Genomic DNA, 139,117 nt, shown 5'->3' on the forward strand with positions numbered 1-139,117 from the left:
TCCCCCTGCACAGAGGTTTGAGACACAGAGCAGACCCCCAGCCTTCGAACGGGAGGGGAAGGACAGAGCAAAAACTGGAGAGCTCCTCCTGAGATACAGCAGGCGTCACGTCACGTCGCTTGAGGCTGCTCTGGCTTAAATCTTTTAAGTTACTAACTGCAGCTGGGACACGTGAAGCAAACTTGTATTTGTACACAAGGGGAATCCAAATTCCCATTTCTTCCCATTTCTAATACAAACTTCTTCACGGTGAGGGTGCCAGAGCCCTGGAAGAGGCTGCCCAGGGAGGGTGTGGAGTCCCCTTCTCTGGAGATCTTCAAGACCCGCCTGGATGCAGCCCTGAGTAACATGCTCTGACATGCTCTGGGCAATCCTGCTTCAGCAGGGGAGTTGGACTAGATGATCTTTATGGTCCCTTCCAACTCTAAAAATTCAGTGAAAAAAATTCAGTGAAATAAGAGCTAGTCACAAAGCAGCCCTCATTCTGAGCCTCTCCTTCTGCTGGACTCGGCTGCTCTTTCATGAGTCTCTTATTTCCTTTTGATTTCCCCTCACAAAGCAGACAGGCCACGGCCCTTCCACCAGCGGGCTACCAACACACGGATTCTGTCAGGCTGTACCGTTCATTACCCGCGACCTCTTCTCAGCTGTCAGCTCTGTGTTTGCCCCACTTTATGGATTCTCTGGCGACAGGGGCCCTTGTGCACATCATCCCACGCGTGTGCCATGAAGCAGCGTTGGCTCCCTCAAAGAACACACCACTGTGCGTTGAATCTGCCCATCGTCCTGCCGTGACACCCAGTCACAACGCTGGCAGCAACCACCACCCCCGAGTGTATTTATCTTCAGCTCCTGGAAGCCCACCAGAGGATGCGTTTAATTTTTCTCATTAAACATGCTGATCAGGGATCAGCAGAAGTGATGATTTAGCACCCGGTGAATAATCCCAGGCGATGGCACAGAAGTGATCTGCTTTACGCTCTTGTCTGAGCTGCTGATGGGAGAGCTTTTCAATTCAGCTTCCTGAACAAATGCAAAGCTCTGCAAATAAAGGCAGGAGAACACAATCCCCACTCAGAGCCCAACCAGCAGCCAGGAGAGCGCAGCATTTCTAAAGTCCATCTATACGACAGCCTTTGCCTCAACAGATTTCCTGCTATTTCATAACAATGACATCCAATAATACCAGTTATCAACGCTGGTATTCCCTGTTATCCTGTAAACAGGCAGCAGGAGAGAACAGAACAACCCTTGTTAATCCTCTACATGACTTTCCAACACGGACATTCATAGAGAAATAGGCAAATTCAACTCACTTCAATTTTTCTCATGACCAACAGCCCATCGACGATTTTACCTGGAAAGAGAAAATGTATCCACTTCAATACGGCCCATTTTCACCTTCGCCCCCCCATCACAGGTACAGGCATTTTTGTTCCTCATGGAAAGTCTTGTGCAGTGTAGAGCTTCAGGCACTTCAGAGTTTGTTACCAATCTCTAAAGTGATAAAGGACACAATCCTTCTTTAAACATTTTCCACATTCTCAACAGATTAAGTGCGTTTTCCCATTGCAGGGGTGGCATGTGTTGAAATGTAGGTTTTGAGACCTACCTCCACCAGCTGTGCTGAAATACAGCACGAACCACCTACCAACACAACCTTTGCACCGATGCAGAACCACCAACTAACAGGATCAGCGTTACTTAAGAACCCGAGGAAGTACTGAGTAGGACATCAGCTTAAAGGTTGGCCTTGAAATCCTACAGCTCAAGTGGCAGTACATGAAGAGTGAGCAGATGTGGTGTCATAGAATTACCATCACAGAATCATAGAATGGTTTGGGTTGGAAGGGACCTTAAAGACCAGCCAATCCCACCCCCTGCCCTGGGCTGGGACACCTCCCACCACACCAGGTTTCTCCAAGCCCCCTTCAACCTGGCCTTGAACCCGTCCAGGGATGGGGCAGCCACAGCTTCTCTGGGCAACCTGGGCCAGGCTCTCACCACCCTCACAGCAAAGAAGTTCTTCCCCACATCTCAGCTCCATCTCCCCTCTTTCAGTGTCAAACCCTTCCCCCTCCTCCCATGGCTCCCCTCCCTGATCCAGAGTCCCTCCCCAGCTTTCCTGAAGCCCCTTTAGGGACTGGAAAGCCATTATAAGGTCTCCCTGTAGTATCTAACGTATCTAAAAACTTTGCTGAAAGCTCAGTCCTCTCTGACAGGGCAGAAGAAAGGTATCTGTCCCTCCTGCACTGGCACAAGGATTTACGTGGTAGCACGATACACCAATCGAGGAACTGATCTAAAGCCAACCTGTGAAAAAACCCATTTCACTTCACCAGTGACCCCCCTCAGTTTCTGGCTGCAGAGATCCCTCCGCTGCTGGTACTCACCAAACACAACGTGTTTTCCATCCAACCAGTCACATTTGGAGCATGTAATGAAGAACTGACAGCCGTTGGTACTGGGACCACTGTTTGCCTGGAGATTGAGAATGGCAAAACATAGAAAGGGTACAATTAAAGACTTCCCCAAACTGAAGGCAGACGAAAGAGGCAGAGGAAAGAGCTGTTGCCAAGTTTATTTTTAGCTTATTGCTACACAAACCAAAGGAAGCAAGATCTGCATCTGCAGGAGACTGTCCCTGGGCTGGGACATGGCACGTCACCAAGTTGGGTCCAGCCAGTGAGTGCAAGAGCTGCCTCCCCAACTTTTTATTATGCTCCTATGAAAGCACATTCAGCACAAGACTCTGCTCCTGAAAAAAAGGCTAAAATTTTAGTGATGAGGACTTACTGCTGCAGTATTGTCCTGGGGAAAACTGAAAGCCAGGAACCAAGGCAGAAAAAAAAAAAAAAAAAGCAGCTGATTTCTGCTATTTGGAAGGTTTCCTCAGAATATAAAAAGCAGGTGTCTCTTCTGATGATCAGGATGAGAAAGGTACCAATCGTATCGGCACAGGTGAAACGTAATTCACGCCCAAGCACAACACCAGAGCATTTGCGCTCTGCTAAGAAAACATCTCAAACACTTCCGTCCATTTCAATTTTTCAAAGCTCTTTTGACAACCAGGTGCCACTAGAGCATGTTCTGTGCTGACAAGTGAACTGGGCAAGTTTTGCAGCTGCAGGACTGCCCAGGACACCGTTGCACTGGATCTTTTACTCATTGCTCGCCAGCTTTGGAGGGACCCAGCTGGGACGGACCACGGTTCGGGCCAGCAGGACTCCAGAGCCACAGCACTTCAGCACAGGGCTGGTGACACCAGTGTGGGATCCCCGCTCCCTCACTATGGTACACGATGTCATGACACCTCTTTTTGGGCCGTGTTTTGAACTGGGTGAATAACTAATCCAAATGGTGAATGCCCAAAGCAAGTGGGTCTAAGGGCAGGGCAGCTGGAGGAGCTGGGGAGAAGCAGTTCTGGACAGGAACGCTGAAGCACTGGCTCCACCGGCTTTTTGTCACAAAAGTCAGGGAATTGTTCCCATCAGGCAACGTGCAACAGTTGCAGGTTTTCCTACAATGTTGAACAGGAAGCATATCTTATAAAGGTACCATGGTAATGCCACTAGGGCTCTGAAACTCCCAAATTTCTTTGTTTCATCCTTGTTGAGGTCAGCGTTTGATCAGGGAAGGAAAAAAAAATACCACCACTTACCACCGTATGGAAATTGTAAGAATCAAGTGACCCTGAAAGCTGCTCAAAGCCTGCCCAGCACTCCAGAGGGTGAAAATAAAGGATGCTGCAGGATCAGGACTTTTGTGTGACTCAACTCATTAACCCATGAGCAGCATTAACCCTTCTGAGTAGCAGTTACAAAGCGGGTCTTTCAGACCTTGGATCCAACGGTGGAGATTTCTGTTGCTTGGCAAAAAACGTATACACTTAGGAAAAGGGCACAGAGAAAGTACCAAAAGCTTTTTAGCCTTATAATGTCACTATTTTACACTCACCATAGAGAGCAGCCCAGGAGCTGAGTGCTTCAGCTTGAAGTTTTCATCTGCAAAAGGACCCCTGTAGATACTGGCTACTCCAGTGCCGTCTCCCTGCAGGAGAGAGGTGCCCAGTCAGCTACAGAACAATTCCATTTAAAAATTCCATTTAAAATCCCCAAGGAAAAGGACAGGGTTAAGCTCAGCCCAGAATGGAAGCTGCACTGCCATGTAATACACCAGCAGTGAACACAGTCAGTGTTTCATTTCTGAAGAGGAAAAGCGAGTGGTTTCTAACCACACAGGACACCGTTTGCCATCCATACGTTGGCAGAAACCCATGGAGATGGTAAGGATTAGGCCCAAGCCGCCCAGAGTGAGACAGAGATAGAGATTCCTTGGATGGATCCAGCTGGAGTGGAAAGGGAGGGGACACAGGAGTACGGGCTGGTGTGACAAGGAAAGCAGAAGTGGTTGTGTGGAAAAAGCCGATGGTACGCTTACTTATTTCACCTTATTTTCTGTGACTACTGGAAAGAGGAAAGTGATGTCTCTGCTCAGCAAGGACAGCTTCTAAAATACAGAGTTTCTGATTTTTGCGGTACTTTCTACCAAGCCGAGACATCCCGTCCTTATTCCAAGCCCTACCACTCAGACCTCAAGACACTAGCTTGGATGCTCACGAGTTTATAACTTGGCAGAAGCCTGAGGTGTGGTTCATGTAAGACATGTAACTTGTGGGAGAGCTGAGGGGCCACCCTGCCCTTTGGTCCAGCACAGCAGAGACAATCCTGTGTGGTGCCAAGAGGACCGAGCAGGGACCCTTCAACGGGACGGCCTTAAAGATGCTGCAGTGAGGAACCCCCCAGGGAAAGCAGCAGAAGCAATGCAAACCTTTGGCTCGGTCACTTAAATTTACTATTCTGTCAGTAATTTCCCTTTCTGTGTCGCTTCAGCCCCATTCCTTCTGCCTTGCTGCAATCTGTCTCCCTTCAGTGCCTTTCTACTTAACGTGCACTTTATTTATTAGGCCAAACTTAACAGGAAAATAAGATGCCAGGAATATACCGTCTGCAGCTCCACATCTTCTGCTTTGCTTGCCCAGCCCCTGCTCCTTTTCCTCCTATTCTCTCTGGTTTACTCAAACTGTCGGCTCTGAGACAGGAACACATGCCCTACCTCAGCGGTCAGTGTGACTGTTCTTGCTCCCCAGGTGGCTTTGTAATAAGTGTAATTTATAAATTACAAATACAGCTGCAATCCATAACGTTTGTTGAGCCTCAGTGGAAGTAATAAAGCCCAGTGGGACACTCGAGCAGCATCACAATTAGCAACTACCTAAAAGTCTGCTGTGGCTGAGCCACCCGCTGGGTGGGTGACTTTCATGCAACCAAGTTTGAGAAATTTTGTATTTAAAAAGCTTTATCGCACCCTTACACTTTGAAACACCTCCAGAAACGAAATAATTTTGCTGGGTCCTAGGAGAGTGAAGAAACCCTGTGGTCCTCCAGCCGTCCCCATGCACTCTGCGTATCCCCAGCTCAGGGCGTGAGCACCGCTGCGGGCACAGAGCCTTTTCACAGAATCACAGAATCTTAGTGGTTGGAAGGGACCTTTGAGATCATCGAGTCCAACCACATTAAAAAAAAAAAACAAAAACAAACAAACAAAAAAAAAACCCCAAAAAAAAACCAAAAACACACAATTTGAGACAATTGAGACAATTGTCTCTATTTTGAGACAATTCACTAACAAAAAATCAGCTTTGATTTAAACTCTCTCTCGCACCAGATGCTTGTTTCTGTACTTAGGGTCTCTCTCCACAAAGCTAACAGGAATTCACAGGGTTTCTTGTCTGAGGGGACAGGAGAAGGGGGAAGGACAACAGGGTAAAAAAAATAATCTTTGCAAGTTTGAAAGCCTCCAGCTGCCGTGCTTTTTAGAGAGGAAATATTTTGGGAAGGAGAAGATACGTTCACCCAAGACTCCAGATTTCTCTTCCAGTACATTATAGTCTATGGCAGCAACGCCAGGAGGAAACCTCCAGTTACTGCCAGGTACAAGAGAGCCACCAGATCCCATAAATCAGCAGGAACCCTTGGAAACAGTTTCATATTATCATAGGATCACAGAATGGTTAGAGTTGAAAGGGACCTTAAAGATCACCGAATTCCAACCCCCCTGCCCTGGGCAGGGACACCTCCACTAGAGCAGGTTGCTCCAAGCCCCATCCAGCCTGGCCTTAAACACTTCCAGGGATGGGGCAGCCACAACTTCCCTGGGCAACCTGTTCCAGTGTCTCACCACCCTCACAGGAAAGAATTTCCTCCTAAAATATTTCCTCCTAATATTGTACCACGTAGGAAAAATACAACAGGAATATAGCAGTACATACGTTTACAAAGTCACCTCCTTGGATCATGAAATCCTTTATTACCCTAAGGAAGTAAAACAATGCTTAGTTCTCAGTAGTAAAAAATGCCTCAAGAAGGTTAATATGTGATAAAAAGGAGTTCAGCCTCGGAGCACAACCAAAGTTATCAAGGGTCTGTGAAAGCTACAGTCTAAAATCTACAATAAACATTTAACGACTGATTGTATCAGGTAATTTGGGACCCATTGCTGTTCGACCAGGGACAGAGATTGGGTGACAGATGCCAGGAAATGACTCTGACCTGGCACACCAGGAAGGGGGGATCCCTCCCAGTGACCCCAGCGCACACATCTGACAGCACCCCCGAGCCCCCCAAACCCACAGAAGGACGGTATTAGCCGTGACCCACAAACGCCTCTCAGAGCATTGACGCCTTTGAGGCAGGTCTCCAAACCACACGCAGTTCAGACTGCGATTGAAGCGCCTGAACAAACGCAGAAGAATTACCTGTGGAAAGTGCTTCCTTTATAACCTATAGGGACACCATCTTTCCTGCGAGGAAATAAAAAGGAAAATCATTGCAGCTCACTGGCTATCCCAACACAAAGCCCTCCCAGGGTTTAGAGTCCCCAGGGGTTGCCCTTGATACACAACCCCCCCACCCCACCCGCTGGGGCTGGCTCCGAGCGGGTGCGATCCGAGGCCAGGGCAAACCCCGAGTGGGCTCTGCGCAGTAAACGCCACGGTTCCCTACAACATCCATCCCATCACCTTAACGGATCCCACCCCAGTTTGCAGCGTGTGCGGGTGGGATTTGCGGACAGGGCTTTTCAGAGCAACCTGAGCACAGACCAAATCACGCCCAAAGAAGAAAGTCTGCCATCTCTGTGACCGACTGAGCCTGTCACAATTTCATCAGAGCACATTTCTGTACCTCTTTCATTTTGTACTGCTATAGTTAAGAAAAACTTCCAAGCGAACCTTTTCCCGACTCACCCAGCCCCGTTTCTCTGAGTAGGCTCCTTAAAAGGACACGATAAGCCACTCACCTGAATTCACCCGTACAAAACTGCCTGGAAAAGAAAAAAGAGCAGAGTGTGAGGCACATGTGAACTCCGAGGACACAGAGGGCTGCGTTCAGCGAAGATGCACCGAGCGCAGGGCTTTTCTCAGTGCATCGGGAGAACGGGAACCGGCAGTAACTCCCCTCCACTCCCATTTCAAAACAGATTTCTGGACATCGTGCAGTGGAGGAGGTCAGGTGTTTAACACCGAGGTTGTAAGAGACTGAACATGGAGCAGGCACCGTGTTTCACAGAGAGCAGGGTATATCCATTTCTCCCGTGGAAACGGGATGTCCGAGGGGTACATCCTTCAGCCAGAGGAGCCAGAGAGCTCCTTCCCCAGAGAGCTCTGCCATGACATTAAGGTACTGCCTTTTATAAAGGCACCAAGTGGATCAGAAGCTCCACAGAGTGAGCAGGGAGAGACCGGAGTCCTTCAGCTTCCAGCCAGATGGGCTTCCCCGGGGACGAGGATGCTGCACGGTTCCATCTCTCCGGGAATGGAGGAGAAAAGCAGGTGCAGCGGTTCCGGGGGCAGGTGACATTCCTGCCCCATAAAGCCTTCACAGGACCATCGCCTGCTCCTTACCTGAAGTTCTCCGCTGTTTTGGGTACAACGTCGGCAAACAGCTCGATCTTCATGCGCCCGACCTCCTGGGGAAGGCAGTGCATGGATCAGCCCTCTGAGCCCAGAACACACACACACACACACACACACCCCAGCCTCCCCTCCCGGGGAACTTCCACCCAAATTCAACCTCCTGCAACCCCCCCCATCCCTGCAAAACCCCCCCTGGCGCACTGCTGCAAGCACCCCCCCAGCTCCATGCACCCCTGGGCGCTCCCCTACCACGCATCACACCCCCTCCCCTTCAGTTCTCTACTGCAAGACCCTCCCAGTGCTCCTTCCCCCTCACCCCCCCTTCAGTGCTCCCCTACCTCCCCCCCCATCCCAGTGCTCCCCAACCTCTCCTTCCCCCCGGTGCTCCCCTGCAAGCCCCACCATGGTGTTCCCCCCCACACCCCTTCAGTCCTCCCTTACCACCCCAGCGCTCCCCCACAGCCCCCTCCCAGTGCTCCCCTACCCACCCCTGCTCCTTTAGTACTTGCTTGGAAGCCCCCCCTTCAGTGCTCTCCTACCACCCTCACCCCCGGTGTTCCCCCACAGGCCCCCCCCCGCCCCCTCCTTCAGTGCTCCTCCACATCCCTCCCCTTTTAGTGCTTCCCTAGAAGCCCCCCCCTTTCAGTGCTCTCCTGGCACCCTCCTACCCCGGTGTTCCCCCTCCACTTCTTCCCCCCCTGGTGCTACCCTGCAAGCCCCGACCCCCCCCCGCCATGCTTCGGTGCTCCCCCACAGCCCCCTCCCGGTAGTCGTGTCCCCTCCGTCCCCCCCTGTCACCCCAGCGCTCCCCCACAGACCCCTCCCAGTGCTCCCCTACCCACCCCCGCTCCTTTAGTACTTGCTTGGAAGCCCCCCCCTTCAGTGCTCCCCTACCCACCCACCCCCTTCAAGTGCTCCCCTACCCACCCACCCCCCCCCCTTCAGTACTTGCTTGGAAGCCCCCCCCTCCAGTGCTCCCCTGCAACCTCCCCCCTTCAGTGCTCTCCTACCCCCCTCACCCCCCGGTGCTCCCCCACAGCCCCCTCCCGGTGCTCCCCTACCCTCCCCCCCCCAGCTTTAGTGCTCCCCTACAAGCCTCCCCCACCTTCAGTGGCCACCCCCCTACCCCAGTGCTCCCCCACAGCCCCCTCCCGGTAGTCGTGTCCCCCCCCGTCCCCCCCTCCCACCCCGGTGCTCCCCCACAGGCCCTTCCCGGCGCTCCCCTACACACCCCCCCCGGTACTCCCTCGCAGCCCCCGTCCCCGACACCGTCCCCGGCCCCGGTAGGGGCCGGGGGCGGGGTCGGGGTCGGGGGCTGCGATAGCGCTTTGTCCCACCTGCCCACCGATGGTGACATCGAAGAAGACCACGGGGTTGTTGGGGTTGGCCGCCAGCGCCGACATTGCGGCAGCCTCTGCCGGAAGCGGAAGTGGCGGCGGAAGCGTCGGCGGAAGCGGAAGTGGCGTCAGGAGGCGGAACTCCGGCCTGCCCTCAAGCGGCCCTGTGGGATATGGGTGTTAATTTTCCTTTATCCCTCAAGGGCAGGTCTGAGCTTCCCAGAGGCGATTTCCCTGAGTTCCCGGGGGAAAAAAATAATGGCTGCTGCCATCCCTGCCTGCCGGCTCCCTCCAAAATGGCTCCCTGGCCTGGGACGCACCTCAGCAAGGTTCAGGGCTGGGGTTTCAAGCCTTCCTCCTCCTCGATTTGGGCAGATGAGTTCAGGGTAGATATGAGATCTCCAGTGCCTCATCTGAGATTTTCAGGAGCTCGCAGAAGCGGTGCCTGAGGAGAAGGTCTTCACGGCTGTTAAGGCAGCCATGAAAGTCAACACACAGGCCTCGACCACAGGCAGGGACTTTCTTTTCAAGAACTTTTGGTGTGCCAAGGAAGGAGAGCGGTCACGAGGTTCTTCAAAGACCTGGTGCTAGACCAGGTGGCTCCAAGCCCCCTCCAACCTGGCCTTGAACCCCTCCAGGGATGGGGCAGCCACAGCTTCTCTGGGCAACCTGGGCCAGGCTCTCACCACCCTCACAGCAAAGTTCTTCCCCACATCTCATCTCCATCTCCCCTCTTTCAGTGTCAAACCCTTCCCCCTCCTCCTATGGCTCCCCTCCCTGATCCAGAGTCCCTCCCCAGCTTTCCTGGAGCCCCTTTAGGGACTGGAAGGGGCTCTAAGGTCTCCCTGGAGCCTTCTCTTCTCCAGGCTGAACCCCCCCCAACTCTCTCAGCCTGTCCTCACAGCAGAGGGGCTCCAGCCCTCCCAGCATCTCCGTGGCCTCCTCTGGCCCCGCTCCAACAGGTCCGTGTCCTGATGTTGGTGGCCCCAGAGCTGGAGGCAGCACTGGGGGGGGATCTCCCCAGAGCGGAGCAGAGGGGCAGAATCCCCCCCCTCACCCTGCTGGCCACGCTGCTGGGGATGCAGCCCAGGATGCGGGGGGCTTGCTGGGCTGCCAGTGCACGCTGCCGGCTCACGTTGAGCTTCTCATCCACCAACACCCCCCAAACCCTTCTCCTCAGGGCTGCTCTCCAGCCATTCTCCACCCAACCTGTATTTGTGCCTGGGATTGCCATGACCCAGGTGCAGGACCTTGCACTTGGCTTGGTTGAACTTCGTGAGGTTCCTAGGGGCCCACCTCAGGCCTGTCCAGGTCCCTCTGGATGGCATCCCTTCCCTCCAGCGTGTTGACCACACCACTGAGCTTGGTGTCATTGGCAAACTTGCTGAGGGTGCACTCTATCCCACTGTCCATGTCTCCGACAAAGATGTTGAACAGCACTGGTCCCAGTACCGACCCCTGAGGAACACCACTCGTCACTGGCCACCAATTGGACATTGAGCCGTTGACCGCAACCCTTTGAGTGCGGCCATTAGCCAGTTCCTGATCCACCAAGTGGTCCATCCATCGAACCCATGACTTTCCAATTTTGAGACCAGGATGTCGTGTGGGACAGTGTTAAATGCTTTGCATAAGTCCAGGTAGAAGATGTCTGGTGCTTTCCCCTTATCTACCAAGGCCATAGCAGCATCATGGAAGGCCACCAAATTTGTCAGGCACGATTTGCCCTTGGTGAAGCCATGCTGGCTGTCTCCAATCACCTCTTTATTTCCCACGTGCCTTAGCAGAGATTCCAGGAGGATCTGCTCCATGATCTTGCCGGGCACAGAGGTGAGACTGACCGGCCTGTAGTTCCCCGGGTCTTCCTTTTTTCCTTTTTTTGAATATGGGGTTCTGTTTCCCCTTTTCCAGTCAGCAGGAACTTCACCAGAATGCCATGACTTCTCCAATATAATGGAAAGCGGCTTAGCAACTTCATCCCCCAGCTCCCTCAGGACCCACGGATGGATTTCATCAGGTCCCATGGACTTATGTACCTTCAGGCTCTTTAGATGGTCTGGGAATGGCCTCTTAGATGGCCTTGCCTGGGTGGGAAGAAGAGGACCATTTGAGCCCAGGTCTCCCCTCTCTCCCGAGCCTGGACAAGGCAGCACTAGAGGAGCCAGGGCTTCTCTGCGGTCCCCCAGCCCATGTGGGAAACTCGCCGGAAGGAGGAGTGCCCCCAGCGGGGACCCTTGGGCAGGAGCTGAGGAACCAGGAGGGTCCAACTGGAAGCCAAGTGTGGTGTGAAGAGATGGGAGTCACTGGGTGGAAGGAGAGGAAGAGCCAGAAGGAGTGATGGGATGAACACCTCCAGGGTTTAGGGGGTGCTCTTCACAGCCGCCCCACTGGGACATTTCCCACCAGCCAGACATGCCCTCTGTGCCGGCCTGTGGCTACCAGTGCCTGGCCTGGACTCCTCAGCCCCTGGGGTCAGGCTTCCTGGGGCGAGCTCAGCCCTTTTCCGTGACCACTATCCGAGTCATACTCAGTCAGCTGAACATGAGCCACCAGTGTGCCCAGGTGGCCAAGGTGGCCAGCGGCATCCTGGCCTGTGTCAGGACCAGTGTGGCCAGCAGGACTGGGGCAGTGACTGGCCCCCTGTGCCCGGCACTGGGGAGGCCCCACCTCGAGGGCTGGGTCCAGTTTTGGGCCCCTCACCACAAAAAAGACATCGAGGGGCTGGAGCGGGTCCAGAGAAGGGCAACGGAGCTGGTGAGGGGTCTGGAGCACAAGTCTTGTGAGGAGCGGCTGAGGGAGCTGGGGGTGTTCAGCCTGGAGAAAAGGAGGCTGAGGGGAGACCTTCTTGCTCTCTGCAACTCCCTGAAAGGAGGGGGTAGCCAGGGGGGGTTGGTCTCTTCTCCCAAGGAACAGGCCATGGGACAAGAGGAAACGGCCTCAAGTTGCACCAGGGGAGGTTTAGGATGGATATTAGGAAAAATGTTTACACAGAAAGGGTTATCAGGCATTGGAAGAGGCTGCCCAGGGCAGTGGTGGAGTCGCCATCCCTGGAGGGATTTAAAAGCCGGGCAGATGTGACGGGTCAGTGGTGAGTTCGGGCAGTGCTGGGTTGATGGTTGGACTCGATGACCTTAGAGGTCTCTTCCAACCAAAACAGTTCTATGATTCCGTGTGCATTCACATCCTCTTCGTTCTCAGAGGTAGATCCTCTGTTCCCCCCATTGGGAGATCCCCTTATGGCACATCCCATATCTCCCCTTATGGGAGATCCCATTGGGACCACCCTTATCCCCACCGTGGCCCTTTGTGCCAGTTCAGGTGCCCTCTGTCCCCCCACAAGGCACGCTCAGATGCCCTCAGGCTGATTCATTATTTTTGAGGACCTCTCCGAGCACTCACATTCCCTTGGTTCCCCTCATGTGAACTGATTCCCACTCATCCCATCCCCGGTGACCACAGATCTCTTCCAGAACCACTCAGGTGCGTTCAGATCCCTTCTCTTCCCCACAGCTCACTGATCCTTCCTGCTTCCCTCTTGGCACACACAGATCCCCTCGACACCCTGTTCTGCATCATCCGATTCCTTCCACTCCCACCCAAGCACCCTCACAGACCATCACTCTTAGTAAGCATCCAAGATCTACTCTCTTTCCTTCTCTGGATCTTCAGGTCCCCTCCAAGATCTTCAGGTCCCCTCCACACATGCTCCTTTCTCCTCCCCACATTGCCCTCATCCGCTCCATCTCCCTCCAGCTGCACAGACTGAGGGGAATGTCAGGCACCAATACAGGTTAGGGGTGGACCTGCTGGAGACAAGTTACGAAGAGAAAGATCTGGGGGTCCTGGCAGACAGCAAAATGACAATGAGCAAGCAGTGTGCTCTTGTGGCCAAGAGGCCAATGGAATCCTGGGCTGCGTAGGGAAGAGTGTGGCCAGTAGGTGGAGGGAGGTCATTCTCCCCCTCTACTCTGCACTGGTGAGGCCACAACTGGAATACTGCGTCCAGTTCTGGACTCCCCAATTCAAGAGGGACAGGGAACTACTGGAGAGAGTCCAGCGAAGGGCAACAAGGATGATTCCAGGATTGGAGCATCTCCCTGATGAGGAAAGGCTGAGAGAGCTGGGGCTCTTTAGCCTGGAGAAGAGAAGGCTGAGGGGAGACCTTATCTATGTTTACAAGTATCTAAAGGGTGGGTTGAAGGAGGATGGAGCCGGACTCTTTTCAGTGGTTCCCAGTGACAGGACGAGGGGCAACGGGCACAAGCTGGAACATGGGAGGTTCCACTCAAATATGAGGAGAAACTTCTTCACGGTGAGGGTGCCAGAGCCCTGGAACAGGCTGCCCAGGGAGGGTGTGGAGTCCCCTTCTCTGGAGATCTTCAAGCCCCGCCTGGATGCAGCCCTGAGTGATGTGCTCTGACATGCTCTGGGCAATCCTGCTTCGGCAGGGGAGTGGGACTAGATGATCTTCATGGTCCCTTCCAACTCTAAAAATTCAGTGAAATTCAGTGAATGGAGAAAAGCGGGCACGCGGCAGGGAGGGGTTGGGATCAGAGAGGGCGGAAGGGAATTTCCTTGAGTTTTATTTACAAAACTTCCAGTTTTTGACTGGACAACGAGTTCGGGTTCAGGTGAAGATACACTTCACCCCACCCCTCTTCCACTTCGCTGGGTTTATCTCCAAATTCCAGCCTCCAGGTGGATCTGGGATGACACAAACACTCATTTACAGTTGAGTAAGTTGAAAAAAAAAAAAAGCTGTTGAATAATTTAGCTGAAATATATCACAGAAATCACCAGTCAATTTGGCAACTCTTCCCCTGCAGTCCTTGTCAGCCCATGGCAACAGGAGCCCAAAAACCTGCAGTCCAGCGAATATTTTACAAACATCTTTCCCCCGTTTAGAAGTTCTCAGAGCTGATGCTCCGACTCTCCTCCTGCAGCTGGGAGGCTGTGGTGTCTCCGGGCGAAGCTACATTTAAGTACCCGATCTCTGAGGGCTGAGAGGGTGATAAGCAGAAGGACGAGTCTTGGCTTTCAGCTTCTCCTTCAGGCTTCGTGTCTTGCGCGGCCTTCAGGGTGCTGAGAGAGTCTGGTGGTTCTCGTGATGGGAAGCTGAAAACAGATTTTGCCTCTTAAGACATTCTGCAAACTCTGACCCTCTGCCACCTGCGCAGCCCCAATGCTCCTCCCAGCACCTCCAGGAGGCAGCGCGGGGCGACGGTCAACGCCTTTCACTTGGAATAAGGCTCTGAAACTCTTCCTCCAGCCAAGAAGCTGATGGCCCTCTTGTACCCCAGACCCTCCTCAGACCCTCCGTCACCTTCCAGAGCACCCAAAGGCTGTAACCGAGCCCTCTGCTGCGTCTCCAGAGCTGGAGAGTCTCCCTGCCTTCCCCTTGCCCGTTTTGGGACACATCGTGGTGCTCCCGGCTACACCGGTGGAGAAATAGCTCCAGCTCCCTCCTGCCCCGTGGGTCACGCAGCTCTGGGCAGCAGTGGTTCCTCTGAGCCTCATAACCTCTTGCGTAGAGACACTCCTCCAAAACCCCTGGACACCAAGGTGATTCCTAAATCCCACGGTATTCCCCAAATTCTTTTTGAAATTTTACTTCTTCACCCCTTTAGTTACACCAAGTCTTTTTAATACCGTTTTGCATATAATTTGACCAAAACAAAAAACCAAAATAAAGACCCTGGGAGGTGAAAGCACATGGTGGAGCAGCCAAAACGCTCAACTTCTCCCTCACCACACGCAGAGAGGCATTCCCTGCCTCCTCCTTTTACCCCACGGTACCTGGCACGGGGAGATGGCAACACCTTACTCTGTAGTTGGCGTTCGGAGAAGTTAACGCTCTTCGAGCCCTGGAGGGAGGAACAGAGACTTTCAGAGACGGAGGAGCACGTCAGACCCCGAATTTCAACGTACAGTCTTGCTCTTCAAACTGCCCCCAGCTCCACTGGCGGTTTCCCCCCAGAACTCCAGCCCCACAGAGGTACCAATCATAGATTTGTTGTTTGGGTCTGAATTTAAACTAAAAAAAAAAACCCGAGACCCTAACTAGCCCAGGTGAAAAAAAGAGAAGGAAATAAAACACAGTGGAACCCACAAACAGCTCTTTCTGCCAGGCCCCAGACGGCACTTTCGTCCTTAACAGCTCATTTCCCAACTGCGTTCCTTCCAAATTTCAAAATGTACCAATAAACTTCCAAATCCACCTGCTTTATCTGAAGAGTTGTTGAAACACAATCTTTGACTTTCCTGGATTTTTCTCCCCCCAGAGTTCTCCATTAACTTGGTCAATCCAAACCCGAGTTTTTAGGTAAGGCATATTCAGTTCAATGGAGTCGATGTTACCGGTCAAGCTTGGTCTGAAGGTTTTTGGCTTACAGGAGTCCAACCCCACCGCTCTGGGTTATTGCTCCTAATTTTAAAGCTAACTTTAAAACTAAGATCTTTCCACAACTGTAATCTGCAAAAGAGCCCAAGTGAAATTTCTGTCCTTGTGAAAAAGGAGATGGAGCTCAGGGATGGAAAATGTATCGAGCTTCCAGCTCCCCAAAGTCCCTCCTCACCGACAGAACTGTTGCCACCTCCTGTGTGTCTGGTGCCCCTTTCCATCCCAAAGGACCAATTGGGCTCTTCTCTGGCACCCTCAGCTACAAACACCATCCTGCACTCCAGGAGATGTCAGCTCCTGTGACCCCTCTGCTGCGACCGAGCCCCCTCCGAGCCTCACCTCCGTGCTGGCAGCGTGGGTGCCCCTCGGGCCGCGCTGCGAGGCGGGCACGTGGCCGGAGGGATGGAGTTTGCTCTCGTGCAGCCGCACGTTCTCCTCCTCCAGGATCTTCCCTCTGAGCACATCACACAGACAAGGCACAAGTTATTTTCCTTCTGGCCACACTACGCTTTCAAAGAGATGTTTTCAACTTCAGATCCTTTGGCCTCCACAGCCTCCAGCTCTTTGCTGAGGGCTTTGATGGGGAAAGGGGCTAATTACATCCCAAAAGCAATTAAAAGCCACAGCGCTAGTGACTGGGGCACAATTTGGGCTTTCCTCTGCGTTTCTAAAGAGAAAAAGCCATAAAACCAGAGAAAGGCTGGGGAGAGGCAGCTCCCAGAGGCGTGGGGATCACTAAGTGCCTACCTGCTCTGCAGGGTGGCAATCGTAGAGCGGTTGCCCCAAGGGCTCTCCTCTTGGTCAGTGATCTTCTGGAGCAGCCGTCTTCTCTCCTGGAGCAGTTTCTCATTCTCGGCAGTGATCTGTGCGATCAGCACCTTCCCCTGAGCAGCAGTTGCAGAAGGAAATAACAACCAGTGGTTAAACTTCGCTCTTCTTGGAATCACAGAATCATGGAACTGTCAGAGTTGGAAGGGACATCTAGAGATCATCTAGTCCAACTCCCCTGCTAAAGCAGGATTGCCCAGAGCACATCACTCAGGGCTGCATCCAGGCGGGGCTTGAAGATCTCCAGAGAAGGGGACTCCACACCCTCCCTGGGCAGCCTCTTCCAGGGCTCTGGCACCCTCACCGGAAAGAAGTTTCTCCTCATATTTGAATGGAACTTCCCATGTTCCAGCTTGTGCCCGTTGCCCCTCGTCCTCTCACTGGGAACCACTGAAAAGAGTCCGGCTCCATCCTCCTTCAACCCACCCTTTAGGTACTTGTAAACATAGATAAGGTCTCCCCTCAGCCTTCTCTTCTCCAGGCTAAAGAGCCCCAGCTCTCTCAGCCTTTCCTCATCAGGGAGATGCTCCAATCCCTCCATCACCTTTGTTGCCCTTCGCTGGACTCTCTCCAGTAGTTCCCTGTCTCTCTTGAACCGGGGAGCCCAGAACTGGACACAATATTCCAGTTGTGGCCTCCCCAGTGCAGAGCAGAGGGGGAGAATGACCTCCCTCCACCTACTGGCCACACTCTTCCCTACGCAGCCCAGGATCCCATTGGCCTCTTGGCCACAAGGGCACATTGCTGGCTCATGGATAGTTTCCTATCCACCAGGACCCCCAGATCCTTCTCCTCAGAAGTGCTTTCCAGCAGGTCCACCCCTAACCTGTATTGGTGCCTGGGGTTCTTCCTCCCCAGGTGCAGGACCCTACACTTGCCCTTGTTGAACCTCATTAGGTTCTTCTCTGCCCAGCTCTCCAGCCTGTCCAGGTCACACTGGATGGTGGCACAGCCCTCTGGAGTGTCGGCCAGCCCTCACAGTTTGGTATCATCAGTGAACTTGCTGAGGATACACTCTGTCCCCTCGTCCAGGTCATTGATGAACATGTTGAAGAGGACTGGGCCGAGTATTGACCCCTGGGGGACACCGCTGGTTACAGGCCTCCAACTTGACCCCGGTCCATTAATTACAACCTTCTGTCCTCTGTGAACCTTAGAGCGCTTGACCAGAGGGGTGACCACCAAGCACGTGAAACGATACGCTCTTTGATGTAACACACCCCAAAAAAGAGGCTTTTTGAGTCATTGCCCAGCAGTAAGGTTTCTGAGGCAAAAGAAGATGGAGCTCAGGCAGTTTCTGAATGGGATTGGAGGACACGGGCTCCCCCGAGGGCAAACCTGAGCCAGGCATTTCCTTTTGGCTTTGTGTTCCTACAAGGACGGGCTGGTGGCCCTTGGAGCTGCCAGCAGATTCCCAGGGCATCGCCAGCCCCATGCACGGGGCAGGAGCATCAGGCAGAGCTCCCCGAGCTCCGACTCTCCACTTGCGCAACCCCGTCCCCTGCAAACCAGCTCTGCCTAAACCTCATCTCCTTTTTTCCTAAACTGCATTTGTTTCTGGAAGAAGGGATGCTCCAGGGACGCCGTGCCCTGATCTCCCGCCTTCCCTTGGTGGGTTTTCTCACCTTTTCCACTTGGAGCTTGGACTCGCTGAGCTCGTTTTCAAGCTGTTTAATTCTGCTGTCCCTTTGCTTCACCTCGTGGATGTAGGTCTCCTTGGCCCTGCGGATCTTGTCCTTGTGGCGGAGCTGCATCTCGTTGTATTTCCTGGGGAGGCAGAGACAAACATCGGGCTGGGAAACACTTTTGTCTTCTGGGTCAAGAGCAAGGCAGGAGACGTCCCGTATTTATTCAGGCTCTTCAAAGCCTGGACTGAGAGCCTCTGCCATCAACCCAGCTCTTTTTTGGCTGCGCAGAATGAGCACAGTGACTTTTCAGACCACACTCATCAGTTTGGGGGAGTTTGTTGCAAAGGTTATAGTGTTAAGTGTCGGCCAAATGGAAACTGATTGAGGGAAAAGGACTCGGAATCACGGAATCGTCAGAGTTGGAAGGGACCTCTAGGGATCATCCAGTCCAACTCCCCTGCCAAAGCAGGATTGCCCAGAGCACATCACTCAGGGCTGCATCCAGGTGGGTCTTGAAGATCTCCAGAGAAGGGGACTCCACACCCTCCTTGGGCAGCCTGTTCCAGGGCTCTGGCACCCTCACCGGAAAGAAGTTTCTCCTCATATTTGAATGGAACTTCCCATGTTCCAGCTTGTGCCCGTTGCCCCTCGTCCTGTCACTAGAAACCACTGAAAAGAGTCCGGCTCCATCATCCTTCAACCCACCCCCGACTCAAAGCATTCCTAAAACCACCTCCCAGCTTTTCAACTCCTTGTGCTTGCCCCTCTCGGCTCTTTATACCGGAGTTACAAAGTCACCAAAATTGGGAGTAACAGGGAAAGGGTAAGTTGTTTCTGTGGGTTGGGATGTGGGTGGTTAAGGGGAAGTACTTGTGTATGGGGGGGGGGGGGGGGAAGGCAGACAAAGAATCCTCAACAGGCAAACAGGCTGCAGAAATTGCTACTTCAGTGAGCACTTCCTAGAGCTGCGACACTGGGGTTAAATATTTGTCTCTACGGAGACCCGTGATCGTTGCTCTTCCCCTCAAACTTGGCCCATTTACTCAGGGTTCTTGTTTATTTTCATCCAGTTGGGATAGAAGGGAAAATAATGTCCAAAAAAATAGAGAAATCTCTACCACATAAGGGCCATTTGCCCACATTTGCTCAAAACTCCTGACAAAAAGGCCACCTATGCTTCAAAATAGATCAAAAGTGCTCTGGGGAGAAACAAGCAGCTCCATGGAGCATCTCTGCCTGTGTCAGACCCCGACCAGCAGCACTCACAGCCCTCCCAGGGCACAGCTTCGGTTCCTGTGCTGCCTCTGGCTGCCAAGGAGAATCACAGAACGATATGGGGTTGGAAGGGACCTCTGGAGATCACCCAGTCCAACCTCCTGCCAGAGCAGGGTCACCCAGAGCAGGTCCCACAGGAACGTGTCCAGGGGGGTTTGAATGACTCCAGAGAAGGAGACTCCACCACCTCTCTGGGCAGCCTCTGCCAGGGCTCTGCCACCCTCACAGCAAAGAAGTTCCTCCTCATGTTTAGATGGAACTTCCCATGTTCCAGTTTGTGCCCATTTCCTCTTGTCCTGTCCCTGGGCACCACTGGAAAAAGACTGGCCCCATCCTCCTGACACCCACCCTTGAAGTATTTAGAGGTGTTGATCAGATCCCCCCTCAGCCTTCTCTTCTCCAGACTGAACAGACCCAAGTCCCTCAGCCTTTCCTCCTAAGAGAGGTGCTCCAGGCCCCTCAGCATCTTCATAGCCCTCTGCTGTCCCCTCTCCAGCAGTTCCCTGTCCTTCTGGAACTGGGCAGCCCAGAACTGGTCCCAGTGCTCCAGATGGGGCCTCCCCAGGGCAGAGCAGAGGGGCAGGATGACCTCCCTCCACCTGCTGGTCACACTCTTCCTGACGTCCCCCAGGAGACCATTGGCCTTCTTGGCCACCAGAGCACATTGCTGGCTCATGGGCATCCTGTTGTCCACCAGGACTCCCAGGTCTTTTTCCTCAGAGCTGCTCTCCAGCAGATCCCCCCCAACCTGTACTGGTGCGGGGGTTACTCCTCCCCAGGTGCAGCACCCTGCACTTGCCTTCGTTGAACTTCATCAGGTTTCTCCCCACCCAGATCTCCAGCCTGTCCAGGTCTCGCTGGATGGTGGCACGGCCTTCTGGTGTGTCAGCCACCTCTCCCAGCTTTGTGCCATCAGCAAACATGCTCAGGGGACACTCTGTCCCCTCATCCAGGTCGTTGATGACTATATTGAACAGGACTGGACCCAGTATTGGCCCCTGGGGAACGCCACTTGTTACGGACCTCCAACTGGACTCTGTGTCACTAATCACAACCCTCTAGCTCTGTCTTTCGGAGCACGGCAGCAGGCACAGGCAACGTGTAATGTCCTCATACGCCGAGGTGCTGGGTTAAGGCAGAGCTCTCTCTGCTTAACAACTTGAACAGGAGGGACAAGAGAGGCTACAGAACAGCGTCCAGTGTCACTGCCAAGGACATAAACGGCAGCTCCTGGGTAGGTTTTTTTCTGTCTACACTTCTCCTGCTGCTGCCTTCATTACCTGACGTACAGATCCTTCTGGTTCAGGAGACGGATTCCTTCCTCATAAAGGGCTTTGTTTTCCTCCTTCAGCAGTGACAGTTGCTCTGAAAGCTTCTGGTTCTCCTTCTGGCACTGGAGGTGCTGGAAAACATCTATTTTTTATTTGTGTGCGTGTGTCCTCAGCTGTAGGGGTCCCTCTGCCCCCTTTCAGTCTGGTATCCAAAGCTTCTCTGTCATAAATCCTAGCGGTTCCCACCACAGATAATACCCATCCATTCTGCCTCCCAAAACCACTGCCTCCTCCCTTTAAAGAAGGGGGATCGTGGATGTCTGCACTGCAGGGGGAGCTGTTGGCTTCTACAGGGCAGGGAGAGGTAACGCACCCCCCCAGACAGAGGACTCCGCCAAGGTTCTCCTGCAAAAAGCTCCATGTTCCCCACAAAAAGGGGAAGGGAGAGGGGAAGGAGCCATCAAGTCTTCCCTCGGTGCCCTCAGAGCTTCATCCCCAGCAGACCTAAGCAAGACAGGATGGTGCTTTATCACCAGCTCCTCTTTAAATCAGTGGGATCTGCAAGGGCTCAGCACCCGGCTGGATTTGACTCTATTTCAGCAGTTCCCAGGCACAGTTTCCCACTGGGATGATCCTGTTTTCCCCTAGAGCTCAGTGTCAGTCATGGAGCGACTCAGCTCTGGAGGCAGTCACCAGCCCAGCATCACCCCAGGGGATGAGGACCTGCAGCTCACCTCACTGGAGTCAGTTTTCCTCTCATCTTCCAGGACATGCAGGGTCTTGGCCTGAAGCTCCACGTGCATCTTGGCCAGCGACGCCTCTGTCTCCCGTGAATGCCGGAGCTGCTGCCGCAGCTCCTCCACCTGCTGCTCCAGGAGCTTCCTAAAAACATGTTGGTGTGACAGTGAGACAGCCCGTGATGTGCCACCGTCAATTCAAGACTGGCTTGTGATCTAAAACCAACATCACTGCTTTGCACCTGCCCTGTGCAATACTGAGGGCAGGAAGAAATCAGTATATCCTGGTTGTCCCCACATCCCAGGGGAAAGGGAGCATGATGTATCTGGGATCACAGAATGGTTTGGGTTGGAAGGGACCTTAAAGCCCATCCAGTGCCACCCCCTGCCCTGGGCAGGGACACCTCCCACCACACCAGGTCCCTCAAAGCCCCATCCAACCTGGCCTTGAACCCCTCCAGGGATGGGGCAGCCACAGCTTCTCTGGGAAACCTGGGGCAGGCTCTCACCACCCTCAAAGCAAAGAAGTTCTTCCCCACATCTCAGCTCAATCTCCCCTCTTTCAGTGTCAAACTCTTCCCCCTCCTCCTATGGCTCCCCTCCCTGATCCAGAGTCCCTCCCCAGCTTTCCTGGAGCCCCTTTAGGGACTGGAAGGGGCTCTAAGGTCTCCCCAGAGCCTTCTCTTCTCCAGGCTGAACCCCCCCAACTCTCTCGGCCTGTCCTCCCAGCAGAGGGGCTCCAGCCCTCCCAGCATCTCTGTGGCTGGTTCGAGGATCTGGCCCTGCTCCAACAGGTCCATGTCCTTCCTGTGCTGAGGACTCCAGAGCTGGACACAGTGCTCCAGGTGGGGTCTCCCCAGAGCGGAGCAGAGGGGTAGAATCCCCTCGCCCTGCTGGCCACGCTACTGGGGATGCAGCCCAGGATGCAGGGGGCTTTCTGGGCTGCCAGCGCACGTTGCCGGCTCATGTTGAGCTTCTTGTCCACCAACACCCCCAAACCCTTCTCCTCAGGGCTGCTCTAAGTATCAATCAATCATCAATCCCAGCCGCACAAGAAAGGGTGCTGCTGGCATCTAAGGGGTAAAACAAATATCTGGGCTGGCAGGAGGCAGCTGAAGTCTCCAAAAATCTTTTAACTCTAAAAAGAGGGGATCCCGTGGAGCTCTGCCAGAGACACTGGCAGGTGAAAAGGAGAGGTAGGAGGTGCAGGGATGGCTGGCAGGGCAGCGTCTGCTGGCACACACCTCCCCTGCACCCGCAGCTCAGCCCTCACCCGCTCATGGTACCTTTTCAGCTGCTCCTCGTGAAGTTCCTGCTGCACACGAGTTTCATTTTCTCGGGCCTCCTTCAGTTCCTCCTCCAGGAGTTTCTTGTCTGAAACACGGGCCTCTGCCAGCAGGAGTTGGTGTTGGGAATCTTTTAGCTTTTGCTGGAGTTTTGAAATCTCGGATTAAAATTGGACACAGATTAAACTTTCTGAATTTATAGGCCAGCACTGAATCCAAGGGATTCAGATCCCTTCCATCCTTCAGTATCCGGGCTCATGGGAATCAAAGATCTGCTTCCTTCTACTCAAAAGTACTTCTGCATGTCTTTGTGTCAAAGTCCATTAAAAGTAAAACCTTTCCAAGGGCTACCAGATTTTGGATCAGACGCTACGCCATGAACTAGCAACAACCCTTTTTGCACCTGATTTGACCCTGCACACTTCAAAACTGAGTTCAACGATTAGTGCAGGAACGTGGCAGAATCGATGCCACGGAAAATACAAGCTTTTGCCGCTCCCCAGATTGCAAACAGCAGCAAATCTCCTCGGCGAGAAGATGAGCTGGGCTCCCCGTGCCTGCCAGCCCCACCACCAGTGTTCTCCGAGAAACCAGGCTTTAGAGATGGGAGTTGAGCCATCAGATTTGGCTTCTATTGTCTCGACGATGCTCCCACTAATAACAGACATTTTTCCTAAAATATTTAGCCAAGTGACCTCAAAACAGACTTGCAAAATGGACTTGGGGGAACTCATTCATGAGCTTATTTCTTTTTGAACTACTGTTGCATGAAACTGCTAAAAACCTCCCTCCCGTTAACTTGGCACGCGCTGACGAGTTACCTTCTTTTGTGCTTCGCACACTTTGGATTTCTCCTGCGCGAGTTTCTCCTGCAGACTGCTCTGCAGCTTATCAGCCTGGGAGCACTTCGAGAGCTCTTGTTCCAGTTCTTTGACCTTCTGCTGGCTTTTCTCCCACTGGGCTGAGAGGGAGGAGCACGTTTCAGTTGTGTCTGAGAGCTTTGCCCTGGCCTGCTTCAGCTCAGCTTTGACCTGAGTTCCAGAAGAAGAAGAAACCAAGTTTGCACTTCAACATCTAAGATGTCTTGATTAGGAAAGGGGCAACAGGATCACCAGAGAGCAGATAAAAGAGAAATACAGGGAGCGAGTGCAGCACACACAGTTTTACTTCCATGAAGCTGAGACAGAGCCTGCTTGAGAGCCCCAGGGACAGCACAGCCAAATGTAAACGAGGTCCAGTCTGTCAAAATGTCTACTTGGAGGCCTATAGCTATCAGTGTTCCTCAGGGGTCAGTACTGGGTCCAGTCCTCTTCAATATATTCATCAATGACCTGGATGAGGGGACAGAGTGTCCCCTCAGCATGTTTGCTGATGGCACAAAGCTGGGAGGGGTGGCTGACACACCAGAAGGCTGTGCCATCATCCAGCGAGACCTGGACAGGCTGGAGAGTTGGGCAGAGAGGAACCTGATGAAGTTCAACAAGGGCAAGTGCAGGGTGCTGCACCTGGGCAGGAATAACCCCCCCAAACCAGTACAGGTTGGGGGGGACCTGCTGTAGGGAGAGACCTGGGAGTCCTGGTGGGCAACAGGATGCCCAGGAGCCAGCAATGTGCCCTGGTGGCCAAGGAGGCCAATGGCATCCTGTGGGGTACATCAAGAAGAGCGTGGCTGCAGGTGGAGGGAGGTCATCCTCCCCTTCTGCTCTGCCCTGGGGAGGCCCCATCTGGAGCACTGGGACCAGTTCTGAGCTCCCCAGTTCCAGAAGGACAGGGAACTGCTGGAGAGGGGACAGCAGAGGGCTATGGAGATGATGAGGGGCCTGGAGTATCTCTCTGCTGAGGAAAGGCTGAGGGAACTGGGGCTGTTCAGCCTGGAGAAGAGCAGGCTGAGAGGAGGTCTCATCAATGCCCATCAATATCTAAAGGGTGAGTATCAGGAGGATGGGGCCAGATTCTTCTCAGTGGTGACAGGACAAGGGGCAATGGGCACAAACTGGAACACAGGAAGTTCCGTCTCAACATGAGGAGGAACTTCTTTACTTTGAGAGTGGCAGAGCCCTGGCAGAGGCTGCCCAGAGAGGTGGTGGAGTCTCCTTCTCTGGAGACATTCAAAACCCGCCTGGACACGTTCCTGTGGGACCTGCTCTGGGTGACCCTGCTCTGGCAGAGGGTCAGACTGGGTGATCTCCAGAGGTCCCTTCCATCCCCTCCCACCCTGTGACTCTGAAATCAGCACCTCAGACCTCCCACAGCTTGTAAAATGACGTGATGCTGTCTCCAAACACTTCTCCCTGCTCTGTTCCTACCTTGGTGCATTCCTGTTGGAGCAAGAAGTTTTGCTTTTGTAGGTCGACGTTCCTCTCCCTCTCGTATCTCAGCTCCCTCTCAGCCGAGCTGCACAAGTTCTGAACGCGACGCAAGTCCTGCCGCAGTTGCTGCATTTTTTCCTCCTGCTGCTGGAATCTCTCCTCGGACAGACTCTGCAGGAACAGCAAAACGACATGGAAATTAACTTCAAGGGAAGATAAAGACTGGTAATTAAGAAAGGTCCAGGTATTCCAGGAGGATGTAAGGGCATTTAAACAGGAAGATGGGTAAAGCCAGCCAAGCGTTCCTTCTGGCCCCACACTCTGTCCTGCTCCCTACCCTGTCCATCCCCTCAAGAGAAGCCGATACAACTCTTGAGGTCGAGAGAAAAGATGCAATAACCTGGATGAGGGAACAATTCCCCATTAAAACTAACCCGTCAAACAAAAGCCAAACCACCCGGGTTGCTCTTAATTCTTGTGCCAGAGTCTGACTAAGGCAACTGAGCAAGGAGTGGCCCATCAGGCCACGGCTCCCGGAGCAGGAGCAAGGTGAGTCCTGGCAGCGGTGCGGGAACAGGCAGGCTGGCGCCATGCGACAGCAGCCTGGACACCGGGAGGTGGTCACCGATGGCCTGTGATGGTGTTCTGAAGATAACTGAGCTCTTTGGTTCACCCGTCTTCTCACAAGTGCCTTGTACACAGACCAAAAGCTGTTCCCACGTTTGGTGTTCCGAACCCTTTCTTCCCAGCATCGCTGTCAGCCATCTGCCGACCTGCATTCCCGCTCTGCGCCTTCACCCTCTCTTCTTGCGACCAGAGGAAATCCACTGAAAGTCAAGCTTCCCTTCTCAGATAAATTCCCAGGCTGGGAAGTCTGGATCCAGCACTGTGGGATCTGGCAACATTATCTGTCCTCGAGATCAGTTTGGTTTTGTGGGATTATTCCCCCACCTGCTTCTATCGGGATCCTTTTCAGCGTCCCCTCTACACCCTGTATCTTGCTTTGGTCTGCTCCGACTCTACAGATTTGCTGCTTCTTGGTATCAGCATGACTCTGATCCTCTCCCGTCCACTACAGGCCACCCCGTCCTCTCTTCTCTTCCAAACTCTCACGTATAATCCCTGCTCCTCCTCAGACTCCCCTCCCGGGTACCTTCACCATTTCTTCCCCTTTTGGCAGGGCTGGCTGCTCTTCCCTTTCTTTTTTAGATCCCACAGTAAGAAAGGTGAACAAACTGCATTTAAAACACAGCTAAAGGTAGTGATAAACGTTGGCCTTGCCTCCCTGGAGAGCAGGGACTGAGACACTGGGACAGGGCAGCGGCGGTGGGACGAGGTCAAGCACTGGGGCGTAAGAGCGGAAAATCGCAAGGAGAAGCAGGGAAGCAGAACAGCTTCTGCCTACAGCAAAAACAAGACTGCTGTGGGAACAGCAAGCCAGCTCCATCGCTCACAGCCCAAAAAGGGGTTCAGAAAATGCTCCATAAAGGTTTAAAACATCACTGAAGGACTGTCTCACTTCTTTCATGAGCACTAAGGGGGCCATTCAGTTTATCCAAGTTCCCACCTACATCCAAAAACACAACAGAAGGAAAACACAGAATCACAGAATGATTTGGGGTTGGAAGGGACCTCTGGAGATCACCCAGTCCAACCCCCTGCCAGAGCAGGGTCACCCAGAGCAGGTCCCACAGGAACGTGTCCAGGGGGGTTTGAATGTCTCCAGAGAAGGAGACTCCACCACCTCTCTGGGCAGCCTCTGCCAGGGCTCTGCCACCCGCACAGCAAAGAAGTTCCCCCTCATGTTTAGGTGGAACTTCCCATGTTCCAGTTTGTGCCCGTTCCCTCTTGTCCTGTCCCTGGGCACCACTGGAAAAAGACTGGCCCCATCCTCCTGACACCCACCCTTGAAGCATTTATAGGCGTTGATCAGATCCCCCCTCAGCCTTCTCTTCTCCAGGCTGAACAGACCCAAGTCCCTCAGCCTTTCCTCAGCAGAGAGGTGTTCCAGGCCCCTCGTCATCTTCATAGCCCTTTGCTGTACCCTCTCCAGCAGTTCCCTGTCCTTCTGGAACTGGGGAGCCCAGAACTGGTCCCAGTGCTCCAGATGGGGCCTCCCCAGGGCAGAGCAGAGGGGCAGGATGACCTCCCTCCACCTGTGGCCACGCTCTTCTTGATGCCCCCCAGGATGCCATTGGCCTTCTTGGCCACCAGGGCACATTGCTGGCTCCTGGGCATCCTGTTGTCCACCAGGATTCCCAGGTCTTTTCCTCAGAGCTGCTCTCCAGCAGGTCACCCCCAACCTGTACTGGTACAGGAGGTGATTCCTCCCCAGGTATGAAATCGTAACATTCATAATTTCCAACCATTTTTCCCCAAAGAAATCAGCCAGCCTCATCCTCCCCCTGCGTGCTAACGCTGCAGGACTGGCTTCCAGCCCACTTTTAATTAGGTTTTGCCACTAAATTAGTGAAAGAAAAAGTACAGTGCAGATGGCAAAGCTGCCCATACCTGTTTAACACTCCCATCTAAACTGCCTGCAGAGCTCTGCGACTCGGGCAACCTGCTCTCTCTAGGCGCCATGCCTTGGTTCATCCCCAGAGTCTCTTCAGGCGTGCTCTCGCCCCGCTCCCGGGCAGTCAGGATGTCGTGTTTCAGCCGGGCAATTTCTTCCAGTAACAACCGTTTTTCTTCATCGCTCTCTTTTAGCTGCTTTTCTAGCTCCTCCCTCTTCTTGTTGCTTTCTAGTAATTCAGAACTTGAAGGAGAAATAGTAAAGGAGAGAGATAACTACACACATCCAAGGGAAACCACCCTCCGAAGGGGAAAAACTCGGGGTATGAGAGTCCAGAGAAACACTCGAGGCAACACTCGAGTATCTCAGGAGGCTCCAAAGGGGACTTCATCATGGGTCTAGAAGTTCTGGGCAAGGGCCAGTCTCCCCTGGACACTGACCCACAAAAAAAATGCGTGTCCAAAGGGCCAGCTCTGAGTGATTCATAAGTTCAGTAACTGCTGGCCGTGGAAACCCTCGCACGGGGCCACGTGAGCAGGTCTGTGCTCACAAGCAGCACTCACACAGCACCTTGATGATCAGGCTCAGGTCTCCCGATCAGGCTGACTTATCTTATCCAAACTATGTGTCCTTATAAGCCACCTATATAACCTACCTGATCCTGGTTTCTCTGTATCTCAGTACCTAGTTCTCCAGGTAACTGAGCTGACAGGAACCATACTGGATTTCACCCAAGCTTTTACTGCTAATGGGAGGCTGGGCATGGATGCTCCAACTCCAAATTTGTATTGCTCTACTGAAAAAGGGGAGTCGGGGGACCTGCAGGAGCTTTATTTACAAGCCCCATGCCTGCTGACACCTGCCCCCCAGGGACAATCGAAGCCCACAGCAGGATGTGTATCATCACTTTGCCCCAGGGAGCCCAAGCCCACGATGGGAGCTCTTTGGGACCATGGACTCCAAGAGGAGAAGCCTCCTCCCTAAGGGCAGCTCTCATTTACGCCATTTGGAATCTGCAATAGCTACAGAAACAAAAAAGGTTTACTCCTGACTGATCATGATGTCACTAAGGAAAATGCTTATTCAGCAAAATCTCTATGGAGAGCTGATTCCACAGCAAGGAAGACACAAAGCTGCTGTGCCCGTTTTTGCCACAACCAGCACTACGGAGATTTTTTTTAAAAGACTAAAAAAATTAGTCAGCAAAGATAAGGAACAAAAAATACCACTGGTCTTGTTAAGGTTTACCAGAGCAGTTCTTGTTCATCTCTCAAGTTTTTGATTTGTTCTTCCAAAAACACTACTTTAGCCATCTGTTCTTCATAGGTCTTTTCATCTGCACACAGATCTTCACGTTTCTGCTCAAGTTTGTTAATCTGTTCTCTGTCTTGGAGATGTTCAGAGACCTGTAAGGTCAGAAAACACCACGACTCTGATTTTCTTTGGTCTCATGGAAACCTTTTGAGCAGTATAAGACAATCTGGGGATTCCAACGAGACACGGCTTGGGATTCTGTAGCTAAATTATTGTTGTTCTTCACCCTCGAGGATACACGTGCAAGTCCTTTTTTCTGCATTGGGAAGTAGCTGCGTGTAAACTATGCAATCAAATAAAGAATTGTGATTTGGTGATCCTTCTGTTGCCCATCTGTAGTTCTCAGGGCTTTATATCATGTGCCATACTTCTTTAGAACACTAGAAATCCTTGGAGAAACAGGAAGAGGACAAGGTTTGTATTCAGCTGTCTCACACACAGCATCCTCCGTCCAACCCAAACCAGCTTCCTACGGGTGGCTGCTCTCCGCTTCCAACGTCACCTAATGCCTTAACACAGCAACGGCAGACCCAAAACCTGAGACGTGACGAGAAGATGCCAAGAAAATAAAAGGGGCGAGCAGGGGAGGCAGGAGGAGTTGCACAAGGACACAGGGACTCCAGACGGGATGGGAACCAGAATCAACCTCGTCTAATACCCCCTGCCAAGCAGTGGGGAAACCAAATCCTTCAAAGAATGCTATTAGAAGTCCACTAAATGCCAGCAATTACTTTGATTCCTAAAGCTTTTTAACCAATTGCTCTCCCTGAGTGTATGTTACCGCTAATACTTCAATTCCAGGTCTTCTTACCTACTCCAAAATGAATTTAATTATATTTAAGCAATATGCACCAGCGGCTTCATTCTACCTCAGACACCAGAAGAACGGAGATCTATGTTTCTCACCTCTGTATCTAACAAAGCGTTATCTTTTTGTAGCTTCTCATGGGATACATTAACGAGACCCCTGTTTCCTGATGTTCTTTAGAAAGTCGGGAAATTATTACAAGGGGTCGTAAACCCTGATTTGGAGTCGGGCAACCCCTGGTGAGGAAACAACTGGGGTTAGTGGATGTAATACACCTCTAACTACGAGCTCAGAAAAAGCTTTCTCCTCTCAAATGTCCAAAACCCTCTTAAAAACAAGAAGAGAGTTCCAAACAAATGCAAAGAGCTCTTTGCATAGTTCATATTGCATCCGTTCGTTGCACATCATTAAAATCTACAAAAACAAAAATACTACCCAATCTACTCGCCCATTCTCTGGGCGACAAACACAAACACTGAACAACTTCAAATCTGACCTCCAAGTGTGTAACCGCCCACGAGAACCCCATGATTTCAAGCCAAGCTCCTTTCCAGCTCTCTGTTGGGAAAGGACTCGTCCCAATAGGCTCTATCAAAAGGGAATGAACCCACTTGCGAAGTCAGGAATCCCCCCAAACACAGGCAGAGTCCTCTATTTTAAAGTCTAACACAGGCCACTGGATTTCATCTCGTGATCCCTTTGATGGAAAAAATAGTGCTTTTAGGGAAAGCACCAGCCAACTGGTGGCTGAATTACAACCACACTTACAGGGATGTACGATTTTGATTAAAAAGTCCCTGGACCATGAGCAGATTGAACTATTGGGATGCAGAGGTTAAAGGGCGACTCTTCCTGTGTTCCCCATCGTCCCCCAAATCCTTTTCACGTGCATATTCACAGACTGACCTAGTCCCTTCCTAAACAGCTCTTTGGCAAGTCCTGGTCTGCAGCCCGAGCTTTTGCAGTGTGAGTTTGTTGCCTAAGAACACTACAGTCCTGTCCTCTAGATGCCACTGTTCCTTCAGCAAGACTCTTGTGTATGTGCAGCTGCGCCAACAGTCCAGGACTTCCATTGTTTTTTTACTTGCGTCCAAGGCAGTGATGTGGTTTAAGGCCTCTCAGAGTGCTAAAAAATGGGGTTTGTAATAGATGTAAACCCCCCCTTTGCCACTCTCCCTCGGGTCCCCCTTGTCTGTCTGATCCAGGCCACAGATCTGCAGCTCTCCTCAATTTTTACCCTAATTTTCAGCCCGTCCTGCCTCTGCGCCAGCCCTTGTGCAACTCTTCTGGCGTCACACGCTCTCTCTCCTCCATGGCCAACTGGAAGAGAGAGCATCAGCAACTCTCAAAGCAGAGATAAACCCACCAGACGTCTATCTAGCAGCTAAATCGCTTCAAGCGAAGTGTGTGAGGTCCTTAGGGCGTGTAATGGGATCCCAGCACACTGCTCATGCAGACTTCTCTGACTCCTAGGCGTCCTGACTTCTTATCGTGCCATATTCTGTTGGGCAGAGTTGAGTTGGGCAGAGAGAAACCCGATGAACTTCAATAAAGGCAAGTGCAGGGTGCTGCACCTGGGGAGGAATAACCCCCCCAAACCAGTACAGGTTGGGGGGGACCTGCTGGAGAGCAGCTCTGAGGAAAAAGACCTGGGAGTCCTGGTGGACAACAGGATGCCCACGAGCCAGCAATGTGCCCCGGTGGCCAAGAAGGCCAACGGTCTCCTGGGGGGCGTCAGGAAGAGTGTGACCAGCAGGTGGAGGGAGGTCATCCTGCCCCTCTGCTCTGCCCTGGGGAGGCCCCATCTGGAGCACTGGGACCAGTTCTGGACTCCCCAGTTCCAGAAGGACAGGGAACTGCTGGAGAGGGGACAGCAGAGGGCTATGAAGATGCTGAGGGGCCTGGAGCATCTCTCTTAGGAGGAAAGGCTGAGGGACTTGGGTCTGTTTAGTCTGGAGAAGAGAAGACTGAGGGGGGATCTGATCAACACCTCTAAATACTTCAAGGGTGGGTGTCAGGAGGATGGGGCCAGTCTTTTTCCAGTGGTGCCCAGGGACAGGACAAGAGGGAACGGGCACAAACTGGAACATGGGAAGTTCCATCTAAACATGAGGAGGAACTTCTTTGCTGTGAGGGTGGCAGAGCCCTGGCAGAGGCTGCCCAGAGAGGTGGTGGAGTCTCCTTCTCTGGAGACATTCAAACCCCACCGGACACGTTCCTGTGGGACCTGCTCTGGGTGACCCTGCTCTGGCAGGGGGTTGGACTGGGTGATCTCCAGAGGTCCCTTCCAACTCCGTATCATTCTGTGATTCTGTGATATTCTGGTTAAGAAAGAAAACTACTGATATTAAAGGGGGCCCGTGTTAGCAGTTTCCATGATGTAACCGTGATGCCGGTCTGCAGGGAGGTCTTGGCTCAAACGTACGAGTTCCCTGCCGTGTTGTGACACCAAGAGGTGAAGGCTCCTAATCACGAGCCTTATCATCACAAATAACTCTGCAATACCCAGGTCTGAAAGTTTCCACTCTGCCTCTAGAGAAAGGGGCTTTGGCTACAAAATTTGAATTACTGTTTTTAGACACACTGAAAGGAAAAATAAATTAGAGACAGTTCGATTAAAGCAGATGGATTTAAAACCATCTGCCAAAGAAGCTTTGGAACTGGATGGACTAGAGAAATGTACCTGGGGGGCAACTGGGGATGTTTTATGGAGTCATCCAAAGGCAACCACCTTCCTGCAGGGAGTCCTGCTGCAGGAGCTTTACGTACCTGGCTGCCCAAAACCTTCCTCTCAGCCTTCAGATCTTCTCGTAACAGCTCAAGCTCAGATGCAAGCTGTTTTCTCCGTTCTCTCCGCTCTCCCAGCTGACTTCCCAACTTCTCTATTGTTTCCTGACAGGTTTCCAGCATCTGGAACAAGCAAAAATAAGGGTCACTTCTACAGCATCATTTATTCTAGTAAAAGAAAACGTGTCTCTTAGAAAACAAGGGTAGGAAAAATTGTTCTGAGGAGTTGCCAGGAGGATTCCTGCACCTGATACCCAGGGCTGGCTGGGCATCTCTGAAGGCCTGGAGCCTCCACCAGAGTCACAATACCTTGGGAAGGTCCTTGTCCCACCTGCAATAAGTTCTGTCTGGCTTATACACCCAGCAGATCCAATTGTCTGGTGGCAAGTAAATCGACAGCAAAGTCAGCCCCAAACCAGCTGGGAAACAGCCCTGTAAACCTACCTACACATACCTGGGTTTCACCCAGCCTTAAACAAGAGCCAAGCGCCTTTACGGGTGCAAACCCTTCTCCCCCTGCTGAAGGCAGGACAGTATCATAAGAGATGAGCTATCGGGGAGATAATACTGGTTGCTTTCCTCCAAAGACATCCAGGTGATGGGCCACAAATTTTCAGGAGATGGTGACAAAGAGCATCCACGGGAGATGCTCATTTAATACCTTTCTAAACAAAACAATCTCTTTCCCAAGGGAAACCTCTTACCTCTTGCATCTCCTGTGCTCCAGCCGACGCCAGCTCTTCCCCACTCATCTCCGTTTTGTTCTTCTGCACTTCAAGTAACTCTGTCTCTAAACTTGTGATCTTAACACAGACAAACCACAAGTTACAACCAAACCAGAACTCACCACTAGTACTAAACGCACAACTACTACTACGTTGCTCCTTGTGCTGCTCTTACAGAGCAAGCCCCATGTTTGGAAGCGAGGAGCAGGAGGGGACGTTGGAGAGCCGCCAGCGTGGGCTCACTCCAGCTCATGTCTTTCATCCCGCGGCTTCCAAGGGCGAAGGAGCCATCCAAGGCCACGGCGGAAAATAAAGAACCCTGCTCCACAAAAGGAGAGAAACCACCCAGACATATGGTGGGAATTCAAGGCCTCCGCAGCTTGTGGGCCTTCTACACGCTGCTCTCCCAACACGGAGGACCCCACGAGACCCCCATTTATTTTGGGGGCCATCTCCTTCCCCTGCTGCAGCGTCCACTCCCCCGCAGCTGATCTCATCCAAGCAGATGTTGGACCTGGTCCACCAGGACTTCTCCTGGTCCCTCCAGTGCCCGAAGGAGGTTGTAACCACCCCCCCACAAGGCTCTAAGGACTCTCGACTCGAGCCAGCAAAACACCAGCCTCTGAGCTTCTCCTGGCAGGGAAGAATTTGTCTGGACAAGTTCTGACTCTGCATTTGTACCAGCCCCCCCCCCCGCCCTGCAAGGAGTCTTCTCCCCTCGTGGGGGATCTCCTGGGAGTCCTGCAGTTTTAAAGGGCTTAAAGGAGCTGGGACCAGTCCAGCTTCTCCTCCCGATTACGGTTCCTGCAGACCCTTTTGCAAAATCCGAGCCTTGGCACCCGCAGCCGCCCTGCTCCGCCACCAGCCAGCAGGCAACCAGCAGCCTTTCCTCCCAGCTCCTCCGCTCCAAAGAAAGCCTGGGCTGCTGAGACTGGGCTGTCGCCGAATGAGGCGAGTGGGGACACTGGGAGGAGGTGAAGTCCAGCCGCAGATGAAATCCAGCTTCATCTGCCACAGCATCCACCAGCAACATCCCTGGCTCCACTCAGAGACGAGGGCACGGTGGAGCACGCCAGATGCCTTTCACCCGGCTTTAATTTGCACTTATTTGGAGATGATTTTTCATTCCTTTCCAAATGAGAAGCCAAAACCGAAGAAGTGCCAAGTCTCTGCCAGCCCCAGTCCATTTAAAGTGCTTACAAAGCAGCAGGGCAAAGCCCAGGAGCTCTGCCTTCACCGACAGGCTGCGGGCACAAGGTGGCTCTCTTGAAGCTCCCAGCAGGGAACGGTCTCCGACAGAGAACGCTGCCGAGATACTGGTTTTTAGGACAGATGATGTTGCCCAACTCAGATGTCAAAAGCAAATCGGTGGGGTGAAACACCCAGGCCTCCTACAGAAGAGCTAAGGGGGAATAAACCCTCCTTTTGCATGATGAGATGATAGTTTGGGGTTCAACAAGACTTTGGGGCTCTGGAAGGGGTCTCAAAGGCGAAACACGCCTCCCCACCCCCAGCCAACCTCTGATCATGAAGGTGAGACCGCTATGCATTTCCGTCGTTTTGCTTATTTTTCCTCCAAAGGCATTTAAGTTCCACACGTCAGTCCCGTGCCAAGGGCAGAACAATGCTCACATTGTATCCCAGTGCCCCCGTTCTGAGTCAGTGGCCTAATCAGCCAATATTTTTGTAGGCGTGCCAAACCAGAACAGAATTCCAGGTCCCTCTCACATGGGGCAGCCTGGCAGACACCCAGCAGCGCCGCTTTCCCCAGGGCTCCAGGGCACCTGCCCCCATCACCTCCACAGCACCCAAAAGCCCCTTGGAGATATAGGGTGCAGCTCTCCATCAGCACAGACACTGGACCCAACCAAGGGTTAACCCGCCTCCTTCCTCCTCCACCCCACAGCTTACCCCCTGTGCCTCTCTTCTGTCCCTTTTCCAGCGACAGCGGCTGCCCAGCTCATGCCAGCGATGTGCCTTCCATCTCCCTGGCTACCTGGTGCTCCCCCAGCATCCGCCCCCCGAGCGGCGTTCCCAGGGATCCGTTTAACAACGCACTGAGCAAAGAAGGGGTTTCTCCAAACCTAAAATGCCTTATGTTTGATTTGTGGAGGGTTGTGTTTATTCTCCCGCAGTGAGAAAGTGAGAAACATTTTTGTGTGTGCTGAACAAACCCCGATTTAAACAAAAGCACGGTCACGGTGGACAGACCTTTTGCCATTCCCATCACAGAGCCTGCCCTGGGCTCCTCCGCTACACGCTTAGAACCACGATGTCTGCTGGAATCCTTCATTAAGATATTTGAACATGCCTTCAGTCTGTGGCACTATATTTGGAGACTTCTCCCTAACAGCCAGAGGCTACTGACAAGTAATTCATCTTTTCTTCCTTTGAATAATTCAACTTGGAGATGTGTCACATGGGATGTGCCTTCACACTTGCACTATCTCCTACATCATGTTTTAACACAACAGCAAGCGTATGGACAGGCTGAGAGAGTTGGGGGGTTCAGCCTGGAGAAGAGAAGGCTCCGGGGAGACCTTAGAGCCCCTTCCAGTCCCTAAAGGGGCTCCAGGAAAGCTGGGGAGGGACTCTGGATCAGGGAGGGGAGCCATAGGAGGAGGGGGAAGGGTTTGACACTGAAAGAGGGGAGATGGAGATGAGATGTGGGGAAGAACTTCTTTGCTGTGAGGGTGGTGAGAGCCTGGCCCAGGTTGCCCAGAGAAGCTGTGGCTGCCCCATCCCTGGAGGGGTTCAGGGCCAGGTTGGAGGGGGCTTGGAGCAACCTGGTGTGGTGGGAGGTGTCCCTGCCCAGGGCAGGGGGTGGCACTGGATGGGCTTTAAGGTCCCTTCCAACCCAAACCATTCTATGATTCTATGTCCAAGCACCACTCTCTCCTGACTGAAGACCTGTGTGTGCCCGCCCTTAACACCTTAGAAATCCAAGGTCCTCTGCAGACCAGTCCTGCTGCCTGGTCCAGGACCACAATCACTACAGAGAGCATCTCGGAACCACAGAGAGAGGGGAGAGGACAGCTCTCCAAAGGAAGGAAGCAGCAGGGCTTCAGCCAAAGGAAAAGACCTCCTCAGCCAGGCTTTTGAGGAGAAGCCCACCTACCCATCTAGCAAGACCAGCTTCTGGCCTCCTCTCTGGCTTTAAATTCTTCAGCTGCCCCGTCTGTAAGGGATCAACCCCCGGCAGCGATGCTGCAAATGGCATTTTCCCAGGGGCAAGCAGTGACAAACCAGTCAGCAAGCGCAGGTGCTCCTCATGGAGCTACTTTCAGAGGGATGGAGAGTCCATCCAGCAAATTAAGGCTAAAGACCACTCTGACAAAGGCAGCATCAGGCTGAGAAGCTTCAGCAATAACAATCCTCACTCAAAACGTGGATGGAGATGGCTCTGCAGGAGCTGCAAGGAGGCCTCTAGTGTTGCCATGGTTCTAGTAAACCAAGATAATCAACATGGTGTTTCATGTCTGCAATCTTCCCGAGGTTCCCCATCACATGCAAATGAGCAGAAATAACAAAGACTTTCTATCAATCTCCTGAAGTCAAAGGATGATCTGAATGGGCTTGTCCTATTGATAGGAAAAGATCCACCTTGCCCTCGGTTGAGGGTGCCCAAAATCGAGTAGGACAGAGTTAAGGAAGAGACTGGTGAGATCACGTCTTGATCAAGGCTGAGCGGAGCTTCTCCAGATGGATCAGCTCTTCAAAAAGGTGTGTCCAGCCATGTCTGCCCCATCCAACAGCAGAGACAGCAGGTGATGACAGAACTCACTGTCCCCTCAATTTTGTTATTTTCAGCAGGGATGTCCCCAGGAAGTGCAGGTCCTGCCCCTCCACGCCCTGAAGTGCCTCAGTGTTTGCTACACGGGCTGATGGGTCTCCGAGATGCTCAGAGAAGAGCCAAAAGTGTGATCTTGTGTCATCAGCACACTTAACTGGTGGCCTTTCCTGGGATCAGTGAGCATCAGTGTCCCACACTGACCACTTCCAGATGTCAGACAGGTCTGGAGGAGGGTTCAGGACTCAAGTCAAAGCCTGGACTTCTGTCATGTCCATGTTAAGGGACAACTCATGGGCTTCAGGAAAACCTCTTGCCTCTCTTCCAAGCCTCAAGAGGACTGGAGGTTTCCTGGAACTTGCTTTTCAGCAGGAACCATGGCCTGAAGAAGCAACTGTCCAACGTGGAAAAGCAGTTCCTGCAGGAGACAGACCCTGAACTCCACCAGGAGCACCGATGCCATCGAGGACAACCTCTCGGGGAAAAGAAGAGCTTTTCAGCTCCAGAGGTTCAGAACAAATAGCTCCAGAGGAAAAAAGGGGCAACTTGAATTTGAAACAAAAAGGCTTTGCTTCAGCTGAGCCAAGAATCGGAAGGGCGCGCAACCCAGACGCACAGAAAGGCTGCACAGGGAGGGTGGATGCTAATTAACGTTAGCTAATTAACTCTGCTTGCCCAGGCACCGAGGAGGGGGGACAGAAGCTGGAAAAGACAATGTTGCTGTAACACTGGGGGAACCTGCACCTCCAAGCAAGTGCCATTTACTCACTGCTGGATTTTTTTCCCTCCTTTTCCCTCTTTCCTGAACCTGGCAGATTTTGCTAGTCGTATTTCTTGTCAAACTAAACAAAGCAGCATGCAGGTTTAGGTCAAACATCATTTTATTTTACCAATCAATATATGGAGAGAAAAGCAGCTAGAATTAAACAAAACCAACCCGTATTTCTTCCATTCCTTACTTACTTTCTGGTGAAGTCCCTCCTCCTCACTCTCAAACTGCTCCTTCTCCTGCCTGGTGTGGATCTGCGTCTCTCCCAGAATGGATTCCAGCTCTTCATTGCGCTCGACCAAGTCCTCGTGCTCCTGCTCCAGTTTCTGGAGCTTGTGAAGGAGCTGTGAATTCCTGCCCTCGATGTTTTCAATCACCTCTCGGCACCTACGCACCAAAGACGGACATCACCAAGGGTAGAAACGCACTGACACGCATCCCAACTGCTTACCACTGGTGAGGAAGAGCCAACGTGGTTTTCGCTATGGAATATTTCTGTCCTGCTAATTTCAAGACAAAAATGACCCGTTCCTGCTCTTATTTAGGTGGCGATGCATGGGAATCAGTGGTGGTGGGCTCTACACAAGTAATAGCGAAGGTCTGGGGAGAAAAGCGGTCAGGCACGACGATGCCAACAGCTGAGAAGCAATGGGAGATACAGCTGCTTGAGGTTGGGCATTTAAAGGGATACAAAAAGAGATAAAAGGATGGGAGATTAGATGCCTTCTCCTCCTTGAACCTTCCAGAAGAGGCGCAGCAGCAGCAGCTTCCTGAGCAGGCCACGGGAGAAAAAAGCTTCAACTTCCCTTAGAAATCCCAGTTTACATGTTTAAGTCTGAAAGCCAAGTGGTCTCGGTGCACCCCTGGGCAGCAACCAAATCCACAGGAATCTTCCCAGCAACAAAACAATTTTGAAACCAATGCTTTTGTGTGCCGAGAGCCACAAAATCTCAACCCTATTCTTTTAGAAAAGCAACAAGGTGGAGAAAGTGCCAGAAAACAGGCCGCATTCTCGATACCAAGGGCTACAGACCCACTCGGGACTGCATCACCTCCAAACTCTCTCATCTGGGAGCAGAGAAACAAAGCTGGTACCCAAGAGTATTTTAAAGAGCCCGATGCACTCTGCAAGACAGAATACCCGCAAGCAGAGCGTTGGATAACCATGAAAATACAACAGGTGAAGAAGGATTTCTAGATCACTCACCTTTTATGAAGCGTTTCACCACTCTGATACCTGTCATCTTGATCTGAGCCAGCTTTGCCTGAGGCATGGTCTCCTTCAACCCTCCCTTCATCCTTTGTGCCCTGGCACTGAAGAGAAAACAAAAAGTTGGCGCATAATTAAGACCGAAATCTTACCACAACGTGGCTCCAAAGCTACCTGGGTCTCTCATAAATAACCAAGACAACCAGAAAACATGAACTACATCTGCTGGATTGTTGGGCTAAGGCCAATTGGATGAGGTTCAACAAGGCCAAGTGCCGGGTCCTGCATTTCGGTCACAACAACCCCAGGCAATGCTACAGGCTTGGGGAAGAGCGGCTGGAAAGCTGCCCAGCAGAAAAGGACCTGGGGGTGTTGGTGGACAGCCGGCTGAACATGAGCCAGCAGTGTGCCCAGGTGGCCAAGAAGGCCAACGGCATCCTGGCTTGTATCAGGAACAGCGTGGCCAGCAGGAGTAGGGAAGTGATGGTGCCTCTGTACTGGGCACTAGTGAGGCCTCGAGGGCTGTGTTCAGTTCTGGGCCCCTCACTGCAGGAAGGACATTGAGCTGCTGGAGCGTGTCCAGAGGAGAGCCACCAAGCTGGGGAGGGGTCTAGAGAACAAGTCACACGAGGAGAGGCTGAGGGAACTGGGCATGTTTAGTTTGGAGAAGAGGAGGCTGAGGGGGGACCTCATTGCCCTCTACAACTCCCTGAAAGGAGGGTGTAGAGAGGTGGGTGTTGGCCTCTTCTCCCAAGGGAATAATGACAGGACCAGAGGGAATGGTCTGAAGTTGCAGAAGGGGAGGTTTAGATTAGATGCTGGGAAGAATTACTTTACTGAGAGAGTGGTCAGGCACTGGAACAGCCTGCCCCAGGGAGGTGGTGGAGTCGCCATCCCTGGAGGTATTTAAGAAGCGTGTAGATGTGGCACTTCAGGGCATGGTCTGGTGGCCGAGATTGTGGGGATCTTTTGTGTGTGTGTGGTTGGACTCGGTGATCTCAGAGGTCCTTTCCAACCGTGAAGATTCTGTGATTCTGTGCTGCTCTGCCTGCATGAGATAATCCAGCAGCCAAAACCTCCCCCAAGACGTGTGAAAATAGGAAGGCACCAGTGGGTGTTAGCTTACACCAACAGACATCCGTGTACTCGTCATGCCCAGCACAAGTCCTACGTCACCCCTGCACAGGGCACACTCCCACATACGTAGAAAGGAGAACACAAGCGTTTCCCCCACAAGCCGTGCATGTTCATTTCTGGCATTATGAAACGCAAATTGAGCCAATTTGCTCAATTTGGCTTCTAGAACGGCAAACAAAAATCCCTTGGGAATACCTGCAGCGAGCATGTGGCTACTTCTTCAGTGTCGGCCGGCGCAGGCAATGGAGGTCCTTGCTTCTCACTCTTCTGATACTCACAGATCTCCTCTTTGAGCTGTTCAACCTTCAAAAGGAAAACACTTCCTTTTATCTTTGGTGAACGTTCATCTTGCTAGTCTGAGAATGAAGATTCCCCTCAAACTTGTCGTAGATAAACCGCAGATTTATTAATATTAACTATTTGGCTTGAGGGATTGGTTGAGATCATGTGGCTGCTCCAGGTGGCCCCAGACTATTTAGAGAGGTACAGAGCAGTAGAAGAGGAAATGCCATCCTGCAATTAAAGGGTAAGTGATTTTTCTTCATTTATTTCAATTACTGATCACGCACATGTTGTACAATCCCTTTTACCGAACGGGATCGAGTGCAGAGGGGGAGACAGATGACAGGTCACAGCCACCGGGTCCCGCAGGGTCAATGCTCCAGCTGGTGGAGCACAGGGGCAGGGACCAGGTCAGTGGCCCACAGACCACCAAGCCAGAGCCCACTGGCCACCCCGCTCCTCACCCTGCTGGCCACAGCTCCCAGGCAGAAAAACACACTTCAGGGTGCAGAACTTCTGTGCCTTGTAATAACGTACACTTTCAGCTTCTACAAATTAAAAAAATGTGGGTTTCTAACTTCTATGCCAACAGTTAAACCTCGTTCCTAAGGAGTAAAGGTAATTTGCTTTTAGCTTAACAACGGGGTTGGTTGGAAGCGATCTCAGTCTGGCTGCCCTTTCTTTCTGTACAGAGAAAGCAATACCTTACATGTATCTCTATATTTCTTGTGTGTAGATATTCCCTTTTTTATACATATATAAACGATATACATACACACGCGTGTATGTATACACAGTGACTGAAAAAAGCAGTGTCCCAAAGAAAATAAAATGTTATTTGAAATTTAAAAAATGTAAACCGAGGAACATGAACTAAATAATTTTTTTTCAGACCCAGAATCAGACTGTTCTGTAAATACAAGGTGTGAGATTACAGATCTTAGACACTTGGACACTACGCTATGGAAGAACCAACAACTTTTTTTAAACACAAGGAACAGAATTACATGCTAAAATTTTTAAATCCTCAAATGTGAATAAATTGTATTCAAGAAATCAAGTCTTCGACATTACTGTAAAGAGATGGGCGTGGTATTCTCAGAGATACTTATATTAATTTAAAAAAAACTCATTTTAATACGAGAGACCTGCAAGACAGCTGCTGAGCTACCTGTGCTGGGATGGAATCAGTAATCACAGGCTGCTGGCACTAATTAGCGTCTCTGAAGGGCTGATATAAGGAGCTTGAGAGTTAAGAACAGAAACAGAATTCGTGCCAAGTGACACATTTTAATGGGAAATAGATTTCCGTATTAATTCACTATTGGCAAACTCGGTAAGGAACTATCTTCTTGACAAAGATTATTGCATTTAGAGAATCCTAAATTTAATCAACAGTAACATAATACAAAGCATTTAACGAATAATAACGTAATAGTAATTCTCTTCAGAAAGGCCACACAAAATGAAAAGGAAGAAGTTTATCTTCTCCTGAGCAAATCAACAGCCGCACCAAAGAGGCTGAGAGGTATCAAAACATGAGCATCAATTAAAAATTGTTTAAAAAATAGCCAGTTTAAGGTTTTAGAATAAACGTATTCACTGTTTTTAGTAAGAGTCCCCAAGTAAAGGTAGAAATGTTGCTTACTCTGTTTACCCACTTGATTTTGCACAAACATTGGCTGATCCTGTAGCTGGACACAGAAAAATCAGTGATTTCAGCGCCTTCAGGGCTGCAAGCCCCAAAGCACACGCTCGGTTTGAACACGTAGAGCCCCCTCTGTGTTTGGTGAACTATCAAACTGCTCTTGCACCGAATGGTGCTGGAAGACCTGAATTTTTTTCAGGGCTGCAGCAACAGAAGCTGCTTTACAACACTCTGAGTTGTCTGAGTAGAGAATGGCTGGAGAGCAGCCCTGAGGAGAAGGGTTTGGGGGTGTTGGTGGACAAGAAGCCGTGAGCCGGCAGCGTGCACTGGCAGCCCAGAAAGCCCCCCGCATCCTGGGCTGCATCCCCAGCAGCGTGGCCAGCAGGGCGACGGGGGGGATTCTGCCCCTCTGCTCCACTCTGGGGAGATCCCCTCCCAGGGCTGCCTCCAGCTCTGGGGCCACCAACATCAGAAGGACATGGACCTGTTGGAGCGGGGCCAGAGGAGGCCACGGAGATGCTGGGAGGGCTGGAGCCCCTCTGCTGTGAGGACAGGCTGAGAGAGTTGGGGGGGTTCAGCCTGGAGAAGAGAAGGCTCTGGGGAGACCTTAGAGCCCCTTCCAGTCCCTAAAGGGGCTCCAGGAAAGCTGGGGAGGGACTCTGGATCAGGGAGGGGAGCCATAGGAGGAGGGGGAAGGGTTTGACACTGAAAGAGGGGAGATGGAGATGAGATGTGGGGAAGAACTTCTTTGCTGTGAGGGTGGTGAGAGCCTGGCCCAGGTTGCCCAGAGAAGCTGTGGCTGCCCCATCCCTGGAGGGGTTCAAGGCCAGGTTGGAGGGGGCTTGGAGCAACCTGGTCTGGTGGGAGGTGTCCCTGCCCAGGGCAGGGGGTGGCACTGGATGGGCTTTAAGGTCCCTTCCAACCCAAACCATTCTGTGATTCTATTTATTCTGCCTGTTTCCTAAATTTTATTACTCCATGAGCCACGGAACATCAGAACTGCAGCTCTGGAAAGACTCGCTATGGACAAGAGAGGAGCAACAGAGACAGGGCAGGTTCAGAAGTAGAATTGAAGGTCAGGAGCCAGCCCAGGAGTGTCAGCCACACAGAGGGTCGTTGGTGCCACGGCAGAGCAGGAGATGGGTACTCACCAGATCCAGGAACGCTTTTCTTTCCAAGTCGAGTGTTTGGACCCGTGCTCGCAGTGCCAGAATTTCCTTGTCCAGTCTGCTGTTGTGCTCCATGGCCTCCTGTAGCTCCGTCCTGTCTGTACGGAACAGAACGAACTGGTCACCAGCACCAGTTTAGCCCTTGGCAAAGCTCACAGGGGGGCTATGACACGAATAAGGTTTCCGAAATTGCATTGCCCTCGTGCCCAGGTGGACGCGTGCGACAGCACAGAGGGAGTCTGGGAACACATTCTCCTACTCAAACAGCAGAGGTTTCTGTTTCTGGAGATCCAGATTCAGCAGCAGTGCCATGTTCATTACAGCAGCACAGCCGTCTCTCCAGAGTTACACTCCAGGGACTCAGTTTGCCTCTAGACCATGGAAAATGCCTCACTTCGGGTATTTGGGTATGGGTTTCACAGTTAGGAAAAGTTCTGAAAAAACCAACCAACCACATTTCTTATTTTCATCATAAAATTCATCATTTGCTGCAAGCAGAAACGCAACCCCAGTTAATGTATCAGTGCTGTGCTAGAATTAATATTTATGAAATGGACAGTACTGTAAAAATCACGGTTGTATACCAGCCCTCCAAGTCTAAATCCATAAACACATGGAGCCATCACACCAGTTAAACGCAGACTATCTAGCATTTCAAGTGCCAGAAATAGGAAAAGATGTTTGTCACTAGGAGCACACAGTCAGAAACGTGTCTGAGTATACACCGGTGTCCTACATCTCAGTAAAACTAGCGAGAAGGCAGTTTTCCTTACAGAAAAGGTGAACAAAGATTTTCCCCTTTTCAGCTTAACGCTGGGCACGGGAAATTTCAGCTTAAATTTGACTTTTATTCAGGCAAAAATAAAAACATACCGTCTCTCTTGGTCCCAATCTGGCAAAAAAAAAAACACCCCACAACCCCAAGCCCCTGTTTCAAACAAGGATTTTGATACTGGATTTTTAGGTTTGTAATTTCAAATAAAAGGCAAGGAAAATCTTCTACCAAAGGGTTCATTTTGCTGAAGAGCCCGTTTACCACCGCAGAAAGCCGCGATAAAATTCTGGATCTTCTCTGCTTGCAGATAGCACGACTTACCACTCTCTGTCCATTCTCTCCCTGCTTCTTCCCGGCTCTCAGGCGCTCGCGGGGCCGAGCAGGAGGCTGATCCTACAAGGATAATAGAGTTTTGTGGCAGTCCATTTGGATCCTTCAGAACACCAAACTCTGCAACATCTTTAATGCAGTTGAAGGAAAACTAAAGAAAAAAAGAATTAAAGCAGCAGGCAGCGAGGCACACCATTTAAAATCTCTAATCACCATCACCAAAGTCCCAATTACTGGGCTCCAAACTGGCCAGAAGCAATCTTGTATTTTCTTTTCAATGTCAGCAAGCAGCTGCAAGTTATCACCGAGCCAAAATACACCATTTAAGTGGAGTTTTACTAAAGATCAGAGATTTCAGTTTAGGTTTTTATTAGAAAATCAATGTATTTATAGAGCAGATGGCTCTGAGGCTCCTCGGGGGAAGCCATGCGGATACACATCATCAGGGACGGTCACTAAGATGTTATAACGCTCATTTTGCACACTGAGACTCGCAGCATAATAAACCCCACAGACAGAACAAGCATTAAACCCTTACTCACGGTTTGGAAAGCCTTATATTCGTTTGATACTTAAGGAGCCCATAAGACACGGATTTCCCCAGCAGGCTGCGATGCCCCGAGAGGAGGCGCGGGATGCAGCCCGGCCGTGGCGTGGAGCGGCAGCACTGACCGGAGGCTGCAGCACTTCGCCTGCTCCCTCCCCAGGGACGCGTGTGATCAATCGATACCCACAGCAGAGCGCTCCTTTCCCTGCCTTTGATTAAAAGGCTGCAAATGATGGGTTTGGGGGCTGGCTGAAAGGTTTAGCTCGGTCTGAGCTCTGTGCAGCGTCAGGACCTGCGATTCGCACATAATCCGTGCTCAGGTGGCGCCGGTGTCCTTAAGGGAGCTGGTCTCTGCAGAGGCACGGAATCACAGAATCTTCACGGTTGGAAAGGACCTCTGAGATCACCGAGTCCAACCACACACACGCAAAAGATCCCCACAATCTCGGCCACCAGACCATGCCCTGAAGTGCCACATCTACACGCTTCTTAAATACTGCCAGGGATGGCGACTCCACCACCTCCCTGGGCAGGCTGTTCCAGTGCCCGACCACCCTCTCAGGAAAGTAATTCTTCCCAGCATCTAATCTAAACCTCCACTGCCCCAACTTCAGACCATTTCCCCTGGTCCTGTCGTGATTCCCTTGGGAGAAGAGGCCAACACCCACCTCTCTACACCCTCCTTTCAGGTAGCTGTAGAGGGCAATGAGGTCCCCCCTCAGCCTCCTCTTCTCCAAACTAAACATGCCCAGTTCCCTCAGCCTCTCCTCGTGTGACTTGTTCTCCAGACCCCTCACCACCTTGGTGGCTCTCCTCTGGACACGCTCCAGCAGCTCAATGTCCTTCCTGGAGTGAGGGGCCCAGAACTGGACACAGCACTCGAGGTGAGGCCTCACCAGTGCCCAGTACAGAGGCACCATCACTGCCCGGCTCCTGCTGGCCACGCTGTTCCTGATACAAGCCAGGATGCCGTTGGCCTTCTTGGCCACCTGGGCACACTGCTGGCTCATGTTCAGCCGGCTGTCCACCAACACCCCCAGGTCCTTTTCTGCTGGGCAGCTTTCCAGACGCTCTTCCCCAAGCCTGTAGCGTTGCCTGGGGTTGTTGTGACCGAAATGCAGGACTTGGCACTTGGTCATATTGAACCTCATCCCATTGGCCTTGGTCCACCAATCCAACCTGTCCAGGTCCCTCTGTAGAGCCTTCCTACCCTCAAGCAGATCAAAACTCCCACTTAGTTTGGTGTCGTCTGCGAACTTATTGAAGGTGCGCATGGGGCAGGAACGTGTTATCTCATCACAGTTTGCTGTTCTCCACTGAAATTCCACGTCACAGATTTTGGGACAATGTAAGTAATCCAGAGAAAAAGTATCCAGGAACCAGAGTTTTGCTCAGGGAATCTCCTGTAGGAGGTCGCAGTGAAGCGCCTGGGTTTTAGCACCCTCCAGCAGGAGCTTTATCAAGTAGTTTGATTTCCCTCCAGAAAACTGTTTATTTTTACAGTCAGTATTTTTTAAAAAAAAATAATACTTGAGAGCTTGTCAACAACCGTTATTTCAATAAGGAGGTTAAGCAAATACTGGCAGTGATAAGAATCCAACCAGTCACTTCAGGACTGCTGATAAGCTCTAGTTATGAGCATAACAAGGATATCCCTCATAACAAGGGAGCATCCCGAACAGAGCACCTGAAGAACCTCGAGGTGAGTGCCCCAGCTGGGCTAGCACTCCGTACATGGTATTTTAGCTACTGTTTCTGGACCAAATCATCATTTCCTCTCCATCCCCTCCTAGGGCACGAATTCCTCCCCAATATGAGCCAGGGAGAAGTCAGTCAAGACACCGCTTCTGTAATCGCAGATGAGTTAACCCCATGTCTCAGCTTTCCCCACTCAGAGTTAATTGATTTGTGACTGTTAATGACTGCATTCAGATCTCCAAAGCACCAGGCTAACATCTGACACTAATTTTTCCACATTACACGCGACGAGGAGCCCAACTCCAGCTCCCCTGGGTGAGAAGTCCGAGGCAGACACCAACGAGGGGTGGGCTAAGTGCAGGTAGTCATTAGGAGTGGCCACAAGAGAAGCACTTGCCTATTTTGCTCTGCTCCAGCTCCTCCGCCAACCTCTGGATCTCTTCCTGGGCCATCAGCAGGCTCTGTGTGGCCTCAACCAGATCTCGTTCAACTCTCGCACGTGATGCTTGTTCCCTCTCCAGCTCTTCCCTGTAGAACTGAAGCACAAGGGCTAAATGTTCCAACAGAAATGAGAAAACTCTTCCGGTGACGTGACCAAAGAAAGTCCCCCCTCCGCTCTACTGACCCGCCACAACAAGGGTGGCAACGCAACCAGAAAGCAGGTGAGCTCAGGGAAGCCACCGCAGAGGCAGAAGACAGACACGCAGTGGATAACCCTCTTTGTCACATTCACACACCAAACAGCAGGTGCTGAACAGCACGTGGTGGCTCTTTCCCTACACAAGGCTCTGGTTTTCCCTCCCTGAGACAATGCCATTAATCAAGATACATTTTCAAACACATAATATGAGTGTTTTCCAAGCAGAGGGCTCCACCACACACCGTGGGAGTTTGCTCCAAGGACAAGTCGATTCTGCAAGCGTGTGGTCCCGTGGCTGTGGTCAGAGCTGGCCCCAAGCCAGCCTGGCCCCGCCAACCTCCTCTGCCTGTCTGCGCTTGATCCTGGGGTGCAGGAGAAGACTAAAAGAGCTATTTCTCATCACCTTGACTTTGATCCACTCATCGCCCCTGCCATTTCTTTGACACATCACTCCAGGCGAGCGAGTGTTTACAAGCCGGCCCCAACCCAAAGCCGGTGAGATGTCACCCCTGGCTCTCAGCAGAAGCGATTAACTCACACGTGGCACCAGGCTGATGTGCACAGCCTGAAGTCCAGAGCTCACTCGCATCTCGTCAGCTAAAAACAATGAAAAAACCCCACAGTGTGCTCAAGAACAGACCCACCGCTTGAAATCTCAGCGATGGGCCAGGTCATCAGCAAGAAAACATGGAAATGCATTACCTTACTCATTGTCTCTCCAGGAAGCTGCGTGGATTCATGCTGCTGTTGGAGTTCATCTTCTAACGTCGGGTGAATGTGATCAAACTCATCCTGGCACAGAAAGAGATTTTAATAAATGAGCACCACCAGAACAGACCACCACATATCCATAGACACCATGTGTAAGATTTTCAGTTTCAACCTATCTTGTTCAGAAGGGGGTCTGTAATCATACCTTATATTTAAAAAGAATGTTTCAACCAGAGTTATCGCAAATCCTTGTGAAAATCCCTCAGTTGTCTCAGCTGCTACTGGGAACTCTGCGGATTCACTACCTTTTTTTGGTTTCTTTAAACCTGTGATCTCTTGGCATCTTCCTCTTAGACCCTTCGGGCTCAGCTTTGCCCAGAGAAATGTATTTGGTGCTGAGTGTGCTTGACTCACTTTATCAGAGTAACGCGGGGTCACTTCCCCACATCCCTCTCTCTTGAACCGCTTATGGAGTCACCAGACTCCTGCTCCCCCGTAGCCTGTGCACAGGAACCAGCACCAAGGATTTGCTAATGCTCAGGAGGCTGTTTGTCATTCATATTTTACACCTCGGCTCTAGAGAGGTGACCGTGCTTGCACACACAGAGCTCAGAAAGTGTTTCCCCACGGATATACCAGAGACGACTACACAAAGACGCACGTTTGTACCCTGGCTTTTTGCATTAGGGAGGATGCAGCAAAAAAATCAATTCTGCTTGAGCAGTCCAGCTAAAAGCTGCATTCATTCCTGTAACGGACAGGAACGTATCTGGACCTTCGGTCTAAGAGTGAAACAAGAACGTAACAGGTCATTTGAGAATAAGAAAGGCTACACGTTCCAGTAAACAGAGTAACAAGAGCAATTAACCTATTAACCTGTAACACTGCTGTGGCTCTAATGATTCTGTAAAACAAGTGCGATGCTACCCCAAACAATGGGGCACTTAAGCAACAGTTTCTAGTTCACAGGCACAGACAGCAATGACATCATCTGGGGAGAATAAACAGTCCACTTCTGAGAAACTGTTTTCCTGGAAAATAGACCTCCAGTATGTCTTTCACCTGGTTTTAACAACACAGAAAGGTGCCCAGTATAAGAACCGCAAAGACGTTGCGTTTGATTACCAACGAGAAGCATTAAACTTTTAATGTGTTTTGATCATGTAAGAACGCATTTTCCTTTAATAAGTCTCATTCCTCTGAACAGCTGCATGTAAAGTGGGTAAAAATCAGGTATTTACAGCCCTGTCGACCTGCTAGGGGACTCCGGCACCAGGTACCAGGAGGAATTCAAGTGAACTCCACATTGTTCTTCACACACAGACAACCCAACGTTATCTCCATGTTGCCTCGGCTCCGTCCTTCACCCAGCCCAGCTGCACCAGCGCTCTCTCCATCTTCACCCAGCAGCCAGGACCAGTCTCGTTACAGAAACACGTTCATCACAGGGTCGTTACAAAGAACAGTCCCGAGAGGGGAGTGCTAGGAGTCAGCAGCACCCTCAGAAGGACAAGCTCTGTGCAAGAGGGTTTGGATCCAGCGCTAGACTTGCAGGCAACTGCGTCCTTCGTTTGCCCTGGCCCCACTTCCCTCGCTCAGCCGCGGCTCTGAGGGAAGAGCAAATCCAATCACAGCTGGAAAATGTTTGGGAGCAGATGTGGTTAGTTGGCATTTCTGGTAATTGAAAGGTTATTTCTCTCCTTTTTGACTATAGTGGACTTTCTATCACACTGCGTCGCAGGAAAAAGGGTGTATTTGCAGAAAACATTTGTACCAAATGGCAGGGATTCACGGGTAGATTATTCAGGATTTGTAGAGAGATGTTTTCTATCCAAGAGCAGGAAACAGCACGTCAGGGAAGCTTCTCTGCCTCAGTGCAAACAGATTCCTTGATCCCAAGGTGGATATTTACACCCAAAGGTGTCATTGTACCACGGGTGAATCCTGAGTGACACCCAGCCCTACAGCAGTTGGGCAGACAAGGGCTCTCCAGCCAGAAAAGGATGCTCTTGAGGTCAGTAAAATCCCAAGTGGCACAGAAACAGGCAGATAAAAAGGCAATTGTTCACTGCCTCTTAATACAAGAGCTGGAGAGCATCAAACAGAGCCAGGAGACGGTAGGCTGAGACAAAGGAACTTCACGTGACAGTAGCTTGAACTGTGGAAGTCCTCACTACATGATGATGATGATGATGATGATGATATTAAGAAAACTGCAATGGGTTTAACAAACAAACAAATTCATGGAAGATAAAAATCAATCAAGGATTCCTAGACCCAACGACAGCACCTCTGGGTCAGACACCACACACCACTGGAGGCAAGGGGAGCGTTTGTGAAGAACTGTCATGACATATTTGCCCTCCTATGAACCTGTCTTCTGAGGCCGCGCATTTGGCTTCTGGTCAGATGATGTGACAGAGCACAAACCAAGCTGAGCTTCGCAGCGGGTCCTTCAGCAAGCTCCCCCCAAAAAGGCCAAGGAGCTTCTCAACTCCAAACCAGTTCTATCAGAATGGAAAACTAGAAAGTTAAAACCGTAGAAAGTTCGTTGCTGTCTCATCTTCTGTCGCTGCCTTGAGGCGGTCTGTCTGCAAGTCTTCCACCTGCTTCTGCCCCAGCCAACTGCACCCTGGAGGTGACCAAACCCTGCCGGTCCCCTCTGTCCCCAGGAGGCCTTTTTGGTGAATCCTGACCGGCTGCCCTTTGCAGGGGCTGCAGCTCCTGGCCCTCCCCTGTCCCCCCTTGCAGCCTGGAGCCCTCTCCCCTAAGCCACCCCAGGCAGGAGCGACCCCTCTACCTCCATGAAGACAACCTGGCCTGGTCACTTCTGAAGTGGCAGAAGGAGAATGGGAAAAAGAAGAACAACTTAACGCTCTGTATCACAAACACTGCAGGATGAAACAGGGTCTAGACCTGACCCAGCACAGCAATTTTTATGCTCCTGTCCATCCAACAGCCATTGCTGTCTGAACTAAGTTATGGGCGAGGCCAGAAGGAACACCAATGCGGGAGAAACAGCTACAAAAGCCAGCAGCTCCTGGGCTCCAGCTCTGGGAAATGGCCATATTCCAGAGCAGGTGGGAATAGGTGGCCTTGGTGGGAAGGAGATCTCCCTGGCTGAGGTGATGGGTCACAAACTGCCTCTCCCAACATGCAGTACCTGCTGCTGCTCCACCACTTGTCGGTGTTCTTCATCTCCACCTCGGAAAGCAAAAAGTCAAGACATGGATGGTCCTCTCTAACCTGCCCATCATTGAGTCACGCTGTGAAATTTATTTACAGAACTCAGTTTGTTAACAGGTTTGCTCAACTTGCACCCACCAGCTGAGCAGCTAGAAGACAAGGAAAGAGTTTTAATCTCACCTAAAGTATAGGGAAAGGGTTTTTTTTCTTAAATGAATGATTTTCAGGAGAACTCAGTCATCTGGAATTAAATACATCGAGAAATTTGGATTAGTAGAAAGTCGTTATTACCCAGTGAAGATCCTCAGACCAACTCTATCACGAACTCTGCAACATTCGCTCTGTTAAAATTAATCCCATCCACCATCCCTACGCAAGATGGGGGAGCAAATCAAGTGTAAAAACCAATAAAGAAACCAACTTCAGCGCTAAGAATCCACAGTGTCCTCATAGACAGGAGAAATATTTTTACTTAAAAAGAACATCTCAATCTTTTCCCCAGCCTGAGCAGCAGGAGGTACCTGAAGCGGTGTCGCACACAGCCCATCTATGCAGCTGGGTGAACTCAGCTTCTGCTCTGCCATCTCCAGTTTCTCCAGCAGCGTCGTTCTTTCTACCAGTAAATAAGCAATCTGTTCGCTGGCATTACTGTGAGCTATTTCGGACAAGCCTTCCTGTTCCAGCATCTCCTCCACCTCCTTCAGCTGGGCTTCTGCAAGACAAGACCTTTTGTGAGCAGAGGAACAAAGCCCGATTCCTTACGGACCTGCACCCTGGCTCCTCTAGACACTCCCCACCACAACAGCCCTGGAGCTCACCAACAGCTCATAAAGCACTTTGTCTCTTCTCCTGCTTCCAACCTCCCTTCCTGCCTCCTGTCCCCTGTTCTTATCTCAGCTCGATTCCCACTGTCCCAAAGTTTCTGAGCTCTCCCAAAGCTTCTGCTCACACCCACCACCCCTCCCTGCCACGCGAGTGATAGGACCTGCTCCATCTCCACTGATTTCTCCTGCCTTGCTTTAAGTGGGAGAGTTGCTACCATCGTTTTCCTCTAGCCAGCGACTAAGTTTCACCAAACTGGTTATCCACAACCCTTCTACCCCTTAATAGAGTTTGGTGGAAATTAAACAACAGATTAAAAAGGCATTGAGAGAAACCAGACGGACAGGCCACCACATAAACATTTTCTGCGGAAAAAGAGACATGAAATACCGCATCACTCATATAAGGAGAACATCACTATTTTCCCAAGGACTGTCTGGGAAGGAGGTGGGTCTGAATATCCCACTTTTCCCCACACAGAGCAGTGCCTGGTGCATCGTGCACAGCCCGTGGTGGAGATCGGGGTGCTGGATCCCATGTGATACGGTACAAAAGCACAGCGAGGAACCAACAAGGGCCCGAAGCAGTTGGAGAAGCAGCACCCGATGGACACAAAGGGACTCAGTGTGCTTCTTAAAGTATGATCTTAGAAATCACTCCCTGAACAGCATTCCTGACCCATTCTTCCAAAACCAGCCATAACCCTTCAAACAGGGTTATGTTTGAAGGTCTCCTGTAGGAGACAGGAAGAGGGAGAATGGTTTGACACTGAAACAGGGGAGATTGAGATGAGATCTGGGGAAGAACTTCTTTGCTGTGAGGGTGGTGAGAGCCTGGCCCAGGTTGCCCAGAGAAGCTGTGGCTGCCCCATCCCTGGAGGGGTTCAAGGCCAGGTTGGAGGGGGCTTGGAGCAACCTGGTCTGGTGGGAGGTGTCCCTGCCCAGGGCAGGGGGTGGCACTGGATGGGCTTTAAGGTCCCTTCCAACCCAAACCATTCTGTGATTCTATGAATTAAAGGAGCAAAAAATCCTTTTAGAATTAAACTGTCAGTTCTTCACCGTTTATCCCAAAACTATAGCTAGGAAAACTCTGTACTGGGAAAAAACGTCAAGATTCAAGGGTCTCCAAGGCAAACAGATGACAACAACATTGGCACCGTTGTGTTTGTGCGACAGTCATTAAAAAGAGCCCTTCGTTTGCATGGTTGAAATTTATCTGCCAGGAGAACACGAGGAACCTTTGGTCTCCTGCGTAGTCAGGGCAGCAACGCCTGCGCTGGATCCAACAGCTTGTTAAGCTACGGAAGGTTTTTTCAAAACCTCCCTATTTAATTCATATTAAAAAGAAAACCAACAAACCCTGCTCCCAATTTCTAGCCCAGACTAGATTGTAAAGGTTTCCAAGTGCTGCAGGATGGGAACCGGGGGGAGTTGTGGGTTCTGTATGAAGAAATGAGGAATACTGATACTCTTCCACTGCTTAGGGAGCTGGAGTTAGACCTCGAAAGTTAAGCAGAGGAAATATTCCCCATATTCTTACACAGGATCCATGCACAGCTCTGGACAAGTCTGTTCCTGACTTCCATACTCTGGATTTAACAGAAGACCCAGTGCAATCGCATCCTAAGGCTCAAATCAATGGCATGTTTCCACTCTGCGTTTTGGGGCCAGCTGTGGCCAGCCCTATGGATGGAAAACACCCTGCGGTTTCCCATCCGCCTTCCCCTGCGGTTACAAATTACAGCTTGTTCGATGACGGGGTCAAACACGGCTGAGTCGCAGCGCTCCTGCGTAGAGCAGAGCAAAATATTGCGTTTTGCAGTTTAAAAATAGCTGGCCACTTGCTCCATAGGCATTATGAAGTGCCCTCAGCTCATACCCCACTGAACCCTCCCCTTGCTCCAACCTGCCTTGCAATTTCCTCCCACAGTTTTGCCAAACCGCGTGTAAAATAAGCTGCAAGTCGCTCTGCTTTATGGCCAGAAACAGGACAAACATCTCCCTTTAGGACCAACGCTCTGATCTCATACGGTGGCTCCTACCCTGACAGCTTCCCTTGCGAGTACTTCCCCTGCACCCAACCCGCAACACAACACTAAGCCGCACAGTTTGGGGTAACGGGATCTGGAAATTTTCCACAGGCTGAAGAGGAGAAAAAGATTTGGGAGGATGAGGGGAGACTGCCCTACACAGCACAGATCCCCTGCTTGGAAAAGCCCATTAATTTCTTAGGAGTATCTCAAACACCTTCCCTACCACGTTCGATATGTCCTGTTTGGGAAGGGCAAACACCTCGTCCCAGCAATGTCACACCACTGCAGGGACATGTTCCCGCGAGAAAGCATCTCCTGCAGCACCCCTGCACTCGCTTCCTTGCCAGGGAGTTTTATATTTGCAAAGGTGTCTTATCCCAGCAAGTTTCTCAGAACTAAGCAGTTTACCAGTACCCTCACCCCCACCATGGAGGCTGCATCCCCTCGTCCACGCTGGGTATGTTTAAGCATTTCAGCTGCTACAATAAACAAAATCAGTCTATGAGTATTTATTCTTCTTGTTTCACTTTTTAAACAAATCAAGGCAAACCCTCAACAGTGTTTTACTGCAGCTACATTTGTTTTTCCAGAAAGGCTTTTGGTAATGCAGCGCATGAGCTATCGATCTGCCCTCCAAAAACACCGACGCATATTCAACAAGAACCATCGGAAACGGGTGATGAACTGCCTCGAGGAAAGGAAAAATGTCACTCTGGGCAGAGGTACCAAATGAGGTAACGCTCAGATCAATAGCCCAACACAAAACCAGCAGTGGCTGCTCTCCACAGTAACCCTTCGAGCCCTTTCCAGGCAAGAAGTAAAAGTATAAGCACAAACTTACTTTTTATCACCAGAAACAGCTTTTAGCAGATTGAATTGCTCCCAGCGATCCTCAGAACAAGCAGAGCTTCTGATCCGTTTGGCTGCTTTAGGAAGAGGGAGCACGCTCAGCCCCGAGAGCCCACCCAAGAGATGTCCTGCCTTCACCCAAGCCTCTGCCTCTTCCCTTCCCCATCCCTCAGCCCCCCAGAGCTGGGACCCCCAACTGTCATGAAAGTCAGGAGAGATCCTGGCCACACACACCTCACCGTTCGGGTCAGGCTCCTCCTTTGTACCAGGCTTGAACCAGCCTCTGTCCTCAACTGCCCTTTCCCATCTGAACTTGCCACCACTTCCCAAAGGCTCCCGACCACCATCCTCTCTTCTAGCCTTACCCACAGTTTGCTTAAAAATCCCAGTAGAATGGGGTCTGCCTTTCCATGAGACCCTTCTCCAGCCCCATCTGCAGTATCCTCTTGTCCCTAAGACAGCCAACCAGCTCCCCACAAAAATAAGAGGGGGAGTAAGACCCAGAAGACAACCAACTTCTAGTTCATAGAATGGCTTGGGTTGGAAGGGCCAGGGACACCTCTCACCAGACCAGGTTGCTCCAAGCCCCCTCCAACCTGGCCTTGAACCCCTCCAGGGATGGGGCAGCCACAGCTTCTCTGGGCAACCTGGGCCAGGCTCTCACCACCCTCACAGCAAAGAAGTTCTTCCCCACATCTCAGCTCCATCTCCCCTCTTTCAGTGTTAAACCCTTCCCCCTCCTCCTATGGCTCCCCTCCCTCATCCAGAGTCCCTCCCCAGCTTTCCTGGAGCCCCTTTAGGGACTGGAAGGGCCTCGAAGGTGTCCCTGGAGTCTTCTCTTCTCCAGGCTGAACACCCCCAGCTCTCTCAGCTCAAGACCTCCAGCCTGCCCTACACCCCACAGGGCTCAGGAGGCATCTCTGGGTTAGTTCACACAAACTCTGCTGAAAAGCAGAGGCCCAGGGAACAGCCACAGCGATGCAGCACCAAACCCTGCAGCAGAGGTTACATAGAGCCCCAGAGCAGGCAAAGGCCTGGCAGAAGCCTTTGAAAAAGGGCAGCAGCAGCAGAGATGGGCAGTGCTTTTTCCAGTGAAGAGGCTGACGTGCGAAGCGAAAGGCCAGTCCCTCAAGAAACTGATTTACAAGCATCCCAAAACCCAGCAGGGCTGGCCTCCCTCACTGCAGAGGACAGCCTGATGGAAGGCAGGGCTTCACCCACTGCCCAGATCCCTAAATTAGCAATGCAGATCACAGGACCACGGCTAATGCCATCAGTAAGGCAACAACTAAGTCTTAAAAACCAAAGCCTGACGGTGATATCCCAAAGAAAACTCCTCCAGGAAGCCGCACAGGAACACTGTATGGCACCAAAGCACCGCAGAACCACGAAACCCTCTCGGGGACGGCTTGCTCGCAATTAGCAACCCAGCAGGGGAACGGACATGGTTCTGTTTCCATTTGAGTGTTAATCATTGCTCAACAGCCACAAAAATCCCTAAGAAATGAGAAATGTCCAAAGGAGCAGAGCCGCGACCAGGAAATAAATGCAAAGCCAGATATTGGCACGTTTTTGTCATTTGCCTGCCACCTCGTGGGGAAGATGAGAGAAGAACCAGTAATAAAGTTCTCTGCCACGACAATACTCATGAAGGGTCATTAGTCATTTAAACCCCCACACACCTGCATTTTCAACACCAAACAACGGCTTTACATGCCCAGAGGAACCAGATTTTCAGGCAGCGCTTAAGCACACCCATCTTTGAAGTCTCTCCCATCAGCTGCGCTCCCTGAAAGCCACAGGCTGGCCAAAACTGAACAGAGACTCAAACCTGCACTTAATTCCCCAAAACTCCTCTATTTGCTGCCCCAAATAAAGCAAAGAAACTCTTCAAGCTGCACTATCACCCCCAATTTTACCTTAGGCCGAGGATAACACACACCACAAAAGCAGAAGTTAATGATCACGGTGTGCTGCTATTAGCAGTACCCAGAGCACAACAGACTACGAAGACTAAAGAAAATCAAGAACTAAACCCAACAAAATATATTTGCCCTCACTGGAATTGATTCCTGGGTTTGAGAAGAAAGCGAATCATGTGAAGCAAAATAATTTGTTTTAAACAAAATGACCATACTGAAATAAGCACACGGGACGAGTTTTGAATCGCCATCACAAGCGTATCCCCATCCTGCAAAGTTGTTTTAAAAAACATGGACTTTGTCTAAACCAAAGCCAATGGCAAATTCACCGACTTCACTGGGAACACAGCTCGACGATCAGTTACCTGAGGAAAACAAAGATCAGCATCAATTCTGTTCTTCAAACAGCCTCTGGAAGATGCTTAGTGCAACAACGGAGCCACACGAAGCGAGAAGCTGCCCGATCCACTGAATAAAGGCAGTAAAAGCAGGCAAGAGCCTCTAAGTCAATTACAAATCAGTTCTAATAGTTCATTAACGCTTCTGCCAACCTCCCAAACAACGAACCACGCAGGCTGCTCTAGCAGAACTGGCAAAGAAACGCTGCTCTGCTCTCAAAGCAGCTTTAAAGCGGCTCTGCTGAAAGACCCGTACACCACCGCCTGTCATCGCCTGTCCTCAGGCCGCGTGGCGGAGGGAAAGGATTACCCTGCTGCAGCTGCAGCCGCCGCAGCTCGAGCCTGAGCTGCTCGTTTTCTGCTTCATATTCGGTGGTGAGAGCGTCCCGTTCCTCCGTCAGGTTGCGGACGTGGCCCACGTAGCTTTCCACCTGGAAATACAGAAACCATGGCCATACCTGAGCGTGTTTACCAACACACGGACAGCAAGACGTTGGTGCAAATCACTCTCCATCCCCCCATACCGAGGATAACCTCGAAGATTTGCAGGACACCACTTCTCCGTGCCTTTGTGACACCCGGGGACGTTAAAAACTTGACTGAAAGGTCTGGGAAGTGAGAGGGGAGGGAGGCGCTGGGGTGTGGGGGGCTCCTGACCCCAGCCCGCTGGGAGAAGCCGGGCTCACCGGGTGCTTTTTGCGTCCCCAACACGAGGACCTGGGCCGCACAGCCTGGAGCTCCTGAGGGCCTTTGGCTGGGAGCGCCCGGGAAGCTGCTGCTGCTGCAAAAAGCGGGGGAAACGGGTGCGTTTGGGCCCGGCCGAGGTAAACACCGGAGGGGTAACTCCGGCCCTTACGTCTCTCATCTCCTCCGCCCGCCGCCGCTCCAGGTCGCCCAACCGGGCCTCGGCGCGTCGCAGCAGCCGCCAGGCCAGGCCCAGCTGCTCCTCGGCCGGGGCGGCGGGGTCGGCGCCCTCCGCCCGCAGCCAGCGGCGGACGGTCTCTGCCGGTACCGGGGCCTCCGCCTGCGGGGGAACCGAGAGGAGCCGTGAGCGAGGGGGAGGGGAGGCCGGCGGTCACCGTCCGTGTGTGCCCCCCCCCCCTCCCCCGCTCCCGGGCACCCACCGGGGCGGCGGCGGCCGCCTCCATGCGGCGCGCGGCCGGGCCGCCCCCCCCCCCCCCCCAACCTCGGCGCCATGGCAACGGGCGGCCCCAGCGCCCCGCCCCGCCCGTTCAGAAGGCCACGCCCCTAAGCGAGGAAACCACGCCCCTCTACGCAGACGCCACACCCTCCTTCGTTGGGACACGCCCCCTCCCGGGCAGAGCAGCCCCGGTCGGTCCCTCTTCTCCTTCAGGTGATCAAGGAAGAAATGTCCCCCCTCCCGGCCATAAAACCGGTGGCATTTAGGGCTTCCCTGTCTTCACCCACTCTTTACGTCCATTGCACAAAGGATCTACCAAAAAATAAGCAAAACGCACTGAAGGTTTTTCTGGTTTTCTTCCAAACCCCAGGTGAAGCTGCTGGAGATGAAGGGCTTCACCCAAGGTGGAGAAACTGGAAGGGACAAAGCGGGCTTCATCCCACAGAGCTGCCTCACCAGCAAGAGAATGGTGGAGAAAGAAACAGATCAAGACATGGAGAAGAGGGACACTTCTTCTTGAAGGTGAGGACCTTCAGCTGAGCACAGTCTGGGACGCTCAGAAAGCGAGAGAGACAGTCCTGGACCTGCAGAAGTTGCTTCCTACTCATGGTACCGCACAGCATCCCCCAAAGAGAAGGGCTGGTCCCCAAACGCTGCCAGCACCAGAGGCGTTGGTGGGATGGGAGCTCTGGGGGTCTCGGTTCCACAGAGGCGTTGGTGGGATGGGAGCTCTGGGGGTCTCGGTTCCACCTCTCGCCCACAGCAGGACCATCACCGGCACTGGAGCGGGGTGGCTGGGGCTTAGTTTTGAGCTTTGAAAGTGTCCCCAACCTGGGTTTCGGCACCCTCCTGAAGGAGGAGGAGGGGGGGACATCCTGCAGGGAAGCCCACAGCTGTGAGTAGAATGGCACAGCCCCTGGAGAGTCCTGCAGGGTCCCAGACTTGTTGTCCCAGTGATGTGATGTCCCAGTCTTCTCCTCCAGAAGTTGCGATGGTTTCTCTCCTTCACCATCTCCTGTCGGAGAAGTCCAGAATCCTCCAGGGACAGCACCTGCTGCCCTTCTCCCACCCCTCGTCCCAACGCTCCTGCAAGGGCACATTCAACGTGCACAAGTTTCTATGTTCTCCCCTTTGGTGGCCCATCTCACGTTTCTGCAAGACTCCGAAGAGGGACAGCGGAACCTCCTCCACTTCCAGGGCCTGACGGTCCTATCTGGCACATGCTGGGAGAGGAAGCCAGGCAGCTCTCGGAGCTCACGAGCACACACAACACGTGTGCAGGACGTTCCACCTTCTTCTCCTTCCTACTTGCGCTTCTCTGACGGTCTCTTCCCATGTCTACAGATGACGGTCTCCAGCCCCATTCTCTCTCCACCTTCTCCGAGTGTCAGTCCCGGCCACGGAGAAGCTGTTAATTTTTCTCCTGACAAGTCACTACCTGGATCCCAGCGCTCCTGACTAACCTGGACGGCTTCTCCCGCCGCCAACCACATCCTCCCCGCACACCGGGACCCTCCTTCAGCGCTCGCTGCTCCCTCCTGCCCCGCTGAGCCCATTCTCATGCTCTTTTCTTGCTCTTCTGGGTTTATTTTCCTCGTTTTATGAGCACACCCGATTCTCAGGTGATCGGTGTCATTACAAAAGTTGCCTTCTTGAATGCTCGGTGGTTTTCAGTAGAGTCTCACCTCTGGAGAGGCTTCAACTGCGTTCTTGTCCGTTACTGTCTTTCCTTCCAGGCTCCCAGCGAATTTATTTCGAGGAGAGCAGGTACACAGGCACACAGGGGGCAGCAGTAGAGCTGCAGTTGGTTTTTTCACCACGAAATTGCACACTTTGCTTCTTGCAAGCAGGAGGAATATATGCTTAGAAGCTGGTAACCACACGGAAGCAGGATTTAGAGAAAAGCAGGAACGTCCTGGTTCTAACTCCATCTCCTCCTGAGGCTGGTCACTGCTGCCCCTCCTGCTTTCACCTCCCACCCTCACTGTCTCCTCCTCCGTCTTGTCCCCAGGCCCCGCTCAGGACCACTGCTCCTGCTCCGTGCCCCGTCTCCCTGCCTCCATCCCCCCCCAACCCTGGGAACCCCCAGGATGGAAGGAAAACCTTTGTGAAACAGCTGCTTTAGGGACACCGCTACAGTACCTATGTTTTGAACCGTGTTTCTGAGCAGAGCTCTTGAAGCGTAAGTCCATGGGATCTCCGTGGGATCTCCCCCGGAGTAACGGATGCTCTCTCCAAAGCCATCACCTCCTTTCCCCTCCATCCTTTGCCGCGCTTGTTTCACCGTCCACGTTCAACACCAGCCGACGGCCAGCTCTGCCACCCCGCTCCAGTCACAGCAACAGAACATCATCTTTTCTGCAAAGCACCATCTTTTCTGCAAAGCACTTCTGTCCAACAATTCAAAAAGAAACTTTGAAGAGGCAGATTCAAGAAAATCTTGTTATATACAGAAATATTTACCATTTCTCCACCTCCCGGCTCTCCCAGCCCATGGGACAGAAATAAAGCAATATATCCTTTCCTTCATGAGACACTAGAACAAACACCATCCCCTGGAACGTTTTCACTTGAGTGTATTTTTCTTTTTTCAAAGCAAGCAACAATAACCATAACCGAGCTGGAAAGTCACATGGGTTTGGACGGCAGCTCCTCCCACAGTGTCTCGCTGAGGATTGTTTTATTTACCTGGGGCAGAGACCGGCTCCGGCTCCGCTCCCTCTCTGGCACAATTTCCCCTGTTTTACTCCGAGCCGGTCCTCAGAGTTTCTTCTCTATAAAGGTGGTGTGTTGGCCCTGAAGATAGCTCACTATCTTCTCCTCTATTTCCACGCCTTGTGCTATTTCCTCATCAGAAAGAGATAACGGAGTCTGCGAGTCTTTGGTTACGATAATAACAGAGGTTCTCCGGGACTCCAGGATATTTGCCACCACCACCTGGTGACGATATTTCTCCAGCGCCTGCCGTGATTTATCGATTAAGATCAAGGGATCCGTCTCCAGTTTAAAGGAAATAACAAACGCCTCCGGGGCCCATTCTTTGACGAGCGGGGACAGCATTTTTGGCACCATCTTCATTGTGATCTGTGTTGGGAAAAGAGAGAAAAGTTTCAGCAAAACCACTACGATGCATTTTAATAACAGACAGGCTGGCGAGGGAAATTCCAGCTTCGCTTCTTATTATATTTACACCGGGAAGTTTTCCAAGGCAGTATTTGGTCAGATCTCACCAAACAAGGTTAAAATGTCACTGGCGTGCACTGTAAAATTAAATTAAATTATCAGTCTGGTGTTAACAATAAGCAGGGTGTTCTTAAGTGATGAAGTAGGCCCACAGGAACTGCATAAACATTTTGTTATCTAAGAGCTAAAACCAACTCTGGGAATATAAACATAAGCAGAGGAAGATACATTAAAAAAAAAAAAAAAAGAATTAAATTAACTGCAGAAGTCTGAGTTCTCAGCTCTCCGAAACCCAGGCACCTTGTCAAATCTTCATCCTTCTTTCTAGCAACTCTTTAAGGCACATGAGGCACAGGGAAAAAAATAGGAGTCTCTGTTTTCCAGCCTCTTAACCTCTGGGTCTGTCACTGGGAAACGGGCAGGGTCTCACTCTTCCTACACTAAGGATAAAGAGTGAAACCCAGCAGCTTGTTAAAAGCTGATTAAACTAAATAAAGTCGGTATTTGTTTTATACAGAGCTCTAGATCCACCCACTCCCATAGCTGAAAGGGATCTGGGCTGCTGTCAGGGTTAAGCAGAAAGATGGCAACACAAGTACTCCAGCAGCGACTGCTCTTCAGCTGTGCAAGATCCACCATCCACTGCTTTCCGTGCTCTAAGCATGTACCAATTTAAAGGAATATTTCCATGGAAATTCACCTTCCCATTCCCAGGGAAAACACCTGATTTTTTTGGCCAGCGAGCCGTTGCTTTGCAGCCTTTCCCAGGTCTTACTCCCAGCCAGTCCCCAGGCAGCCGGGAGCCCGGTGGGATGCGGGGACAGGAGGAGGGGACGGTGGAGGGGGGCCATGCCCGGGGGTGCCTCACCTGCAGGGGCCCCTCCGAGGACTGGATCTTGTGCTCGGGCATCTCGGAGGTGGGGATGTAGAAATCCGACACGGCAGCTGCCAGGTAAAACATGACGCTGGAGCCTGTGAGAAACACAACTGCAGTCACCCATTGCCGCTGGCACGTACCGAGCAGCCTGGTCCTCCTCACCCCAGGCGTGGACCAAAGCCAGTCCCAACTGTCCCCCACACCAACGAGGGGATCCCAGGGACCCTGTCACAGACCTCACCATCACCTATTGGCACCGTCCTGAGCTGGGCAGCGCTGACCCCACACGCTGGGGTTCCCTCAGACACACTGTCACCCACCAGGACTGCCTCATCCCCTCATACAAAGCCCCAAAGGCCCCCAGGAATGACCCAGACCCTCATGCTGGGGGACAGAAGCTCCCATGGGTCCCCTTGCCCCCTCATGCCAGAGCCCCATGGTCACTGGGGCCACTTTGTCCCCTCACGTCAGGGGCCTGGGGCCACCTTGTCCCCTCAAGCCGCAGCCCGAGAGCCACTGCGGCCACCTTGTCCCCTCATGCCTGGGTCTGGGGTCACCTTGTCACCTCACACAAAGCCCCAAGGCCATACTGTCCCCTCACACCTGGGTCCCACAGTCACTGAGGCCACCTCATCCCCTCACACCTGAGCCCTGGAGCCACCTTGTCCCCTCACGTGCAGGCCCAACAGTCACTAGGGACACCTTGTCTCCTCACACCAGAGCCCCAGAGCCACTGAGGCCACCTCATCCCCTCACACCTGAGCCCCGGGGCCACCTTGTCCCCTCACACCTGAGCCCTGGGGTCACCAGGGCCACCTTGTCCCCTCACGCCCGGGCCTCGGGGTCACCAGGGCCACCTTGTCCCCTCACGCCCGGGCCTCGGGGTCACCAGGGCCACCTCGTCCCCTCATGCCCGGGCCCCGGGGTCACCTTGTCCCTTCACAAATGAGACCCACAGTCACCAGGGCCACCTCGTCCCCTCACAGCTGGGCCCCAGAGTCACCAGGGCCACCTTGCCCCCTCACGTCTGCACCCTGGGGTCACCAGGGCCACCTCGTCCCCTCACAGCTGGGCTCCACAGTCAGCGGGGTCACTTTGTCCCCTCACACCTTGTCTCTGGGGCCACCTTGTCCCTTCACAGCTGGACTCTGGGCCCTCTTGTCCCCTCACACCTGGGCTCTGGGCCACCTTGTCCCCTCACACCACAGCCCCGGGGTCACCTCGCCCCCTCACGCCTGGGCCCCTGGCCTGGCCCCGTCCCCTCTCCCTACCGAAGGGCGCCAGGGCGCGGGCGGCGGCCTTCAGCAGCGCCAGATATTCGGCGAGCCCAGTGAACTCGATGGCCAGCAGCGCCCCGTCCTCGGTAGCCCGGCGGTAGTCGCGGAGGGCGGGCAGGAGGGCGGGGAGAGCGGCGGGGTCGGCGGCCACGCCGGGCGGCGGCCCGGGGGTGAGGCGGAGGGCGTCGAGCAGGGCGGGCCCGGGCGGCGGGAGCACCCTCGCCCAGGGGAAGGCGGAGCGGGCCCGGTGCAGGAAGCAGACGCCGTAGCCGGCGGCCACCAGCCGCTCGGCCGAGGCGGCCCCGCGCCTCCCGCTGCTGAAGTTCTCCAGGAAGCGGACGGCGCGCGCCTCCAGCGGCACCTGCGTCCCCCCCGACGTCACCAGCGCCACGCGCCGCCCGCGCGCCGCCTGCCCCTCCGCCCAGGCCCGCACGCGCCCCTCCGCCGCCGCCGCCGCCGCCTCCTCCGGGCCGCCCGCCGCCGCCGCCGCCATGCCCGCCCCGCCCTGCCCCGCCCACTTCCGCCGGAAGTGGTGCCAGCCGGAAGCGTCGCCTTGGCAACGCGGCGGCGGCGGCGCGGCGTGGCGGCGCTGGAGGGGTCCCGCCGCTGCGAGCTGTGCGGGGCGGCGGCGGCGCGGGTCCGCTGCGGGGGCTGCCGCCTCACGTACTACTGGTGAGAGCCCCGCCGGAGGCCCGGCACCGGGGGCGGGCCACGGGGGAGGCCCGGGACGCAGCCTGGGAGGGGGCGCAGGGAGAAGGCCCGGGAAGACGCCCAGGAGGCAGGAGTGGTCCCGGGGAACAGGGACAGGGCAAGAAGCAGGGACTAGCCCCGGGACGAGGCCCAGGGCGCAGGGAGAAGGCCCAGGACAAGGCTCAAGGCACAGGGAGAAGGGTCACTACAAGACCCGGGAGGCAGGAACAGGCCTAGACCCCAGGGACAGGCCCAAGGCAAGGGCTGAGTGACAGGGACAAAGCCTGGGATGCGGTCTGGGACACAGGGATAGGGCAAGAGGCAGGGACTAGTCCTGGATACAGCTCAAGCCGTAGGACCAGGCTCTGGACACAGGGGTGAAGGCTAGGATGAAGCCCAGGCAGCAGGGACAAGACCTGGGACAAAGCTCGGCAGGCAGGGTAGCAGGAACTGGAGCAGGCACGCTCAGCAATGGCTCAGCCGGAGCGTTCCTCCTCCCTTCCAGTGGTGCCCACATCAAATCGAGGGTCATGCAATGAACTTCTTGGATGTTTACACAAGTATCTTCACTTAAGTGGTGTCCTCAGTGAAGCATATATTCCATTGGTTTCACAATGACTTGGGGTTTGTTTGGCTTTGGGGTTTTTTTTGTGTACCGCGGAGTTGAAAGCCAGGCATTTGCTGAAACCGAACTGTTGGGAGTTTTGTGAGTGATTTAAATGAGGTTTTAACATGCAGAATCACGGCGACTTGGCAAGACGGCGCTGTGTTCCCGTTTGGGAATGTCTAGTGCATATACTGGGTACTCGGTGAGCAGACTGAGGGGTGGTGGCTGTTGTGGGTAATTCTTGCAGTGAAAGTCCAGAAGACACAACAGGCAATGATCTTTCCTTAGATCATTCCCAAGCAAACAAAGATGTTGTTCTTCCCTTCTTTTGTTAGTGATGTAGATCATCAAAAAGCTGACTGGGTTAGTATCCACCAGAAAATATGCCAGCTGCTGATTCCAATCCGAATGCCCCTCCCTTTTCTCCTTTCTGAAAAAGAAAGAAAACACGGCGCGGAACAGCTGCTGAAGAGGCAGGTATGTACAAGAAAAATGAATGCCACTTCAAAGCGCTGGCAGTGAAATTCAATTAGGTCTCTTCTTCCTATATTTTGATGTACGTAGTGTTGGGAGGGCACCTTGTTTGTTGATCGGTTCTTGGTTGCAGAGCTCTAATATTTTTTTTTAAACAAAAACTCTATAATATGGGGAGTGGGAGCATCCTCTCTCTGATCCTACGAGCCTCTTGCCTTTTTCGCATTCTTCACTCGAGGTCCTGAGCGTCCTCAGGCAGCGACAATCCTGGATCTCCCATCTTGCCAGCTAATTAGTCCATCTCCCTGTTTAGTCCGGGATCCAGATGAGTTTTGCTTCTTACAGGCTGCCCTCACCCTTCACTGATGAGAGGGATTCCCCTTTCTCGAAGCAGAGGGGGGCAAAGAAATAAAGTCCCCTCCCTTTGTTTACCTGGCCAACTTTAAACGCCCTTTCCCACTAAGTACGGTCTTTTATCTCTGCGTTTGGGCCTCGTGGGCGGTGCAGATGTGAGCTCCTTTCCAGCCCCAGCGGTTTTCAACTCATTTTGTTTTGTTTATGGGGTGGCGGGATCTGCTTTTCCACAATGTTGATAAAATAAAATAACCCACCCAAATACATCTGCTGCTTAAAATCATCTTGCCCATAAAAATAAATTATCCTTCTATCGTTGCATAACTCCTAATCGCAGAATAATAGGACAACAGAACAGCTGAAAGCGAGCGGGTAACAATCAAACAGTGCCACTGAGAACATCATTAATCTTCTGGATTTTACATCATGTATTATTTTTAAGGAACTTCGGTGACTGGCTCGTTGCAGCGATCTTTCTTGGGAGCATCCAGAAAGAGGAAGTCTAAAAGGGGTGGAACCTGCGCAGCCAAAAAATCCTGCTTGGTGAAAACTTTGCGACAGGCTTTAGGAGACAGATGCCTTTAGGCTTCGTAGGAATTGGGCACTGACAACCCAGTTTGGTTTTGAAAATCCCATCTGTTTGAAAATCCCAGGCGAGATTGTTGACCAAAGTCCAAAGAAGGTGTGTGAGAACAGCGTGTCCCAGAAGCGTGAGGAAAAAATGCAAAAGTTCCTTTGTTCCAGGTTATGTTTAAGTTGATCTTTTATAAATCCTGCAAAGAAGAAAGTTAAAATTGGTCTCAGCGGGGGCGATGGCAGGATTTTTTTGCATCCTTGACTGCTTGAAGCTTTTCTGAGAGGCTTCATCTATACATTGAACACTGACGTTGAAAGCATCTGTGATTTCGTCACTGGATTTATAGCAGCTCAAGTTCTGCTGTATACATTCCAAGAGATCACGTGACCGCCAGGTCAAGGAAGTGCTCCTTCATTAGCTGGAAGCTAATCATTTATTTTTTTTAATTAGGTTGCAGGGGAAGACAGCAGGAAGACAGGGAGAAGGGAGAGTCACTCCCCTTGATTGGGGTGCACGCCCGGGTTAGCACACGGCAACTGCGAACCTGCAGCTTGAGCCCAGCCTTGGAATGGCTTCATGGGAAAAGTCATAGAGAGCAGACTCCAATTTTTTTTTTTTTCTGAAGTACAGTTTTTTATAGGATCTTTAACAACCCTATTACATTTGTTCTTTGACCTTTGTCTCCAGACTATTTAAATTAAAATAGATTCTGGGAACGGTATGTGCAGGGACACTTTGTCTTCCTTCTCTCCTAAGGAAGGAGTGAAAGAGCGGAAACGCCTCGTTACCTGTTTTCTTTCTTTGTGGGCTCAGCTCGTAGCCCACAAATGAAGTCTGCCATTATGTACAGTGAGGTGTAGGACAGACAGCATTGGGCCTAGACTGACTGACAGGCGTTGGAGGAGCGGAATGGAGAGGGTCAGATTATTTACTGCCCCTCTTGGTGGCTTCATCGCATCCCCATTCACAGAGCCAACAAAAATGCTTTAAAAAAGGGCTTTGGAGCTGAAGGTAAAGCTAGGTAGCCTCATGATGGTCAGAGAAAAAACCTTCTGCTCAAAGCCTGCCCGTAGGTTTGTTATTTTTTGAACGTTTCTGCTGTACTTCACACACTCCTGCGTGGTGTTTGTTTAGAAAACACGCAGCTCGAGCCTCAGTCGGGACGCAGGGAAGCTTGTGCACATCAAAATGCCCTGTGGCTTGGGGGAAGGTGCACGAAGCCGAGAGCCAGGAGGTTATGAGTTACCTCCTCTGTACGCCAAGGCTTTGTTGATAGAAATCTGCTTTTGTCAACATAGCCGGGGGGGTGCCTGCAGACACTGCCTCCAAACTGACAAAACTCCAAGTTTCTGTTTGTAGAATGGCCTCACCTGCCTGCCTGATATCAGCTCACCGCAGCTCCTGGGCACGGGAAAAGATCTGTGCCCCAGCCAGCTCCAGCCGTCCTCCAGCTCTGATGCTGGCCCCGCCGACTGCAGGTTTCAACTCAAACCGACTGGAAGCCTGCCTTCCTCTTTAAATCATCCTTTCTTCAAACGTTCCGTCGGTTTTGGTGCCTGCGAGTGAGTAAAGGAATGTGGCGCCGAACCCCGAGCGTGTTCCCAACTCCCCCTGCGCCCACCTGGAGCAGAGCTGGGGTCCTCAGCCGCCTTAAAACCCCAACTGGGGGAAAACTGCGTGGGGGCATCTTCAGAGAAACCTCTGTAATTGCAACACACATGAAAAGAGCCCAAAGGGTGCAGGTCTGGGGGTGTGGGGCTACCGGCAAGATGAAAAACAGCGCAGGGCCAAAGCCAACGATCCCCCCAAGGCTTGTAACTTCGAAGTCTTAAATATTCGGTGCTGCAGGGCTTCTGTTGTTCTCCTGCCCTTTCTTCTCCTCCTGGGAGCTGCGCAAGAGCCTAACCCTTCGCTTGTCCTCGCTGCAGGTGTTTTAAGATAACTTACATCGTGGGAAGCAGCGATGATCCTATTGACAAGGAGTAGAAAAGGAATGATGCTGATCTCCAGCACCTCCCCAGATGAGAATCTGCTTCATACCCGCACACCAAAGCCAGTGCCGGTTGCGACAGAGAAAGAGTGGCACAGACAGAAAAATAACCTGATAAATAACAGCTTTTACTGCTCCTTGCCCCAAGCATGTGCTGACTTTCTCCTGGGCAGCACGTGCTCCCCCAGCACGGCTTTGTTTCGGTGCTTTTTCACTCTGTCTGTGCTCAGGGGCTAGAGAGGGGGTGACCGCTGTGTTTTCCGGCTCTTGGTTCTCCTCGCTGCAGCAGGGTGCTCTCACTCTGGGGTGTGTTCTTCAAAGCTCTCATTTCTCCAGAAAGGGTGTCCCTTTATCTCAGCCGGGATCTCCAGGAAACACTCACAGGCTGTCCTTGAGGTTCCATGTCCCTGAGCTGTGGCGTGACTCTCTATGCCTCTCTCTAAGTGCTTAAAACTCAGCAAAATGCCAAAGTCTGGCCTCCAAAAGCGCCGGGATTTGGTTTGTCTGCCCTCTGCTCATCCACGGCTGGAAAGCAGAAGGCAATCAAGATATAAAATGGTATTTTCTGCCGGCACTCGCTGCACGGGCCTGCCCGTGCCTCCTAGCAAGAGAACAGCGAGTGCCTCGCTGACGTACCACGGCAGCACCGCTGGGCACACCAGCAACAGCATTTCTCTCCAGGCAGCTTTCCCGCTGCACCACTCGTGTGAAAATCCAATGCAGAAGTGTTGGGAGTTGGCAACAACTACTCTGAAAGCAAAGAGTCATAAATAACGCGGCATCCTGGCTCTGTTTCGCTGGCGTCCCTCGGTGCCTGGTGAGGGCACGGTTGCCGTAGAGCTCTCGGCGACGCGCAGGCACCCGAACGGAGATGCATTTACGGAGCTGGTGAACAGATCAGATGCTGCAAAGGGTGAAAAGACCAAAAACCAAAATGTGGGCTGGGAGAAGCGGTAAAGGACAGGAAGTAACTATATGTACGGGAAACATTATGGATTCTGACAACAAACAGAAATGCTGCAGAAGCCACTTGGCCACCGGAGCCGGCTGGGGTGATGGGTGTGCGGGAGTGTAACACAGTGTGTCAGTGTGTTCTGATTTTGACCAGCTTTCCAGCCTCTGCGCCCAAAATACCAGGCCCAGAGCCGGCCGGGAGAGGGTGGGATGAAGCTGCGGCGCCACGTGAGGAGCTCTCTCCCCGTTCCCAGACCGCGTCTCCTGCGGCTGGAGGTGAGCCATGCTGGCACCAGCCTGGCAAACCCTACGCTCCGCTGCCCGCTGTGAGTCACCGTTATTACCGTCAGCAGAGCCCCGCCGTAGCCCCTTTTGTCTAATCTTTTCTATGGTCTTGTGATGATCATTTTCTGTGCTTCACAGCTTTTATTGCTGCAGCCTTATTAGCCCTTTTTTCATCGGCGTAAAGAATTCTTCGTCTCATAAGACAGCACATGACCTAAGAGGATGTCCAAAGCTGTTCCTGCGAGAAGTGGGAATGAAAGCCAGGTTCTAATATAACGGCTTTAATTTCCATCCATTAATTACAGACACAAACAACATTACAGTCACCGGTTTACAGTTTGCAAACTTGAATGTGAAACAGACCATGCGTCTCGCTTCCCTTTATCCTGTGCTCACTCTGTCCCATTACTGTTTCCCCGCAGAAGTACCTCATCGACCTCGCGTACGGCACAGCCCAGGAGTTTGTGTTGGACGGGAAGCACAAGGAAGCGCTCCCCGCGGCCCTGCACGCGCTGCGTTTCAGTACCGAGGTGTACGGCTCCGATTCCCTGCAGTTGGTGCCCGCTTATCTCCTCTTGGCCGAGGCCTCCACTGGTGAGTATTGTCTAAATAGAAATGTTGGCAGGGGCAAGACCTCCCCTGGGTCAGGTTTCTGGTTTCCTTTTACCACCAGGGAAGGACCAGCTCTGCCTTTCAGTGTTGTGCTGCATCTCTGCCCTGCCCTCAAGGGCATTTCAGAGAGGTTTGAGAAGTCACACACACACACCCCCCATTTTTTGTGTGGATCTGGGGAAAAGAATCACTCATCGGTGCTGAGAGATCAATGAGAGCAAATGAAATGTTTTCTCCATCTCTGCCGATTCCCACGAGAGGCGCAGTACGAAAATCTATTCCTTACCTCTGTGGCTTCCTAATAACTCTCAAAAGCTTTAAATTCCCGAAGGTGGTTGGTTGTGCTCTTATCTCCGGGAACCAGCAAACATCTCTGAGGCCACTGCATCAGAGGAACGCCCCCCTTCATTCACAAAAGCACGCTCTGCCTGCAGCAGGGCTTTTTCTCACTGACTGTGTGCTTTATTTAAAAAAAAAAAAAAAAGTCAAATTAGGGCTCTGCATGTGGAGAACCCGCTCTCCTCAGCTGCGGACATAAATCTGAGAAATCACCATAAATCATTGCCGTTACAGGAGTAAATACAATACTCTGCCGGCAGAATTGAGCTGTCTCAGGGATTGTCGTAAATGATGTGGCGAGAGAAGGGAAAAAAAAAAAATCCCATGAGTAATTCTAGTGTGATAATAAAGGAGTCATTAGCGGCTGCCTGTAGCTAACCCCTTTTGAACACGTGTTCCAGAGGTATTCAGTGCAATGCACAGCTCCTGGCTTCTCCCGCAGCCCCGGCCCCTCAGCCGGTCTGTAAATGGAATTTTGAACACCTGCTCGGATAAGGAACACTCGGGAGAGAGGTGGGGAATCCACAAACTAAGCCTCCGTATCAAACTGCCGCGCAGGGAGAGCAGGCAGCGTGCTGGAAATTTCTAAATTAAAAAAAAAAAATACTACTCTATACCCTGCTTATTTCTGTGTGTCATTTCAGGTGTTGGCCGTTTTCTGGAGGCATCGAGGTATCTCTCCCAGGCTGAGTGGATCGTCCTCACCACTCCGGACTGCAGCGCTGCTGTTCAGTATAAGCTACACCGCGGGCTGGGGCTCTTCTGTGCTGCTAAAGGAAACTTCGAGCAGGCTTTGTATCACCTGGCAAATGATGTAAGCCAACTCAAATACAGAAACGCTGCAATATTTCTTATCTCTAACACTTCCAGATGGACAGGAAAACCCCAGCAGGCAGATTTGCAACCCACATTTTAGGTACCGAGAGGGTACACGGTACAAACACCTGAACTCTCTGGATCTCAGACACCCGTGTGTCCCTGTGTTAGCAAAGTTGTGTTTTACCTGTTAGCCTTATTCCCTTGAAGTGACACACACACCTTCTCTTCGCTACATCTGCTGAGAAATGTATCTCTCAGCTTTGTAATGGGACTGAGATGAACAGATATTCCTACCCCAAACTGGGATAGTTGCCTTTTATTCAACAGATAAGTTACTTCCTATTTTGGCTGTCATTTTCCTCAACATTTTTCCATTAGGCAGCAATTCTCTGCCAGCCGTTATTTAATGAACGACCTTATTGAACTATTTAAATGTCTGGTTCAATAGCGTTTTCCCCGATTCAATTTTTTTTTTTTTTTTTAGCCACGAGCGTGGGTTTGACGTGGCTGTTGCCACCTGCGTTCCTGAGGATGCTTTGTCTGTCATTTGATCCCCCAAAGGCAGATGAACTTCGGCGACATCCTATTTCTGTCCCACGTAGACTAAATTTACCCGGTGCCGAGTGATGCCTCCTCGCTACTGTTGCATTTGATAGCAGCTTTGTGTGGGTGTAAATGATGACATAGGGCTGAGGAGGATTAGATCCTTTCTATTATAATATATAAACCCCTGTTTTGGTTTAGTCTGGAGACCTTTGGGGAGATTCCCCGCTGTGCCATTGGGTTTTTTTGGGTACCCTAAATCTGCCGCCTGAAAGGGCGTCAGGTAATTGGGGTGGGGTTGGGTTTTTTTGCTATTAGCAAGTCTCTGCGCTACGTCAGAGCAGCCCCAGACCTGCCTGAACTTTTGGCTGCGTGTCTGAGATCTGCTGAGAGTCACACGCCGGCTCAGAATAGCTGGAATGCGCCGCTGCCTCCCCCCTGTCCCGGCTGGGGCTGCCCGGGGCAGGGGGGGGCGACGGGCAGGGACGGGCGGCTGAAAAGCGGAGACGGGAGAGTTACGGGTAGTGGAGCGAGAGGAGGAGATGTGGGAAACCTGCCCCAGCCGGGGGGGGCCACTCTGTGATAAGGTTCCTCTGCCCCAGCGAGCGGGGGGTTTGGGGGCGTTGCACTCCCTTGCATTAAACCCAAAATACAGCTTTTTTAGTACCACATTTTACCATCGTAATCAGGTATAACTAACACTGTAGTTACACAGGAAAAAAAAAAAAAAGGACTGCTTGCAAAATTATTAATCTGTAGTGAAAAATCCATAGTGAAAAAATCCCCAGGTTTGATATAAACATTAAACTTCAGCTTCTTCTTCTTTTCTCTTTACTATCGATTTCAGATTTACGTTGCGAGTTCCGCGTTTGGACTGAAATCTCTTGAGGCCTCTGGAGGGTATTTCCACATGGCGAATGTTTTCTTCCGCCAGAACAAAAGGGACATAGCAAACTCCCTCTATGCTGAGGTTGGTAGAACCAAAGGTCATCCTCTATATATTTCTCAAGTTTTTTTCTCTGCTCTTTCCAATGTTTTTCCTGTTTCTGGCTGATGGTGACCCAACCAAGTGCCAGCGGTGGCTTTTAAGATGATTGTCAGAAACCTTTTTCCTACTTTACTATTTCTCTGAGTTAAAACCAAGAGGGATGAGTTCTGTACTCAAGTACAGATTCAAATTGTCTTCAATCTTGGCAGGCAAACCTTGTTAAAAAGTATCTGTGCTACCAAATCCCCCGCGCCAGAGGCTGGAGAGGGTAGAGAGGGCGGCCAAGGCATTTCCGTGGCCGGGGAATTGTTGCCGAGCAGCCACAGGACACAAACGAGCCTTGTCAAATTTACGCTGAGAATCCATGAAAAGTCTCACTGATCTTAGAATCATAAAATCACAGGATGTTTTGGGTGGGAAGGGACCTTAAAGCCCATCCAGTGTCACCCCCTGCCCTGGGCAGGGACACCTCCCACCACACCAGGTTGCTCCAAGCCCCCTCCAACCTGGCCTTGAACCCCTCCAGGGATGGGGCAGCCACAGCTTCTCGGGGCAACCTGGGCCAGGCTCTCACCACCCTCACAGCAAAGAAGTTCTTCCCCACATCTCATCTCAATCTCCCCTCTTTCAGTGTCAAACCCTTCCCCCTCCTCCTATGGCTCCCCTCCCTCATCCAGAGTCCCTCCCCAGCTTTCCTGGAGCCCCTTTAGGGACTGGAAGGGGCTCCAAGGTCTCCCTGGAGCCTTCTCTTCTCCACGCAAACGATTGTCAGAATCGAATAATCAAGCAAAGGGATGTAACAATTATCTACTCACTCTAATAACTGAAAAAAAAAAAAGAGCTTTCACTCATTTAGGTTGATTTTCTGTGGAAAATGGGGCTTTTGGCAGCACCTGCCTCCGTTCCCCTGGCAAACTTCAACCACATTTTCTTTTGGTGAACAACTTTTGTTAGATTTGTTCAAGTTTGGTGGAAACTAAGAGTCAGATGGAGAAACGAGCTTCCACCTGAGGCTGCCACTGGGCGAGGAGCGAAGATCTCGCCGTGAGACAGCAGCTTGGCAGCAGCCAGCGCAGTAACCAGCCGGCACCCGGTTATTGTGGCAGGGCCGGGTGCTGCAGGACCATTGTTTATAGAACAAGTCATTGCTAAATACCCTCTATTCATACAGGCGAAATAATTCACTTGCTTCCTGATAGGTAACCGGCATCTGGCGTGCCTTTCTCCTGAAGTCAGTTGAAGCGCAGGAGCGGGTTCTCAAGTCACGGCCAGAAATGTCTCCGTTCAGCGGGGAGGAGGAAGTCGGCGAGGAACCTCTGAGTAAGCATCGCTGCTGCGCAGAGCCGCTGGGAAAACGGGATGTTAAGGAATCCGTACATCCCACCGCTCCTATCTACGGCGTTGGGGTTCGCGTGGCATTTCTGTGGAGCGACTTGAATGGGAATCAGGGGGATTTCTGATGTCGGTGCTCAGTGGATTGAGCTGGAGGAGACAAAGGAGGCCGCTTTAGGAATGAGGGTGTTGGAGTGGAAACACAGCTTTGTCCTTTTTCTTTTCGTGCTCCTTTTCACAGTGCCCATGGCAGGGACCGTTAACAATACAGGATCTTGCCTTTCAGGATTCCATTCCACTTCAACATTCTCATTTAATGATGAGAAAGTGAGGTTTCGTCTCACTTAGGCAGGTTCACAGCTCTGTCTTCTGAAGCAGTGGGACACGATGGAACAGCACGTGCTGGTAATTGGGTGTGTTAATCCGGAGAATGCTCTCGGGAGAGAAGGTGGGGAGTCTCTCACCGGGACGTAAAGGTGCACAGAGCAGTAGGAAGGGCGCTGGTGTGACGGGGCTGCTGTGATGGCGCTGCCCTGCGCTCCGCTGAAGGGGACCACACTCCGCTCCTCCTCTTCTTTCTACCATTTATGCTCGTAAGAATATTGTCAGAGTTGCTTTATTTCCATAAATCCCACTGCCCGGCGTTGTCTCTATCCAGGAGGAGCCACACCAGGCCAGGGCTGCAGGATACCAGCCTCGGTTATGACAGGAGTAGGAAAGTTGCTCTTTTCAGGGGTGCTGTTCTGACTCCACATCCTCACCGAAGGCCCATCGACACAATTACTGGCGGGATGAAAAGAGATCTGTTAATGGGTGTGGAATTTGCATGGAGCTGGGATGCCGCGGTGATGCTTGCCGTAGAAATGCTTTGATGTCTAGAAGAGATAACTGGGCAGTTCTGAATGTGTCATCTCGCTCCCGTCCGTCCGACCAGATGGGTTTGTTCTTGCAGCCGAAGCCCAGCGAGCGGAGGCGACCCGAGTGCTGAGCGCGGTGTTGGACGTCAGAGAACGGGCACCAAAGCAACAGCCCGGGGAAACCGCCGGGGTCCTGCACGCCCTTGCCATGCTTTATTACCTGGCCAGGGATTTACCAAAGGTAGGTTTCGTCTGGCGAGAGGGCCCAGGAGCGTTGCCTGACTCTGTTTCGGCACCGGCCCTGTCCCGTGAAGCCTGTGCCCACCCTGCACCTCTCCTGAGCCCACAGCAGCTTCGCTCCTGGGTCCTGGGTGACCGGGGCAAAGCTGCCCCAGGAGCTCTGCACGACGCCAGCTCGGCCTCTGCACCCTGCCAAGGCTGATACAGCCCCCCCGGGTCTGTTCTGGTCTCTGCCAGGCCATCCACATCATAGAATCATAGAATCACAGAATGGTTTGGGTTGGAAGGGACCTTAAAGCCCATCCAGTGCCACCCCCTGCCCTGGGTAGGGACACCTCCCACCACACCAGGTTGCTCCAAGCCCCCTCCAACCTGGCCTTGAACCCCTCCAGGGATGGGGCAGCCACAGCTTCTCTGGGCAACCTGGGCCAGGCTCTCACCACCCTCACAGCAAAGAAGTTCTTCCCCACATCTCAGCTCCATCTCCCCTCTTTCAGTGTCAAACCCTTCCCCCTCCTCCTATGGCTCCCCTCCCTCATCCAGAGTCCCTCCCCAGCTTTCCTGGAGCCCCTTTAGGGACTGGAAGGGGCTCCAAGGTCTCCCCGGAGCCTTCTCTTCTCCAGGCTGAACCCCCCCCAACTCTCTCAGCCTGTCCTCCCAGCAGAGGGGCTCCAGCCCTCCCAGCATCTCCGTGGCCTCCTCTGGCCCCACTCCAACGGGTCCATGTCCCTCCTGTGCTGAGGACATCCTGTAGTTACCCATGTTTTCTGGGTCCGTCCCTCACCCGGGACATCCTGGCAGAGAAGCTGCCTGTCGCAGGCTGGGTTTGGGCGTCAGGCGGGATGTGGTTACGCAGCGAGACCTGGACCTCACACGCGTCCCTCCTTGAGCTGGGGCTCCCTGGAATTACCACGATGTTCATGGGGGTTCACTCTACGGGACCCTGTAAGTCAGTTTGGAATTCGCACCCCTCTATTTTTATGGCTAAAAATTTTACATGTGACCCTTGACTTCAGAGTCCCCAAAATCGTGGGGGTTTGAGGAAGCGCTGAGCAGTGACCAGCCGGAAACGAGGCCTCTCTGTTGGGGCCAAGCGCCCAAAAGCCCGAGTTTCTTCTGCCTGTGCTTTGGAGGGTGAAAAGACCGATTTACTAATGGCCTCCTCGCTGTATCAGAGAGAGCCGTAACGATGTGAGTCAGTGTTTGGAAGACACAAAGAAACAAATTCAAATTAGGAAAAAAAAAAAGGCAAAGCTTTATAATTGTGAGAGTGTCTAATCCCTGGAAGAGCTACCAAGGGAAATGCGGGATTTAGTTCAGATAGAGTCAATAAAGTTGTTTTTTTTTTCCCCCTGGAACAGCTTTGGGAATGCTCAGACGAGCAGCAGCTCCTCGGGAGGGAGGTGACGCGGCGCGGGGGGGGCTGGGGCCGGTAATCCCTTCTCTCTGTCCCACGGGATCCTCCACCCCATGTCTCCTGGCGGCTTTTCTCTCCCCAGCAAAGCAGCTTGTGCAGGTCACCCCCGGCAGCCGGGCCTGGAGCCGCTCCAGCGCCGCCTTCCAAAGAGCCTCCGCAGGTATTTCAACTCCCTCCCTCCAGAAAAGCCAAATTCCTGACGATTCCTTTGTCTTCTGGGTTTGGTTCCAGGCCCGGGAGGCGGGGATGAGAGCCCTCCACCTGGTGAAACAACTGCCCCAGCGAGAGTCTCTAGAAACCGTTGGTCGCTTGTTAACGTTGATTAACTCCTGCACGGAATAAAGAATTTCTACCAGAGCCCGGGGTTTGGCCGAGTTCTCGCTTTAATTGTGAAATGCTGAAATTTAAGGCCGAAAACAAAGAGCCTCCCAAGCCGCAGGTCCTTCCTGCTGCCGCCGCCGCCGTCCCCGACGTGTCCTTTTCTGCCTCAAGGTCTTTGAAAATTAAACACTTTGGGGTGAGTTAATTTTCACGTGCTGCCCAACCTCGCGGAGCAACAGGGCGAGGGCGGGAAACAAAAGCCCGACCGACACGCGGTTCATAAATCATTACCCGGTGATTTACGAGTGAGCAAACAGCCTCTCGCCTCCTCCCATCGTCCGGCCGGAGCTGGGGCCGGCGGAGCGACACGGCGTCTGTCACCTCTTTCCTCCATTTGCCTTTCGGTTTGACGGGGGAGATCGCAGGGAGGGACAGGGGGAAGGTCCTCACTGGTTGTCCTCTGCCCCCCTCCCAGGACTCGACCGGTCGCTGCCCCTCTGCCTCCCCCTCTCCCGTTCTGCAGGGCTTTAGAGGAATCTCGGGGCACCGCGGGATTTGCTCGTTCCGCTCATGGAAGAACCCGCAGCCAGGAGGAACCATGAGAAGACGAGGGACTGGAAACAGCCTCGGGGGGGGGGGATGTTAAGAGGCCGCCGAGCTCCACTCAGAGCTCCCAGCCCAAAGCAGAGGCGGGTGCCTCGTGTCGCACGGGCCGTTTGCTGCCACCAGCCTCCAGAGGAGGAAGTCCCTCGTGTCACCCGCAGCCCTGCGCCCAGCAGGGTCCCGGCCTCTGTGTCCCCCCCTCCCGGGCTCTGCCCCGGAGGGTCCGTGTCACCCGCGGGGGGGGGAGGCAAAGGGACGCTGGGGAGGGGCTGGGGGAGACCCCGGGGAGCGGGAAGGGACAGGGTCCCCGCGGGAGCAGCCGCCGGAGGCGTGAGGCCGCGCAGCTGGGAAGGGGGTTCAGGGAAACGGGCCCCGCTGCCGAGCTCGGCTCAGCCCTGAGCCGGCGATTAACTCTCATTTACTTCAGGAGGATTTATGAGCGCGTTTAATTGCCTCCCCGAGTTGGGCTGGAGTCAAGAGCACTTTCCGAACGCTCCGTCAAGCCGGGACCTGAGCAATTAGAAGGGATTGGTGCTGCCGGTGAAGGGAAAGGCCCCGCTTCAGCCCAGGTTCTGTTAGGTCCGGGGGGGACGAGGGGCCCCACAGCTGACTGGTGGGAGACCTGGGAGCGCTCCGGGGGGAGACGCTGGTGGACACATCCCCCCCCCCCCCCTCCCAGCAGGTCCCTCCGTGGCCGGAATGAGCACCTCAGCGGGACGGGGACTGCGCCCGCTGGCACCGCGCCCCGGGGCGCAGGGATTGGGGTCACCGCGGCCGGGGATTTGGAGGCGCGGGCTGGCGCCGGCGGTAATCCCTGGGGAGGCTCCGCAGCCGGGGATGAGCCCGTCCCGCGCCGGCTCCGTGTCACCGCTCCCGGCTCCTCAACGCCTCCAAAAAAACGACGTGAAAAAGAACTTTGCGCGGAGCGGAGCGTCTGCGGGAGCGGTGACGGGCGAGGGCCGGGGGCGGAAAAGGGAGCGAGGGCGAGGAGAAGAGCCCTGGGCAAATAAACAACATTTTGGGGGAGCTTTGAAAGATTTTTACGAGAGCGATTTCCTACGACGCTGCAACAGCCGTTTTTCAGGGCGTGCGCTGCGGGGCAAAGAGGCTGAATAGAATTTTTCAATAAATAGAAAAAGGCCTGAAGTGACCAAGATCAGCGTTTCTTTGCCCGAAAGCGTTCAGACTTGCAGCTCTTGGCACCTTCTCTGTTAAAGGGGAAAGAAAAGAATTCGCTGAGAAGCAGCAGCCTCCTCCCTGCCTCCTGTGGGTGATCACAGCAAGAGGCGAGGGCTCCGTCCCCCGCAGCCCCGGGGACAGGTCTGGGGTCCCGGCGAGGGGACGGAGCAGTTCAGGGCTCGGGCCGGTGCCCCCAGGGCTGGGGTCGCTCGGGGCGATGAAACCCCGGTCGCACACCCAGGGAGGGGTGGAAAAGCTTCCCGGGGATGCGCGTGCCCCAGCCGGGTGCGGGGAGCCAGGCCGGTGCGAGCCCAGGGGCCGCGGGTCGCTGTGGCTGGGGGCGAGGAGTCCCCAAGGGAGCCGGGCGGCTCCAGTCCCCGCAACCCCCAAGTTTAGGGAAGATGGTGGGAGCAGCGTCCCCAAAACCGGGGCTCCACAGCGGTCCCGGGGGGGAGATGGGGGGAGACAACCTCCCCTCCCGGCTCCTCGGTGGCCCCGGCGGCGGGAATTCCCAGGGAGCCGGGTCAGCACCGGCCCGAGTGATGGTGTTTGAGCAGGGACAGGGCTGGGAGGAGGATGAGGATGAAGAGGAGCTTCCCCACCCCTCAGGCCATCGAGGAGGGGGAATGCCCTCCCGGAGCCGAAATGAAGGGACGGGAGGCGGCGGGGGGGTCGCTGCATCCATTCTCGTTTATTGTTAGCACACCACACACCTTCCGCTTGGCACTTATTTTTTTTTATGTATTTCTTTAAAAAACAGAGAGGCGGGAGGGGGGGGGGGTCTGTGCCCCGGCCCCCCCCGGCTCAGCACAGGGGAGTTTTAGAGCTTTTTTTGTTTGTTTGTTTGTTTGAGATTTTTTTTTTTTTTTTCCTCCTCCCTACCTTTATTTTCTTTCAAGTGTGGTCAAGTGTAATCACTTCCAAACCAGACAAATAAATAAAAAAAAGAAATACTATTTAAAATAATAAAAAAAAAATAAAATAAAAAAAAAAATAAATCAACAACGGCCTGTGGCTTGGGGAATGTGCCGGAAGCTCCCCCAGCAGCCGCTCGCGGGGAGAAGGGGGGAGTTTCGGGAGGGTTTGGTTTGGTTTTTTTTTTTGTTTTGTTTTTGAAAAGGACAGTATCTCTCTTTTTTTTTTAATATACTACAGCCTGGAATTCAGTGCAATAGATACAACTACAGTGCAGGTAATGAACTATACAAAAAGTCGTCCTAACCATGTACAAGCCTTTTTAGTCGCTATAGAAACTATACCTTTGCATCTGTACCTTTTTTTTTTTTTTTTGTATACATTATACAAGGTGAATATACTCCAGGAATATTTACAGTACGTTGCTCCTCAAAATCAGAAACGCTATAACTTAAACGTCTACTATTAACAACCATTGAACAAAAATATATATAATATAAATATCTTCCAGTCTATACACAGAGCGGGAAACGGATGTGTCCGCGTGACTCCGGGGCCGGAGGTGGCAGCGATGGGGGGGGGGGGGGTGTCGCTGTAGTGTGTGGCAAATATTGCCGAGATTAACCCCAAAATAAGAGACGCCCCCCTCCTTCCTCCCCCCCCGCTTTCCTTCTCCACTCCCGGGTGAAATTCAGGCAGAGGAGAGGAGCCGGGGCTCCGCGACGGGATATTGGCCTTTCCCGTCAGGAAACACACCCCCCCGGGGGCTTGAAATCAATGCGACTGCTTTAAAAAAAAAAAAACAACTCGGTTTTGTTCTTTTTTTTTTTTTTTAAAAAAAAAAAAAAAAAAAGGTTGGTTTAGATTTAGTCAAATTTACGTGATTTTTCTACCATTAGAACGTTAAAAAAAAAAAAAAAAAACAAACAACCGTAAGTTTCCAGCTTTAAAAACTTCCGCTACGTGATTTCTCCTTAAATAACCTATCGCGTCGTTAAAAGTGGGGGCCGCCCCCTCCCCCGCTGGGGGGGCCGCGCGGTCGCTTTGTAAAACACCTATTATTGGCTTTGAAATCCTGGACGCCAAACCAGCTAAAAAAAAAATAAAATAAATGGTTCCTAGCAGGAAAAAAAAAAACAAAAAAAACAAAAAACCAAAAAACCAACAAAAAAAATAGTAAAATAGGTCAGTCTGTCCCCGATAAACCGGGGGAGGGGCAGGGGGGGGTGTCTGGAAAAGGGGTGTCTGCGCGAGAGCCGCCCCCCCTCCCCTCCCCGCTCCCTCCCTCCCGGTTTCTGTACAAAGGATTTGAAAAAATAAAACCCAAACTGGGGGGAGAAGGTGGGGCCGGGGGGGGCCGCGGGGGGGGCGGTTAGACCTGGGAGTCGGCGCCCAAGCTGTGGAACTCGTCCGGGGTCTTGTCGCTCTGGCCTGCACCCCCCTGCCGGAAACCAGAGGCGATCTCATCGAAGGTCCGACCCTTCGTCTCCGGCACCTTGAAGTAGGTGAAGATGAAGAAGAGGACGAGCAGCACCGTGAAGATGATGAAGACGTAGGAGCCGCAGAGTTGCTGGGAAGGAGAGAAGAGGAGGAAGGGGGTGAGCGCGTGGGTGGAGATGGTGCTCCGTCACCGGTTCCGGGAGCTGAGAGACGGACCATGGCTGAAGGACCATCTGGTGGACACCCCGCCAGGGTGGTCCAGGACCTGCTTCTCCTTCCCTTCCAGAGATACCTCAAGTTGGAAGGGAATCACAAGGATCATCAAACTCCCTGCTCCTTCCCCAGATCCTGGCCCCATCCCGCTTCCCCAGTGGGTTTATCCGAGCAAGCCATCCCTGTCCAAGTGTTAGGACTCAAGAGAAGTCACACCAACCCCACTGCTGCCAGGCTGGCGCCCCCAACCCCGTTCCCACCAAAAGCGTTAGGAGATGATTACCGCGATGTACTGGAAGCCCATGCCCACGATGAAGTTTGAGGTCCAGTTGGAGAGTCCGGCAACGGCAAAGGCAGCAGGACGAGGGCCTTGGCTGAACAGTTCTGCCACGATAAACCAAGGGATGGGGCCTGGGCCGATCTCAAAGAAGGCCACAAACCCAAAGATGGCCACAATGCTGATGTAGGACATCCAGGGCATTTGGTCCTAGAGCAAGGGAGAGAGAGAAGGTTGGTTTGGTGAAGGGGGATGGAAGCATCTGGTCATCCCAGATAACGAGACTCAAGCCAGCATGGTGCTGGTAGAGCTTCCTCTGGATCAGAGAGTGGGTTTCTGGGACCTCAGGAGATGCAGGCAGTGGGGACCGCTCCACCATCACCTCCAGGAGGACAAGTCCTTCCTCCTCTCCAACCGGACCTCCCCCTCCAAGCCACCACAGCGAGGGGCAGCATGAGGACATCCTCCCAGCCCACCCGTCCCCTCAGCGCCCACCACTCACCAGCAGCGTCAGGGCGATGGTCATGAGCACGGCACAGCCCGCCATCCCCGCCAGGCCGATGAGGTGCAGGGTCCTGCGTCCGGCTCGTTCCACCACGAAGAGCTGTCGGATAGAGACACGTGTCCATCAGCAAACCCCCAGCCTGAGGGGAAGCCCCCCTTTTCTCCACCTCCCCTAGTGAGAGCTTGATGGGCCAAAACTCACCGAAACAACCGTGAAAGCTGTATTGACCACACCGGAGCCAATGGTGGCATAGACAGGCTGCTCCACACCAGACTTCTCAAAGATGCTGGTGGAGTAGTAGAAGACCTACAAAGGGAAGGGATGTCAGGTCTGGCATCAACCCACCAGGTGACCCTGACCTGGAACCTACACAACCCAAGTTCTGGGTGAAACAAGCTGAGCCCACAGCATCTGTTCCCCCCCCCAAAACTCACCGCGTTGATCCCCGAGAGCTGCTGGGACAGCTGCAGGACGATGGCGATGAGGATGGGCTGCCGATACATGGGGGAACGGAAGAGCTCCATGATAGTGACCTTCTTCTCCCTCATCATTTGCCGGCTCTCCTCCTTCATCTCCTGGAGGTCGCTGCTGACGTCCGTCGTGCCACGCAGCTTCTTGAGGACTAAGGCGAAGAGGTGGAGTCAGGAGCAGCTGAGGACCCTCAGTGTGGTGGGACAAGCTCAGGGACAGGGGTCACTCACCGCTCTTGGCTTTGTTCTCCTCGTTGCGGTTGATGAGGAGGAAGCGGGGGCTCTCGGGGGCGAAGGGCAGGATGATGCACTGCAGCAGGGCAGGGACGAAGATGAACCCCAGAAGCAGTGGCCAGAGTGAGTCATTTCCCATGATCAAGTCCAAACCGAACACCTGAGGATGAGAGGGGTTGAGCCACCCTTCCCCAACTCTGCTGTCCATGGGTGCACTACGGGCTTGGACACCCACCAGAGGGGCATGGACAACTGTGCTGCTTCCAGGTGGCCAACAGGCATCATGTTATGACACCGCCCATCCCAAACCTTAAGATCTCCCAACATTCCTGCTCCTGCTGAGCTCCAGGTCCACCCCTCCAGCCCCTTCTGAAGGGCCACACAGACCCACAGCACGGACAATGCTCTGTGTGAAGCCCCAGCCCCTGCAGACCCTGATGAACATCAGCATCAACCAGAAGGAACCCACCAGCTGGTTCTCCAGCACTTACCTGAGCAATGAGGATGCCCAAGACGATGCCAAGCTGGTGGAAGGTCCCCAACGCGCCCCGCAGTGCAGTGGGTGACACCTCACCCACATACATGGGCACGAAACCGGTGGTGAGGCCGGAGTAGAGGCCAATAATGAAACGGCCGAGGATGAGCATCTCAAAGGACAAAGCCATCTTGGAGAAGCCCATGAGGACGGCAGACACGAAGGCAAGAATGTTGGACATCAGCATGGAGTTGCGCCTGGGGAAGGAAGGGAGGAGAGTGAGGAGGACCACAGTGGTTGGAGAGGCTGAAGGGGTGTCAGAAGGACCCAAACATCAGCTCGTGGAAGGAGGGAGCTGTCCCTGGGATGGGGTGGGGCCGTACAACCCCCGCATCGGGGTCCACCACCCTTGCTGCTCACCGTCCAAAGCGATTGACAAAGAGCCCCACGGAAAAGGATCCAATCATGCCTCCGACAGAGAAAATGGCAACGGAGAGGGACCAGAGCGTGGTGAGGGTGGCAGGGCTGATGGGCTCCTCATATCGGTACAGCCAGGTACGGTTGTAGAAGTCCTCAATCACCTAGGAAAGAGGGGGGAGAAACCAAGCCAGGGGTTAAAACCATCTCCATTTCATCTGTGCCACTGGTGTTACGAATTGCCCGGCCTCAGCTCAGCCACCTACAGCCCCTTGGCCGGTGAGCGTGGCTCACAAGACAATGCATCACGGAGCCGGGAGCCGCCCAGCCAGTGGCTCCGCTCCAACCCAAGGGAGGAAACCTGCTGGGATGCGCAGGGGAAATGCAGCCGGACGGGTTCTGGTCTCGCCCTGCCGAGACTTGGCGTTGCCAAAATACCTCTTTCGCCTCGCCAGGCGGGCACTGGGAGGTCACGCTCCTCCCCAGGGCATGGCAGGCGGGGAGGGATGTCTCCATCCCCACAGGAGAAGCAGCATGGCGGGGGGGGAAAGGACAGAGATGCTGGAGGAAGGCGAGGAAGACAGCAGGGTTACCTGGGCAGCTGGAGGTGACCAAGACCAATTCCCATCTCCCTGGACACTCCCTTAAGCTGAATTTCTAGGGTTTTTTTTTCCTGTAATACTTCCATAATGCAATACTTCTGCTCTAACTCTGCAATGCTTCTGCAATCCAAGACAGGTGCCTGGTTTTAGTTACAGTCTTGGCAGAACACCCCTTTTTTATATATTTTCTATATCTTTTGAATGTATTTCTAAAGCCAGCCCACTGCTGAAAGCTTCAAGTGAGTTACTTAAGAGTCACCCATACTCAAAACAAAGGGTGTTTTGAGTAACCCGCCCAACCAGCCCATCTCTGGCTGGAAGGAGCAGAGGTTTCATGCAGCTGCTGCTGCTGGACATCGGGTGGCTCAGAGACCTCGCTGCTTCAAAGGGTTTCGCCCGCGCTCAGCTCCCGGTGAAGTATTTGCACAATCGCGCTTCGTTTTCTAGTTTTCCCATCGCTTCAAGCACAAACGAGAGCCCCTGGCAGAGGCAGCGCAGGAAACACACCCCACGCTTCACTATAAATTTCAATAATGTAATTTTTTTTTTTAAGTTGTTCCTTTTACAGAGGCCCTAAACCATTAGGATTTCAATATTTAAGTGATTTTGTTTGCCTCCTGCTACATCTGGAGGTTTTGATGCTTTAGGGGCTTTTTCCCCTTTTCCTAACATCCCCAAAAGAAATAATCAATATTATTTGGAGCCCCCAGGAGTGGCTCAGGCTGTTGGGGGGGGGGCAGTAAGCAGGTCTCTGCACACACCCCACCAAACCTTGCAGTGCTCTAAATTCATCCCTACTGTCCCAAAAGCCTCCAGCTCTTCCCCCTTGAAGCAGAAAAAGATCAATCCAAGCGACAGTGGACACCCCAGCGCTGGCTGAGCTACCTCAGGCTTTGGCTTATGAAAAAAGAGCACCCATATACCCTTCTCCTGGGCGCCTTTCATCCTGCAAAAAAAAAAGATGAATGGAAAAGCCCACCATGAGCTGGTTGTTGGGAGAAGAGGAGATGAAAAACTGTGAGTTTAAAGTGAGAAGTATGAAAAAAAAAATTGCATTTCTTAAAAGTTGGGGTTCTTTCACACACACACCCCCCCCTGTTTAATTTCAGTTGAGTGTTTTCTACCAGCCCTCGCCCGGTTTCGGGCCGTCCCCTCCACACATCACGTCTGCAAACACCCCACAGACACCACGCCGCTGGTTCAGCAGCGGGAGGACTATATTAAGAGGACCACAAACCCAGCAGCCAGCCCTCCGCAGGAGAAAGGAGCCTTTCTGCGAGGCCGCTGCCCGCTGCTGCCAGCAAAGGCTGTGGAAATGCTGCAGCCAGGGGGAGGATGCATCCCAGTCCCAATCCTACTCCTCAATACATCCCAATCCCACGCCCCAACGCAGCCCCATCCCAGTCCTGTGCCCTGACACAACCCGATGCATCCCAATCCTGTATCCCAACCCCAATGCTGTACCCCAGTTTATCCTGATGCATCCCAATCCTGTATCCCAGCCCAAATGAATCCCCACCCCAATCCTGTGCCTCAGTTCAGCCCAAACCTGCACCCCAGTTTATCCTGCACCTTGATGCATCCCAATCCCAAAGTATCCCCATCCCAATCCTGCATCCCAGCCCCAATGCATCCCAACCCCAAACCTGCACCCCAGTTTAGCCCAATGCATCCCCATTCCAATCCCACACCCTGATGCATCCCAGTCCATCCCAACCCTGCACCCTGATGTATCTCCACCCCAGTCCTGCGCACTGATGCATCCCCACGCTGTATCCCAGCCCCAATCCTACGCCCCAATTTATCCCAGTCCTGTGCCCCAGTTTATCCTGATCCATCCCAACCCTGCGCACTGATGAATCCCGATAGCAATGCACCCCCATCCTGCACCCCAATGCGTCCCCATCCCAATCCTCCACCCCCATCCCGCACCCCAATTTGTCCCCATCCCAATCCTGCACCCCAGTGCGTCCCCACCCTTAAGGGTGGGACAAACCCCCATGCCTGGAGCATCCCACTACCCAGGACAGCACCCACCCTGCCTCCCCTCATACCCCCCCATACAATCACCCCAAATCATTTCCCCCATCGGCTCTGCACCCCAAACACAGCATCACTCGCTGGGTGACTCACTCCTAAAATACACAGCCCATCCCTGGCCCAAGCCCCAAGGGTTTAATCCTAAAACACACAAGGGAAACTGAGGCAACACCCATCGGGGGGTCTGTAGGAACTGGAGCTCAGTGCTGAGGGAAGACCCCGGCTCCGCCATGGTCCCTGCCCAGGTCACCGGGAGCAGCATCTCCTGGGTCAGGGGAGGAGGCAGAAAAATCCTTCAGCCACAGGGAAGCGACGCATGTCCTTAGGATGCAGGGCCAGGTTCCGATGCAGGGTGGCAGTTACAGAGCACCCGCTCCCCGTGGCACCGGAGCTCGGGGAAAAAACAGGGCAGCTGCCAGGGAACAGCCCCCCAGCATGTTTCCAGGGATTTCCTATCTCAAAGCCGTTTCAAACACTGCTTCTGTCTCCCATCTCTGGAGCGGGATGCTCTCAGCTGGCCAAGGACAAACATCGCCCGTGTGGGTCGGTCCAGGGAAAGGCGAGACCGGGTCAGGATTTTTCAACGGCACGATGTTTTTGGCAGAGACACATGCACCGTGGCCATGGGTGCAAGCACCGAGGGTGCTGGACGGGAGCCACAGCCTCCAGCCGCGTGAAGTCCCTCTCAGGCCACTCAGAATGATTAAATACAACTTAATGCAATACCTCAAATAAAGGCAATTTGCATATTTTTGGCTCTTTACACGCTGACAGGGGTCTGGGAAGTTTCTACGCGGGGTCTTCTCTCCTGCAGGGAGTTTTTCCAGTGCTTGACGTGAGATTTTGCAGCCCATTTGCTGATCACAGAATGATACGGGGCTGGAAGGGACCTCTGGAGATCTGATAATGGGATTAATAATCTCACGGCATGAATCCTGCCTCGGTCATTTTAATTCTTTGGGATGGTGCACCAGAGGCTGTGATGATGCTCGGGGACGGGCTCTGCTCTCGCACAGCAGCAGCTGGACCCCGGTTTGTCCTTCCACACCTCACCCCGGCAGCGGAGCGTTACCCGGGGCACACTGTAAGCACCACGTGGGATTTCCGAGCTAACACTTCCAAGCTGCTAACACCTCCAAAAGCCATGCAATTTGGGGAAAGTCAGGTTTTTTTAAGGCTCCCACGTACCTGCCAGTCGCTGAAGAGCCCTGGCGCTATGCTAGGGGAAGGAGCAAACAATTCCCGTGGTCATTGCCCCCCCCCCCCCCCCCCTTTGAGACAACCCAAACCCTAATTAGCTTTCAGACCTCCGCTAAGAGTAGGGGTTAAAAATTACCCCGGTCCCACCCAGAGAGCATCCTGCATGCGTTCCTGGGATTTCTCCCGGCAAAAAACGCTAAGCGAGGAGGAAACTAATTCTCCTGGGAAGGCGGGAGCTAAACAACTCCCTTGCAAATCTCATTACAGGCAGTAAGCTGCCTAGCGGGATGTACTATTTTAGCCGGGCTGGCGGCAAATGCAGGTTCGTTTTCGGGCACGGGGCGGGGAGGGGGGGGGTGGTGGAATTTTTCTACGGCAAAGTTGCTCGGCACACGCTCACCTTTTGCGGAGCGTTGATGACGCCGGTGTTGTAGCCAAATTGCAAAGAACCCAGCACCGCTCCTCCCACGGCAAGCATCAGGCGAGCCGTCATCTGCAGGAAAAGGGGGAAGAAAACAAAAAGGAGGGGTTAAACTTGGGGTCCCAGCTATGCCCCCACCACCACACCACCCCCCCCAAGCATCAGAGAGGTCCCCCAGCACTTCTCTCCCAGAACTACATGAGGAGGAGGGATGCCCTTAAGGTTGTGAGCACAAATATCCACAATAAAAGAGAAAACTTGCCTTTTTTTTTTTTTTTATGGCACCCACATGGGCTAGGGGGAAAAAATACTGTTTGGGGATTCCAGGAATTTTTTTGCCTCCAGAGTAGGGCAGGTTTTATCTGGGCTCGCAGGGTCCCCTCCAAGGGCTCCACGTGACAGCCAGGCAGCACGCCAGCACGAGATGCTTTTGTTGATGCTGTTGGCCGGCCGAGCATTGTCCCGGCATCGGCACAAGGATGCCCCAGACAGCCACCACTAACGAAGTTTTTGCATTGGAGCCTAATTAACAGTCGCTAAGCAAAATCCCGGCTATTTGGCAAACCCTTCGCCCGCCTCCTCTTCCTCCTGCTTAAGTCAGAGCGACAATCGGAGCCTTGTTTGGGAGCGGGGTCAGGGCAGGCCAGCACTCGGGCCACCTTCGTTAACAGCCCAATTATCCCAGGCAGGAGATTTTCCCGGTGCTCAGCTCCGAGAACCAGGATCCGACATTCCCAGTTAATCAGCTTTGGGATGATCCACGTGAAACTTATAAGCCCCTTAATTTTGGGGGGCTGGGCTCTTCCTGGTTATCCCGGGTACCGGTGCATCACCCGAACACAAGGATGCTCCCCCGGCATCCCAAGGGATTGGTGCCATTCAGACCCCACCTAAACGCAAATCCTAAATCGGGAGGGCTAATTGCAAAGCACACGCAAAGAAAATAGATATTTTCTTATTTAAGAAGTTGGGGTTTTTTTAATAAATAATATAAATAAATAAGTGCTGCTCACTGACCTCGCCTCTCCAGCCAAGCCACCTCCCCCTGAGTTAAAGTTTGCAGGGAAAAGCAACAGGGAATAAAGCCAGACCTGTTAATGAAGCTCATTAATTAGTCTTGGCCCCAACACAACTTATCAGGGAGGTTTTGGCACTTGGTTTTGGTCAGCGCTTCTGAAGAAACCCACCCCGAGAAGAAAATGCCCCGCTTGGGAGGGCAAAAACAGGCTGGAAAGTTGCCGGTATCCCAGAAAAACAAGGAAAAAGACCAAAAAAATCCAAAATTTCTGACTCTGACCTTGTCCATCCACCCGCTGCTCCGCAAAACTGCAACGGGCAGCACCGGGACTGCCAAAAGAAACCTGTGCTTGAATAAATGTTGTTAAAAAAAAAAAAAAAAAAGGTTTTTTGCGGGATTTTTTTTTTTCCCCCCCTTTTGCGGTGATTTTTCTTTGCTTTTTGGGGGCAATCCCTTGCTTTTTGGGTAGCAACTTTTTTTTTTTTTTTTTTTTTTTTAAACTTTGTTTCGCTAAAGGCTAGCTGGGCCAGCCCGGGAAGCCGATGAGCGATCCCCCACGTAGGGCGAGCGGGCAGGTGAGTCACGGCGGCACCGTGCCACAGGGATGGGGATGCATCACAGCAGCATGAACTTTGCTCCGGGAAAGCAGCAGGAAGCAACACCTCTTCGCCCCAATGCAGCCACACTACCCCACCAAGAATTAAATAATAAAATTCTAAAAAGAAAAAACAAAACCAAAACCAAAAAAACCAACCCAAACACACCAAAACAACAAACTTACATTTTTAACCTTTAGCAAAAATTAAAAGATTATGTTTCGATTAAACTCCAGCAGCTTGAAGAGGCAAAGGGACAGAGTTGGTAGGAAGCTGCCGGCATTTTTTGGAGGCTCTCCCCGGGCAGGGTCAGCGTGAGTCAGCTCCTCCCGCTCCCTTCAGGCTTCCCAGTTCCAAACACGCTGCCCGGCCCGATCCGGGAGCCTTTCGGCTTTAACCTCGCCATTAAAGGAGAGGCTTAAGATGGCGAGTTAGAGAGAAAAAAAATAAATAAATAAAAAAGTTGATTTTTAAGGGCAGCCTTGCATGGGAAACTTCTGCAAAATCACGTGTGGGGTTTGTTGGGTTTCTTTTTTAACTGCTTGCAGAAAACAGCAGCTTTATTTGGAGTTTAGGGGGGAAAAAAAAAAAAAAACCAAAACATACTTCCCCTTCTTGCTTCTGTGCAATGAAGTTATTTACAGCCTGGAGATATCCAACACTCCTGGTTTTTTCCCTACTAACTCCTATACCTTATAGGAAGATGAGCACAGCACTTGTGATTTTAATAAATTAATTTGGCTTTTTCATGCTTCCTGCTTCCTTCATTGCTCAAAGGCGGAAGCTGGGACGCTCCGAACAGACACCGATCCGTGGGGTAACAGCAGCCCCCCCAAACCCACAGCAGGCTGCGTTTGGATTTACAACTTATGTTTTTGCCCTTTTTTTTTTTTTTTCCCCTTCAGCACAGAAGGATTTCAGGATGCTTCCTGCCTCATGGAGCAAGGAAATGAATAATCCCTTTAAAAAAAAATAATAATATATATATAAAAAAAGTGTCCCAGGAGGGAATTCCGGGAAAATCCACATTTAAAAAGAGCCCATAAGAATTAGCCACGAGTCTTTAATGAGCATCCTGGGGGCTGACTGTAAGAGGTCCTGTCCTGGGACAGATGCAGGGGGTGGTGGTAGGGACGGGGGTGCACCCTTGCAGCATCTTGCACGCTTGTTTGCACACTTGTGCACGCTCACCGGAGTGAAGATAACCAGATCCGGCCATTGCCCGGGATAAGACGGCTACACCTTGGCTGCCAGCCCAGGAAAAACTTACGCACCCACCGAGGGCTGGGTAAAACCTGCTCCTAAAGCCACGGCATGTGCCACAGCGCCAGCGTTTACCCACTGGGGGGGGCAGCCAAAAAGTGGGGGGTAACAGCAGCACCGAGGGGATCAGCCGAGATTCTGGGGGGGGGAGGGGGACGGGGGGGCATTATCGGCATGGGAGAAAACTCATGGCGAGGGGAAGTGGAGTCAGAGCGGCATTATTTCATTTATTATTTTTCTTAAAGGTCAGCCGGGGACGGCGACATGAGCCTTCCGAGTGTTGCAACCACAAGAGTGTCTGCGACGAGCCCGGGAGATGTTTTCGCATGCAAAGAGCCGGGGCAGCCCAGCTCCACGGGCAGAAAAGCATCTCCAGCTTCAATAATACTAAATTTAAGGGTTGGGGGATGAGATTGTTCCCCCTCCTCCCAGCACCCCCAGCATCCCTGCTTCAATAAGAACCCTTTTTCTCCCCCCCCCCCCCCCCTTGCAAAACGCGCTCTAGATTTCAGCATCGCCCATGAGAGCGCAACAAATTGGTCCTGCGATTAATTACCTTAAAATAAATTAATCATTTCTAACCTAAGTTTATCTAATGGAGCAGTTATTAAGATGGAAAAGCAGAGGGAGCGCGTCCCTGGCTCCCTTAACTCCGGAGTTAAGCCCGGCCGGCAGCGCATCAGATTTCTTCGTTACGAGAGCAAATTTCTTTTTAATTCCTGCCCCCATCGACGCGCTGCCGGCCGGCACGTTCCCGGCTCCCAGCCCCAAACGCACACTCCCCCCCCCCCCACCCCCCCAAAAAAAGAGCGCTGGCGTAGAGTCGGTTTGAAATAAACCTATAAAAAAATATAATATATATATAAACATAAATTTAATTTTTTTAAAAACCCTAGCTTTTCCAATGCTCCAAAGCTAGGAGGGAAAAATAAGGCGTTGTTTGCGGGGGAGAAAAATAAGAGGAGTCATTCCCGTAACATCCTTCATTGGAATAAAATTATTATTTTTTGTTTTTAATTACGTGTTGCCTGGCGCTTTACAGCACCGGGGAGCGAGTTTTTTATTGCCTTCCCTGGAAAAAAGAAAAGAAAAACAAAACCCCAAACCCCTACATAGTTGAATACATCCCAAAACGCTCCCAGGAGGGAATATTTTGGGGGGCAGCGTCACCCGGGGAGGCCAGAGCAAGCGAACCCCGGGGTCTTAACGTTAACGACCCCGCCGCAATTAACTCACCTTCCTCATTTAGGGCCTGATGTCGCATCGCTTTATTATTATAAAACAATTTGAGGCGGGTCGAGGCGCTGAGGGGACTCGGCTGCTGCCAACCGGCCGAGTGAGTTTATGTTATTTAATAATTCAGTTTTGGGGGCGGTTAAATTGATGGGAATTGGGTCAAAATGGAGCAGAGAGCTCAGGCTGCGCTGCGACCCGGCCGGACCCCAACCGGGCCGGGGGGGGGGGGGGTGTCCCGGGGGTGTCGTCGTCCCCCGGTATCACCCCCCAAAAGCAAACCCGGCACTTTTAGGGCCTCGTTGCCTTTTCCCCACTCCCAAAACGGGGCCAAAAGTGCCTATTTTTAGCCCTTCCCTCTACGTTTTCTCGCCTCAAAAGGGGTTTTTCACCCCAAAACTCCTTCCCGGCTGCGCCGCGAAGCGCCGAGGCTGCGGGTCGGGCTGTTTGGAGGTGTTTTCTGAGGTAAAATTTTGTTTAAAAAATGCTTTTTTTTTTGCCTGGCGTCGCCTGCCCGACCCGCCCGCGCCTGCCGGCGGCGCCGGACGCCAAGAGGCGACCAAACGGCCCCCCGTTTCGCCCCTCCTGCCCATAAAACCGGCTCGGCGGCGGCGGACCGCCGTTCCGCGGGTTGTGTAACGCGGTGCGGTGGGGGGGGGGGGGGGGGGGGAGCGGGAAGCGAGGGGTGGCTGGGGTGCGGAGGGTCGCGTGGCGGATCGGTGGGTCGCGGCGGGCGCTCACCTTGCTGCCGGTGTCCATGGCGGCCCCGGGGCGGCGGCGGGCCGGCGGGGCGGGCGGCGGGCTGGGGGGGGCGGCGGAGCGGCGCGCGGCAGAGGAGCGGAGCGGTGGCGCGCGGCCGCGGCGGGGGCATTGAAGCGGCTTAAGAACGCGGGGCGCGCGGGGGGCGCGCGGCGGCGCGGCCGCGGCGGCGCCCATTGGGCGGCGGCGGGGGAGGGGGCGGGGCCAGGCGGCGGCCGCGGGAGGGGGGGGTTGTTTGGGGGGAGGGAGGCGGGGCGAGGGGGGGCGTGCGCGGGGGTGTGGGAGGGGGCGCGCGAGGGGCGGGGCGGGAGCGCGTGTGGGGCCGCACGTGGCCGGGGGGGGGGGCGTGCGGGGGTGTGTGTGTGTGTGAGAGTGTGTGTGTGTGTGTCTGTGTGTGTGTGTGTGAGTGTGTGACTCCGTGTGTGTGTGAGAGTGTGTGTGTGTGTCTCTGTGTGTGTGTGTGTGAGAGTGTGTGACTCCGTGTGTGTGTGTGTGTGAGAGTGTGTGACTCCGTGTGTGTGTGTGAGAGTGTGTGTGTGTGTCTCTGTGTGTGTGTGTGAGAGTGTGTGACTCCGTGTGTGTGTGTGCGTGTGTGTGTGTGTCTCTGTGTGTGTGTGTGAGAGTGTGTGACTCCGTGTGTGTGTGTGAGAGTGTGTGTGTGTGTCTCTGTGTGTGTGTGTGTGAGAGTGTGTGACTCCGTGTGTGTGTGTGCGTGTGTGTGTGTGTCTCTGTGTGTGTGTGTGAGAGTGTGTGACTCCGTGTGTGTGTGTGCGTGTGTGTGTCTGTGTGTGTGAGAGTGTGTGTGTCTGTGTGTGTGAGAGTGTGTGACTCCGTGTATGTGTGAGCGTGTGTGTGTGTCTCTGTGTGTGTGTGTGAGTGTGTGACTCCGTGTGTGTGTGAGAGTGTGTGTGTGTGTGCGTCTCTGTCTGTGTGTGAGTGTGTGTGTGTCTGTGTGTGTGAGAGTGTGTGACTCCGTGTGTGTGTGTGCGTGTGTGTGTGTGTCTGTGTGTGTGAGAGTGTGTGACTCCGTGTGTGTGTGTGAGAGTGTGTGTGTGTGTCTCTGTGTGTGTGTGTGAGAGTGTGTGTGCGTGCGTCTCTGTCTGTGTGTGAGTGTGTGTGTGTCTGTGTGTGTGTGTCTCTGGGTGTGTGTGACTGTGTGTGTGTCTGTGTGTGTGTGTCTCCGGTTGTGTGTGTGCGTGTGTGAGTGTGTGTGTCTCTGTGTGTGTGTGTGTCTGTGTGTGTCTGTGTGTGTGTGTCTCCGGTTGTGTGTGTATGTGAGTGTGTGTCTCTGTGTTTGCGTGTGTGTGTGTGTCTCTGTGTTTCTGCGTGTGTGTGTGTGAGTGTGTGAGAGTGTGTGTCTGTGTATGTGTGTGCGTGTGAGTGTATGTGTGTGTGTCTGTGTGTCCATGTGAGTGTGTGCACACGTGTGTGTGTCTGTGTGTGCAAGAGTGTGTGTGCAAGAGTGCATGTGAGTGTACATGTGTGTGCAAATGTGTGTACAAGTGTGTGTGCGACTGTGTGCATGTCTCTGTACGTGTGAGTGTGTACATGGGTGTGTGCAAGTGTGTGTCCAACTGTGTGTGAGAGTGTGTGTGTATAAAAGAGTGTGTGTGAGTGTCTGTGTGTCTGTACATGTGTGAGTGTACATGGGTGTGTGCATGTGAGTGTGGGTGTACGTGTGTGTGTGTACAAGTGTGTGTACACACGTGTGTGCAAGTGTGTGTGTACATCTGTGTACATGTGTGTACATGGGTGTGTGCATGTGAGTGTGGGTGTACATGTGTGTGCAAGTGTGTGAGGGTGTATATGTGTGTGTACACGTGTGCGCAGACATGAGTGTGTGAGTCTGTGTGTGAGTGTGCAGGTGTGTGTATGTGTGTGCATGTTTGTGCATGTGTGCGCATGTGTATGCAAATGTGTGTGTACATGCCTGTACATGTGTGTCTGTGCACACATGAATGTGTGTGCATGTCCGTATGCATGTGTGTCTGTACATGTGCGTACATTCTATTTGCACACGTGTGTGTGTGAGTGCATGAGCCTGTACATATGTGTCTGCACACAAGTGTGCAAGTGTGTGTACCTACAAGTGTGAGTTTGCACACCAGTGTGTGCTTGTGCATGTGTGTGTGCAAGTGTGTGTGCCTGTACATGTGTGCCTGTCCCTGTGTGCACGTGTGCATACATGTGTGCCTCTGTGTGTTCACATGTGAGTGAGCAAGCATGTGTGTCTGTACATGTGCCTGTGTCTGTGTACACGTGCCTGTACATGTGTGTGCACATATGAGTGTGCATGTGTGTGTGCACCTGTACATGTGAGCGCTTGTGCACGCACTTGGCTGCAAGCCTCAGCTCTGTGTGTGTGCACGCACGTGTGTACATGTGTGCATGCACCCGTGTGTCTTTCTGTGCGCGTGCACTCACGTGTGTGCAGCTGTACACGTCTGTGTGTGCCATGCATGTGTGTGTGCCATGCACCGGTGTGCCTGCATCCATACACGCGTGTGCTCTCCTGCGCGTGTGCGTGAAACCGCCTGCAGGTGCTCGCCTGGCTACGTATGTGCGTGCACACGCGTGTGTGTACATGAATGTGGGTGCATGCACGCAGGAGCTTCCCTGCGAGGCCCTGGTGAGTGCACACGCGTGTGCAACAGGCCCTGCAATGACAAGGGTGTGAAACCCGGCCAGGTGTGAAACCCTGCGGCCGCTGCAACACCTGGAGCCGGTGCTACACCCCGCAGTCGGTGTAACACCCTGCACCAGTGCGATATCCCAGGCCCCGTGCAACACCCCGCAGTCGGTGCAACACCCCGCACCTGATCCACTACCTCCAGTTCGGTGCAACACCCTGCCCCTCGTGCAACACCCGGACGCGGGGCAATATCCCACACCCGGGGCAACACCCCGCACCCGGTGCAGTATCTCAGGCCCTGTGCAACACCCTGCCCCTGGTGCGAATCTCCCTGTGCCTGGTGCAACACCCCGCACCCAGAGCAACACCCCGCACACGGTGCAACACCCCGCACACGGTGCAACAGCCCCCATCGGGTACAAAACCCCACAGTCGGTGCAATACCCCGCACGTGGTGCAGTATCCCAGTCACACCCAGTGCAATACCCTACAGTCGGTGCAACACCCCGCACCCGGTGCGGTACCCTGTGCAATACCCCACACTTGGTGCAATATCCCCGTCCCTGTGCGAAACGCCACAGCCAGAACAAAACCCTACACCCGCTGCAACACCCCACACCACTGCAACACCCCACATGTGCTGCAACACGCCACATGTGGTGCGACACCCTACATCAGGTACCACCCCACACCCCGGGCAACATCCCACATGCGGTGCAGACCCCGCACCGCTGCAACACACTACATGAAGTACCACCCCACACCCACTGCAACACCCCACATGCGGTGCAACACCTTACATGAGATACCACCCCACACCCGGGGCAACACCCCACACCCGCTGCAGACCCCGCATTGCTGCAACACCCTACACAAGGTACCACCCCACAGACGGTGCAACACCCTACACAAGGTACCACCCCACATGCGGTGCAAACCCCACACCACCGCAACACCCTACATGAGGTACCACTGCACAGACGGTGCAACACACACATGCGGTGCAGACCCCACACCACCGCAACACCCTACACGAGGTACCACCCCACACCCAACGCAACAGCCCACATGCAGTGCAGACCTCGCACCACCGCAACACCCTACACGAGGTACCACCCCACGGACGGTGCAACACCCTACATGCGGTGCAGACCCCACACCACCGCAACACCCTACACGAGGTACCACCCCACACCCAACGCAACAGCCCACACGCGGTGCAGACCCCGCACCACCGCAACACCCTACACGAGGTACCACCCCACAGACGGTGCAACACCCTACACAAGGCACCACCCCACATGCGGTGCAAACCCCACACCACCGCAACACCCTACATGAGGTACCACCCCACACCCGGCGCAACAGCCCACACGCGGTGCAGACCCCGCACCACCGCAACACCCTACACGAGGTACCACCCCACACACGGTGCAACACCCAACACGAGGTACCACCCCACACCCGCTGCAACACCCTACACGAGGTACAACCCCGCACCCGCTGCGACCCCCCAGGCGCGGGGCCGGGTGGGGACAAGCCGACACCCCCCCACCCCCCCCCCCAACTTTTCCCCTCTCCCCCCTTCCCCAGGGTGCGGGGGGTTTTTGGGGGGCAGGCGGGGGCCGGGGGGGGGCGAGGCGGGGCCGGGGGTGGATGTGCCGCCGCGCACGTCCGCCAGCCCCGCCCCGCGTCCCCCCCCCCCCCCCCCCCCTCCGCGCACGGGGGGCGCCGGGGGTCCCGCCCGGGGACGCGCCCGCAGCGCTTTGTCCACCCCCGCACCCCCGAATCTCCCCCCTTTCCCCCCCCCCGAAACCCTGAATAAAAAAAAAAAAAAAAAAACGTTAAAAAGCATTAAAATCATAAAAATAATTTTAGAAAATTTTCAATTCCCGCCGTGATTTTTCTGCCGAAAAAAATGCAAAAAAGCGCTAAGAATCGCAAAAAAAAAAAAAAATTTCAAAAAATGCAAAACCAATGAGAAAAAAATGCAAACAAAAATTTTCCACAGCAGAAATTGGGCCAAAATCCCCCCAAATCCAAGTCAACAATTAATTTTATTTTCCCGACGCTGCAACTTTTTGCCCCAAATTTGGTCATTTCGGGCGAATCCTCTAAACTCCAATAAATCTCCATTTTCCCGTTTCCAGCCCCCTCCGACATTTTTTTTCTCTCTTTTTTTTTTTTTTTTTTTTTTTTTGCTCATCTCAAATGGGAAACGGGGACTTTTTTTGCTGATTTGGCATTTGTGTGATGGGGATAAAAAAAATAAAAAAAGGGTGTCGGGCGGGAATGCTGACGGAGGGAAAAGGGCCGGAGGAGGGATAATCCCGGGATTTAGAAGAGATTTTGTCAGTCCCGTCCCTTTGAATGGGGGGAAAAAGGGTTAAAATAACATCCCGGGGGAACTGCAGGGGAGGGGGGAGCGGGGAATGGGGGAAGAAAAGGGGAAATTGGGTGGGGTGTTTTTTTTAAAGGGTCAAGGGGGAGTTTTGTGCGAAGGCCAGAGGCCACGGGGATGGGATTCGGGAGTGAAGTTGGGGTGGAGGCCAGAAGCCATGGGGATGGGCTCAGCTCCTCCAAGAGGTTCCAGTTATGGGGAAGACCAAGACCATCGTGATGGGCTCAAGGACTCAAGTGACAGTGGAGGCCAGAAGCCATGGGGATGGGATCCGGGAGTGAAGTTGGGGTGGAGGCCAGGAGTCACGGGGATGGGCTCAGCCCCTCCAAGAGGTTCCAGTTATGGGGAAGACCGAGGCCATGGTGATGAACTCCAGGATTCCAGTTGTGGTGGAGGCCAGAGGCCACAGGGATGGGCTCAGCTCCTCCAAGGGGTTTGAGTTACGGGGAAGACCAAGACCATGGTGATGAACTCCAGGATTCCAGTTGTGGTGGAGGCCAGAGGCCACGGGGATGGGCTCAGCTCCTCCAAGAGGTTCCAGTTATGGGGAAGACCAAGACCATCGTGATGGGCTCAAGGACTCAAGTGACAGTGAAGGCCAGAAGCCATGGGGATGGGATCCGGGAGTGAAGTTGGGGTGGAGGCCAGAGGCCACAGGGATGGGCTCAGCCCCTCCAAGGGGTTTCATGGTGAGGCCAGAGGCCACAGGGATGGGATCCGGCAGTGAAGTTGTGGTGGAGGCCAGAAGCCATGGGAACGGGCTCAGCCCCTCCAAGAGGTTTGAGTTATGTGGAAGACCAAGACCATGGTGATGGGCTCAAGGACTCAAGTGACAGTGGAGGCCAGAAGCCACGGGGTTGGGCTCAGCCCCTCCAAGAGGTTCCAGTTATGGGGAAGACCAAGGCCACGGTGATGGGCTCCAGGATTCCAGTTGTGGTGGAGGCCAGAGGCCACGGGGATGGGCTCAGCCCCTCCAAGGGGTTTCATGATGAGGCCAGAGGCCACGGGGATGGGCTCATCCCCTCCATCCTCACCCTCTTCCCTGCCGTGGATTTCGGCTCTGACTCACCCGCGTGGTGTGTGTGCACACACACACTCACACACACACCCCCCCGGCCACGTGGCCGGCCAGATTTCTACCGAAAAACGTAATTCCCAGCAGACGAGGAAATCCGGTCTCCTGCATATCCCTCCCCCATGTCCCATCACGTATCGTCTGACGAGGTCGTTATCTCGCGGCCTCTCCCATTCCTGCCCCTGTCCCCGGTGTCACGGAGGGACACGGACGTCCCAGTGACACACGTGGGGGGGGGTGGGGGTGGGGCAGCGGCTCCTATTTTTTTGGGCAAAGTCCAGGCTGGGACAGGCTTTCCAAGGATGATTTTCAGGCAATAAAATCGGCATCACCGGATGGCACAAAGGAGGGGATTTGGCTTTGCCAGGTCCCGATGCCATCGGTGTCTCCACAGCCCAGAATCACGGATTATCCCTAAAAAAATTTAGAGAACATTTTAGCACTCGACCCCCGAGGTTGAGCATCCTTTGGGTGGGTTAGTCCGCTGCAGGGGGGGAATTTATTTCAATATTTCCAGCCTTGTGGAGCTTTAAAATAAGTCCCTGAGCCAAAAGAGGGAGTTTTTTTCCCTTTTAAAATCCGGGCAAAAATCCCCCAAAATGGGATTGCCGGAGACGCACCATCCCAGCTTGTCCCCATCCACAAAAAATCCTGGAAAAAAAAAAAACAAACCCAAAACACTGGAGCTGGTAATTCCTATTGCTGTTTGTACGACAGTCCCGGCCCCCAACAGCTGGAAGCAGCTGGCAACATCTGGCGGGCGCCGCAGCCCGGTGACCCCATTGCCGCGCCGGCCTCTGGCAAATTGGGTCAAACCCCGGCGGTTTTGTCACCGTGAGGCTCTTTGAAGGTGCGGGTTGAGCCGGGGTCAGGCCGGGAAGCTGGGGAAACATCCTCCCAGGTGATGAAATTTGGGGCGAAGTCCGTACGGAAATGGGGCTTGGGAATGACGTTGGGTCGGGCGATGCCGCCACCACCTTTCCCGGGGATTTCAGCTCTGAAATCTCACGGGGTGGCTTCGCCGGCGGGATTCGGCGTCGCTTCCCACAGGGGGGGGTTTGGCTCCATCCTTATCCGGGGGCTGCTCCGGCTGCATCCCGGCACCCCTCGGTCCGGCTCCAAGGGATGTGCTGGAGCATCAGCCCCATCACCCCAACCCCTGGGGACACCGACGCGCTGGAACACTGGGATTTAACATCTGGATCCTCTTGGATTTAGCTTTTTCTTGAGTTAAACCCCTCTCCTCGCCGGGCTGGGCTTAAAGTGCATCAAACCCTCCAGGCCTTGGGTTAAAGGCAGACTCTGCGTCCAGGAAAGCAATAACGCAGAACCCAATAAAAGCAATTATTGTCATTTAATTTATCCCAATTCATAAGCATCAAACCTCCTTTAAAGTTTTCCAGGCAAAGCAAGGACTTTCTACTCCTAAACTACGCTGGTTTTGGTGCCTTTTCACCCTTTAAAGATGGAAAAGGTTGGAAAATAAAGGCAATTTCTCATTTATTCATTAAAGGAGGGAAATTACCCCCGCGTCCCGGGTCCTGCAAAGGTTGATTTTGCGTTTCAGCCCTTATTTTGCATTTTTAGGGCAACCCGACGTTGGATGGCGACCATGGGGAGAAAAGAGGCCGGGGCTAAAAATAACCGGGTGAGTCACGCGCGGCGCTGGGAGGTGTCGTGGCGACGGAGCCGAAAACCATGGGAAGGGGCGGGGGAAAAATCCATTTTCCCTTCGGCTTCGCACGGTCGTGCGAGAGGATTCCTCTTCCTCCTCCAAGGAGAAAGAAAATGGGGGATATAGAGATATATAGAGATTTATAGGGATATATAGGGATATATAGAGAGACACATATACACATATATACACACACACATATATATATATTTAATGCTGCTTTTCCGTGCTCGTAAAAACCCCTCAGACTTTCAAAATTGCAGAAAAAGGGGATTTTTTTTTCCCCCTTTCCCAGACCGCCGCCATGAAATAATTCCCATTTGCCGGAGTTTCCTTCTGCGGGAGCTATTTCTGGAGCAAAAGGAGAGCGGCTGTTAACGATAACAATTAATCATTCATGATAATAAGCAGATAGCGGCCACTCCCGTGTCTTAATTTGCAGGGATGCTCCTTTTTGTTTGATTTTTGATTAATTCGGTTGGTTTTTTTTTCATCCCATTCCCACGGCGTGGACGGTGCCAAGGGGGAATTTGCAGGGTTTGGAGGGTTTGGGGGGTTTAACCACCGGGATTTTCTCTGCTTGGGGAGAAAAAGGGTGGAATAAAGACTTTTTTTGCCCGTTGGCTGCCCCGAGGCCGGGCACCGGCGCGTCCCCAAGGCCACCGACCTTGGCCCAAGGTCGCCGCGATAAGGGATGTGTGAGCAAGAGTCACGGCGGGGGCTGGGGGGGGGAACCCCGAAAACTGCCTCCGACAAAGCCCTCCCATCACCCCACAACGAGCATCCTCCCCGGCATCACCATCCCAGAGGGAATCCACCCAAAATTGCTCCGGATTTAGGATTTTTCCAGGTTTGGGGGGATATTTTACAGCAGCCGGATCCCGCCCGGCGCCGAGCATCCCATGGAGCCTGGAGAAATTGTGGATTTGGTCCCGGAGCGATGGCTTGTGTTGCAGGCAGATTTTGGTCTGCCCATCCCATCTTCCCTGCCGGGCTTGGCAAAGCCAAAAAAGCTGATTTTTCACCCAAAATAGCCTAATTTTGCTAATTTTAGGTGTGCTGGGAGTCTGCAAGCTGGAGGTGCAGAGGGAGCATCCCACTACCCATCAGCACCCCCAAAATGGGCTTTCTGCAGCCGGTCACTCGCAGGGAGCCCGGAAAGGGGCTGGAGAAGGATTTTTGGGGTGATTTTCAGGGTTTTGAGGACAGGGATTTGCATAAGTGTGGTTTTTAGAGGCTGGAAGTGTTGTTGCCGTTGCAATATTAAATGCAAGGGAAAGCCCGGAGCAATGGCTTTCGTTGCAGGCAGATTCTGGTCTGCCCGTCCCATGATCCCTGCCAGGCTTGGCAAAACCAAAAAAGCTGATTTTTCACCCCAAATAGCCCAATTTTGCTAATTTAAGGTAACCTGAAAGCCTGAAAGCTGGGCGAGGTGGAGCTGCACGTGGGGAGGGAGCAGCCCCTTCAACATCCCCAAAACAGGCTTTCTGCAGCTCATGGGAAGCCTGGAAAGGGTCTGGAGGAGGATTTTGGGGGTGATTTTCAGGGTTTTGGGGAACAGGGAGTTGCATAAATGTGATTTTAGAGGCTGGGAGCCTCGTCACCGTGGCAATAGCAAGTGTGAGGGTGGGCTGGGTGCTGCTGAGCATCTCCCCGGGGGGATGCAGGGCAACATGCTCCACGCATCCCGCTTCAGATGGAAAAAGAATATCTAAAAAGCTTTAAGGATGCTCCATGGGACACCATTCCATTTTTAATTAATTAATTTAATTAATAATTTTCACCCCTCCACACAAGGCTGGAGCCGGATGGGGTTTTCTCCCCTCAACCCTGGGGAGCACATCGGATGCTGGGTGCAGACGGCACCGGCATCCCAAGCTGTGAAACACCAGAAAGGGAAAAAAAAAGATCAAAAATCCTCTTTCCTTGCATTAAAAATCCTTCCAGTTCCAGGCAAGATGGGCTTTGCCCTCCCTATCCCCCTCCTGGACTGGGAAGTGCCCAGTTTCTGGACTGGGAATATGCTGGAGCAAGCTCGCATCAGCCATTACCGCCCCGCAGGAAGGCAGATTAATCCCCATTACCTAATTAACTTGCTGAATAATAATTAGTCAGGTATTTTTTTGCTCTTCAGTCATAAAAACTTTTTTGCAGGGGCATGTTTTAAAGCCGGTCCCATACATCAAACGCGTTTCTGCTAACTCAGAAGCAAAAAAATATCATCACCCTCGCCCTGGGGCAGCGAGCATCACCCTGCAGCCCCGAGCCCTCCCGCTCCGGCAGCGCCGGGCTTAGGGACTTGGGGGGTCATCATCCCCCCAGGATGATGCAATTTGATTTCGGGGAGACCGTCACCCTCCCAGGATGGTGCAATTTGATTTTTTGGGGGGGCATCACCCTCCCAGAATGATGGAAGTTGGTTTTTTGGGGGCCATCGGCCTCACAGGATGATGCAATTTGATTTTGGGGAGACCATCACACTTCCAGGATGGTGCAATTTGATTTTTTGGGGGGGCATCACTCTCCCAGGATGATGCAATTTGATTTTAGGGAGACCATCACCCTCCCAGGATGATGCAATTTGATTTTGGGGGGACCATCACCCTCCCAGGATGGTGCAATTTGATTTTTTGGGGGGCATCACCCTCCCAAAATGATGCAATTTGATCTTTTTGGGAGGCCCTCATCCTCCCAGGATGATGCAATTTGAATTTTTTGGGGGTGCTCCCAGCACCCCTTCATCTGACAAAGGCTCACGTGCCCTCTCGATAACCCCGTTCCCAAAACTCATGACTCAGCATCTCCCAAAAATCCAGGAGACAGGTTGCAAAACTCATTACTTGACCCGTTCCTTTCCAAGTGGGAGAAGAAGAAAAGCCACGCCGCCGGCTCGCCTCCAAAAACAACCTTCCCCAAACCCGCCTCCGTCAGCTTTGGGATTAATTCAAATTTTTATTTAGGCTTTATAAATAATGAAGAATAAAACAAAGTCGGATAGAAATTATCTGTATTATTATTAGCTGCGTCAGGTTGGGAGAGGTGAGGAGTCAGCAAACGCACGCCCTGAGCATCGATGGGCGAGATAAAGCAGAGCCTGCAACCCCTTTGCTCATGGATTTGGGGATATTTTCCCCATTTTGGGGGGTGATGCAAAGCCGTTGGGTAAAATCGGTGGAAAATAGCCCCCCCAAAAAACCCCTTGGTTGATTTTCTTGCAGTGCTGGGTCACCGGCCCCTCGCTTCTCCCAATTAAAAGAATTAAAGAAAGGAAATTGGAAATGCGGCCCCCGCTGCACCTCGTCTGGAGTAATTAATGCCCAAGGTTTTAATGAGCGGCTGATTAAATACAAAAGCAGAAGGAAAGGGAAATTCTCTGCTCATTAGAAGAAAGCGAAGGCAGCGGCGCGGGGGGCTTGGACCCCCCAAAAATGTGGGGTGACGTATAGGGTCTTGCTGCGGCCGTGGGGAAGGGGCATCGAGGCCATTCGCCATTAAATCCTGGAATTTGGGGTGTGGGGGTTTTTTTTCCAGCTGGATTTGGCTGGAGGGGATGCCAAGAGGCTTTCTGCACCTTATCTGGACAGTTTGCAAAGTTTAATGCTTTTAAATCCAATTTCGAGGCTGCGATGGAGCCTGAAAGTCCCCGCCGGCCAAACCGGCTCCCGTATCTTCCAGCTTGGATTTTCCTTCCCCATTCCCGGGGGGGCTGTAAATGCAACGGGACCAGTTCAAAGCCCTGAATATTTGCCCAAGGGCTGCAAACGGTAACGACTCCCTCCCAAAGCGCACGGCTGCAAAATATCCCCCTTCGGCTCAAGGCCGCATCCCCCAAAATCCTCCAGGCACCTGCAGAAGCGGCTCTTTCCCGGTTTTCAGGCTTTGCTTCCCATGCAGTCCCATGGAATGCCATGAAATCCCATGGAATCCCATGAAATCGTCCCGTGCAATCATCCCATGCCATCCCATGCAACCCCATGTATTCATTCCATGCAATCTCATACAATTATCCCGTGCAATCCCACGCAATCCCAATATAATCCCAGACAATCCCAGGCAATCCCATGCAATCATCCAATGCAATCCCATGGAATACCAGTCCATCACCCCACACAATCCCATGCAATTATTCCACATGCAATTATTCCACATGCAATCCCATGCAATTATCCCATGCAGTCATTCCGTGTAATCCCAGTGCAATTCCCATGCAATCCCACACAATCATCCAATGCCATCCCATGCAATCCCATGCAATTGTCCCATGCAATTGTCCCAGGCAATCCCAATGCAATCCCAGGCAATCCCATGAAATACCAGGCAATCACCCCATGCAACCCCCATGAACCCATGCACTACCGGGCCATCATCCCATGCAATCCCATGCAATTCCCATGCAATTATCCCATGCAATCCCAACACAGTCTAATGCAAGCCCACAATCATCACATGCAATCCCATGAAATGCCGGGTAATGACCCCATGCAATTCCCATGCAGTCCCATGCAATTATCCCATGCAATTCCCATGCAATTATCCCACGCAATGCCAATGCAGTCTAATGCAATCCCACGCAATCATCACATGGAATCCCATGGAATCCCAGGCAATCACCCCATGCAATTCCCATGCAATCCCTGGAACCCCATGCAATTCCCATGCAATCCCTGGAACCCCATGCAATCCATGCAATACCAGGCCATCACCCCATGCAATCCCAAGGCAGTCTAATGCGACCCCGCGCAATCATCATATGCAAGTCCATGGAATCCCATGGAAGCCCAGGCAATCCCATGAAATGCCAGGCAGCCACCCCATGCGATTCCCATGCAATCCCAAAAGCCGGCCCCTGCGGGCACCATCACCGCCGCACCCCGCAGGGGGGGGTGGGATGGAGCCGGAGCAAAGCCCCCCCGGGCGCTGTTTTTTTAGCACCAAATTCTTTGCATAAGGAGCAGGGAGCGATAGGAAAATGCTGGAAAAGCGAGTGCTGCCCGGCACGTCCCGGCATGCCGGAGAACCGGCCCGGCTGCAAACACGCCAGTGGGCTTGGAGGATGCTCAGAGCATCCCGAAAAAGCCGGGTGTCCAAAAACACCTCCCCCCACCGGGGTCCTTTAGGTGCTTCAAGCCCCGGTCTGGGGGCTTGTCAGCCAGGCACGCCGGGATGGGGAGCGATGCCAGTTGGACGGACCTGGATTTTTGGGGATGTCAGAGCAAGGTCACCTCAGGATCCTGCTGGGGCCTGTGAGGTTCCCACGCAGCCGCTTTCATCCCTCCCTCAATTTTTAGCCTCCGAAATTCTTGCGGCTTTTGAATTACACCCTGCGTTACCCTGCCCCGGCGCTCAGATTTATTTTTACCTCCTTTCCACATTCCTCAGCTCGTTTTGGGGGGGGGGGGGTGGTGTCAATATTTTTTAGGGGTTCCCCCACCATCACCCCATTGCCCAGGGACACCCCCCCCCCCCAAAAAAAAAAAATTATGCTCAGCTTTTGGAAGGGGAGCAAAAAGAAAATCCCTCACTTCTCAAAACCAAGGTCAAATCCTGGCAACACCCACCCCAGAATGATCCATCCCGGAGCTGCAGGGACCTGCCCTCCCGCCGGTCCATGGGAGCCCCGAAAATTTTTTTGGGGGGGGTGTCAGGCTGAGGCTTGTTGCCTCCTGTTGCAATAATTGGGGCTCGTTGCCGGCTGGCGGCTGGGGAGGGCAGCGGCGCTTTGCTCTGGCACGTCGGGCTCCTGGCCGGCTGCAAGAAGCAGCTGAGTACTGGGAAGCTCGTGACACCGAGAGGCGCCATTTCCTGGTCAGCTTGGTGGGGTTCATGAGGGGATGAAGGACATCCATGGGGTGAAGAACAACCATGGGGTGAAGAACATCTGCGGGGATGAAGAACAATCACAAGTTGAAGAACACCCATGGGGTGAAGAACATCTGCAAGGTGAAGAACATCCGTGGGGTGAAGGACATCCATGAGGTGAAGAAAATCCATGGGATGTAGGACATCCATGGGGTAAAAGACACCCATGGGGTGAAGAAAGTCCATGGGATGTAGGACATCCATAGGGTGAAGGACACCTGTGGGGTGAAGAAAGTCCATGGGATGTGGGACATCCATAGGGTGAAGGACATCTGTGTGGTGAAGGACATCTGTGGTGTGAAGGACATCTGTGGGGTCAAGCACATCCCTGGGGCGACCACCAGCAGATGCTTTGGAGCATCTCTTGAGCAGGGACCCCCACCGAGAGGGACCGCGGTGGGGACACCTGGGTCCAGGTCTCTTATGGGGTGGGGGGTTGGATTGTGGGGTGACGACCTGGCCAGGCTCTGGCACCCCCTCCAGGGTGTGGGGAGGAGGAGGAGGAGGAGAAGGTTCTTCCTCATACCGAGCTCTTGCACAAGGGCGGAGGGCAGCGGGGTTGGGCATGTCGTGGCCTGACGCCGGGGTGATGGGCACCATCTTGCCCGGGAGAGGCAGGGAGGAGGCAGCTGCCTGCTCTTCACACACACCCCCTTTCCCATTTTTCAGGATGCTCCGGACCCGGATTTATCCTCCTGGATGGAGAAATCCCCCCGGGACGGGGACCAGCAGCGCGGTCCAGCCCTTTTCCCGGGGTCACCGTCACCTCCAGCAGCCGAACACGCGCTGGCAGCAAAGCAGGGGGTCGGGAGGGGGCTCCTGTGCCCCCCCCAGGCTCACGCACCTTCCACCTGCTTGTTCATCAGCCAAATTTAGGCAATTTACACCCAAAATACCCCCCAAAATGACTATTTCCAGCCCTGGGTGCTAACGCTGGGGGCTCGCCCGGCGCGCAAGAGGCTTTTTATTTTTTTTTAAAATATCTCTTTTTTTTTTAAAAAAAAAAAAAAAAGGTTCTTTTCTAAAAGGCGAGGGGAAAATCAAGAGGAAAATTAAATTCCTCCCCCCCCCCCCCCCCGGCGATGTCCTGCCCCGGGGGGGGGGGCGGGAGGGGGCGGGGGGGGCGGTTGTGCTGCGGCGGCAGCGCCGGGGCGAGCTCTTGGCTTTGCAAAGCCACGGCCCAGGGGCGGGGGGACGCTCGCACGCCTGTCCCCTTGCACGCCTGTCCCCTTGCACGCCCGTCCCCTTGCACGCTTCACATGCTTGATCCCCTCACACCTTTGTCCCCTTGCACGCTTGTCCCTTTCCAAGCTTGCTCCCCTCACGCGCTTTTCCCCTCACACGCTTGTCCCCTTGCACGCCTGTCCCCTTTGCACGCCTGTCCCCTTTGCACGCCTGTCCCCTTGCACGCTTCACATGCTTGATCCCCTCGCACCTTTGTTGCCTTGCACGCTTGTCCCTTTCCAAGCTTGCTCCCCTCACGCGCTTTTCCCCTCGCACGCTTGTCCCCTTGCACGCTCGCTCCCCTTGCACACTTTGCATGCTCGATCCCCCTGTGTGCTTGCCCCTTTGCACACTTGCTCCCCTCACGCGCTTTGCACTCTTGCACCTGTGCATGTATGGTCCCCTTGCACACTCGCTCCCTTTGAATGCTTTGCACACTCTCTCCCTTTGTGCACTTGTCCCTTTGCACACTTGCTCCTCTTGCGTGCTTTGCATGCTCAATCCCCTTGCACACTTGCTGCTTTTCCAGGCTTGGTCCCCTTGCACGCTTGCTCCCCTTCCATGCTTGCTTCCCATGCTTCCTTTGCACACTTGCTCCCCTCAGACACTTGCTCCCCTCACGTGCTTTGCACACTTCCACCCTTTGCACTCTTGCACCCCTGCATGCTTGCTGTCTTTGCACACTTGCTCCCCTTCCATGCCCGCTCCCCTTGCACACATGCTCCCCTTGCACACTTGCTCCCCTTCTATGCTTGTTCCTTTTGCGTGCTTCCTCCCCTTGCACACTCACTCCGTTTACATGCTTGTTCCCCTTCCACGCTTGCTCCCCTTGCACATTTGCACACTTGCTCCCTTTGTACATGTGCTCCCCTTCCATGCTCGCTCCCCTTGCACGCTTGCGCCCTTGCACACTCACTCCCCTTGCACACTTGCCGCTCGCCAAGAGATACGAGGCTGAATAAACCCAGGGAAGGCAAAATCCCCCCTTTGCCCCCCAAAATGTCCCTTCCCCCAAAATATGGGTGCTGGGGGGGAGTGGGGGTGGGCGTGAACCCCCCCCCCCTGCGCTGACACAGCAGGGCACGGTCGCTCACACTGTCGGCCTCGAGCGTGCGGGAACCACCCGGCGCCCCCATCGCCGTCGCACCCCGGCCGTGGAATCCCAATTTTGGGGGGATTTCAGGGTGCGGAAGCCACTCACCCCCTTTCCCACGGCCCCAGCCCCTCCGGGGGGGTATTTTCGCAGCCCCCCGCGGCGCGAGCTTTTCTCTGCCTTCCCTTCCCCTGCCCAAGATTTCCTCCCCGCTTCCTGGCCCGCCTGTTTATTCCCTTTCCCGCTCCCAAATCCCGGATTTCTTTGTTCGCCCGACGGGGTAATTTTCCATCGAGGCTCCAAATCCGAGGCGATGCCGTAAATTCCTGCGTCGCGGTGCCGAAAAATTGATGTCCCACCGAAAAAACCCCGTCATATTCAAGATTTTGTAAATGTAAAATGCTCGTTTAGTTTCCCACCACATCCCTAAAAATTATTTCCAAAGAAGGTTGGAAAGGTGTGAAAATAAATTTGGGAGAAAGAAGCAAAAATGAAATTGATACTAAATATAATTCTGCGTGGAAGGTTTTGCCCAAAATATCAAATTTTCCAAAATTTTGGAAGCAATTGTATTTTCACGTCCAGCAAAACTTAACAAACATCTGGATGTGGGATCCCAAGGAACATCTGGAAGAGTTTTATTCCTGGGTCATGGAATGTAAGTCCTGGGGTGGTGCTTTCCTTATGGAGGGAACCCCTGAGGATGCTGGTTTGGGATGAGCCGAGGGCTGGTACCCAGCCGGGATGCTGGGATGCAGGGCTGAACCCGGTGGAGATGCTCGCACGGAAAATCCCCTGTGAATTATATATTTTTTAAAAAAATAGATCTATATGGGCAATTTCAGGGTCTTTTTTGCACCAGAAAGCTTCAAAATGATATATAAAAATACGTATATATGGGGGTTTGGGATCTGTCTTGCACTAGAGAGCTGCAAAATTATATACATAAATATATACATGGTGAAGTTCAGGGCCCTTTTTGTGCTAGAGAGCTGCAAAATTATATATAAAAATACATATAGGGGGGTTCAGGGTCTTTTTCCACTAGGAAGCCGCAAGATTAAATATATAAATATATGTATGGGGGCGTTCGGGGTCTTTTTTTGCACTAGAAAGCTGCAAAATTATATATAAAAATACATATATGGAGGGGTTGGGATCTGTTATGCATTAGAAGGCTGCAAATTTATATCTAGAAATATAGATATATATGGGGGCTTTCGGGGGCTGTTTTGCACGAGAAAGCTGCATAATTATATATATACACATGCAATAATGCGACTTTGTAAATATAATGTTAAATAGACAATAATATACTATCATAGACTAGGCTAGGCTATACAATAATAATAATATAATGTAGTATAGTGTAATCTAATATACTATAATAGAAGACAATAATTACGTATAATTGTATATTAATAGAATACAATATTATATAACTATACCGAACATAAATATAATCAATAAATATATTAAATAGATGCCACTAATAAAGAAATAACCGGAAATTTTAATCTTTCCAACCCTTTCTGTGGCAAAACACTGGTTTTTAGTCCCTTTTTCTAAGGAGACGCGGAGCAAAGAAATATCCCGGGGAAGGGACAGTTGGGCTGGAGAGAAGGCTGAGACCATGGCAAACTCATGACACTTATGGCTCATGGAGCCTCATTTAAGTCCCACGTCGGGGTGATTTTGTTTTTTTAGGAGGATTTTCCAAAATCTAGGAGAACTCGATCCATGGATTCAGGGGTTGGTTTTTTTTGGGATGTGCCCCCTTTAGCATCCCACTCGTGGGTACCACAGGGCCGGGATGCGGGAGACGCAGCATCCTCCGTCATCCCGCCGCCCGCGCTCGTTAACAAAGGCCTTTCCTAACGAGCTTTAATCCACCATGGGGTTTTTGGTTTTTTTCAGGCATTAACATATTTTGGATATTATTCTCTGCCATCACCTGACGTCCAAGGAGGTTTTGGGGGGTTTTTTTTTTTGATGCTTACGTGGTTTGTTTTCCTCTTCCCGGAATAGCCGGAGAACAAAATAAAAAAAATAAAAAAAATAATAAAATAATAAAATAAAGCCCAAGCAGGGGCATCAGCGGGGTGAGGAAAATTCCAGAAAGGTGGGAAAAAAACCATGTTTATTTAATTCAGGAAACCCAAAAAAAAAACCCTCCCGGTGCTATTGAAGGCGGGATGTGCATTGTGCCCGGGCGGTTCCCGCTCCCGTTCCCCGCTCCGGTTCCCCACCGAGCGGCCGGGAACCCCCCGCCGGGATGGGGAGGAGGAGGAGGAGGAGGAGAAGGAGAAGGAGGAAGAAGAGAAGGAGGAGGTGCGAGCGCTCCTCATCCGCTCCAGCTCAAAGTCATTCCAGCCCCGGAGTCGGGGTTCCCGGCGGAGCGACGTCGAGGGAGCACGTGGAGGGGGGGGCACGGGAAAACCATCAATGTTCTTAGTTTTATTAGTGTATTATTTCTATTTTTGCATTATTTTAAAGATTCTTTTATTTTCGAATTCTTTTATTTCTCTATTATTTTGCATTTGCTTGTTTTAATTTCTTTCTTTCTTTATAAGCTTTATCATTGCGTTTTTATTTGGGTATTTGTTTATTTCCACGTTATTTCTGCGCTACATTGGCTTTGCATTATTATACGGGTTTATTATTTATTTTATTAGTCCTATTTTTGCATTAGTTTATTTGGCCATGAGTTTATTTTTGCATTTGGGGTGGGTCGTCTTAATGTTTTAAATTTTTATTTATTTTATTATTTGGATTTTTGCATCTGTGTATTCTCTAGCTCTTTATTTCCATTTTTCGCATTCTTTTACTCTTGCGTCATTTTTATTTTTCCGTCACTTTATCTTCATATTATTTAGTCTTTTCTTTTTATTCTGGTAAAACGATAAATTTAATAAAATAATACATAAAATGATACATAAAATAATAAAAATAACGGTGACAACGATAGTAATAATAAATTAATAGATATATACGTATATAAATAAAATGCATCTCTTGGGGGACCCCACGCTGGAAAAATAGCTTTATTGGGGGACCCCACAGTGCAAAATTTGGTCTCTTTGGGGGATCCCCTAATGCAAAAATCGGTTTATTGGGGGGCAGAGTGCTAAAAAAATGAGGTTTTGGGGCGACCCCCATGCTGCAAAAAAATTGGGTCTCTCAGGGGATCCCACACCTCAAAAATAGGTTTATTGGGGGCTCCCAATGCTGTGAAATGGGTGTTTCGGGGAATCCCACAGTGCAAAAGTGGGTTTCTTGGGAGACCCTGTGCTCCAAGAATTGATCTTTTTTGGGGGTGACCCCAACACTGCAAAAATAGGTTTATTGAGGGACATCATGCTGGAAAAATGGGTCTCTTGGGGACCCCCAACTCTGCAAAAATAGGTTTATTGGAGGATCCTGGGCCATAAAATGAGTTTTTTTGGGAGACCTCGAGCTGCAAAAAAAAATAGGTGTTGGGGGGGATCCTGTGTTGCAAAACTGGGTCTTTTGGGGGACCCAATGGGGCAAAAATGGGTCTTTTTTGGGGGGATTCTATACTGCAAAAATTAGTTTCTTGGGAGACCCCAAGGTGGCAAAACCAGGATTATTGGGGGGCCCCGCGCTGCTGGAATGGGTCTCTTGGGGGATCCCACGCCTCAAAAATAGGTTTATTGGGGGGTCCCGGTGCTGCACGATGGGTGTTCTGGGCACCCCATGGTGAAAAGGAAAACGGGGGGGGGGGCTTGTGTTGTGTTGCAAAAATAAATTTCTTGGGGGTCTCCAATACTGCAAAGTAATAATAATAATTAAAAAATTATGATGAGAATAATAATTTATTATTACTATTACTGTTACTGTTACTATTATTATTACTATTATTATGGGTCTTTTGGGGTACCCTGTGCTGGAAAAATGAATTTATTGGGGGACACCCCCCCGCTACAAACCCCCCCTCATCTCAATTCCCTGCATTTAATTTGGGGAAGGAACCGATAAACTCACTGTGGGGGGGCCAGGCTGGAGGTGCCACGTGTCCCCTTGTCCCGGTGACGTCCCCCTCGCGTGTCCCCCCCCCCCCCCGTCCCCATCCCTGCCATCAAATCCCTGCTTGCCACACACCCCCCCACACCACACACCGAGGGGCTGGGAGGAGGCTCCAGCACCCCCCGTTTTGGGGATCCCGCAGGTTTCGGGGTGCAACCAGCCCCGGCAAAGACATTTCTGCTCCGAATGGAGATTTTTTTGGTGCTTTTTTCATTATTTTTTTTTTTCTTTTTGCTGAAATTCCAGCGCGGGGCAGGAGTAACGAGGGGATTAGCCGGGAAAAAATCACACGGGGATAAAAACATCGCCCTTGAGCCCCCAACGAGGGGCCGCTGCCAACTCACTCATTTCCCAAAAGTGGGATTGTTTTTTTTTTTTTTCTTTTTAATGCCTATTTGGGGGTTTAAGGGCATTTCCCGCATTTTGCTTTTCCATCGCTTTACCTTCATATTATTTAGTATTTTCTCTCTGCAGTATTCTTCCAGTAAAACCATACATTTCATAAAATAATAAATAAAATGATAAATAAAATAATAAAACGGGATGGGGGTGGGAAATCCTCCCGGGAAACTGCCGGGCACTTTGTGCAAATCCCCCCTAAATCTGGGGGGACTTTTCCAAAAATTGGAGTCCCTTTTCGCGAATCGGGGCTCCTCTGTTTGTTTTTTTCTTAACCCTGGGGCGGTGACTCTTCTTAAACTTGGGGTGTCTTTTGTGACCCCTGGGACCCGGGTTTGGGAACTCGGGGGTCCCTTTTCTGCAAACCCGGGACCCCGTTTTGCAAACTTGGGGTGTTTTGCTGCAAATCTGGGGGGTCTCTTTTTTTGCAAAGCAGGGCTCCTCTTCTTAACCCCAGGGCGACTTCTCAAACTTGGGGCGCCTTTTGGCAAACCTGGGGTGACTTTTCTTGGATCTGGGGGTGTCTTTTTGCCAACCTGGGACCCGGGTTTGAGAAACTTGGGGTCCCTTTCTGCAAACCTGGAGCCCCATTTTGTAAACGTGGGGTGCCTTTTCTGAAATTTGGGGTGTTTTGCCTAAACTTGGCGTCCTGCTTTGCCAATCCTGGCTCCTTTTCTTAAACCTGGGGTGACTTTTCTTGAATCTGGGACCCCGTTTTTCGAACCTGAGGTGCCTTTTCTTAACCCTGGCACCCCATTTTGCAAACCTGGGGTGCCTTTTCTTGAATCTGGGGTCCCTTTTTGCCAACCTGGGACCCGGTTTTGGAAGGTCGGGGTCCCCTTTCTGCAAACCTGGAGCCAACCCGGGGTGCTTTTTCTTAAATCTGGGGTTCCCTTTCACAAACCAAGACCCCTTAGTGCCAAACCTGGGACCCCCCTTTTGTTACCCTGGGGTCCCCTTTCTTAACCCTGGGGTCCCATTCGGCAAACTTGGGGTGCAAACCTGGGTTTTCTGCACACCTGGGACCCTATTTTGCTACCCTGGGGTGGCTTTCCTTAAATTTGGGGTACCCTTTCACAAACCTGGGACCCCTTTTTGCCAACCTGGGACCCCTTTTTGCCCACCTGGGGCTCCGTTGCCTCTTCCCCTTTGACCAGGCGGCGCTTTGCAAAGCGTTTTGCCCTCCCCTGTGAAAAGCAGGGGGGGGGGGGGCTGCAAAATTTATTGCCCCCGACTCCCCGTGCTCAGCGGGACTTCTCGCCCCCTGCGGGGTCACATCTGGCCCCAGAGAAGAATGCTCGCACATCCCTCACCTTCCTGGCCATAAAAGAAAGGGGGTTTGGGAGCATTTTAAAAGCAAAAAACAAAGGTTAATTTATGTATAAAGCATTGCTTAAAAATAAAAAGGCTGGGACTTCCCATTGCTTGTCTCTAGAAGCTCTTACTCAGCTCGAGAAATTAAAATTTTGCTGGATTTCTTGCTTCCACTTCTATTCCCAGGCATGCCTTCCCATTTCCAGGTGGGTAAAAAAACCTTATTTCACCTTAAAAAACCATAAAACCAAGCCTAAAAGCTGCTGGGGGATGTTTCGGGGCAGTGTTAGGGATCGAGATTAAGATAAACCTGGGCTAAGCAGCAAACCTGGCCGGGGGATTTAGGGGCACGTGCCCCAGCAGGAAATATTTTCCAGCATCTGTAGTTTTATTTTGCCGTTTAATGAATAACGGGTCTATTCTTCGTCAGGAGCCCGTGGGGGATTAAGCTGGAGGCAGCTCAGCTTGAGGCTGGGTCCCCCCTTCCCAAGCCAGCCCTTTTGCAGGGAAAAGGGGTTATAAATTTATAAATTTAGATATTATATATAAATATATATACATATATATAACCTTATATGATTGATAGATAGATAGATAGATAGATAGATAGATAGATAGATAGAAAGAAAAATAGGTAGATATAGAGATATAACCTTTTATATATATATATATATATAAAATTTATAACCCCTAAGATAACTCGGGCTGGGAGATTTAAAAGCTCCCCCCTCCCAGGGCTGCAAAAATCATAAATAGAACTTAAATTACTTAAATCCCCTTTTTTCTTCCCTTTAAACATTGAGGTGGACCCGATGCATTGGGCATCTTCCCCCTCCACGTCTACTGGGGATGCCGGGATGTCAATCCGGGCCGTATCGCCTCTCGGAAAACTCTGCCGGGAAGGATTTTTTTTTTGGAGGGGGGGGGGGGCGGGGGGAAATCCCTCAGTGGAGGTGTTTGCTGTGGATTTTTCCTGCCAAGAGCTTGATGGGAGCCGGAGGGATTTGGAGGCGGGCGACGGGCTTTGCTGCGACCCATATTGCGCTTGGATGCGCAGCAGTTGCGGCTGCTCAATAGGGTTGGCGAGGATGGATGGATGGATGGATGGATGGATGGATGGATGGGGGGGGAAGAGGGGGATTGGGTGGGTTTATTTATATTAAATTTGTCCCACTGGTGCAAAGGGCTGGAAAATAGAAAGTGACAGCTCCGCCGGCGCCTTGGCCTCCTTCCGACCTGTTGAGCTGAAATAATTCGCAGGGGTTTTTGTTCGAGGTTACCCGGTCTCTCGTTGAGGGTTTATTGGTACTGAGTGATAAAATGCAACGGAGAGGGGAAGAAGGGCTGAAACCGTAGGGGTTTCTGCATCTCCAGGGATTGCGTTGCCCCACGTTACGCAGATGATGTGCTGGAGCGTGTTGGAATTGAGGTTATTTTAAGGTAAATTTGGATTTTCAGGCAAGTTTGGTGCCGTCCTTTTTGGGAACGCCCTCCATGTCGCTGTGGTTGTGGCTACATCCTCCCCTTACCCTCCTCTTCACCAGCATCCCCCAGCTCAGCTCCCCCATAGCTCCCAACGTGTGTTGACTTGGGCATCCTGGTGAACCCACGTTGGTCCTTCTCCACTTTCTCTTGACCCAGGGGTCCCAAAACTGGTCATATTGTCCCAAGAATGTGGCACCAACTCAAGGGGCAAATGTCTTGACTGGCCACGCTCTTACCGTCAAGAACATGTTGGAAATGCTGCTTTGCTCCTCAAGAAAAGAGCTGTCACCTTCCCTGATCACGAGGCTGTGACTTCTCCTGGCCAGAGGAGAAAGCCTGGTTGATATCTCAACCTCTTCTCTCTTGTCCTTCGTGGACCAGCGTGGTTCGTCCAACCCTATGTTACTCACACCTCTGCTGGAAGAGCGCGGAACTCCAGGCTGTCTCAAAAGGAAGCAAAAACTTTGTTTCAAAGGGTAGGAAAAGGAAGACGACAAGTGTTAGACAAATAATCACGGCCAAAAGAGCAAAGCAGGAGGATGCGACCCCATGGAAACAGTGGTGGGAATGGGTTGAGTCTTGCCTGGAACTGTGTATCCAACCCACAGCGCTCTTAGTGTGAACAAGAGATGAAGGTCTATGAAGCTCTTGATGTGACCAAGAGACAAAGGTCTTGGTGTGAGCAAGAGTTGAAGGTCTTGGTCTGACCAAGAGATGAAGGTCTTGGTGTGACCAAGAGATCCAACTAGGTCGGGCTGGAGAACCAGAGCCTTGAAAAGAGGAGCTGGAGCTAACACTGGAGATAAGATTACTTGGAGATCTCGATTACTTTGGGTGGACCAAGTTGCATGCAAAGCCAGCAAGAGCTTTGCATGGGGACCTCCACAACTTTGCATGTTCCTGGCTCTCATTTGCATGTGACTCGAAGCAGTGCAATGAGGCTTTGTGGCCCATGCAGTTTTAGTATCAGCCAGAAACCAAAGCTGGACCAGAAACTCAACCAGCAACAGTCTGGCACCAGGTGAAGTGAGAAAGAAATGTTACATGCCCAAGTGGTCCCTGTTGCTCCCAGAGTTTATTAAGGCAGCTTTGGGCCCCCAAATCTATTAACAGAGCAACAAGGAGGACCTGAGTTGCTATAAGACTTTGTGTCAATGACCTCAAGGTGGCTAAAAACCATCCATCTGGAAAGGAGCTGAGCAGGGATGGATGGAGCTGCATGGCTCCAGCCATGTCCCAGCTCCATCTCATGCTGGAGGAGATACAGGAAGAACATCGGAGCATCATCCATGGTGGTTTTGTAGAGGAGAGCTTAAATGTTGCGTCGTTTGAGGTCAGATGCGTATGATGACCTGGGTGACTAAGCTGAGGGTGACACCATGCTTATTTTGCCCTAAAACTGCATTATATGCCCCAAAAGCAACATGAAATCAGGCTGGATATGGCTATGGGATACTGTCACCCACTCGTAGACTCATATATGCAATATCTATATATGGTAGACAAGAGACCTATTTCCAGCTAATTATGTCCTCAGCGTGCCAACACCAGTCTTAACCACCAGGCCCATCCCACCTGAGCCTGGTTTACATCCCAAATCCACTGTTTACCTTCCGTAGTTGGAGGTAAGAGCCTGAACCCGGAACCATTCCCACCAGCTCAGGTGATGCTGACCCTGGCTCGCTGCCACCTCAAATAACCCAGGAAGAGCTCGCCCTGTTTGTTTTCCCAAGATCCAAGCGGATCGTTTCCGATGGGTAGTGGGACCATCCAGGAGGTGGCTGGAGGAGAAATTCCTGGTGATGAGCAACTCTAAAGGGTTTGTAGCACCGTTATTAGAGCCAAGCGCTTGGCGTGCAAATATTTTAGAGGTGATGGCACCCAAATTATGGCTGGATGCACTCAGGGAACAGGGGTTTTGCAGCTAGCTCCCCAACATCATCCCATAGCGGGATGGCCAAGTAAAGTCCTGGTGTGCTTCAAAATGTGCCCTAATCCTCTACTAATTAGCAGCAGCACTTCATCCCTGCTCTAGAAAAAGGCTTTTTTGCAAATTTGGGTGTTTCTCCAACAAAACATCTCTCTGTGAAGTAGGGGGTGAAGTATCTCCAGCAGCATCGGAGCATCATTATGCATCCCCGGCCATGGTAAGGAGCACAGGAACGACATGGAATTGCTGCTTGCTGCCCGCATGGAGGGATAAACACCCCGTATCTGCAGGAAAAATCACATTTCCATTTGCTCCACCAAGAAATCGAGGGATTTTAGCTTTATATCCACATCAAACATGGGTTCGGCATCATCACAGGCATTTCCCTGGTGGTATAAATAAATGGAGGAGTACTTTGTTGCAGGAAGGTGTCTATTTTTCCTGTGTTATCTCCTCCTTTGCTTGATTTGGCAGGTGCTTCTGGCTGGAGGGGAGCAAACCTGGGTGAGTTCACCAGGACTTACTGGCGATAACATCTTTGCTCCTCCTAGGAAAAATCAAAATACCAGGAGCAGGTTCTCCAGGAGGTTTCTCGAAGGGTAAAAATCCACACGGGAGGTTCCCACACACCCATGGGTGACTGTACCCATGCAACCGGTTGTGGGGCTGGGTGAATCATTGCATTTCAACGTGGGTGAAAACCCTCTGACCTGAGCTCCTCTTCCTTTATTTTGGATACCAGGGATGAAAACAAGCAGTTGGGATGGGCTGGAAACTTCTCAGACCAGTTGTGCAAAGTCTTCTCCAACTCCATCCCAAAAGGACCCTTCTGCGGTGCTTTCATCTCTGCATCTCGCTCCGGCCATCGGGATTTGGGATTGCAAATAGGATGGCTGGGGAAATTTTGAGTAAAAGGCGTTTCCATCTCCAATCTGTCAAAATTTGGACCTTGATACATGTAAATTTTTCAGGGGGTGATGCTGAACATCTCCCAGGGTGCAAAACGGGGACCCAAAGATCCATCAGATCCCAGTGGAAATAGGGAAAAGCTTCAAAGGACAGCGAAATCCCACTGGTAGAGTAGCCCCGTTAAGAGGAAAAAAATAAGAAATACACAATAGAGAGAAATAAATCCAGAATTTATTATAAAATAAGTTGCTTGTTGCATTTAGTCCTCAATTTGGGGCAAAACGATGGGGAACAAAGGTTCAGCATCACAAGCAGGTTGGTGGTACCCAACACGATATGGTGTCAAAAGGTGGAAAAGCCATAAATTAGGGTCAGGACTAAGGCAATAAATCCTTATTGAAGGGAAAATGGATTATTTTTCCCCCTTTCCCCAAGGGAAAGGCCCAGGAAGAGCAGGGGGACAGTGAGCACACTTGGGCTTGGGTTGAGTCAATGGCCAAGCTGGCCCCAAGGAGGGGATGCTGCAGAGCTGGGAGCTGGTTTGGAGCTCTCCCACCCAAATCCATGTTGATTTGTTCAACTGACAAGGGATTGCTCATCAAACAAGGGCCGGGGTGGGATTTTATTGACTTTTGCATCGCAGTAAATGCCTGGAGTGAAGGAAATCTTGTAATTAGCGGGGCTGGTTTCCTCTATCTGCAACACAAATCTATAACAGAGGCTGAAAATAGCATCAAATTTCTTCCAAAATGGTAAAGATGCAAATAATTCTCCCAATTTATGGGTGTATTTAGGCCTTCTTTCAAAATTAAAAATAAAATATATTCTTAGCAATTCGATGATTAACATTTCCCGGTTAAAAACAAGGGGCAATTGAAGGAAAGTGATGCCCAATGGTGGGTGAGAGCGAGTCCAGGATGGCCCAAGCAGGACAACAGCATCATTTCCCAGCTCTTCCCAAAAAAATCCCAACCTCAGATGATGCTGTGGGAGAAGTGAAAATGGAGCTGGAGGTTGTTGCTGGTGGTCCTCACAGACCTGCAAACCCATTTTTTGGCCTTCATCTCTATCATCTTAGCTCCATTCTTGCTCAGCAGTGGTGCTGGGTCCCCCCGCTAGCTTTTTCCAGGAGAAATCCCACCATAAATTGGATTTATGGTCTTCCATGGGGTGGAAAACAGCATGGAGCAATGCTCTTTAATTTCTGTCCCTCCCCGATGTCCAGCTCGCAGGAAGGTCCTGCGGTGAGTGGGAAAGTTGGGATCTGCTCGTTACACCACCAAATATTTGGCTTAAATGAGAGATGGGGCAAGGTGAGGGTGGGGGAGAAGTGAGACGTCTCTGGTGTGAGAGGAGCAGCCCAGCGTAAGCCCAGTGTAAGCCCATTGCAAGCCCGTTACAAGCCAATCACAAGCCCATTACTAGCCCATTGCACGCCCGTGCAAGCCAATTACAAGCCCGTTGCAAGCCCATTGTAAGCCCCTTGCAAGCCCCTTGCAGGGTCATTGCAAGACCCACTGTGAGCCCGTTGCAAGCCCGTTGCAAGCCCCTTACAATCCCATTACAAGCCCACTGCACGCCTGTTACAAGCCAGTGGCAAGCTCATTGTAAACCCATTACTAGCCCATCGCAAGCCCGTAGTGAGCCCATTGTAAGGCCCTCGCAAGCCCACCACAAGCCTGTTGCGAGCTTGTTGTAAGCCAATCACAAGCCCATGGCATCCCCAGCCCCGAGGGAAGGAGGACGCCAGGATCCGATGCCCGGATCAAAGAAATCCCCCGCTGCTCCGAGCCTCCCGGGGCTGAATTTCCCAGCCGGGGCTCCCCTCCCTTCTGGTTCCAGTTACTGGGAGGCTCCGGGGCTTCCTTCATCTCGCCCGTCCTGCCTTCCTGCGCGTCACCAGCCGCAGCCTCACGCGGCCATCGCACCTTCGGGGTCCTCCTCTGCGGCGCCGCGGGGGTTTTCCACCCTCCCTCGGCTTCAGCCGCCTCTTTCATCTCCCACTTTTCCAGCTGCTTTTCCTTAAATCACAGAAAGCAGCACGAAGGGCCTGGGGGGGCTGTTGAAATAAAACCTCTCCCGGGATGGTCTGAAATAAGAGACAGCCCTGGGAAAGCTGGAAGCGTCGGGAGGGCGCTGGGGAAGCTCCGGCCAGCGAGGGTTTTGGGAGGAGGTGCAAAAATCGGGAGCTGGGATTTGGCTTCCTGAGATGTGCTAGTCCTGCCAGCACTGATGCTGGAAGCCCGTTGCACACCCACTGCACACCCATCGTGATCCCATCGCACACCCATTGCACACCTATTGCACACCCATTGCACACCCACCACACACCCATTGCAATCCCATCGCACACCCATCACAATCTCATTGCACACCCATCGCACACCCATCACACACCCATCGCAATCTCATTGCACACCCATCGCAATCCCATTGCAAACCCTTGCAAGCCACTTTCAAGCCCACTGCACACCCATTGCACGCCCACTTCAAGCCCATCGCACACTCATTGCACACCCGTTTCAAGCCCACTGCAAGCCCATTACAAAACTTGGAAGCCCATTTCAAACCCCTTGCAAGCCCATTGCAAGCCTATTCTAAGCCCACAGCAAACCTGGAAGCCCATTGCGACCTCCTCATGCAAATCCATTGCAAGCCCATTGCAAGCCCATTCCAAGCCCATTCCAAGCCCGTTCCAAGCCCATTCCAAGCCTGTTCCAAGCCCGTTCCAAGCCCTTTGCCCACTCCAAGCCCATTCCAAGCCCACTGCAAGCCCTTAGCAAGCCCATTCCAAGCCCATTCCAAGCCTGTTTCAAGTCCGTTCCAAGCCCATTCCAAGCCCGTTCCAAGCTCATTTCAAGCCCATTCCAAGCCTGTTCCAAGCCCATGGCAAGCCAGGGCTGTTCTCAGCTCCGCATCCCACCCTGCTTCCGAAGCCACCCCAGCCCCCAGCTCACCAATCCTTATCTCCAGTTACATTTTCTTTAATTAAATGTTTTCCCAATGGAAAAAAAAAAAAAAACAAAACCCAAAAAAAAAACCCAAGGGATGCCTGAAAGCCAAAAGAGAAAAATGGAATCCCTTCTCGTAGCCTCCCCCCGGCAAAGCCCAACGCCCCGCGGGGGCATCACCCCACGGCTCCCCACCCAGCCGCCTCAGCAGAACCCGCCGACGGCCTCCTCGGGCCCCTCGGCCTCGTTAGGGCTCATTAACGAAGCGGCCGTCTCGCTTTTCCAAGCTGTCAGTGCCCATTACCATCCGGGTCCCCTTCTCCCCGTCCCACGGGCTGGGAACGGGACGGGACGGGGAGGATCAAAGGCGACGGGTGTCCAGCTCCAGCGGGGCAGAATAATTTAATAGTGAAGCTTATAATTTATTTTTACAGGAGGGGTTTTTTTCACTATTACCAGTTTTCTTTTTTCTTTTTTTTCATTTTCTTTGCTATTACTAGTCTCGATTCAGCCCCTAAATCTTTGCTGCAAGCTCCGTCCGCTCCCTTTCCACCCCCCCCCCCACCAGGAAAAACTAGGTGTTTTTTTTAATTAAGCCCCCCAAATTTTTGGCAAATTTCACTTTTCTCTTTCCAGGGAAATTAAAATTTGCTGGAAAGGCCGGGATGGGCAAGGGGGGGGCAGCGGGACGGCGGTGTGTTACCACTGCTCTCTGCTGGACCCGCGGCGCTTCCCGCAGCCGGACACGGGACACCGCCGGGCTGGGGCTGGGGAGGAGGAAGAGGAGGAGGAGGAGGAAGAAGAGGGATGGTGCTGGGGTGTCCACAGCCGGGGCAAAGCAGGCAGTGGTGGAGATCCCTGGCCCTGCGGGCAGTGGTGCCGTGCCCATTGTCACCCTCTCCCCAGCGCTGTCACCCTCTCCCCAGCACTATCACCTCTCCTGGCACTGCCACCCTCTCCCTGGCATTGTCACCTTCTCCTGGCACTGCTACCCTCTCCCCAGCATTGTCACCCTCTCCCCGGTATTGTCATCCTCTCCTCAGCATTGTCACCCTCTCCCCAGAATTGCCACCCTCTCCCCAGCACTATCACCTCTCCTGGCACTGTCACCCTCTCCCCAGCACTGTCACCCTCTCCTAGCACTGTCACCCTCTCCCCAGCATTGTCACCCTATCCCCAGCGTTGCCACCCTCTCCCCAGCACTGTCACCCTCTCCCCAGCACTATCACCTCTCCTGGCACTGTCACCCTCTCCTAGCACTGTCACCCTCTCCCTGGCATTGCCACCCTCTTCCCGGCATTGTCACCCTCTCCCCAGCAATGTCACCCACATTGTCACCCTCTCCTAGCACTGTCACCCTCTCCCTGGCATTGTCACCCTCTCCCCAGCATTGCCACCCTCTCCCAGCGCTGTCACCCTCTCCCCAGCAATGTCACTGACATTGTCACCCTCTCCCCAGCATTACCATCCTCTCCCAGCACTGTCACCCTCTCCCTGGTGTTGTCACCCTCTCCCAGCATTGCCACCCTCTCCCCAGCACTATTACCTCTCCTGGCATTGCCACTCTCTCCCCAGAATTGCCACCCTCTCCCCGGCATTGTCACCCTCTCCCCAGCAATGTCACCCACATTGTCACCCTCTCCTAGCACTGTCACCCTCTCCCCGGCATTGTCACCCTCTCCCTGGCATTGCCACCCTCTCCCCAGCAATGTCACCGACATTGTCACCCTCTCCCAGCATTGCCACCCTCTCCCCAGGGTTGTCACCCTCTCCTCAGTGCTGTCACCCTCTCCCCAGCCCTGTGGTTCAGGGAGGGCTCTTGTCCCCGTGCTCGCAGGGACAGTCCCTGTGTGTGTCCAGGCTCAGGCTCCGCTGGGGAAGTTTTATTTGCTCTTTAGAGAGTCGGAGCCACAGCTGGAGCCGCTTCTCTCCCCGCTGCTGGCATCTGGGGAACTGGGGGAACTGGGGGCACCGGTTTCACAGCGGGAAAAAAAAAACCCTGCTCGGCCCCAGCACTGGTTTTTCTCTTGGAGTCTGGGTACGAAAAATGAAAATCCCTGACGCCCATGAACTCAGCAGAGCCCGGGTCTCACCGGGGGGGGGGGCGGAATGGGGGGGGATGTGCTGGGCAGCCCAGCACCCCGGGGCAGAACTAAATACCCCAGTGCTTATTGCACCAATAGTTAATGCCCCAGAGCTAAGTGTCCCGGTGTTTAATGCACCCACGGTAAATGCCCCAGCGCCGAAGCACCAACACTGGGTGCCCAGAGCTAAATGCCCCGGTGCTAAATTCACTGCTTCGGGCATCGATGCTAAATACAGCGATGCTTAATGCCCCGGTGTTAAATGCCCCAACGCAAATGCCCCAGTGCTCCATGCACCGACGCTTTCTGCCCCAACGCTAACCAGTGGTAGATGCCCCGGTGCTTAATTCCCCGGTGCTAAATGCCCCCATGATAAATTTCCCAGATGCCGAACGCGTCGATGCTAAATACCCCGGAGCTAAATACCCCAACGTTAAATGCCCCAGTGGTAAATACCCCGGGGTTAAATGCCCCGGTGGTAAATGCTCTTTTGCTAAATGCACCGATGCTAAATGCACCAACGGTCAGTGCCCCAGTGCTAATTATCCCCTTGCTAAATACCCCACAGCTAAATACCCCAGGGCTAAATGTCCCAGGGCCAAATACCCCCAAGCTAAATACCCCTGGGCTAAATATACCTGAACTAAATACTCCAGAGCTAAATACCCCAGGGCTAAATGCTCCATGGCAAATACCCCAGAGCTAAATATCCCAGAGCTAAATGCCCCAGGGCCAAATACCCCAGAGCTAAGTACCCCAGGGCTAAATATACCTGAATTAAATGCCCCAGGGCCAAATACCCCAGAGCTAAATATACCTGAACTAAATACCCCGGAGCTAAATGCCCCAGCAGTGCTCAGCTCATCCTGCTGTGACGTGCCAGGAAAAAAAAATAATTCACATTTTAACCAAAAGCAGCAGCTCCGTTTTGGGAGACACACACACCCCCCCCCCATCCCCAAGTTTAAGCCTTTTCTGAACTAATTGGCGTGATTTAATTAACCTCAGGGAGCTGATGCACAGGACACATGAGCAGATTTAAAGCACTAAAAGGGGCTCGGTTCCCGGTACCAATTTGGCGGGATTTCCAGCTGAAAAATAGGGGCTGAATCCCTCCTCTGTGGATCCTATAGGATATTCGTGACCTGGCAATCGTTAATGATGGTGAATTAAGGCTTTAATTGCAGGGAGGTGAATGCATCCCCCCAAATAAGTCAACACTGATGGGTTTGGGATGGATGGACGGATGGCGGGGCCGGAGAGGGGCTGGAGCTGACACCAAGTGGATGGAAATTGCAATTTCTGCTCCGTGAGCAGAAAAAGGAGGATTTGGGGGGAAAAAATGGGGGTGGGTGGGAAAAACAAAACAAACCAAAACAAAACCCAAAGAAACCCCAACCCTGCAACCAGGCAAAATTGTGCAAAAAAAAAAGTCCAATTTGGAGCATCCAGACGAAGCCGGGAAGGGTGGTGGGGAGGGGGGGCACTGCGTCAGCCTGCGATTTCCTTTGGAAAAATACCCGAACCCATTGCAAATAAATGAAATAAACCCCCAAAGCTGACTCAAAATATTTATGTAACCTCGGTCATTCCCTTTTCTTGGCTTTCCTGCCCTGGAACGGGGGGATGCTCAGGGCCTGGGGGGGGGTCTCCCAGGGTACAGGGGTGATGCTTTGGATCGTCACGGTGACCTTCGCATCCCGGGATGCTCATGGAAGGGCAGCAGGCATGGACGGGGGTCCCTCGGCATCCCGGCGGGGCATAACGAGCTCCCAGCTTCGTCAAACCACCCGCCTTCATTAAAAAAGGGATGCGGTGACACCGTGCAGCAGCAACTTGGGGGCCACCATGGTGCAAGCCCCCCCACGTTGCTAAGGGCACTCGCAGGGAGGTGGCAGCCTGGTGCTCAAACAAAGCCTTGATTTTGTCCCCCAAAAGCCATTTTTTTTCCCAAAAAGCCTTTTTTGTCCACAAAAAGTCTTTTTTTCCCCAAAAAAGCCTTTTTTCCAAAATAAAATGCCTTTTTTCCCCCAAAACCCACTTTTTTTCCCCAAAAAAGCCTTTTTTCACCCCCCAAAAAATAAGATTTTGCCCCTTTTTGGAGAGATTTAAACCAGCTGGAGGCCGCAGGTAGGCGGATATGAACCGGCTCCGGCCTCGGCTCCGCTCACATCAGAAAATATCCGGCTTCATTGTTCGGGGGGGGACGCGCCGCGTCCGTGCTTTGTTCCCTTGGGACCTTTTTGAACCGCATAAATATTTGCAGAGCCCGAACGCGTAGGGAGGCGGAGGAATTTTTTTTCTCCCTCCTCCCTCCTCCCCCCCCCCCCCCCTTTATTTTTTTGGGGTGAAACGTGGCTTTTTGTACCTTCAGAGGGAAATTTCCGGCTGGAAACCCAACCCTGAGCGTGTTTGGAGGTTGAATGGTCACCCCGCTGGGTGGAAACAATACGGATTTTTGCTTAAAAGCTTTTCCTGCCCGGTTCCCCGGAGCGATCAGGAATTACATCCCACCAGCATCATCGTGGCGTGGTGCCGGCGGGATGCACGAGGAGCATCGGGACGCCTGGATCTTGGCATCGCTTGGATTTTTTTTTTAGGGGGAGGCGGGGAGGGGGCTTCAACGTGGAGCCGGGGATGAGGGGTGGGATGCGGGATGGGGTACCCCAAAAGGAAGCCACATCTCCAGGGCAAAGGATGCTGGAGATTTGTTTGATGGGCATCGTTTTACCCCCGTGGTGGTACCCGACGGGGACCTCCTGCCCCATCTCTGCTGCGGTTGGTGATGTCATCACCCGGTGTGGCTTTTTTTGGGGCTGAAAAGGGCACAATTTGGGTCACACGCTGGTCTGAAGGGGGTTTCCATGCAGGCAGGGGTGCTCAGGTGGGCCCAGAGTACGCTGAATCCCGGGAGGTCCTGGGGCAAAAAAGGAGGAAAAAAAGGGGAGGGGAAATAAAAAAGAAGGGGAAAGGGGGGGGGGGAAGGGGAAAAAAAGGGGAGGAGAGGGAAAAATGGAAAAAGGGAAGGGGGAGGGAAAAAAGGGGGAGGGGGGGAGGAAAAAATGGGAAAAAAGGGGTAAATCCCGCCTCCTCCAGGCCGTTTCCAGCCCAGCGAGGGAGGGAAGGCATTGCCCCCTCGTGGCAGCAGCCACGAAGCCCAAAGAGGGGGCTCAGCCACCCCCAGCCCGTGGCATGTCCCCCATCAGTGCCCTCCAGCACCCCCCAGCAGGCTCTTCCCTGGGGTCCCCCCTCATAGACCCCCCAGTAGCCCCCACTGCCCCCCATAGTCTTCGCAGACCTCCCAGTGCTCCCTTCAGCCCACCCCCACCCCTTTCCTCCCAGTGCCCCCTCGTAGCCCTCCCACTACCTCCAGTGTCCCCCATAGCCCACACAGACCCCCAGTTCCTCCCCATAGCCCACATAGCCCCCCCAGTGCCCTGTCATAACCCTCCCAGTACCCCCAGTGCCCCCCATATTCCTCACAGCCTCCCCAGTACCATCCAGAGCCCTCACAGCCCCCCCCAGTTCCCTCCCGTAGCCCTCATAGCCTCCCAGTGTCCCCCCAGATCCCCCCAGTAGCCCCCAGTGCCCTTACAGCCACCCCAATTCTCCCAATACCCCCCAGTGCCCCCCCATACCGCACATAGCCCTCAGGCCCCACCCAGTGCCCCCCATAGCCCTCACAGCCCCCCCCCCCCCGTGCCTTGCAATGCTCCCCACAGCCCCCCCAGATCCCCGCCAGAACCCCCCAGTGCCTCCCATAGCCCGCCCAAGATCCCTCCCAGTAGCCTCCCAGCTCCCCCAGTACCTCCCAGTGCCCCCCTCCCCCGGGAGCCCTGCCATCCCCCAGTGCAGGCAGGAGGGGGCAGCACCTGCCCTCGCAAAGCGAAACTGGGGAGACTGGGGGGGGGGGGGTCCCCAGTGCCGGATGGACCCCCCCGAGGCGGGAGGGGGTTGGTGGCCCCGATCCCTGCCCCCTCCACCCCCCCCCCACCCCTCCTGGGGCTCCCGGGGGGAGGGGGTGGTGGAGGGGGGGGGTCAGCCCCACTCGGGGCTGGGAACCCGCGGGTCCCACTGCAAACCCACGAGCCCCACGAGCCCCCTTTGCAAACCCACGAGCCCCCATTGTAAATCCACCTCGTGCAACCCCCCCCCCCGCCCCCCCCCCGAGCCCCCCCTTGCAAACCCACGAGTCCCTTTGCAAATCCTCAAGCCCCACGCACGGATTCGCGAGTCCCACATGCAATTCCACAAGCCCCCCACTGCACACCCGCTAGCCCCCTTTGCGAACCCACTAGCCCCCTTTGCGAACCCTCCAGTCACACGCGGAAACCCACTAGCCCCTTTTGCAAATCCTCGAGTCCCCTCTGCAAATCCACGAGCCCGGCAGTATATCCCAATGCTCCTTTGCAAATCCACGAGCCCCACGTGCAAATCCACGAGTCCCACTGCAAACTCACGAGCCCCTTTTCAAATCCACGAGCCCCCTTCGCAAACCCACTAGCCCCCTTTGCAAACTCACGAGTGCCACGGGGAATCCTCGAGTCCCTTTTGCAAACCCTTGAGCCCCACATGGAAACCTACAAGCCCCCCTTGCAAACCCACGAGCCCCCTTTGCAAACCCACGAGCCCTGCTGTAAATCCTTGAATCCCCTTTGCAAATCCACCAGCCACGCCTGCAAATCCACGAGCCCCACTGCAAACCCTCAACTCCTGCTTGCAAACCCCCCATCCCGCCTGAGAACCCACGAGTCCCCTTTGCAAACCCACTAGCCCCCTTTGCAAACCCTCGAGTCGCACGTGGAAACCCACTAGCCCCTTTTGCAAACCCACGAGTCCCCTTTGAAATCCTCGAGGGCCACATGCAGCTTCTCAAGTGCCGCGTGCAATTCCTTGAGCCCCACGTGCAATTCCTCGAGTCCCACGTGCAATTCCTCGAGTCCCCGGCGCAAATCTCACATCCTGCTTGCAAACCCCCAAATCCTGCAGGAAAACCCACCACGAGCCCCCTCTGCAAACCCGCGAGTCCCCTTCGCAAACCTTCGAGCCCCTCCTGCAAACCTTTGGGTTCTGTTTGCAAATCCTCAGGCCCCACGTGCAAATACTTGAGGCCCCTTTGCAAATCCTCGAGTGCCACATGGAAACCCCCGAGTCCCCATTTCAAACCCGCAAGCCCCACGGCAAACCCACGAGTCTCCTTTACAAACCCACAAGCCCTGTTGAAAACTCACGAGTCCCCTTGAAAACCCACAGGCCCCTTTACAAACCCACAAACCCCACTACAAACCCATGAGTCACCATTGCAAACCCACGAGTCCCTTTACAAACCCACAAGCCCCCATTGCAAACCCACGAGCCCCATTGCAAACCCACGAGCCCCACTGAAAAACCACGACCCCATTGCAAACCCACAAGCCCCACTGCAAACCCACAAGTCCCCATTGCAAACCCACAAGCCCTATTGCAAACCCACGAGTCCCTTTACAAACCCACAAGCCCCATTGCAAACCCACGAGCCCCACTGAAAAACCACAAGCCCCATTGCAAATCCATGAGCCCCACTGAAAACCCACAAGCCCTATTGCAAACCCACGAGCCCCACTGAAAAACCACAAGCCCCATTGCTAACCCATGAGCCCCATTACAAACCCACGAGCCCCATTGCAAATCCACAAGCCCCACTGAAAACCCACAAGCCCCATTGCAAACCCACAAGTCCCTTTACAAACCCACGAGCCCCACTGAAAACCCACGAGCCCCACTGAAAACCCACAAGTCCCTTTACAAACCCACGAGCCCCACTGCAAACCCACGAGCCCCACTGAAAACCCACAAGCCCTATTGCAAACCCATGAGCCCCATTACAAACCCATGAGCCCCATTGCAAATCCACAAGCCCCACTGAAAACCCACAAGCCCCATTGCAAACCCGTGAGCCCCACTGAAAACCCACAAGCCCCATTGCTAACCCATGAGCCCCATTACAAAGCCATGAGCCCCATTGCAAATCCACAAGCCCCATTGCAAACTCACAAGTCCCTTTACAAACCCACGAGCCCCACTTCAACCCCCCAAACCTGAGGCTGCAGGTTTCTCCGGGGCACCCCAAAGGAAGAGCTGTTAATTAGCCAGCAGCTAATTAGGTGCGATCAACCACCCAGATTTCAGTGCCCAAAAACCCCTTCCGCAAGCCATGCCCCCTCCGCTGGCACCGTCCCTGTGGGGCAGTCAATGGGCTGCACCTCGGGGTGACACGGCTCAGCGGTGGGGACACGGGGACACGGAGCGGTGCCTGCCAGCGCCTGCCCAGCCCGGAGCACCCCGGGAGCACCCCTGGGTGACACCAGGCCTATTGTCACCATCCCTCGGGGCAGCACCCCACCGGTACCAGCCCTGAGCACCCCCAGGAGGACCTCTGGGTGACCCCAGGCAGCACTGGGGACATGGGGACCAGTGCCACCACCCCTGTACCCCAGCATCCCTCCAGTACCAGCCCTGAGCACCCCCAAGTGACCCTGAGTGACACTGGGGAGCACCGGGGACTGGTGTCACCTCCCCTCTGGTGCAGCATCCCACCAGTACCAGCCCTGAGCACCCCCAGGAGCACCCCTGGGTGACCAGGCCCGTTGTCACCTCCCCTCGGGGCAGCATCCCACCGGTACCAGCCCCAGGAGCAGCCCCAGGTGACCCCGGGTGACACTGGGCAGCACTGGGGACCAGTGCCACCACCCCTCCGGTGCAGCAACCCACCACTACCTGCCCTAAGCACCCCTGGGACCACCCCGGGTGACCCCGGGCAGCACAGGGGACATGGGGACAAGCGCCACCATCCCTGCACCACAGCATCCCTCTGGTACCGGCCCTGAGCACCCCTGGGTGACATGGGCAGCACAGGGGACATGGGGACTGGTGCCACCCCACCCTGTACTGCAGCACCCCACCGATACCGGCCCTGGAAACACCCCCAGGTGACCCCGGGGAGCACTGGGGACCGGTGTCACCTCCCCTCTGGTGCAGCATCCCACCAGTACCAGCCCTGAGCACCCCCAGGAGCACCCTCGGGTGACACCAGGCCTGTTGTCACCTCCCCTCGGGGCAGCACCCCGCCGGTACTGGCTCTAAGCACCTTCAGGAACACCCCCGGGTGACCCTGGGCAGCACTGGGGACCGGTGTCACGGTCACCTCCCCTCCGGTGCAGCATCCCACTGGTACCGGCCCTGGGTGTCCCCGGGCGCACCCCCAGGTGACCCCAGGGACATGGGGACCGGTGCCATCCCCCCTCTGCTGCGGCATCCCTCCGGTACCGGCTCTGAGTGTTCCCGGGAGCAGCCCCGGGTGACCCCGGGCACAGCACCGGGGGCACAGTGACCGGTGGCACCCCCCGGTACCGCAGCATCCCACCGGTACCAGCCCCCGGCGCAGCCCCGGCTGACCTCGGGCAGCAGCGGGGACACGGGAACTGGTGCCACCGTCCCTGTACCGCAGCATCCCACCGGTACCGGGCCCTGGGTGTCCCCGGGAGCACCCCCGGGTGGCCCCGGGCAGCACCGGGGGGACACGGTGACCGGTGCCTCCCCCCGCACGGCAGGCCCCCCCCCCCCCCCCGGTACCGCCCCCCCCGGGGCGGCCGCCGGGGCTCCCCCTCCCTCCTCCCCTCCCGTTGCCATGGCGACCCCGCTCCCCCCTCCCCTCCCCACGTTGCCATGGCGAGCGCGAGCGGCGGCCGCCGTCGCGGCGGAGCGCGGGGCGCGCGGTGGGCGTGGCCGGGCGGGGCGGGCGGGGCGCCGATTGGCCGCCGGCCCCCACGTGACGCGCGGAGGAATGCAAATGAGTTATGGCATCGGGCCGCCGCGCCGCCGCCTGAGGGAGGAGGGAGCGGCCGCGGGCCCGGCACCGGCACCGGCACCGGGACCCCCCCCCGCAGCCCCCCGCCCGCCCCCGGAGCCGCCCGGGCCATGGCCCTGGCCGGCGGGAGCCGCTCCGCCCGGGCCGCAGGTACCGCGCTGCCCGCCGCTACCGGGCCCCGCCGGCTTTGTCTGGGCCGGGCCGGGGCCGTGGGGGGGGGGGAACGATGAGGGGGGGGGGGGAGCGAGGGGGGGCCGCGCCGCGCATGCGCCCCGCGACCCGCCGTGCCTCAGTTTACCCACCCGGCTCCGACCCCAGCGGTGTCCGTGTCCTCCCCGCCCTCCCTGCAGAGCCCCCCCCCGGTCCCCGCTGTCTCCCACCTCCACGCGGGTTTTCCACCCCTCCCCGTCACCTTGCCCACCCCTCTGGTTTTGCACCCCCTTATTATTACTTCCCACCCCCCCCACCACCGTGTTTCACTGCTTACTACCTTAACCCACCCCCCTCTGCTGTATCCCACCCCCCACTCGTGTTTCCCCCCCCCCCACCGCCATATCCCACCCCTCCCCATCACCTTGCACCCCCTCTCCGATTTTACACCCCCTTATTATTATTACTTCCCACCCCCCCATCCTATTCGAACACCTACTGTCCCGTTTGATCCCACCCCCCACTCATGCTTTCCACCCCCTACCGCTGTATCCCACCCCTCACCATCATCTTACCCCCCCCTCTGATTTTGTACCCCCTTATTATTGTTTCCCACCCCCACTATCATATTCCACTGCTTACTATTCTATCTGACCCCCTCTATTCTGTCCAGCCCCCCCTCTATTCTATCCCACCCCCCACTAGTGCTTTCCACCCCCCACCATCATATCCCACCCTTCCTCATCATTTTGCCCCCCCTCTGATTTTACACCCCCTTATTATCATTTCCCACCTCCTGTCACATTCTACTGCTTACTATCCTGTTCGACGCCCCCCCATATCCTGTCCCACCCCCCCATAGTGTTTTTCACCCTCTACCACTGTATCCCACCCCCCACCATCATCTTACCCCCCCATCTGATTTTGTACCCCCTTATTATTATTCTCTAACCCCCACTATCATACTCCACAGCTTACTGTTATATCTGATCCCCCTCTATTATCTCTGACCCCCCCATTATATCCCACCCCCTACCACTGTATCCCACCCCTCGCCATCATTTTGCCACCCCCTTTCTGATTTTACACCCCCTTAATATTATTTCCCACCCCCCCAATATCATATTCTGCTGCTTACTATTCTATCTGATCCTCCTTTTATTATATCTGACCCCCCCATTATACCCCACCCCCCACTTGTGTTTCCCTCCCCCCACTATCATATCCCACCCCTCCCCATCATCTTGCACCCTCTTTCTCATTTTGCACCCCCTTATTATTATTTCCCACCCCCACCATACTCCACCGCTCGCTATTATATCTGACCCTCCTCTATTATATCTGCCCCCCCCACTCTATCCCACCCCCCCGTTATACCCCCCTACTAGTGTTTTCCACCCCCAACCACCACATCCCACCCCTCCTCATCATCTTGCACCCCCCCCTCTTATTTTGCACCCCCTTATTCCCCTCCACTATCATACGCCACTGCTTACTATTCTATCTGCCCCCCCATCCTCTCCCACCCCCATTACATGCCACCTACCCCTATGATCCCCCCCCCATCATTTTGCACCCACGTTTTGGGCTCAGCTTGGGGGGTTCCAGCTCCTCCCCGTGCTGCCTGTGGGACCCCCCCAATGCCCCCCATGCATGGCGGGTCCTACATCATCCCGTGGTGCCAGTATTCTTCCCCTTTTATTTATTTTTTTGGGGGGTTAATGGTTTCTGGGGGGTTTGCAGGGGTCAGAAGCGTGTTCCTGCTGTCACCTGTGGCTCAAAAGTGAGGTGTCCCCCCCACTCTGACCCCTGAAGTCCATGGGGTTTGGTGTGGGTGAGGATGGGGGGGCTCAGGTGGGTGGTGGGGGCTGGCTGTGCCGTGCTCTTCCCGGGGAGATTTTGGCTCCGGATGGGCCCGGTGTGGTCCCTCTGTGGTGGCCCTGTGTCACCCCAATGCCACCAGGCTCTTCTCGGGGGGAGGAAAAAGGGTCCATGGCCACTGGGTGGGAGAAAGCATGTCCCAAAATTTCTCCAGCTCGTGGTGGACACATGGCAGCCGACGGACCCAAGGCTGGAATGTGTCACAGGCCACACGCAGGAATGTCACATGAAGCAGCGGTGGGGACACGTGCTGCCACCCCTATGGACACATGCGCATCCCACCTCTTGCTCCAGGGCACTGACACCTTCGAGGAGGCACAACCCCATGGGCCACCAAGGCTGGGGACATCACCTCTGCCACCTCCCTTGGCTGTCGTGCTGGGGCTGCAGGTGGCTGGCGTGGTTTGGTGGGGCCATGCTGTGGTGTGGTCACCATGGCCACCCACTGTGGTCACCAAGGCCACCTCCTGTGGCCACCTTCCGTGGTTTGCAGTGCCTTGCACTGCTGTCCCCGGTCCCGCCATGGTGGCACCCATCGCCTGGCAGCGCAGGGGCTCAGCAGGGACGGGTGTCACAGGCGGGTGACCGAAGGTCCCTTGGCACGCACAGGGCTACCAGAGCGTGGTGGCCATTCATGGCTGTTGGTGACCATGGAGCCTCACAGCCACCACGGTGGCAGTGCTGATGGTGGTGCTGCCCGCAAACCCTGCTGTGGCCTCTACAGCACCCATCCCTCCTGTCCTTCCGTCCCTCCTCTTCCTCCCATATTTTCTTCCCTTCATCCCTTTCCTCTGTCCACCTTTCCTTCCATCCCTGCGTCCCTCACCTATGTCCATCTTCCTTCTGTCTGTCCTTCCCTCCCTCCCTTCATCTCTTTCTGTCCGTCCATCCTTCCTCTCTCCCGTCTGTCCATCCTTCTGTCCTTTCCTTCCCTCCTTCCCTCTCTCTTTCCCTCTTGTCCTTGGTCCCTTTCCTCCTTCCTTCCGTCCATCCTTCCGTCTGTCCTTACTTCTGTCCATCCATCCTTCCCTACCTCCTCCCATCCCTTTCCTCTCTCCATCCTTCCCTCCCTTTCCATCCATCCTTCTCTCCATCCTTTTCCTCCTCCTGTCTGTCATTCTGTCTATCCTTCCATCCTTCCCTTTCCTAATTCCATCTGTCCTTCCGTCTGTCCTTTCTTACTGCTGTCATAGAATCACAGAATGGTTAGAGTTGGAAGGCACCTTAAAGATCATCGTGTTCCAACCCCCCTGCCCTGGGCAGGGACACCTCCACTAGAGCAGGTTGCTCCAAGCCCCATCCAGCCTGGCCTGAGACACCTCCAGGGATGGGGCAGCCACAGCTTCTCTGGGCAACCTGTTCCAGTGCCTCACCACCCTCACAGGAAAGAATTTCCTCCTAATATCTAATCTAAATCTCCCCTCTTCCAATTTAAAACCATTACCCCTTGTCCTGTCACTACATCTCCTGACAAAGAGTCCCTTTCCGGCTCTCCTGTAGCTCCCTTCAGATATTGGAAGGCTGCTATGAGGTCTCCCTGGAGCCTTCTCTTCTCCAGGCTGAACAACCCCAGCTCTCTCAGCCTGTCTTCACAGGGGAGGTGCTCCATCCCTCTGATCATCTTCGTGGCCCTCCATCCTCCAACCTGTCCATCTGTCCTTCCCTCCCTTCCCTGGTCTCTCTGCTTCCTTCCACCTCTTTCCACTTCCTTCCATCCATCCTCCTGTCCTTTGTCCCTTTTCTACTTCTCTCGCTTCCTTCTGTCCGTCTGTCCCCTCATCCTTCTCCTCCCGTCCGTTGGTCTGTCCGTCCCTACATCCTTGCCTCCCTCTCTCCCTTCCTTCCCACCATCCCTCTGTCCGTCCTTCCTTCTGTCCTTCCCTTTCCTCCGTCCTTCTGTCCGTCCATTCTTCCCATCATCCCTTCCCTACCTCTGTCCGTCCTTCTGTCCACCCTTCCTTCCGTCCATCCTCCCCTGGCCCCTTCACCCTCTTTGGGGGAGGACAAACCATGGGGCATCCTACTGTCCTTCCTCCATCCCACCATCCTCCTCCTGCTCCCGGTTGGGTGACCACACGGGTGCACCCTTCCCCCCGCAACCGGCTGGCACCCATGGGTGCACCCTGGGGTGGGGAATGCTTCACCCTGGGACCCTTCTAAGAGAGAGTTTGGGGGGGCCCTGTCCTCATCCCCAGCACCCTGGGGGCGGGAGGATGCAGCAGCCCTGTGCGACCATTGCCATGGGCACTCCGGCACCCCAGCCGGAGCCCTGCGCCCAGACTCGGGGCAGATATTGGGTGCTAACTTTGGGTGTCCCCCCCAGCTCTAGCCTGACCCCCACCGCCTCGCGGCACCCCGGCAAACCGCCATGGAGAACGAGCAGCTCCCGGCACCTCCGCCCGCCAGCAGCGCCGGCGGCACCGCCACGACGCCCAGCAGCACCGGCACCGCGCGCCCACCCGCTCCCCAGATCTCCGTCTACAGCGGCATCCCCGACCGCCAGACCGTCCAGGTACTTTGCGGGGGGGGGGGGGGGGGGGGGCTTCAGGTTGAGCGGGGTGGCGTTTTGGGGTCAGGGTGCAACCCGGGGACGTGTTTGCACCCCCGAAAAGGTGATCCAGCAAGCGCTGCACCGGCAGCCCAACACGGCGGCGCAGTACCTGCAGCAGATGTACGCGGCGCAGCAGCAGCACCTCATGCTGCAGACGGCCGCGCTCCAACAGCAGCACCTCACCAGCGCCCAGCTCCAGAGCCTGGCCGCCGTCCAGCAGGTACAGCACCTCGTGCCAGGGGCACCCACGGGTGCTGCGGTGCCGCACGCAGGTGACACATGGCTCTTGTCCCCAGGCGAGCCTGGCCGCCAACAGGCAGAGCGGCTCTTCGGGGGGTAACGGCGCCCAACCGGCACCGGCGCAGCAACCCACGGTGAGTCCCCCTCGTCCCACTCCGGCACCCATCCCGGTGTCACCCACCCGCCATGGCACCCCCAGCCGTCTCCTGCCGTCCCCCCTTTGCAGATCAACCTGGCGACGTCGCCGGCAGCGGCGCAGCTCCTGAACCGGGCGCAGAGCGTGGCCCCCGGGGCCTCGGGCATCGCGCAGCAGGCCGTGCTGCTGGGCAACGCCGCCTCGCCCGCCCTCACCGCCAGCCAGGCCCAGATGTACCTGCGGGCACAGATGGTAAGGGGCCGCCATTGCGCCTGCTGCCCTGCCCCACGGGCGCTGTGGGGTGGCCGGGACCCATGGGGTGCCTGTCGTCCTGCTGTGGGGTGGCCAGGAGTCATAAGGTGCCTGTTTTCCAGCTGTGGGGTGGCTGGGACCCATGGGTGCCCATTGTCCTGCTGTGGGGCGACAGGGACACACTGATGGCCCGTCATCCCGCTGAGGGGTGGCCAGGCACTGTGGGGTGCCCATCGTCCCGCTGTGGGGTGGCCAGGACTTGGAGGGTGCCTGTCATCCTACTGTAAGGTGACAGGGACCCATTGGGTGTCCATCGTTCCTCTGCAGGGTGGTTGGGACTCAGAGGGTGCCCATCATCCCACTGTAGGGTGACAGGGACCTGTGGGGTGCCCGTCATCCTGCTGTGGGGTGGCCGGGACCCATAGGGTGCCCATTGTTCCACAGCGGGGTGGCTGGAACCTGTGGAGTGCCCATCATCCAGCTGTGGGTATGGCAGGGACCCACAGTGTGCCCATGGTCCAGCTGTGGGGTGACCGGGACCCATGGGGTGCCCGTTGTCCCGCTGTGGGGTGACAGGGACACATTGGGTACCTGCCATCCTGATGTAGGGTGGCCCAGGCACTGTAGGGTGCCTGTCGTCCAGCTACGGGGTGGCCGGGACTCGTAGGGTGCCCATCATCCCACAGCAGGGTGGCCAGGATCCATGGGGTGCCCGTAGTCCAGCTGTGGGGTGGCTGGGACCTGTAGGGTGCCCGTAGTCCAGCTGTGGGGTGACAGGGACACATTGGGTACCTGCCATCCTGATGTAGGGTGACAGGGACCCATGGGGTGCCCGTTGTCCTGCTGTAGGGTGACTGGGACTTGGAGGGTTCCCTTTATCCAGCTGTGGGGTGGCCAGGACCCGTGGGGTGCCCGTGGTCCTGCTGAGGGGTGGCTGGGTCCCTATATGGTCCCTGACCCTATAGGGTGCCCATTGCTCTGCTGTGGGGTGCCCGGGACCCACAGGGTGCCCGTCATCCTGCTGAGGGGTGGCCAGGACCTATAGGGTGCCAGTTGTCCCATTGTGGGGTGACCAGGACCCATGGGATGCCCATTGTCCCCTTACAGGGTGGCTGGGACCCGAGGGTCCCCACTGCCCCACTGTGGGGTGGCCAGGACCCATAGGGTCCCTGACCCTAGAGGGTGCCTATCACCCTGCTGTGGGGCGCCCACACCACACATGGCACCCACAGCTCTGTTGGGGGGTGTCCAAGAGGGTGCCCTTTGCCTTTGGGGGTTGTCAGGGTGCCATAGGGTGCCCCCCATATGGTGCCTGTCCCTTGCACCCCTCCTGCCACTGGAGGTCCCTGGGGACATGAGAAGGGACACACGTGTCACCCCACCTGCAAGGCCACACCCCACACGTGTGCCACTCTGTAGGGCCACGGAGCGGGGGGCACACATGGGGTGCCCCCCCCCCCGCCCCCCCAAACTGGGGGCCACGCACTCACTCTCTGTCTCCCCCCAGCTCATCTTCACGCCCACGGGCCCCGTCAGCGCCGTCCGGCCGGAGAGCCCCGCTCCAGCCCCACCGCCGGCCCCACCGCCTGCCCCACCTCCCGCCACCCCCCAGGTGAGACCCCCCACCCGCCACCACCCCCTGGCCAGCCCCCCAAATACCACCCCCACCCCCCCCGGGACCCCCCTGACCCGCTGCCATTGCAGGTGCACAGCCTGGCCCTGCGCCCCGCCGGCCCCCACCTCCCCGCCCTGGCCATGAAGCCCCCCGGTGGCCCCCCGCCCCGGGCTGGCCCTCCCCGGGCTCCCCCACCCGACCCCCCCGCCGAGCACCTCAAAAAAGCCGAGGGGCCCGATGGCCGTGCCCACCCCCTGGCCCGCGCCGCCGCCCCCGCTGCTGCCCACCCGCTCGTCACCCCAGGTAAGGTGCTGCGCCGTGGCGGTGGGGGGCACCCATGGGTGCTGGGGGAGTCACAGGGATGGAGTGGCGCTCGGGTGGGGCGTTCACTCTGGAACCTAATGATGGGGTTTCTTGCCTGTACGTGGGACTGGCACCCAATGAGGGGGTTTCTTGCCTGTACGTGGGACTGGCACCCCATGTACCCACTTCAGGCGTGCGTCGCCCCCGCCTTGGGTGCT

At 53.6% G+C, this 139,117-nt stretch overlaps 6 protein-coding genes across 6 annotated transcripts in view; 2 read left to right on the forward strand and 4 right to left on the reverse strand.

Annotated features, from left to right (window-relative positions):
* PPIH (peptidylprolyl isomerase H) overlaps positions 1-9,388 on the reverse strand; it is an 11,565-nt gene extending 2,177 nt beyond the window's left edge. Inside the window, exons 1-8 of the mRNA XM_074161715.1 lie at positions 9,313-9,388; positions 7,964-8,028; positions 7,360-7,383; positions 6,818-6,862; positions 6,332-6,374; positions 3,958-4,050; positions 2,394-2,481; positions 1,317-1,357 (exon numbers count right to left, since the gene is read on the reverse strand). Coding sequence (XP_074017816.1) covers positions 1,317-1,357; positions 2,394-2,481; positions 3,958-4,050; positions 6,332-6,374; positions 6,818-6,862; positions 7,360-7,383; positions 7,964-8,028; positions 9,313-9,378 — 465 coding nt within the window. The 5' untranslated portion in view covers positions 9,379-9,388. The remainder of the gene's footprint in view (positions 1-1,316; positions 1,358-2,393; positions 2,482-3,957; positions 4,051-6,331; positions 6,375-6,817; positions 6,863-7,359; positions 7,384-7,963; positions 8,029-9,312) is intronic.
* Positions 9,389-13,877: 4,489 nt separating this feature from the next.
* CCDC30 (coiled-coil domain containing 30) lies at positions 13,878-58,258 on the reverse strand. The gene is made up of 25 exons (XM_074161431.1): positions 58,235-58,258; positions 57,967-58,134; positions 57,421-57,541; positions 51,609-51,799; positions 47,898-47,982; positions 47,729-47,787; positions 46,948-47,086; positions 43,183-43,298; positions 40,297-40,404; positions 38,962-39,068; positions 37,949-38,141; positions 33,175-33,273; positions 32,453-32,593; positions 28,810-28,967; positions 27,558-27,804; positions 25,044-25,217; positions 23,559-23,768; positions 22,738-22,895; positions 21,449-21,596; positions 20,724-20,845; positions 18,166-18,307; positions 16,460-16,596; positions 16,052-16,166; positions 15,109-15,176; positions 13,878-14,427 (listed from the first exon to the last, which is right to left on the reverse strand). The coding sequence occupies exons 1-25, from the start codon at positions 58,256-58,258 to the stop codon at positions 14,214-14,216; spliced, it is 3,444 nt and encodes a 1,147-aa protein (XP_074017532.1). The 3' UTR covers positions 13,878-14,213.
* Positions 58,259-60,676: 2,418 nt separating this feature from the next.
* PPCS (phosphopantothenoylcysteine synthetase) lies at positions 60,677-63,941 on the reverse strand. The gene is made up of 3 exons (XM_074161716.1): positions 63,583-63,941; positions 62,303-62,406; positions 60,677-61,335 (listed from the first exon to the last, which is right to left on the reverse strand). Exons 2-3 carry the CDS (start codon positions 62,393-62,395, stop codon positions 61,012-61,014), a joined length of 417 nt encoding a protein of 138 aa, XP_074017817.1. The 5' UTR covers positions 62,396-62,406; positions 63,583-63,941; the 3' UTR covers positions 60,677-61,011.
* ZMYND12 (zinc finger MYND-type containing 12) lies at positions 62,394-77,043 on the forward strand. Its single transcript, XM_074161432.1, has 10 exons — positions 62,394-62,490; positions 63,588-64,013; positions 64,119-64,260; positions 65,221-65,362; positions 69,942-70,113; positions 71,115-71,284; positions 72,680-72,802; positions 74,020-74,140; positions 75,105-75,250; positions 76,898-77,043. The coding sequence occupies exons 1-10, from the start codon at positions 62,394-62,396 to the stop codon at positions 77,006-77,008; spliced, it is 1,650 nt and encodes a 549-aa protein (XP_074017533.1). The 3' UTR covers positions 77,009-77,043.
* A 2,602-nt stretch (positions 77,044-79,645) lies between these two features.
* On the reverse strand, positions 79,646-92,847 carry SLC2A1 (solute carrier family 2 member 1). The gene is made up of 10 exons (XM_074161696.1): positions 92,830-92,847; positions 87,958-88,050; positions 83,719-83,879; positions 83,315-83,555; positions 82,821-82,983; positions 82,554-82,741; positions 82,321-82,425; positions 82,117-82,218; positions 81,621-81,824; positions 79,646-81,254 (listed from the first exon to the last, which is right to left on the reverse strand). The coding sequence occupies exons 1-10, from the start codon at positions 92,845-92,847 to the stop codon at positions 81,057-81,059; spliced, it is 1,473 nt and encodes a 490-aa protein (XP_074017797.1). The 3' UTR covers positions 79,646-81,056.
* A 43,323-nt stretch (positions 92,848-136,170) lies between these two features.
* The window catches only part of PHC2 (polyhomeotic homolog 2), an 8,160-nt gene continuing 5,213 nt past the window's right edge, over positions 136,171-139,117 (forward strand). The window contains exons 1-6 of the mRNA XM_074161688.1: positions 136,171-136,314; positions 136,415-136,573; positions 136,650-136,727; positions 136,820-136,981; positions 138,489-138,593; positions 138,686-138,899. Coding sequence (XP_074017789.1) covers positions 136,171-136,314; positions 136,415-136,573; positions 136,650-136,727; positions 136,820-136,981; positions 138,489-138,593; positions 138,686-138,899 — 862 coding nt within the window. The remainder of the gene's footprint in view (positions 136,315-136,414; positions 136,574-136,649; positions 136,728-136,819; positions 136,982-138,488; positions 138,594-138,685; positions 138,900-139,117) is intronic.

The sequence above is a fragment of the Numenius arquata genome, chromosome 20, assembly GCF_964106895.1.
Source record: "Numenius arquata chromosome 20, bNumArq3.hap1.1, whole genome shotgun sequence".
Classification (NCBI taxonomy): domain Eukaryota; kingdom Metazoa; phylum Chordata; class Aves; order Charadriiformes; family Scolopacidae; genus Numenius; species Numenius arquata.

What these genes read in the sequence shown, in the direction of transcription:
- CCDC30 (XM_074161431.1), bottom strand. Translation starts at nt 58,258, where the DNA reads ATGGAGGCGGCCGCCGCCGCCCCG. An exon ending in TGTGCGAAGCACAAAAGAAG is followed by an intron (nt 22,896 to 23,558) that starts GTAACTCGTCAG and finishes TTTTAATCCGAG; the next exon opens with ATTTCAAAACTCCAGCAAAA. An exon ending in CCAAGCTCCAAGTGGAAAAG is followed by an intron (nt 16,597 to 18,165) that starts GTGAGAAAACCC and finishes ACTGCTGCTCAG; the next exon opens with GGGAAGGTGCTGATCGCACA.
- ZMYND12 (XM_074161432.1), top strand. Translation starts at nt 62,394, where the DNA reads ATGACGCTGGAGCCTGTGAGAAACACAACTGCAGTCACCCATTGCCGC. An exon ending in CCGCCTGCCCCTCCGCCCAG is followed by an intron (nt 64,014 to 64,118) that starts GCCCGCACGCGC and finishes TTCCGCCGGAAG; the next exon opens with TGGTGCCAGCCGGAAGCGTC. An exon ending in CAAACTCCCTCTATGCTGAG is followed by an intron (nt 72,803 to 74,019) that starts GTTGGTAGAACC and finishes GCTTCCTGATAG; the next exon opens with GTAACCGGCATCTGGCGTGC.
- PPCS (XM_074161716.1), bottom strand. Translation starts at nt 62,395, where the DNA reads ATGTTTTACCTGGCAGCTGCCGTGTCGGATTTCTACATCCCCACCTCC. An exon ending in CCTCGGAGGGGCCCCTGCAG is followed by an intron (nt 61,336 to 62,302) that starts GTGAGGCACCCC and finishes TTCCCAACACAG; the next exon opens with ATCACAATGAAGATGGTGCC.
- SLC2A1 (XM_074161696.1), bottom strand. An exon ending in TTTGTCAATCGCTTTGGACG is followed by an intron (nt 83,556 to 83,718) that starts GTGAGCAGCAAG and finishes TTCCTTCCCCAG; the next exon opens with GCGCAACTCCATGCTGATGT. An exon ending in GGAGAACAAAGCCAAGAGCG is followed by an intron (nt 82,742 to 82,820) that starts GTGAGTGACCCC and finishes TCTTCGCCTTAG; the next exon opens with TCCTCAAGAAGCTGCGTGGC.